This window comes from Danio aesculapii, chromosome 14 (genome assembly GCF_903798145.1).
Source record: "Danio aesculapii chromosome 14, fDanAes4.1, whole genome shotgun sequence".
Taxonomy (NCBI): domain Eukaryota; kingdom Metazoa; phylum Chordata; class Actinopteri; order Cypriniformes; family Danionidae; genus Danio; species Danio aesculapii.
Genome location: NC_079448.1, coordinates 9,048,627 through 9,192,805, shown reverse-complemented (window position 1 = coordinate 9,192,805; position 144,179 = coordinate 9,048,627). Strand labels below are relative to the sequence as shown.

Genomic DNA, 144,179 nt, shown 5'->3' with positions numbered 1-144,179 from the left:
GCCATATTTCAAGCAAATGAAAGTATACACTGGTATGATATGAAAGTATGTACACAAGTATACATTGCTATGACTAATTTTGGGTTTGACTGTACATACATACATACATATTAGGCAGAGCCTGCGCAATAATTACTCAAAGCATGTTTTTTTTTTTTTTTGTGGGGGGAGACAAAAAGTGCAATAAAGGCACACCTTGATCATTTTGTTAAGATGATTCAGAACTGCTGCATTACAAAACAAAAAAATTTTGATCCCTAAACCCTTCTAAGTTGTCACTCTGGAGGGTAAAAAAGGATTAGGGCTTTGGGAACAAAAGGTTAAGATACAAAAGCTGTCACTGAGGTGGTACTTTTTTAAAAGGTACACTTTTAAACCAATCAGGTCTACATTTGTATGTACCTCATAGTACCTTAAAGGTACAAACGTGAAAGTACACAGATGCTCCTTTAAGGTACCAATGTGCACCTGTAAGGTCAGTACAGCCCCAGTGACTGCTTTAGTACATTTATATCTGAGTGTGTAAGAATGAGCTTTTCCAAATGGAACACATTGAGTGTTTGATCTGTGGTTTCTCTCCATAACAACAACCTATTGTTATTTTTATGTGTTCAAAAGAAGTCTAATAGACATCTAATAGACGTCTAAACATAACAATAGCTAACAACAGTCCAAAAAATAAACTAGCCATCAAATAAACAGGAATGAATGACTGCAATCGGGAAGTCTGTCTTATCTGTACATTTCACAACTCTACCTTTGGGCTATTGTTAGAAGTTTATTAGATTTTTACAGATTTTTAGCTAAGACATCTTCTTCATCATTAGGAGTGTGTCTACAAAATGTCTAAATCAAAGGTGTCAAACTCAGCTCTTGAAAAGCCGCAGCCTGCAGAGTTTAGTTGCAACCACAGAGGCTGCCTAGGACAGCAAAATGGTGAGGACGGCACAGCATCAATTAAATGCACACTTCAGAATCTCGTCGAAAGTAGTAGGTCATCCAAGTACTTCTCTCACATACTGTTTTTCGAATTCTGCGAATTCAGACATACTACTCAGCTCACATACTGTTATTAGCCAGGGCTTAATTTGTGCCAGAACAAGCCAGATCCGGATCCAGCACCTCTGAAATCTGATTCCGATTTACCGATCCCCCTCCTTACACCACGACTCTTCCCTTTCTTCCGCGAATCCTTAACCCTCTTCAGTTTTGTCCATGACCAACACCCAGCTCCCCAACCCCCGCTATTAACTTTCGACCACGCCATAACACCTTCGCCTCTTCACTTTCGTCTATGACACCGTCACCTCCACCACGCGCTCTTCACTTTTCCGCAACACCTCTCCCTCCTGTGGCAATGTGCCAGATTCGTTACCCCTATCTGTTCCATGACCTCGCAAATGACAAATTAAGCACTGTTATTAACGTAGTATATAATATGGAAGTGTACGATTTTGTAACTTCCGCAACTCCAGCCACATAAACAAAAGTGTGAATCTCATTGGTCAATTGTTTTTTAAAATGGCACATCGCCCCACAGCGGAATTATTTCGGCATATGTTTTACACAGCGAATGCTCTTCCAGCCACAACCCATTACCGGGAAACACCCATACACTCTTGGATTCACACACATACACTATGGCCAATTTCGTTTGGACTGTGGTTAAACCGGTAAACTCGGAGGAAACCCACACAAACATGGGGAGAACATGCAAACTCCACACAGAAATGCCAACTGACCCAGCAGGGACTCAAACCAGCGACCGTCTTGCTTCGAGGCGACAGTGCTAACCACTGAGCCACCATGCCTCTCTAAATTTGCACTCTTATGCATAAATGCTCTGAAATACTGTCTAATTTAATCAAAATAAATTATACTTGCAGCTTGCATGCGACCTCCAGCTGCAGCAAAATGACACATGCTCCAAGAAAAGCTCACATGTAATGATCCAAACAAATGGCCACAAGACAGAATAAAAAAAGAGGGAGAGAAAAAAGGCGACAAAGTCGTGACAGAAGTTTTGTGTTTGTGTATGTGTGTGAGAACTTCTCATTGTACAGAGGAGGTTTTGAAGTTCCCCATGAGAACCGGCCTGCCTCTTTCTTCCTGTCAGCCCTCCAGATTGTTGTTTTTTTCTGCACCGCATTCTTTCCCTCCATCCTGCACAAACGAGGGTCGGGTTGCACTCAGCACCTGTTGGGGGTTGAAAGCATGTGGGATTAGACTGTTCACAGCTAACGAGTTCAAGGACTCCATTACTGCGTCTACAGAAGCGGCCAGACACAGCAGTGGTCGCAGGGCCAGGTGGAGATGTGTGATAGAGACAGAAACCGCTTTCTGCTTGTGTTTGCTGCTTCCTTCATAATGAGCAGAAACATTCACTTCACGGATTTCCTTCATTTGGATTGACCTGCTGCGTCTCATGATTTGGGGCATATGACGTATATCATGTTGTTGTTGTTGTAGAAATAAATTTAGTTGGAAAGTGCTTTTTATATATATTAAACTTGCAAGTTTTAAAATAGATATACACTACCTGACAAAAGTCTAGTCGTCGATTCCAGTTTTAGAAGCAACATGTAATAACTTGACTTCTGGAAAAGTGGCAGAAGGTAGATTTTTCAGATGAATCATCTGTTGAACTGTATCCCAATCATCTAATTCATACAATTTAGTACGATTTGCTCATCCCCCAATGATGGTTGGGTTTTAGGGATTGGGTTAGGTGTTACGCCTCCTTTTGTAAAGTCGTACAATTTCGTACGACTGAACTCGTATGAATTAGCCACTAAACTGACAAAACGTAAATTACTTTTCTCGTGAGATCAGGCTGAATCATCACAAATACTGCAGAAGACCTATTGGAACCCGCATGGACCCAAGATTCTCACAGAAATCAGTGAAGTTTGGTAAAGAAAAAATCATGGTTTGGGGTTACATTCAGTATGGAGGTATGCAAGAGATCCGCAGGGTAGATGGCAACACCAACAGCCTGAGGTCTCAAGACATTTGTGCTGCCTGTTACATTACAAACCACAGGAGAGGGCAAATTCTTCATCAGGATAGCACTCCTTCTCATACTTCAGCCTCCACATCAAAGTTCCTGAAAGCAAAGAAGGCCAAGGTGCTCCAGGATTGGCCAGCCCACTCACCAGACATGAACATTATTGAGCATGTCTGGGGTAAGATGAAGGAGGATGCATTCAAGATGAGTCCAAAGAATCTTGATGAACTCTGGGAGTCCTGTAAGAATGCGTTCTTTGCCATTTTAGATTACTTTATTAAGTTATTTGAGTCTTTGTTGTATAAATGCAGTCCTCCAAGCTCATGGGAGTCATACACAATATTAATTCTTTTTCCACTGCACCATGACTTTATATTCTATACTGTACTTTATTTCTGTTAAGTGACAAGACTTTTGTCTAAGCAAACTCAGACCTTACTGTCCTAATTAAATAATTAAACATCAAGGCATGATCATATTTTATTTTGGTAAAATAAGTGTAATTTAGAGGCCTTTGCCTTTCATAAAAGCCACTTCTGACACCAAACGATCAACTAGAAGTCAAGTTATTATTTGTTGTTCCTAAAACTTGGATAGGCAACAATACCTTTGTCAGGTGGTGTATAGTCCCCACATAGAATCTGTAATCAGAAGCAGACAGAGAGAGAGAAAGAGAAAGACAGAGAGAAAGGGAGCATGCACAAGAGATTGCATGTGTGCATGTAAATGACAAGGGAATATCTAATAGCTCATGTTAACCATGTTCTGCAATGCGTTATTAAGCTCTTTTCTGCAATTAATTTAGAACTTCCAGATTATTTGTCTATGAGGAAATAACTAGGAATAATTAACAGAAGTAAATAGTCACACTACTTGCCATACACAAAGCTGTGTTTATTACAATTTTTATGATTTTTACAATGAAAAATAATTACGTTTATTATGACTAAACAGTGATAAGCTGTGTTTACACTTCACTTTTCTCCCAATAGACTTCCAAGCACGCGAATGCGTCAGACGGGAAACGCAAGGTCATGCGTTAAGTTTCGCAGATCGCTGCGTTGGAAAGTTCAAACTTGGTGAACTCTGACCTGCGAAATCGCATCACTTGACTGCGTGGGACCAATCAAGGATCAAAACATGACCTCTCTGTACAGAAATTTAAATTATAGAGTAATCGCTCTCTTTTATAAATGTCTAATAATCTTCTTTAATCCTGCCACTTTTTGAAGCGCCGTATGACCGAATTTTGCAAGCTCAAACTGCGGTGTAACCGCAGCTATAGACAGTGAATGTGGTGTTTATATAGTATGTGTAATCAGTGTAAATGATCTTCAGCTCTGTGTGTGTGACTGAGCCCAGATCAGTATCACAGTGTGACAGTGCAAAGCATAATGGGATATGTGGTCCAGGTAAATGACAAGGCACATTTACAATAATAATTTAAAAAAGCTAATAATTGTGACAAAAATAACACAGTAAAATTATTTCTACAGTATTATAAATGTATCCAAGTAAAATGACTAAACTGATCATCAAAGTACGATTACTGAGAACATCTACTCAATTACAGTAATTTGAGTATATTTAATTCATTACTTTACACCACTGATCTCAACATGTGATTTGGATTAAATGTCTTTAAACACTGAAGTCCAAAGTTGCCGTATGCATTTTGTATTTATATCTGAAAAATTTGTCACACACAGACACATTGTACGCTCCAGCGAGTGGGTATCGCTGCAGCCCAGAGACCTCCAAGTTGGAGGGATTTACGCCGCAGGTGCACTGGGTTTAGGTGGTGTTTGTGGAGTAGACAATAATAAAATACATCAGGTTACTGTGAGGTTGGGTTTAGGGTTGAGGTAAATGTAGACATTCATAAAGCACAATATTGGACTCAAGACATTAAAGAAATATAAACTCCAGTTTTGTGCAGCCCACTTGGAGCTGAGCTCCCACCCACTTGGCGCTGGCTCCATTTATACCCTTCTCCACTCCAGTGTGTATTAATTAAATGCATCACCAAAATAATGAATGTACAAAATCTACATACATATCCTATTGATTAGCTTTATGTTTCGCTGACAGATCATTAAGGATACTGATACGTCATTGACTATGTTTACATGGACACCAATAATATGATTTTAATGTGATTAAGACAATACTCTGATTAAGAGTCTACCATGTAAACAGCAATTTTTGATTAGTTTTATCAGATTAAGGTCATAATCGAAAGAGAAATCAAATTAAGACATTAAAATAAGACATATTTTAGTCGCATTATTGAAGTGAAGTACAGACATGTACACACACACTATGCACTTATGAAGTGTGATTCACACAGGTGAGTGGGCTTGACAAACCACCTGTAGAAACACGTCTCTCTCTATTTAAAAAAATCGTTCTTACACTAGCACCTAATTTGAAATGAGTGTGGATGCAGACCCAGTGCAGTTGCAAGCTGAGCTACAATATATTTAATGCCCACACCTAACCCTACCCTAACCCTACCCGTCACAGTGATGCCACTAGCTCTATTAAATGCATTTTGTCTTGCATTGCATTTCTGAGATATGCAGTCTCAGCTTGCAAATCTAAATCTGCGTCCAAATACAAATGCCTAATTCTCTGAGCACTAACAGTAGCACTTCTTGGGTGTATTGCCTCTTCTTGTTGAATCACTGAATACCTCCTCAATTGTAAGTCGCTTTGTTAATGTAAACTTGCTACCATATATATCAGAAGTTTTGGCAGATCTTGTTCTATGAATGTATGTACAGCTACAACAACATATTGGTCACTAATAACCTGCTATTTCTTTTAAATGTTTTACATTTAGGGGTGACGCGGTGGCTCAGTGGTTAGTACTGTCACACACAGTCTAAAGACATGTGTTACAGGTGAATTGAATAAACTAAATTGGCCGTAGTGTATGTATGTGAATGTGAGTGTGTATGGGTGTTTCCCAGTACTGAGTTGCAGCTGGAAGGGCATCCGCTGTGTAAAACATATGCTGGATAAGTTGGCGGTTCATTCCGCTGTGGCGACCCCCGATAAATAAAGGGGCTAGGCTGAAGGAAATTGAATAAATGAATGTTTTACATTTTTAACATTGTTAATGCTTTAAAAGTGGCACCTACTTCCAAGACCCGGGATATATACTTCCCCCTCATACATTCATATAAATTTGAAGCCTAAACCATAACTTTAATGGCATACATGCATGAGTCATTAATTTTCATGCACTTCAGCAGACAGAAAACCGTTCGTTATACGGATTATTTTTTCTGTCGAGAGTCTGACTAAACCAAATGCCCTCTCATACTGTACTCCCTATATCAGGGGTTTTCAAACTGTGGGCGCCAGCACCTATTAAGGGGGGCGCAAGACATTGAGGCGTGCACTCGAGTAAATTATGATGACGATTTTTATGCGTTCACTAGAGGGAATAATATGATTAACGTTAGCTCCACAGCTAACTATCAGTCACCTGTAGAGTTAATGCGTTTCAGTAAAATATATACAAATAAAATGAAGCGGCTGCTTTTTAAAACGAATGACGGTGAATGAATGAAAGTCAAACCGGTGAGTCGTCTGACAAAAAAGTGCCCCTGTGATTAAAATCTTTCACTGGATCTTTCACTTACTTCACTTACAGACACTACTGATTATGTTTACATGGACATCAGTAATATTATTTGCCTAAATCTGAATAAGACAATAATATAATTATGTCAAGTGCTTTTTGAATGTTGCGTCACCAGGCTATTCACGTCTGCAGAGTTTCATGTAAATTTGGGTGTTTCATCTTTAATTTCTCGACTTTACCTGCAGTTTGGCAGTTTAACTTTCACTCATGAACATTTCATTCATGCCCCCTTGACTACTAGGTTATTAGACGCGAATATGAAGGACTGGTGGAAGATTGTTGTATTTATTGATACCGCATGTCAAATGGAAAGGAAAAAAACTTCCGCATTTCGTGATGTTTGTATGTGTGTGTGTGTGTGTGTGGATCTTGTCAAAAAATGCGGTGAGAAGTCCTACATGACGGTAATAGTTTGATTGCGGTGTTTACTTCAATAATGCCACTAATATATGCATACTCTACGTCTTAAATCCATTTCTGTTTAGTTCAGTTATGACTTACGTCAGATTACGGTAATCAAAAATCGCTGTTTACATGGTAGACCCCCTAATCAGAGTATTGTCTTAATCATATTAAACTCGTATTAAAGTATTGTTGCCCATGTAAACATACTCAATGTTCGACTCAACCACACCATCAGGGCTCTGCGAACTTGGCTTGGCGAAGTAGCATTTTCTGTATGTATGTACATCAGAAGCATGTATGCTATGGCTCACGCTTATTGACAGTGGAAGATGATTTACGGTTAGTCGTGTAAGGAATCCGACCCCAGATTAGCATGTTGTCCTCACAGAAAAAGACTCAACCATCACACTGAAACAGGTAAGCTATATATTTATGTTTCAATGTAATTAATTGTACGCACTTTAAACACAGCAAGTTATATGTGAATGATGTTTGCGTATGCATAATAATTTTGGCTCGAGGAGTCTGGGGGGCGCGAGTGAAATTGGACAAACTTTGGGGGGGGGGGGGGGTGTCCTAAAAGTTTTTTAAAAAACCTGCCCTTTATTGTGCAGTTTGAACTCACACCGAGAGAGAGAGAGAGGTGACCCCCCTGACGGAAAAAAATTAAGAGGAGAGGAAGTGAGAGCGATAGATCTGATGTCATCTTGAATTAATGACAAGGAAAGAGTGAGAAAAATGGATGGAAGCAGCACACAAACAGGGTGATGGATGGAGCCGCGAAGAGATAAAAAGCTCAGATATAGGTTCCGCAGATGGAGGTGGGGGTGGGGGTGGGAAAGGCAGGAGAAGAGAATGAAATGAAGAGGGGGGAGAAAAAATTAAAGAGGGCAAGAAAAAACAGCAAGACAGAATTTTAGCGCCTGAGGAAATGGCATGAGCGAGCATCTGAGAGAAAGAAAGAGAGAGAGAGAGACGCTCTGAAGAAGGAGAGAGTGGCCAGACGAGCGTGACTGTGTGGAGCAGGTGTATTAAACATGCTGATGCCTTTAAAACAGACAACAGACTATAAATTACTGCAGCGCCTGTTATTAGTGCAGCACAAGAGCAGTGAAGTATAGAAAGACTTCAGTTACCACCCTACACCCATACTAATGCACCGAGAGAGAGAACAAGAGTAATTAAACTACTGAAAAGAAAGAAGTGGAGTGGAGAAGTGCTGTTCAGGTGATGGAGGGATGGAGATGGAGAGAGAGAGAGAGAGAGGGGTGATAAAGAAGTAATGAAGGGGACCGAATATGAGAGTGTGCAAACGGCAAGAGCTTAGTGCTCATTAAAAACACAGGCCCCATTAGAGAGCAAACTACCCGTTTGAAAACACACACACACACACACAAAAACACACACACATATACACACACACTCCCTGAATGAGTGCAAGAGGCTGAGGAGAAAAGAGAAAAACTGAGGAATCTGATTGTAGGACGTTGTCATACTGTTTGAAGCAATGTTGTTTTTATTATTTCCTTGAATAAATGTTTGTCTGGTGTCTGAATAAGCAGTCAAAGTTCCCCACCCTTGTGTAGTAACAATCAAAGACCTCTTTAATCTGTCGGGTTTTTTTTCACCTACAGAGCAAATTTGAAAAATTAAAATAGTTCTCACTAAAATTATCTCTCTGTCGTTACTTACACTGTTAACAGTTTTGTGAATTACACAGTATTTAACTGTAATATGAACTGTATTTTACTGTAGGACAGTTATGCAGTATGTTACTGTATTTTAAAGTTGCAATGTGAAATATACTGTACATACAATTCTGTAAATACATATACAGCGAGATAAATGGTGCTGTAAATGTAAATACAGTATTTTTGCTGTAATTTATTTGCAATAAGTTACTGTAGATCAGGGGTGCCCAAACTTTTTCATACGAAGGGCCAAAACCAAATATCATTGAGAGCCATGGTCCGAAGGTAAATATACCAAACTATATTACATTAAAGTAGGCATGGGTACTTTCCTACTTCATAATATTTTAAAATAAATAGAAAACATGACTTTAAATTGTATTATCTAATGCAGTATACCTTTTTAAATGATAACTTACTGCAATAAAATCATAAACAATCACAGTGGAATTCAATGCTGAATACACTAGTCAAGTAGAATCTGCCTTTGACTTGATTTGCTCACCAAATTCTCTGCGTTGTCAAATAACAATATGTACATTTAAACAAAATCTGATTAATTTACGTCATTTAATTGAAACATTTGATTTCAGTTAGCTTTAAACAATAAAACAAACAAACAAAGGGTTACATTAAATTTGTACTGACAGTCTTAATACCATCCCCATCATTCTCCCTCTCTTCTCAGGCCAAATCAAAGGTTTCCATGGGCCAACTTTGGCCTGCAGGCCCTAGTTTGGGCATCTGTGCTGTAGATACTACTGGAACTGTATAGGATGTAGTGTACTGTATGTTTATAGCGTAAGAAAAAGTTGACTATTCTTGAAGTATATTTGAACTGTTGTAAAGTTCTTAGTTATGTGGTCAAGTGAGTGAAAAAATTTGGATGCTAAAGTTTTTGCATGTAAAACTTCATAAAAAAGCCTGTGTGCCTCAATGAAAGGCTTTGAAAGTTTGGAAGTTTACCAGTCCTAATGTGTTGTTTTTATATACTTTTTAATGTAATAATCTTTGTTATAATTTTATATCAGAATCAGATTCAGAATTGGTTTTATTGCCAAGTGTCTTTTACACACGCAAGAAATTTGTTTTGGCTACAGAAGCTTCCAGTCAACATAAAGTGACAGGTGACAACACGAATATATATATATATATATATATATATATATATATATATATATATATATATATATATATATGAAATAAGACGACAAACATTAGACAGAAAAGAGCTCTGGATGATGAATTGTATGTACAGATTTGTTATAAAAACAGTGGTGCAGTAGGTAGGGCTGTCACCTCACATCAAGAAGGTTGCTGGTTTGAGCCTCGGCTGGGTCAGTTGTCGTTTCTGTGTGGAGTTTGCATGTTCTCCCTATATTCACGTGGGTTTCCTCCGGGTGCTCCGGTTTCCCCTACATTGGGAATTGGGAAGGCTAAATTGTCTGTAGTGTGAGTGTGTATGAATGGTTCCCAGAAATTGGTTGCGGCTGGAAGGGTATCCGCTGCGTAAAACATATGCTGGTTAAATTGGCAGATCATTCCGCTGTGGTGACCCCAGATTAATAAAGGGACTAAGCAGAGAAGAAAATTAATGAATAAAGGTGCTGACAAATGTGTATGAGAAAGTATTGCATTATATATTGTTATAAGGTGCATCTTATACATTATATTATAGTATCTTATACATTATATTTCAAGACCACAGAAAAAATTCTGTTTAATATTTTTTACTATTATTAACGAAGGGAAACATGTATTTTGACTCTCAGAAGAAACAGTTGGATTTACATTTTTTTGTCTTGAAGAAAATTATCCTCATTTTTTTGTATTGGAAATTATCCTCATTGTACAGCTCCCCTAGAGTTAAAAAGCTTAGTTTTACCATTTTTTAATCCATTCAGCTGATCTCTGGGTCTGGCAGGAGCCCTTTTAGCTTAGCTTAGCTTAGCTTAGCATAAATCATCAACTCTGTGTAGACCGAGGGTGATGATCCCAGTTCCTGGAGGCCCGCACAGTTTAGTTCCAAACCTGCTCCAACAAACTTACCTGTAGGTTTTTAAACAAGCCTGAAGGACTCAATACAATACAATCACATAATAGCAACACTCTTCCTGATTTTGAGCTATTAAGACTGCCCCATTTCTGTTTGAAATTTGAAAATGTCCAGTTTTCACCATCATACTGATAACTTCTTAGTCATTCAGCAGAACTAGTTAGAACCGCTGTAGTTAAAATCCATTTGTTACAGTACCACTAGCCATACGACACAAAGAATTGCCAAATAATAGAATATAATAAAAGTATTTCAATATCATATTCGTCTTTCTGTTTTTTCTAGTCGAACTAAGTTTGACCACTGGTTTAGACCATTAATTAGCATCTCACTCAAAAATGACCAAAGTTTAGATGATTATCCAACTTCAAGCTTGACTCTTCTAGTTATCTCTTATAGTTATATCGTGTACTAAGACCAATGAACAATTAATTCAATTCAATTCACCTTTATTTGTATAGCGCTTTTACAATGTAGATTTTGTCAAAGCTGGTCAACCAGGCTGGTTTTTGAGGGCTTTTAGCCACTTCCAGCCATTTCCAGCCTGGTCTGAGCTGGTCAGGCGGGGAAATGACAAGCCAAAACCAGCTTGACCAGCTTAAACCAGGCTGGTCAAGCTGGTTTTAGCTGGTTTTAGCTGGTCATTTTCCAGCCTGACCAGCTAAGACCAGACTGGGAAAGGCTGGAAACCAGCCTGGAAGCCCTCCATGACCACCTTGGGACCATCTCGTCGTTGGTCTTGGATCGAATCAGTGGTGCTGCATAGTCTCTGATTGCCTCGGAATGAGTATCCCCAGGTGGAAATAAAGAATAATTAGCGTTGCTGCTGTTCATAGTGTATATAAACGAGATGCAAAAACATGCGTGGGGCACATTCATGTATCATGCCGCTAAATGATGCACAGAGTGTATGCTTTACTAAAAAGATAGGTCTTTAATCTAGTTTTGAACAGCGAGAGTGTGTCTGAGCCTCTGACATTATCAGGAAGGCCAATCCAGAGTTTAGGAGCCATAAAGAAGAAGGCTCGACCTCCTTTACTTGACTTTGCTGTTTGAGGTACTACGAGGAGCCCTGAGTTTTGAGATCTTTAAGAGTGGGTTGGATTGTAGCGAGACAGGAGGTTGGTTAAAGCTTTATAGGTAAGAAGCAATATTTTAAAATCAATACGAAACTTAACAGGCAGCCAGTGTAGGAGGATAATATTGGGGTTACAATTAAAAGTTGCTTTTTTTCTAGGCTGATATGGCTAGGACCTACACTCTCATTCTTGTAAGCTAAGCTAAACTAAGCTAAGCTATGCTAAGCTAAGCTAAAAGATCTCCCGCCAGGATAGGACATCATCTGAATGGATTTAAAAATGGTAAACTACAACTGGGAGTTGTAAAATTAGCCTTCTTTTAAACAAAAAGTGGTGTTTCTTTAAGAAATATCACCAAAAAAAATTATTTTAGAATTGTTTCTATCATTGGTGTAGATTTGCTGAGTTTTGTTGTATTTATTCATATTTAATTGACATTGTCATGTGTTTAGACATTCCATTGCATTGGCAGTGCTGTTGAGGAAAAATAGCGAAGCCACTTCTGAATCCAGACTACTGATGCTGTATCTCTTAATCAGATGTAGGAAGAGTAACAGAAACAGACGGAGCCTCCGAGAGACACAGAGCGACTGCTGAGCAACTGCTGTAATGAAATAAAGATGTTCTGGAATGATGCCTGGCGCTCTGGACACCAGCAGGGATCTTCACAGAACAAACCTCTCACAGGCTGGATCAGGCTGAACCGCAGTCGCTATACTCCACGGCCTTCAGCTGTCTTATTGTTAATGCAAGTATACGTGTTTGAATGGAGAAAGGCTGAAACCCCCAATAAATAGTGTGTGCCTAGCTTATGTCACGTCACTTATAAAACTGAACAAACATGGTATCAGGGTCATAAATTGTATTGTTTTAGCATGGTCTAGCTCATGGAGCGGTACAATGTTTTCATTACCCGTTAATTGAATCACAGTTTCTCATAGTTGCGGTGTAGAAAGAAGCAAATAATGATAAATAAGGGTCCATAGGGCAGATTTCCTAACAGCTTGCACCAGCACAAACTCTCTAATGGTGTAAAATATATATATATATAATAATTAAAATACTGACATAACGATGATATATTTTTCAGTTTGGGCTGAACTGTTTTTAGGATACATTTCTATTTCTATTGCTTAATTAAGAAGAGGCTGATCTGAAGAAGAGATTGATTTGATTGAATGCAGAGATAAAGGTAATCACACTCTCTCAGTCCATTTTTTGATTCTCTTGCATAACACTGCAGTGTATTACTCTCCATAAACACCGATCAGGCATAACACTATGACCACATTTCTGATATTGTTTTGGGTCCCCCATTTTGCTGCCAAATAAGCCCTGACCCATTGAAGCATGGACTCCACTAGACCACTGAAGATGTGCTTTGGCACTTGCCACCTAGGTGTTTTTGGAAGATCCTTTAAATGTGGGTGTACATGGTGTGAATTCTAATAATCCAACACAATTCCATGGCAATTCGTAACTTTTTGATTTAGTGGCTAATTCGTATGAATTTGTACGATCTAATTCGTACAATTTTGTACGATTTGCTTATCGCCCAATGACGGTTGGGGTTAGGGGTGGGGTTAGGTACCACGCCTCCTTTTTAAAATCATACAATTTCGTACAAATGAACTCATATGAATTCGTACGAATTAGCCACTAAACTGAAAAAACGTAAAATACTTACGTTTTCTCGTGAGATCAGGCTGGATAGTCGGCAGTAGGGCTGAAGAATATATCGTTTCAGCATTTTATCGCAGTGTGCAAATCCACAATAGTCTGCAATGAGATCAGTTTCAGTTGAGTTTTAGTTTATTTATCCCTTAGGAAACATGGGTGGGATTAAATTGACGAGGAACCACAGTTCAAAACATTGTGGAGTCATTAGCTACGTTTCCATCCACCTATTTTATCCAAAATGCGCATTAAAAAAAACGGCTGATCAAAACGCCAAGATGCACATCAATTTTGAAAATGGGCATAAAAAACATAACTGAGTTGGATAAACTTTTAGTTCGATAAGAAAATATGTGCATAAACTGCGATGGAAACACTTTTACCGTACAAATTCCAGCATGCGCTTTAAAAAAGGTCATGTGATTTTGTTATAAGAGATCATGTGTGTGAATAGACAAACCAGCAGGTTGAACACATTATAAAACATCTGAAATGTTGTTTTGGTCATTCTAAAATGCCTTAACCATTTCAGTATTAGTGTTATATTATTTAATGACCTCCGGAACTGTCAAGAGTGTCTGTGCTCCACGTCTCATGCCTTCAAACACCACCGCACGTTCACTGCATGTCTGGATTGCTTTCTGAGGTGCAAGTCATTTATTAAATGAAGAAAAGTTTCACGCAGCTTCTCTTATCGCTGCAAATTCAGTTTTTACTGTTGATATTTGGTGCCAAATAATCAGGAAGTGACGATTTTGTTTGATTTGACTCGTTGGATGGAAACGCTGCTTTATTCACACCTCTCTTATGCGATAATCCAGTTTTGCGCGTAACGTTAATTCTCATTTTTTGATTGTAAACATAGCTATTGACTGCGTTTACATGGACAACAGTGATCTAATCATTTGCCCTAATCTGAATAAGACAGTAATAATGTGTTTACGAAGTGCTACATGATTATGATTTGCTTTTTGAAAATTCCTTTCATGATTCCATTTACATGTTTTAGCACATAGTTCGATTAGCGTAATTACTTCAGCATTTAAGGCTAGTTTCCTTTGTCGTTTTACGCAACAACAGCTTGTGTTTGTCATGACACCATATGTGACGTTATTAATTTTGCAACTAGTTTAACTGCTGTTAATTTCTCACACTATGTGTCCAAATAGACAACGCCGGACACAAATTATCAAGCACTTTTCATTCATGCCCCCACAACAAACTCACTTCAGAGACAAAGCACTTCATAATCTCAATTTCTTCTACAATCCTCAGCATAGTCATCGCTTCCCTCTTGCACCAAAAATGTGCTCTCTTGCTTGAAGCCATTCTTATTTGTTTGTCTTCAGATGCCTGACAACCGCCATGTGCGTCCTGTCCCAAAATCTACAAAAATCGACACAAAATGTAGCAAAGTATTACAAAACAGTAATAGTTTTGTAACTATTGATATAAACAGTAACTTATTAATAGTAACTATCCCAGCAGACACACAATGTCATAAGACATTAATATTAGGTTAGATTTAGGTCGCCAGCATCTAAGGTCAATGTTATTTTGTCGTCCAATAACGATGTGAAATGACAACATCTTAATCCAACTGAAATTTATTCGTCAGGTATGGCAACTAAAATCTGAAAACGTAGTCCCGTGGACATTTCTGGAGACTGCAAATTATGTAGCCGGATATACGTATGGCTGCATTTCATTTTTTAAGCGAACGCTACGGTGCGGTATGACGCCATTCCTTTCCGCGCTTACCAGCTGACCACTTGCCTCCGTGTGGGGGGCTTTCCTGCCACAACCAGTTTGTCCAGTTATGTCCTCGTCATGTTTGTCGGTGGACTTGAGACTCAGAGAGGAGATGACCTGACTCAAGTCCAGGGAAGAGCGGTTCCAGAAATCAGGTTAGACAAAAACAGAACCCAAAAATAAAGTGAACAAGTTCCTAACGGTGAAAATTTGTTAAAATTCGAAAACGTAAAAAAAATCAGACAAGATCTTTTCTTTTTCTGGATGGCTTTTGTAAATTGCTGGTTGGGTTTAGGGAAGCAAGTGGGCGGGGGGGGTCAATCGATAAAACTGGTTGGGTTTATGGAAGGAGGAGGGTGGGTCGGCCGATCAGTCAATAATTCAGTCAGTCAGACAGACGGTAGTTCGACAGCGGCCTCTGGTGGGTTTACGCGAGAACAGAGCGGGCGCGAATAGCACTCGGAGAGAGACGTTCGAGATGGGAAAAAGCGCACACAGCGGCCTCTCGCGGATTTGCGAAAACAAAAACTGCAAAAATACATATCTCTCGGGACGTATTTCGTGGTCTCCAGAAAAGTCCACGGGTCTACGTTTTTAGAATGAGCCTGGGTTGGTAAAGTCCACACGCCTCAAGCTGTAACAACATTAGACGTTAATATTTTGTTGTTTTTTAGGTTCCGTTGGAAAGTAACCAAAAATACAACGTCAGTTCAATGTTTGCCATTGACATTGGCCTGATGTTGGGTTCTGACATCAACTCAATTTTCATTTCCAAACAAAATGCGTTGGGGTACAATGTCAATCAGACGTTTTGTTGAACTGTTTAGTTCGATTATGACTTTAGTTGTATTAAGGTAATCAAAGGTAATCGCTGTTTACCTGGTAGACTCTTAATAAGTGTATTGTCTTAATCATATTAAAATCAGATTTTTTAGTATCACTCAGATCACTCTGATTGGTCGATCAGCAACAAACCCGAGCATGTGAACAAAAACTGAAGAGATGTACCCAAGTAAACAGTTCAAGTCAAGAAGGAACACGGAAGGTGGCTGTTAATTCACTACATTTCTCATATATTTGATTTCTCAACTATATAGATTATTAGAGTCAGACATGATTCCATGAGCGAATCTCTGCATGGTGAGCAACAATTACTGTGATAATAGTGTTAAATGCTTTGTTTACTCTTTGCCTGTGCACATTTCATTTTCTGATTTTCATTGTGGAAACAAGAAAACAGATTACTGTGCCCTACGAGTAAAGAAAGGCAGATGCAGATGCAGAACTCTCATTTCAGTCAGCTGCTGTCCATTTGGTGTGTTTATGTGCAACCTTTTGGTCTAGATGGAGTTAGTTTTCATCTGCAGTATTTGTTTGTTGGCTTGGTGTGTCCTGGCTAACTCCATAACCTTAACCTTAGTAACATTAAGAGTGAAAGTTTTTTTATTTGCTTGTTTGCTTCGTTTTTTTATTTTTTATTATTTAATTTTCAATTTCAAGTGCTTTTTTCAACATTTGTGTATAATAAAGGATCACATTTGTAGTTTTAACAAAGTTTAATTGTATTTAAATTTTTTATATGATGAAGATTATACAGTGCTATTAATTTACATTTGATTATTCATATTCATTATGTATAACCTGAATACAGTTAGACTCTCCAGAAAACCAGAAAACACTGTCTTTCATAATTTTTACAGATTAACTGTCTGACAGAATCCTTCCAATCAATCTAAAATCATGAATTGTTTCCAAATACAGACACTCAAGTCATCTGGTGAAATCAGGGTTTCTGCAGGTTTCTTTAAGTCAAATTTAAGACTTTTTAAGACCCTTTTAAGACCATTGTGAATGAAATTTTAGATTACGATGGCTTATATGGATGGCTTGATAGATACGATTCTAATGGCCCAGTTACTTAAGTATATAGTATTTGTATTAATGGAAGATCTTGTAAAGAGATGTGTTTAGTTTTCTTTCCCGGCTAAGGGAATTTAATTAAGAGAATTTGCTATATAAATATACATGAATGATACTGATGTTTTGATTATTTTATTTTCAGTTGTGTTAAAATAAATATTTTCACCGTGTCATCTCTCTTAATGTTACATCTTTGAGCCAGATGTAACAAATGGGGGCTTGTCCAATGTAAATTGATTTGATTTGACTTGGCTTGCATTAAACTTTATTTGTTTGAGTAATAGGTGGGAGAGACCAGGAGACGAAAATATTTGTTGGAGCATTGGCTTTGGTGTTCTAGTACGATCGGAAAAGTTACTTTCTTGTGGTTTAAAACTTGGACAAAGGAACATTGAGACCTGTTTAACATGATTTAAGACCTACAACAAAATATTTAAGTGAATTTAAGACTTTTTAAGGTCTGAAATTTTGTTTTTGAAATTTAAGATATTTTAAGACTTTTTAAGACCTCACGGAAACCCTGTTAAATTATTCTCATATTGCAGTATATAGTGCACGATACATCATGATTTCATTTCTTTCCAATATCATGCAGCTCTAATCTGAAGATCTTGTCACAAGTGAGTGATTGCTTAAATTGTTACTAAATTGTTTCACATACAATTATCAGTGGTCATAAGGTTAAGCCAGATTAGTTGAGTTGTAATTTAATGTTTGCTTTCCTATTGTATTTAAAGGGTTACTGTTGGTGGATGCTCAGATGCAGTAGAGTAGTACAAAGAGATTTAATGCGCTTGCGGTGTGCCGTTTGTTAAATACTGTAAATAATGCAACTGAAAAATTCCATAAATCCTCCTTAGTAGTACACACAAATGTATTCTGTGATCAGCCAATCACATGGCAGCCATTAAAAGGAATAGTTCACCTAAAAAAATTCAAATTTACTCGATATTTACTCACCCTCAAGTGGTTCCAAATGTTTGAAAGTGTCCTATTTCTGTTGAACACAAGATACGATAGCTTGAAAAAAAATTGATTAGCATAGTAAGAAAACCAAATACAATGGAAGTCAATGGTTACAGGTTTTCGACATTTTAAAAACAACTTCTTTTGTGTTCAACAGAAGAGAGAAACTCAAACTGGTTTTTGACAAATCTAAGGTGAGTAAATTATGACAGATTTTTTTTTTTTTAAGGGTTGGGTTGGGTGGTGTGGGGGAACTATACCTTTAATGCATTTAAACAAGTGAGGACAAAGAAAAGTTCAGCTCATTTTATACATAATGTTAATTCAGAGTGCCACTTAGACATATCACAGTGCTCATACAGTTAACGCACAGCTAAAAAGATGTGTTTAAAGTCTTGATTTCATTGTGTCTACTGTCAGAGCACATCAAATCATTTCTGGAAGCTGGCTCCAGCTGCAGGTGGCACAGTACTGTAGCTAAAAGCAGACTTGCCTTATTTTGGGTGAACCCTTGGTGTCTGTAAATGCCTTTATCCTAATGATATGACTGAGGTTTTTATACGACAACCATTTCTGCAATGTATTGAAGTCTTAATTATAGAACTTTAAAATTTATTTTTAAATATTACTGGAAGCCAATGATGTAAAGACCCGAGGACTAGTATGATATCTTCAGGTCAGAATCCTGGCAGCAGCATTCTGGATGAGCTGCAAGGGTCTAATGGTGTTTTTGGGAAGGCTGGTGAAGAGTCCATTACAGTAGTTCACCCTGCTGGTTTCTCCAAGTCTTGACTGGAAATATACTTGCAATAATTTTGAAGTGATATTATGCTGATTTAGACTACTCTGACTCCAGGATCACACCTACATACTTGATACTTTTTTGGCCCCTAGAGGCTGCTTATATACAGTGCCTCCGGAAAGTATTCATAGCGCTTTTCCACATTTTTCTATGTTACAGTCGTATTCCAAAATGGATTAAATTCATTTATTTCCTCAAAATTCTACACATAATACCCCATAATGACAATGTGGAAAAATATATTTTTTTAATTGTTGCAAATTTATTAAAAATAAAAACCCTGAAAAATCACATGTACATCAGTACACATGTACTAAATTGAGGTCAGGTACATTCTGTTTCCACTGATGATTCTTGAGATGTTTCAGCAGCTTGAAAACATCTGAAGGAATTGGAGTTCACCTGTGCTAAATTCAGTTGATTCGACATCATTTGAAAAGGCATACACCTGTCTATAAGGTCCCAGGTTTGACAGTGCATGTCAAAGCACAAACCAAGCATAAAGACAAAGGAATTGTCTGTAGACCTCCGAGACAGGATTGTCTCAAGGCACAAGACTGGGGAAAGTTACAGAAAAATTTCTGCTGCTCTGAAAGTTCCAATGAGCACAGTGGCCTCCATCATTTGTAAGTGGAAGATGTTTGGAACCACCAGGACACTTCCTAGAGCTGGCCGGCCATCTAACCTGAGTGATAGGGGGAGAAGGGCCTTAGTCAGGGAGGTGATCAATAACCCGAAGGTCACTGTCTGAGCTTTAGCGTTATTCTGTGGAGAGAGGAGAACCTTACAGAAGGACAACCATCTGTGCAGCAATCCACCAATCAGGTCTGCATGGTAGAGTTCCTGCCTGAAATTTGCCAAAAGGCATCTGAAGGACTCTCAGACTATAAGAAACTAAATTCTCTGGTCTGATGAGACTAAAATTGAACTCTTTGGAGTGAATGCCAGGCGTAACATTTGTAAAAAACCAGGCACCGCTCATCACCAGGCTAATACCATCCCTACAGTGAAGCATGGCGGTGGCAGCATCATGCTGTGGGGATGCTTTTTAGCAGCAGGAACTGGAAGACTAGTCAAGATAGAGGGAACGATGAATGCAGCAATGTACAGAGACATCCTGAATGAAAACCTGCATCAGAGTGCTCTTGACCTCAGACTGGGGCAACGGTTTATCTTCCAGCAGGACAATGACCCAAAGAACACCACCAAAATATCAATGGAGTGGCTTCACAACAACTCGGCTAATGTACTTGAGTGGCCCAGCCAGAGCCCAGAACTAAATCCTATTGAACATCTCTGGAGAGATCCGAAAATGGCCGTACACCGTTGCTTCCCATCTAACCTGATAGAGCTTGAGAGGTACTGCAAAGAGGAATGGGCAAAAATTCCCAAAGACGACAAGTTCCCAAAACGACATGAGGCTGTAATTGCTGCCAAAGGTGCATCAACAAGTATTGAGCAAAGGCTGTGAATACTTGTGTACAGGTGATCTTTTAGGTTTTTTATTTTTAATAAATTTGCAACAATTTAAAAAATATTTTTTTTTCACATTGTCATTATGGGATATTGTGTGTAGAATTTTGAGGAATTGATTAATTCATTTAGGAATAAGGCTGTAACACAAAAAAATGTGGAAAAATTAATGCTGAATGGATACTTTCCGGATGCACTGTAGATGGTAAAAATGCAGGGCTCTACACAATTCATGTTGTCCCAAGACACATTGATTCTGTTAACATAACAAATTTGAGAGCATTAAACAAAAAACAATTAAGTTGTCCCAAAAAATATTCTTGAGTGTACATTTACCTTGAGAACTTCATCTTTGTTTCCAATTGTTTTCATTTTTCTCTTTGCGATGCATCCAGGTACTAATTTCATCAGTACACTGGCAGAAGGAGTCGATTAGGCTATAGTCATTAGGTGATAAGGTTAAGTGGATCATGGTAAAGCATAGTTGTGGTAAGCAGTTGGTTTTCTTTTCCCATTATTTGGCCTAGTTGAGGCATATAGAGGATAAACGTGAGTGGTCCCATGATTAAGCCTTGTGGGACTCCATGTCACGGATCTCTCACATAGTGACGTCTTCATTCGAAGTAACTCCTAATCCATTTGGGGATCATCCCAGATTTTCAACCAATTAAGTGAACTGATAGTATCAACGGCACTAAGGTCAAGCAGTACCAGCACATTTGGCCACGTAGACAAGTTTAAAATGATCTGCTAAAGTTCAAACCAAGCATCAGAATGTGCAAAAAAAAAAACGTTTAGTTCACTTTGACTGCAGCTATTGGTGCCAGACAGGTTGGTTTCAGAAACAGCTGATCTACTGGGAGATTCACACACACTGATTCTCCAGGGTTTACTGTGAATGGTCAGAAAAAAAGAGAGCACCTAGTGAACAGCAGGATGAAAATGCCTTGTTGATACCAGAGGAGAATTACCAAACTCTTTTGAGCTTATAGATAAGCAACAATAGCTCCACCCTCACTCAGCTAGAGGATTGGAAAAGGGTTGCCTGCTGATGAGACTGCATATGTGCTGTAAACTTCGGATGCTGCAGGGTCAGAATTTAAACATAACAAATCTCTTTTTTTAAATTTATTGACGTTACTTTTTTAAGAATTACTGATGTCAAAATAGGATCCAGGGTGTCACAGTGTTGCCTCACAGCAAGAAGGTTGCTGGTTCGAGTCCCAGCTGGGCTAGATGGCATTCCTAGGTGAATTGAATAAAACTAAATTGGCCTTAGTGTGTGGGTGTGTGTGTGTGTGTGTGTGTGTGTGTGTGTGTGTGTGTGTGTGTGTGTGTGTGCGCGTGTGTGTGTGTGTGTGTGAATGAGTGTGTATGGGTGTTTCCCAGTAATGGGTTGCAGCTGGAAGGTCATTCGTTGCATAAAACATACATTATGCTGGAAAAGTTGATTAATTCCGCTGTGGCGACCTCTGAAATAGAGACTAAGCTGAAAGAAAACGAATGGATAAAATCATCTGCTAAATGACTAAATGAATGAATGAATAAAATAGAATCCAAATCCCAGTGATTTTGTGGCCCACTGCAACGTGACGTAGGAGTGCGGTAATTGATAGAGCGTAACATGTCTTCGTAGTAATATACGTAAAAACACGTGCACAGAACAGGATTTGCTAAGAAACTGGGATTAAAACCTTACTTGGTATTTTGGCTCATAAACTAAATCTCTGCTTCATTCGTTTTGAGTTGAAACTTTACAGACACAAAGGAGCCCTTTAAACTTTAGAGTCTACTTACCTGTCTAATTAGTTTAAATTTGTACAAGCTCATTTGGACATTTTAGCCCCAAATGAGTTTTTTTGCCCTCGAGTCCGAGTCTGAATCAGTTGATTTTGAGTATCTACCAATACCGAAACCCGATCCGATACTTCTATAATACATAAAGGCTTAGTAGAGACATGAGAGCTATGGACGAACTCCATATGTCCATGGTGAACAAAACATAGGGTGCATCTTGTAACAGGACAAGTAGTTTGTCAGAAATAATCTTATAAAGGGCGGGCAGAGCTTTCTCTGTGAAATAGTGGAGAGACAGCATTTAAAATCGAGATTCTACATTTGTTTTTGAGGTGTCTTATCAGGTTTTTTGTGTTAAATGTAGCCTTTTCCTTTTCACCTTCTGCAATGGCAACAATGTTGGCAATGGCAAAGTTATCATCATCAACTTTATAACTCATCCAGACCGCAGACATACTCGCGCTTTCTGTTTCAGGCTGCTTCCATGTTCTACTTTGCCGGTGTCCTGACATTTTATCCTTCCCATCAGATTATGCTACTAACACTGTATTTGAATGGTACTGAGGTTGGGGTAGTGATTAGGTATTTTAGGGCAATATTACAGCTTCATATCACACTAATCCACACTAAAATTTACACTGGTAGCAAAAACTGATGGGTAGCATATTGCGTCATCAAAATGTGCTACCTACTTTTTGAATGGGATGTAGGCCAATCTGACAAGGTAGGACAACTGGACAGAACACCGCTATTTAACCAATAGCATCTCTGCAACTAAATGATGTGTGAATGATGTGTGCAGTCAAGAAAGAGGTCTAACTCTGTGCCACCTCATAACTATAGATGTCTCAAAAAATAATGAGGGAATATACATATATATTTGAGTCCTGATAGGGAGGTACCGTTTGATTCTGATAGAGTTTAAAACCACATGATCAGACCCGATTTCCGATCACGTGATCGGATCTGGACATCCCTAGTAGGTTTCGGAATAGGGTTAGGAGGCATGCCTAGTTTTAATTATAGTATGTTTTTATACAAATGAAATTTAATAAATTACTCACTTTTCTGACAACACATACAATAGTTATGTTTCCTTGTGAGATCAAGGTAGTATTGTTGCTGACCATGATGCTATCAAAAATGCAACATAGGGTCTTTCTGAAAGCGTAGCCCTATATACATTTCTGGAGATCGCAAATTCTATAGCCAGAAGTATGTTTTGGCTATATATGCTAACGCTAAGGGGCGGAATGACGCCGTTCCTTTACACGCTTTCCAGCTGACCACTTACCTCCATATGAAAGGCTTTCCTGCTGTTACCAGTTTATCCAGTAGCTCACCATGTACGCCGGTGGACTTGAGATGCAGAGAGAAGTTGACCACGTTGATGGGGTTTGAGTCCAGAGAAAAATGGTTTCAGAAAGCGGGTAAGACAAAAACAGAAGCCAAAAAATTAAATAAATAAGTAAATGACAAATTGAGAATGTTGTAAAAATTAAAAATGTGGTAAAAATCAGGCGAGGGCGGGTCACTTGGTGCTTTTGAAATCCCTATCGGTTGAGTTTAGGGAAGGAGGACAGTGAGTCAGTCGACAGCGAATTGATGGATTTAGGTGAGAAAAGCAGGCATGAATGACACTCGCAAGAAAAATTTTATATCTGCATACACAGCAGCCTCTGGTGGATTTGTAAAAACAAAAACTGCAAAAAAATATAGCTCCTCGGACGTAATTGATGCTCTGTAGAAATGTATTTAGGGGTACGTTTTCAGAATGAGCCTGGGTTGCAAAAATGTTTACAGCACAATATTGAATCAGTTCTGAAGAGGGTCCAATAAATTTTAATAAATCCAATAAAACACCTACTAAAATCGGAAATATATATAACTCAAACTATCAGAATACACGAATAACTTAAGTTTGACCTCTTATAAGGACATATTTATTGGAGTAGAAAAACACTGCAGACTTCACAACCTCCAGCAATGAAATAAGCAGCAGCAGCAGCAGTATGAACACACCTTTGTGCTGTCTGATTGCAGTTTACACAGACACACAGAAACCTAGCAGCCCTGAATGAACCAGGCTACATAGAACTAAAATGACAAAAGACAAATGGATTCAGTCTGGGACCACAGGTCGATCAGTCTATGACACAGTTTTTCTTTGTTCTCATTGTGTTCTGCGAAATGGCTCACTTTGACCCCTGTCAGGAGGAAAATTCTGGATCATTTTCATTGTAAGCGACTCAATTAAGGTTTTTAATACAGAAAGTACCATAAAAGAGCACATTATGACACGCTTCAGTAGACAGTATTGATAACAGAACTCTATCTCGCTCTCTCGCTCTCTTTCTGCAGTGCAGCGTTCTGTGTTTCCTGTGACAACCTATCAGTGTACTCAAATCTATGAGCCATGGAGATGCACGGTCGCCTCCAGCCCTGCTCTCAAAAAGCATGACTCAACAATCCGAGCGTCCTCCCAGCCCATAATCCTCTGCCCAAAGAGATGGCCACCACTCCAGACCAAAGGCATGTAGCCGAAGGTAAATCCGTGCTCGGGATAATAGATACATTTCGCAGTGCTTAAGGTAATGTGATAACTCACAAAAAATGTGATATGTGGATGCTAATTTCATGAGGCGGTGAAAAATGCAATGAAATATTTCCCCAATAAGCAGTAACATCTGAGACGCTCACCTGAGGCAGGTAAATGATAACTCCAGCTCGAGTTTTATGAGAGACTACTTGACCTTTTGACCCTCAGGAGTTCTGATAGACGTGGAACTAATCAGAGTCATTTTCTTGCAAAAGCCTGAGCCAATTTGTCAGCAAGCCATTTCTGTATCAGCTCCACTGTTCCGGTTTCAGCATTTTCTAAAAATATCCATGTATGAAAAGAATGAAGAAGACATGCTCGGGGGTGGGGGGAGATTTAGAACAAAATTGCATATTCATGAAAAATTATGAGAAATTTTAGCTTTTTTGGGGTTATTTGGTGGATTTTTTTTCCCAGAGTAACAGAAAAGTTTGTCTCGGACAACAGCTAGTGTCGCTTTCTTGCTGAAATTTATGCCATGACTGTGTACTGTGGACAAAAGCAGCGACTGTAAAATGGTCTGCTGTGAAACTAGTTTGTATATTTGTTTATGAACACATGAGTAATGATTGGATGTGATTGTAGGATGTAGGTTTACTGTGAACGTGTATGATGATACACTGTAAAAAATATCTGTTAATTAATAATTTCTGTATTTTGTGTTTTCCATTTAATTACGGTGGTGAATTGCATTATGGGGGATATTTTCTTGGCACACTTTGGGCCCATTAGTACCAATTCAGCATCGTGCCAACACCACAGCCTACCTGAGTATTGTTGCTAATCATGTCCATCTCTTTACGACCACAGTGTGTCAGACTGGTTTCTTGAACATGACGATGAGTTCACTGTACTTAAATGGCCACCACAGTCACCAGATCTCAATCCAATAGAGCACCTTTGGGGTGTGGTGGAACAGGAGATTCGTATCATGGATGTGCAGCAACTGCGTGATGCTGTCATGTTAATATGGACCAAAAGCTCTGAGGAACATTTCCAGTACCTTGTTGAATCTATCCAGCCAAGGTTTAAGGCAAAAGGGGTCCAACCCGGTACTAGCAAGGTGTACCTAAAAAAAGTGGCCGGTAAGTGTATAGAGCCATTTTCTTTTTCCATTTTCAAGGTTATAAGTTGTTGGAAGAAAGATCATGTTCCCATTTTGCAATTCAAAAGCATAAATAAACCATAAAAATAAAATAAAAAAATAAAAACATGAATCACAAGGTACACAAAACCGCTAATTTACACATTTTTACAGTGTAATAGTTACTGTTTGTTAGGTTGGTTTATGCTGCAACCCAGTACTGGGAAACACCCATACACTCTCATTCACACAAGCACTCATACACTACAGACAATTTAGTTTATTAAATTCACCTATACCGCATGTCTTTGGACTGTGGGGGAAACCGGAGCACCCGGAGAAAACCCACGCCAACATAGGGAGAACATACAAACTCCACACAGAAATGATAACTGACCCAGCCGGGACTCAAACCAGCAACCTTCTTGCTGTGAGGTGACAGTGCTAACAACTGAGCCACCGTGCTGCTCTACATCATTCATTGAAATGATAAATGATTATTCTAAAAATGTTTGGCTTTAGTTTACAGCCAAATGCATCCAGAATATTGGGTATCCATGCAGAATTTTCATTTTGGTGAATTCCTAGTGCGCAGCGATTGGTTGATTTACTGCAGAAACCTTTGTTGTTGAATGGTTGGATTGCTGTGAGCCTGTGTGTAGTGATTGATTGTTTTACGGTCAACCTGTGTAGCAATTGGTTGCGATTGGTCTGTTTTTGGCGAATGGTTAGTTTACTATAGGTGTGTGTAGCAACTGGTTGCTTCACTGTGAATAGTGATTGGCCAGTTTATGATTGGTTGTTATTGGTTTACCATAAATGTAGTGCAGTGAATGTGTGTTGCAAATTGATTACTGCAAGCCTGTTTACTGTATGCCACTTGGTTTACTGAGTGTAGTGACTGGTTGGTTTACTCTAAATGTGTGTATAGCAAATGGTTGTGTTTGTGTGCTTGACATTGTAGCCTATTGCCAGTGCCGTTTCTTGACTTTCTATGTAGGCTGTGACAAATTTGCCAAAGAATTTGAAATTTTTTCAAAGAATTGGATCCAGAATAAGAAATCCTTTGATTAAAAATTTATTGAATCCATGACATTTTTACAAACTGTGGCTGAAAACTGAAATACTGTAAAAAACAAAACAAAAAGAACCCAATTAAATACTGTAAATACTACAGCAAACACAAATCTAGAGTCAAATCTATTGGGAGTATAAGACATAGCCACTATTGACCTCCTCCATCCATGCTGGCAAAGAACAACATAGACATGCCACCTTTTTTATGAGGTTTGCAGACCGATTGCTAATTGAAGATTTGTATGAAGGAGTGTCAAACCGGCGCTTCAGAGATTTCATACTGATCTTGGTAGTGTCTAATGGTTAGGAATAGATGGTTTCTGTTTGGTTAGCTAAAACAATGGGGTTTGGACTGCTTGAATGACATCTGTGTTAACTGTTTTGAATAATGTTGGGGGAAAATGTATCAGTCCAATGAGAAAAGGTGTACACATTTGCAAGACATAGCTTCTGCTCTGCTGGGATAGTGATTCAATTCAATTTAATTCACCTTTATTTGTATAGCGCTTTTACAATGTAGATTGTGTCAAAGCAGCTTCACATAACAGGTTATTGTAAATTGGAACAGTGTAGTTCAGTTTGTAGTGTTTAAGTTCAGTTCAGTTTAGCTCAGTTCAGTGTGGTTTAAAATCACTACTGAGAGTCCAAACACTGAAGAGCAAATCCAATGATGTGCAGCTCTACAGATCCCGAACCATGCAAGCCATTGGCGACAGCGGAGAGGGAAAAAAACTTCACTAATTGGCGAAAGTGAAGAAAAAAACCTTGAGCGAAACCAGACTCAGTTGGACACGACCATTTTTAATTTCTCCGCTGGCCAAACGTCTTGTGCAGAGCTGCAGTCTCAGCGGCGGAGGCTGGAAGCTGGCCTCAGCGAAGATCGTCTGTCCCTGGAGCGTCACAGGAATCAGTCTCATGTTCTCATGTAGTGATAAGGAAAATGGAGAGGATCCTAGTTTCTTTAACCAGGTCAAAGCAAATAGGAAGAGCTGTAAAGGCAATGTAAATAAACTATTCTATAAATTGAGTAAAATTACTCAAACTACAGGCAACAGCATGAGAAAAATACTAACTCAGATGAAAAATTCAGATGGCATTTTGAGCCGCAAAACTCTTCATTTGTTTGCCATAAATTTTCATGTGGTGATTTGTTGTGTTTGGTCAGATTTCGGTGAATTTGGGTTGTGAATGGTTGGTGTACTGTAAGGATGTATTTTAACAACAGGTTGGTTAATTGTGAATGTGTGTAGTGATTTAACTGTGAGCATGTGCACCATTTGATTATGATTGGTTGGTTTACTATGAATGTATTTAAATATAACTCAAAATTGCAACCATACTTCACTTCATTATCACTTTTAAACAATTCTGAGTGAAGATTCTTAAACAGATTGGTATATTTTCTCAATTTTGCCAAGTAAACATTTGTGAATGCTGAGGGAAACACTCGATTCCTTGAATGCAGCTAAAATAAATCCAATTCAGTACATTTTTTTTCTTTGTATCATTACAATTTAACTTGCTGTTTCTGTATAGGACAAAGATAATTATTTATATAACTGGTTTAATAAATGCAGGGCTCTTGGTCCTCTGGGACCCCGTATTGCAGCTCTAAAAGTGAACCAGGCAGCAGTCAAGCTAGACCTGATAGCTGATACACTAATGTCCAGTTTGCACTCTTGTCTTCCGCAGCATTAGCCACATGAATGTTTAATACAAACCCAAACAATGTCTGTGCTTAAGCTATTAAATGAATCAGACCATCCCTCCATTAACAGATTAAAAGCTTTACATTGTCTCCTCGTGTTCTCCATCTCTATCTCCCTCCTCCATTTCTCCATTTCTAATTGACTGTAGATAAAGAGGAGCAGAAGAAAGTTTTCCCTGAGGAATCTCGGTACTGAATCACTCCAGTGTTTACAGGAATAGCTAAAGATGAAGACTCCATCGTCAATTACTCACTTTCATCTTGGTCCAAACCAGTGTGACTTTCTTTATTTTCAATTAATTTATTTTCACAATGAACAGGGATTGAATCTTTTAAACCAAACAGGCAGAAGCACCATTAAATAAATGGCTCTATATGACTTTCATGCACTCTGTTTCAAGTAAAACCATGCGATAACTTTGTTAACCAAAATTAAAGTCATCATTATTCAGTGCTAATCTCACCTCTTTCTTTTTGTGAACTGGATCAGGCTATTCATTATAAATCTGACTAGAAAGAATGATTCGCTTTCACACAATGGTATATGGGGTTTATTATGGTTAAATCAACAAATTGATTGCATTTTTGTTATCAGAAATAAAGCAGAACTAATGAAATACACATAAAATACACATCTTTTTAAAAAAATACTAAAACATGCGCTTAATGTGTGCTATTATGCTAAAATCATTCAGGTTTTTCACATGAAAATGTTCACATGTGGTTTTAATGTGTCAATGTAATGTTTTAATTGCACACGTAAAGCTTTTTTATTATTATTTTCTCTAAGTGTAATTACAAAATTAAATACAAGATTGATTGAACATTTTAACATTAATTTGAATTTTTTAGTAACTGTAAATCAATTCAAATGAAAGGTGAATTAAAACTCATCAATTCATTCATTTTCCTTCAGCTTAGTCCATTATACAGTGCATCCGGAAAGTATTCATAGCGCTTCACCTTTTTCACATTTTTATTCAAAAATGGATTGAATTCATTGATTTCATCAACATTCTACACACAATACCCCATAATGACAATGTGAAAAAAGATTTTTTTGAAATTGTTGCAAAGTTATTAAAAATAAAAAACCTGAAAAATCACATGTACAGAAGTATTCACAACCTTTGGTGTGAAGCTCTGAATTAGCTCAGGTACATTCTGTTTCCACTGATCATTCTTGAGATGTTTTCAGCAGCTTAATTGGAGTTAACGTGTGGTAAATTCATTTGATTGGACATGATTTGAAAAGGCATACAGATGTCTATATAAGGTCCCAGCGTTGACAGTGCATGTCAAAGCACAAACCAAGCATGAAGACAAAGGAATTGTCTGTAGACCTCCGAGACAGTTTTTCCAACTAGAAAATAAATCTAAAGCTGAACTAAAATGATATAAACTAAATAAAATGAATTGTAAAATACAATGTTTAAAATATCATAAAATTTCCAAAAATCATTTTTGTTATTAAATGTAAACTATTATTTTCTCTCGAAACGCTACAACAAAATATAGACATTAAAGAATTTAAATAATTACTTTTTGTTGTTTTTAAATTACCAACCCAGGCTCATTCTGAAAATGTACTGCTATATAAATTTCTGGAGTGTGCCTAACACATCCCAGGTGGACTTTTTTTGCAGTTTTTGTTTTCGCAAATTCACCAGAAGCTGCTGTGTACGCATTTTGAGATCTCAAATTTCTCTCGTGAGTGCCATTCACGCCTGCCAGAGACCGGTGTGGACAGACTGACTGACTGATCAATTGACCCACCCTCCTCCTTCCCTAAACCCAACCAATAATGTTTTCAAAAGCACCAATTGACCCACCCACCCACTTCCTTAAACCCAACCTTTAGTTTTAAAAAGCAATCCAGAAAAAGAAAAGCCCTCACCTGATTTTTACCACGGTTACAGTTTTTACAACATTCTTACCCTGTTATTTACTTGTTTATTTAATTTTTTTGGCTTCTGTTTTTGTCTTACCCACTTTCTGGAACCAATTTTGCCAGACTCAAGCTCCGTCATCATGGTCAACTCCCCACTGCGTCTCAAGTCCACCGACAAACATGGTGATCTACTGGACAAACTGGTAACAGTGGGAAAGCCACCCATACTGAGCGTGAAAAGGAATGGCATCATACCGCCCGAAGCATTCGTATTAAAGACGAAATGCAGCTTCTGGCTTCTCATCTGGTTACATAATTCGTGAAATGTATATAGTTTTCAGAATGAGCCTATGTTGGAAAATAATAGTGACCTACAAAGATTTTACACAAAACAACTATTATGAAGAGGGACCTAATAAATGAACTCTGAATTCAGAACACTTAAACATAGTGCAGAGTTTGTACGGACCTTTTTTATGACACTTTTATCATTGACCTTCATTACATTTAGGCCAGAGGAGAACTGTTTCTCGATTGAGTCTGGTTTTCCCCAAGGTTTTTTTTTTTTTCCATTTCAGTTTTTCTCACATAATGGAGTTTGACTTTCTCTTTACTGTCACGTTTGGAGTCTAAAAGACACTTCAGCAATAATGTTCAATTCAATTCAATTCACCTTTATTTGTATAGCGCTTATACAATGTAGATTGTGTCAAAGCAGCTTCACATAAAATGTTCAGCAATAACAGTTTTGACGGCATGAAGTGAAGTTGTATAAACAAATTTCAAGAGGATCATGTGCTTATGACTGACAATGGCTGGTCTTGCATCTTCCATCACTAACCAATCAATCAGATGCACCCAAATGCACATAAAAAGTCTGCCTTCCTAATGTTAGTCATCTTTGTTTTTCGACGACCCCCCCCCCCCCCCCCCACCATCCATCTCGACTCCTTCCTTCTTCAATAGCAGGGGCGTTCTCGAGACCTACCTCAGCTCAGACTCCCCTCTCTCCTTGACTAAATCGGAGGGAGTCCCAGGCTTGTGGATCCTCAGAGCTCAGGGCTCTCTCCCGGGTCAGCATGCCATATACGCTTAATCAAGCATACAAGCTAACTTTTGAATTCGATTTAAAATGAAGGAACTGAACTGAATCAACATCGACCTGAATCGAGTTGAATCTTTTTGAAGTTGAATCATTTATTCTTTTCCGTTTAAAGTGATAGTTCACACAAAACTGAAAATTCTGTCATAATTTGCTTACTCTTTATTTGATCAAAATCTCCTTGAGTTTCTTTATTCTGTTGAACACATAAGAATATATTCTAAAAAGAAAAGCAGAAAACCTGTAAACATTTGCTGTTTCTCAATACACGTTCTATTCTGTACCTGCTTTCTTGAGTTCTCAGGAAACTCCATCAACTGTCGCTGAAGTACTGTTCCAATTCAAAGTTCTGATCTTGCCAAGTACAGATCAAATTCCTGGATGTGTAAGAGGTGATTTGTGCGAATTGTCGACGCATGGCGATCCCAGAATAAATTCCAGCCCAACCAGCAAAAGCTAATGACGGAAGAGAAAACCTGTATATTTTTTTAAATACTCTTGTTGTGTCACAAAATAAGGTTTCAAGAGTTCCCACTTAGATATGCTTGGCGTATAAAGCAGGTTTGGCATGCTGTCCCGGGAGAGAATCCTGAGCTCGGAGATATTTGAGCCCAGGGCTCCCGCCCGGTCGATAAGCATATCAGGAGATCCGAGATCAGGTAGGTCTCGAGAGCTCCCCTTTAGAAAAGGGGAGAAAAGGAGGAGATGGGGTGGAAGGGGGGATTCTTCCAAACGAAGATAGAAACAGTAGGGAGAAAATGATCCATTTATAGTAAACTAGGATCACTCTGATTGGATTGTTACTGATTACAGATGAGTGGCCAGACGTGCTCAATCATATCACGTGCTCTTCTCGAAATTAGTTTATGAAACTTCACTTTAAGAGGTTTTCAGGCGAGAATGTAGTTGTTTTAAACTGGAATCGGCAGTTTATTCACAAAGATAGCGTGTTTTTGATGATGTGCTTTAGCTTATGTGGACTCTGACCCTCAGACTGTAAGCAAGAGCTCCATCATCACCTCCCCTGCCGAGAGCAGCTTTAATCGGCCAGTCCATCTCGGATCTACCACTGGATCTCATCAGCTCATTGTAGTTAAAACATGATATTTAATCCATCTTGTGTATCTAACAGACTTATATTTGTTTTATAACTTAACCATGTTGAACATTGTTTATCTTCGTTTACCAAATTGCTTAACGTTATCATTATTTCCTTTTGTTACGTCTTGTACTTTATACGTCCACTGTAGTTTATTAAATCTGATAATCAAAGACACGAGGCTGTGTATAATAACCCATTTCACTTCACATTTATGGTGATTTATGTTTACATTTTCCTAAATCAAACATTGATTTATTGATTTATAATATTAATTATAAGGCTGTGCTTTATATATTTAAATCATTTTACTGTTGATGTACAATGAAACCAATGAATCCATGGTGTTGTAAGTGACATTATAAAGTAGGCTACACTGCCATTCAATTTGAAGAAGTACCCAAGAGTTGTTCTTCCAAGTCTAAACTTGACAAGTCTGAACTTCCAAGGACGCAAGTCCAAACTTTGCATACTTGGTATTGAGAAATAGCCATTGACTTCTATAGTAGGAAATAATTCCAAATAATATGGAAGTCAATGGTTACAGGAACAATCGATAAAGAAACTCATGAAAGTTTGGAACCACTTGTGGGTGAGTAAATAGTGAATAAATGTTCAAACTATCCCTTTAATACTCTGAAGACTGTTTGGAACTATCTCTATTGTATAAAGCACTGTAAAAATAGAGTCGGCTTGACATTGAAATTACCAGTATATTCTTCAAAAAGCATTCCAGAGAACGAAAGTCAGACATGAGGGTGCGCAGTTAATGACAGCGCTTTCATTGGAGGGTGGACTTTTTTCCTTTTAAAGACAGACAGAGAGAGAGAGCTGGTCTGACTGATTTAGTCGATTGCCTTATTAAATGATAAAACTATCAAGCCTGCCTTCTGGCCAGAGAAGGAGACGCCGCACAATTATAGAGCGAAAAGCAAAAGGGAGGGCTACTGCATTTCTCAAACTGTCAGACAGAGATGAATCCTCACAAACAACCCAAAACATTCCCCTGCGTGTAAAAGTTGACGTTTTTCCTCTGTGTTGAGGACTTCGGTTCACACCAGCTGGGTTTCTATCTTAACATGAATCTTTTTAAAGTCTGCAAAAAGGGAGGAAAAAATCCTGAATTTGGTGTGTTTCCAACAAGTTATTAGAGAGGCTGACTGTAGTATTGGTAACCTAGTAACCAATGGTAAACAAGCACGCATAATGGCAAAGACTATAGAATACACAAGACATGTCACTCGTATATATTTGAACAGGGAAAAGTGTAATGGTCTATATAGTGAATGAAGCCATGCCTACTAGTACAGTTATACTAGATTGACGTTTCTCCAGGGGAGAAGCTCAGACCAGACATGTGCTTATCCGACAGTTTGTTGGTCAACAAACACTCTGGAATCTCAGCAAATACTTGCTTTACAGACATGAGAAATATATCCACATAAAGCTTGAAATCTCTACTTTTAAATGAACCGGCTACATTTGAAAACAAAAGTTTTTGGGTTTTGTAATTTGTATGAAATGAACGTGAGGTACAGTCTGTCCTGTCAAACGCAAATCACATGACAGCAACTACTCAAACGCCCACAAACTACATGTAGTGACGCTGCTAGCTTAACTATATTTCTCAGTAGCGTGGCGGTAGATTCAATACTTTCTAAATCAAATAGCTTTTCAGTAGCAAAGCTATTTTATTCGTCAAGTAGCGCAGTAGCGTCCACACAAGCTACATTTACCGATTGCGGATCAATAAGTGACGGCACCAACATCCACGGAGCTGTGAGGGCGGTGTGTAGCCAATAAAAGTAAATCCATATGATGGCGCGAATGAAAACTTATTATTCTTCCCGTTTTTGGTGTGTTACTGCCACCTCTTGCTCTGGTCGTTGATGTCGCCAACCAATTAGGCATGTTCTCCCTGAGTTCGCCTGGGTTTCCTTTGGGTGCTCTGGTTTCCTCCACAAGTCCAAAGACATGCGGTAGAGGTGAATTGGGTAAGCTAAATTGTCTGTAGTGTATGTGTGTGAATGAGTGTATATGGTTGTTTCCCAGTGATGGGTTGCAGCTGGAAGGGTATCCGCTGTGTTAAACATATGCTGGATAAGTTTGCAGTTCATTCCGCTGTGGCCACCCCAAATTAATAAAAGGACTAAGCCGAAAAGAAAATGAATGAATGAATATATATATATATATATATATATATATATATATATATATATATATATATATATATATATATATATATATATATAAATATAAAAATATATACATTTGAAGTCAGAATTATTAACCCCCCTGAATTATTAGCCCCCGTTTATTATTTTCCCCAATTTTTGTTTAAAGGAGAGAAGATTTTTTAACACATTTCTAAACATAATAGTTTAATAACTCATTTCTAATAACTGATTTATTTTATCTTTGCCATGATGACAGTACATATAATATTATATATTATATAATAAAATATAATATTTTACTGGATATTTTTAAAGACACTTCTATACAGCTTAAAGTGACATTTAAAGGCTTAACTAGGTTAATTAGGTTAACTAGGCAGGTTAGGGTAATTAGGCAAGTTATTGTATAACGATGGTTTGTTCTTTAGACTATCAAAAAAAGTATAGCTTAAAGGGTTAATAATTTTGACCTTAAAAATTTAAAATTGCTTTTATTCTTGCCTAAATAAAACAAATAAGACGTTCTCTAAAAGAAAAAAATTTATCAGACATACTGTGAATATATATATATATGTATATATATATATATATATATATATGTGTGTGTGTGTGTGTGTGTACACGCATTACTACATTAGTGCGGTACTACGGTAGTGTAATTCATAAATGAAGAGTTGTAAATATATACACAATATAATGCTGTTTCCTAAATATTTTTACCTTTACTAAAAATTACTATAGTATTTCAAATGCGTAACACCTGGTTTTATTGGATTTTTTTTGTTTTTGCTCATATACTATCATTAGTTTCTGTTTAGTACAGCAGATTATTTACAGTGAATAATTGAACTGAACAACTCTGCCTCATATGTTTCATTGACAGTTTTATTGATCTCTAAGATATGATAGACTTGGATTTGAGTTGCTTCGATTTAAAAATGAAAATTGCAAAAATAGCTCAGATGTAGCTAAGCAACTTTTGCAAGTAGCTTTTAGCTTAGCTTGCTACATTTCCCAGAGTGTAGCTTTTAGTGTAGTTAAGCTACATTTTAAGTAGAGTAGCTAATAGCTTAGCTCACAACATTTTTCAAGAAGCTTGCCCAACACTGGTAATTATAATATGCTGACTGAAAATATGCCAATTTAGTTTGATTCAGACATTTAGAAATGAAACTTATGAGATAGTTGTCATTAATTTTATTGATGGTTCTAAATATGTATTTCAATCGTAAGCTTGGCAAACAGTTTTGGAGAATTTGATGTTTCTACATTCAGACAGAATGCCCGAGCATACTGGCCGAGAGGCGTTTCAAAGATGGCCGCTGAGTGAAATGACTTGCCTTAAAGGGGCTTTAATAATGGAGACACCTGATTGGTTGCACTGGTGTAGTGTTTCCTACATCAGAGTTATCCTGTAAATGTGATTCCATCGCACATTTTTCACATGAATCCTTTTTACACATCCAAAACCACCTCCTAAACTAGTTTTATTATTATTATTTTTGGGTATTTATGAAATCTGAAGTGCTTGTCGGAGGGGCAGCGGCTTTTGGCAGGAGCGCGTTTGTGTACAATTTTGCATTTTGGAAGGGGAAAGCTATGGAGGTCGCAAAAAACACTGTGTGATTAATCTCAGTGGGACACAGGCAAATCTGATTAATAAATAAAGGCTTTCTTGCCGGCTTCCATATGGCAGAGAGACTCCACCGGCACCTCAGATGGCTTTTTTTCCGAGGTGATGATGCTCTGATTAACCCAGATGCAATTAGAACAATGACACGACCCAGGGGAGGTCACCCACCGCACAAACAAACTCACCGCATTCATATGTATCTGAGATGACATATGCAAAGCATCAAACATTGAGAAGGCACCCAGATTGATGACAATTAAACAAGCCCTATTATGCTTCTTACACTAGCTTTAGTGTGTAATGTTACCTTTGAGCTGGAAAAAAACACATAAACACATTTTTTTTTTATTTACAAGCCGAATTTGGAATGAACACAGTAGGAAATGGACCTAATTTTAACATGCTTAATTTTGAGGGCTTTCTTTTTTTTGTTTAACTTAAAGAGAGCCTCTATTTTGCCTCATAAAAGGTCATATTTTGGTTCTGGAGGTCTCCAACAACAGTCTGGTATGCATGTAAGGTCAATAAAACACTTTCATTGTCTTATAATATGCATTTATTTTTACCTGATTATCCCAACAACTCCTATATGATTTGTTCAGCGATTCATTTGTTCCCAAACCCCTCCTATGCATGAGGCTAATCTGCGCTGATTGGTCTGATGACCCAGTCTGTTGTGATTGGTTGACTGGGTTCAGCGTTAGACAGAGAGAAACGCCCACCACAGCTAGGAAGTAGCACAGAGTATGTGAGAGCCCAATGCAGGAATGCAATGAAGCAATGTAGTTTGACACCAGCATATACTCTACTCTTAACCCTAACCCCAAGTAATAACGACGACACACGTTCAGTATTAATCCACACAGTGGGGAAGTTGACTGCGTGTGAGGAACCAACACAATCTCACGGCAATTCGTAACTTTTTGATTTAGTGGCTAATTCGTATGAATTCGTACGATCTAATTCGTACAATTTAGTACGATTTGCTCATCCACCAATGACGGTTGGGCTTAGGGGTGGGGTTAGGTGCCACGCCTCCTTTTTAAAATCGTACAATTCCGTATGGCTGAACACGTATGAATTCGTACAAATTAGCCACTAAACTGACAAAACTTACAATACTTACATTTTCTCGTGAGATCAGGTTGGAAGAACAGCTGATAGTGGCCATAGCAAACGGCAGAGGATCGCGAGTTCAAAAATGCATTAAAATCGGTAAAGGAAGAAGCATGTGTCAAGTTTTCAACATGGTTTAGTACACAATATGTGAATAGGCCCACACAGATTTAACCTGAGAGATGCATTACAGGCACTAATCTATAATAGATAAGTGATTACAAGCCGCACGGAGCGATTACAAGTTACAACACACTATTAAATACATATTTTGCAAACTACAGAGAACGAGGCATCAATTTTAATCGCACTTACATGTTATGATCCAAAGGAATCTGGTCCATATGAACTGTAACAGTTACTGACATAATAGTCCTGTACATAATAGTCTCTGTTAGGGGTGGGCGATATGACCTAAAATTAATATCACGGTATTTTTCATCTTTTGAACGGTGACGGTATAATATCACGGTATTACTTTCAATAGCAAAATAATATACATCTCAAGGAAGAACGGACAAAAGAAAGTCTCACTTCTATCACTCTTTAAAAGTTTTGGTTTGGGTCATTGTAAATGCTCAGTCTCGTTATGAGCTGATCTTCATTTCTCTGTGTTGGTGGAATAAAGCAGGCGAGTCAGCCGCACCAATTTATGAGCAGACAGAGCAGAATTCTCGCGATGACCACCGGCGCAATTCCGCTCTTTGTTATGAGCTGTAGTTTCAGTGTAAACTTAGTAAAGGTGAGTTTCTTTGGCAATGATGTGTACAGTGTTAGATTTTATATTTAGCGGACATTTGCGCTGAACACGCGGTGAATGCAACGCATCGAGATTCGGGCACCTTCTTCAAAAACACTCGATTGATCTCAGCTGGCGGATCAACATTTACCTCATGTTATGATCGCTGTCATCTGCGCCATTATTTGTAACTTTAGGTGAGGTTGCAAACCTGTGCACTTTTCACTCTTCAGCCGTTTGCATTTCCTGCAGTAACAAAAGCTCCCTGTTATCTGACAGCGGGAAGCGTTGACTGACTGACAGCTATGAACCAATACAGCAGCAGGGTAGAGCGATTCAGCAAGTTTTTAGAGAAAATCAAATCAGATTGCACTACAACCATTATATTCAGACACACAAATGCTCCCAAATATATTATGAGGGCGCATAGATAAAATTTCGGGCGCTCATGCGACCAAAATGGTTGCAATTTCGAACCATTTTTTAATGGTGAAGAGATAGATCAAATAGGCCTACTGACGGAAGGTTTGTGAAGAAAGATCATGCCCTTTTGTAAACGTATTTTTAAAATACTAAAATACTGTATTTTATTTTGATACATGTTGTGACTGCTCTACTTTGTAGTTTATTTTGATAGACATAAACTTAAGGTATTTGGTATTTTATTTTAAAATACATTTTAGTTTATTTCTGCCCAACCCTGGCAGTATCCACACTTTCGTGATGCAATGTCACTTTAATTTTCGGATGAATTCTGCTGCAGAGCTCACCTCAGAGGCCAAATCCCAAATGGCACACTTCATGTACACTTTCTGCCTTGCGGACTTACAGTGTGCGTGTCTGTTAAAGGGACGGTTCACCCAAAAATGAAAATGTACTCACTATTTACTCGCCTTCAAATTCTAAACCTTTGTGAGTTTCTTTATTCAGTTGAACACTAAAGAAGTTATTTTGAAGAATGTTGAAAACCAAAAAGCTGTAACCATTTACTTCCATAGCAGGAAAAACAAACAAGTGGAGGATGAGTAAATGATGATATAAAGTGCACAAGATCATACACTCTCACAAATATAGTCATAAAAGCCATCACTGGGGGAGTTTACTGTACTTAACAGGATATTTACATAAAACTGAAATATTTGTCATTTGCTCACCTTTCTGTTGTTCTGAATCTGTTTTTAAATAGCAATCAGCTTGAGTTTATTTTTTCTGTTAAACACAAAAGATGTTTTTAGGAGGAATGTTGAAATCTGGTAGCCATGTTGTCTTACATTACTTACTGTTAAAATTTCCACTATGGATGCCAGTGTCTGTGTCCAACATTTTTTAAAATATCGTCTTTTTTGCTCGTCTTTCAAAACAAAACAAAAAATAGTTGATTGATTGTTGATCGTTTTCACATGACTACCTGCCACAAAAAAGTAAAAATTAGACACAAAGCGTTGTTCCTAACCATAATGGTTTATCAATTATTTAATTACCAACATATTATTCAGTCAAAAGGTGACACCAAACAGTCCAAAACAGCAGCGTGACATATGATAACAGCATATAAATATTGATGTTAAAGTATTCACTGACAGTCAGGATGTTTCAACAAACCTGAATGAGCTTGTGATATTAGTTATTAGTTTTTAGTTATTAGTGTTATCAGTTTTATCAGTTATTATGTGGAAATAACATACCTTAGAATCACAATTTATCAATCAGAATCAATTATTCCAGACAGCCCCTCTGGTATAAATAATTGTGACTGTAATTAATACTAATGACTCCTCTAATGCTGTAATATATAATAAATATAAAGCTAGCCCTTGTAATAAATATTCAAGCCAGGCTCATTCTGAAAACTTACCGCAATATGCATTTCTGGAGAGCGCCAAATATGTCCCAGGAGCTATGTTTTTTTTTTGTTGTTGTTGCAGTTTTTGTTTTTGCAAATCCACCAGAGGGCGCTGTGTACGCTTTTTCAGATCTCAAATTTCTCTCGCGAGTGCCATTCGCGCCTGCTCTTCTTGCGTAAATCCACCAGAGGCTGCTGTGTACGCTTTTTCAGATCTCAAATTTCTCTCGCGAGTGCCATTCGCACCTGCTCTTCTTGCGTAAATCCACCAGAGGGTGCTGTGTACGCTTTTTCAGATCTCAAATTTCTCTTGCGAGTGCCATTCGCGCCTGATCTTCTAGCGTAAATCCACCAGAGGGCGCTGTGTACGCTTTTTCAGATCTCAAATTTCTCTCGCGAGTGCCATTCGCGCCTGATCTTCTTGCGTAAATCCATCAGAGGGCGCTGTCGACTGACTGACTGACTGACTGACTGACCGGCTGACCCACCTTCCTCCTTCCCTAAACCCTTTTTTTTTTTTTACATTTTACCATTTTTTTATTGTATTTGCGGAACATTTCCATTCAAATGCATAACAAATCTTACAATAAGATATTCTAGCATAACAACTGTAAACAAAGTAACAAAAAGAAAAAAGGAGAGAAAAAGAGAAAAACAAAACAAATAAAGAACAAGAGCGGGTATACATAACATTTACCATAGAGAAGAGGAGTTTAGCTTTTGGAGTATATTCACAGTTCTGGTAGCTTTGCAACTTGAAAGTCCTTTAAGAGTTCCAAAATAAATTTTTAAATCAGCCTTGAAATGGAAGATGTTAGGCTTCCTCTCTGACCATTTACACTTGTGTATATGAACCTTGCCTAATAATATCAAAATATTTAACATAAACAGGAGATTCTTATCAATATCTTTTTTATCTATGTCAAATATGACATCTCTTTTCTTAATAATAATTCTATGACCACTCAGTATATTAAATAGACATTCAACATCAAACCAGAATCCTTTCCTAAACCCAACCAATAGAGTGGAGAAACTTTGACGTCACCTTGTAGGCTAATCAGCTGCTAGCATGAAACTGGTTCCCTCTATAAAATCGCTATAGGATTTTCCCATATAGGCTTTTCGAAGATTGCAAATAATAAGCTCTGTGTTCAAACACTGTTCATTACACTTACACGTTTTGTCCAACCGGATAATCCCCACATGAGAATATATCTTTTAGCACTTTTGGATCTTAAATGCAAGTGCAAGAACTGAAAAGCTAACATTAGGCTATAAATGGACTACAGTGCCTTCAGAGTGCTCACCTGTGACGTCAGCACCACCCTGCTACAGACAACTTTTCAAGCTTATTTTTAGAAATATGGTCCATGACAAAGAGTTACTCTCTTGATTTATTATATTATAATCCACGCTATATATTATAAATAAATAAATATGCAAAAACACATCTGTAGAGACCTATGTGCCTTTTGGATAGTTTTTTACGTGGGAAATACATTTTGTTTTGCTTTACTGTTGTTGTAAAAGTTTTGAACTGTATGTATAAATGTGCCTACATAGTATTATCATCAAACATATTTAAATAAGTGTATCGCTCGTGTGCACAAAGCCCGCTTACCTTAGTAAGAGACGACAGAAATGAGGCGTGAAAGACAAGTCTATATGTCTGCAAGTTCCATCATGGACACAGAACAGCATTCAATATTCTTTCTTTTTTTCACTAAGTACAGCGAAAAGCAGCCCATACAGTCACAAATGCTATATATTTTAAGGAGTAGTGTAAATATTGCAGTTATGACATAGAGTTGAATGTGTTCAGATGAAGAAAAAACGATGAAAAATCATTTGATCACATTAAAATGACAGTTAATATTTATGTATTTTATGAACTTATATGAAAATACTTATATGAAAATACTTATACGCCATATCTAAATGCTCAACGCAAGCGGGCTGTGTTCTAGACCAGTTCAGCTCAATGACGTCCCATTTAGCAACTTGATAGCAGCTGTCTTTTTAAAGAAGCGTAACTGATTTAAAAAATCAAGAGTGTGATGTAACTGATGTCTTTTATGACGTAGAATAAAATGTCAAAGTATCTTGAGTTTGTGGTAGCCCCAAACCTTATTTAAGCGATTTAATCAAAATCCCTTTTGAAACACATTGATTTTAAGGCGAGGGAACCGGAACTGCTAAAATGCTAACTCGCTTCCGGGTTTTTGCATACAAGTTGACATCATAGTTCTCCACTCTACCCGCCTCTTAAGTGGTGACGTGTTGGTGACGAATGTAATACTGTTTCCGGGTCCAAGCCACTACTCATTTAAATTGAGAAAATTTAGTTTATGATCACTTTTTAGTCATATCACACATTAAAGTGAATTTTATATAAAGTCATAGTGTACACAACAATCTCCGGGCTTGCTGCATCACAAATACCAAAATTTTACACAATTTATAAAAAAAATGAATCACTTCTTGGCCATCGGATATTAGGCATGGGCATATATATTGCGATTGTGATTTTCAAAAGTATTACATCGCTTTGTAAATGTTTATTATTACCATTTCATAAGTCTCCCCATACAGTTTGATAGAGCGCTTGGACCCGGAAACCGCTTCGTGTGACGTCACACTTAACAAGCGGATAGTGTTTTCAAAAGCACCGATTGACCCGCCCACCCACTTCCCTAAACCCAACCGACAGTTTTAACATGCAATCCAGAAAAAGAAAAGCCCTCGCTTGATTTTTACCATGGTTTTAGATTTTACCACATTCTCACCGTTATTTTATTTGTTTTATTTTATGGCTTCTGTTTTTGTCTTACCTGTTTTCTGGAACCGTTCTTCGACGAACTCTAACCCCATCGTCATGTCAACTCCTCTCTGCGTCTCAAGTCTGCCGAAGTACATGACGAGCTAACTGGACAAACTGGTAACAGTGGGAAAGCTGTATGGAGGTAAGTGCAAAAAGAGACGGCGTCATACTGCGCCTTAGCATTCATTTTAAAGAAAATAGCACCCATACATACTTCTGGCTACATAATTTGCGATCTACAAAAATGTATATAGGGCTACGTTTTCCGAGTGAGCCTATGTTGCAACCATTGTATGCCTAAATACCTTTCTAAACACCAATAAAGAGTTAATTGTTCACATTTAAACACTTCATAGTAACTCCAAACTTTTTAAAAGTAGAGTAAAAACGTACAGCAATAAGTTAAGCAGCATTGTTTGGATAATTTGTCTGTATTTAAAGAGTTAAATGAGAAATCCTGAATCTCTTGATTGCGTGCTTAATGAGGAGACACACGTGAGATTACCGCGGTCTTTTGTCGAGCGAGAAGCAGGAAAAGTCTCAGTATGAGCTCGGTTTAATCTCATTGCTATGCGTTCACGCTGACACGAGCTACGTTTTTTCCAGCTACCGCAGGCGGAGAAGATGACATCCAGACAAGCAGAGCTGATTTGTTTTCTTTCTTTTATTTCAGATGGTACATTATCATGGATCACAGAAACAGTGAAATCTCGTTGTTTTTTTTAACACCTGATAGGAAACAGGGCACACAAACAGAAAATGAGCAGAGGGAAAGATCCGGCACAGTTAAACGGGTCCGAAAAAAAGTGACCCAGAGGGCGGTGGAAGAGGTCGAAGTTGCGGAGGAGGTTTATTAAAGGCAAGTCCAACATGGCACAGAGAGACATGCTCGAACCACAGCACACTCCACATGTCCACTCAACCAGTCACTGATGGCAAGGATTTCAAGTATAATGACTATTTAAAACTTAATCTTGTGTGCTATTTAAGTGTTTTGCCACTTCAGCTCCTTAATGAAATGTCACATGAAGCGTTGAGCTTGACTGAGCATGTGCGGCAATAAGGGAGACGTGATTGGCTACATGACTCTGGGTTATGATGGACATAATCATCATTCGGCACCAACGCTGAAGCAAATCAAGTCCTGAAAGATTCTGTACATGCTTCTGCACTGGAATTGGAGTTTAACACTGTAAATGTCCTCAGTTGTGGTGATGTTACACTTCCAGTCACTTCCATTGAAGCTTAGTACACATTAATAATACATGTTTTTCCTCTCTGTTGTCGAATTCAGTTCACACCAGCTGTTTCTATTTTAACATGAATCTTTTCAAAGATTGCAAAAGGGAAAACGTCCTATATTAGATGTGTTTCCAACAAGTTATTAGAGAGGCTGACTGTAGGATTGGTAACCTAGTAACCAATGTTAAACAAGGCAAGAGTTTACTCAGTATGCGTTTTCTTCTCACATTATTCACATTAACCCTTTTTCACATGTCCAAATAAACCTTTAAACTCGTTTTTTTTTTTTCTAAATTTGTCATTTCCATCACTCGTTGCTCATATGACATTTCAAATTACGCATTAACACAGGGTGATGGAAACCCAGCTATTTGGACAGCGCTGCAAAGCTTTTTAAAATGCATGCGTTCAAAACCGCGTCTTTTAGTCATGGAATGCAGCCATGTGTACCATTTAGACCAAAGAAAGACATGGTATGACGTTTGGCTGCTATTGTTTAAGAGTAATGTCTGTTCATACTTCAGATTGCATTTTTTTTCCAACAGAGACGAGAGAGTTTGCTCTCTCAGCCAGCCTTTGGTACGTTTTACTCAGTGCACAGTACAGGGACACAAACATTTTTAGACGTTTCAGTCTGGATGAAAAACTTTTGGGAATTGTTTGAAAATGTGGACATAAGGCGTTTTTAAACGAACACACTATTTTCAAATGTAGGTTTGTGTAAATGAGAAGTAAGACTTTTAGCTGTTTTGCATTTTACTAAATCTCTGGCTTTATCAGAGACTGAGCAACGCCAAATCTTGACCTGATCTGGTATCGATTCCAAGGGAGTTTGAAGTTAGCATGCTACACCGCTAACAGCATGGTACGCCAATAAACAGAATACATAGTGCACTTCAAGAAAGTATTTCTGACATGTTTACTAGAAAAAATATCTTCAAAAAAAGCGTAGTCTTTTTATATTATAATTCCTTACATAGAGTTGCTCATTTTTACATATTTTTTACTAATAAACATAAAATAATACTAATTAAAATCATTAGGAACTTATTATTATCCACTAATCTCCACATTAATTAAGTAACATTAGTTTCTTGACTTGTATTTCATTGAAAATAGCTTGCAATCTTTACAGATAAAATTACTCCTGAGCATTAGCAAACAACCAATATTGTTAAGGTTAATTTACTGACTAGCGCCAAATCTTGTCCTGACTATCCATTCCAAGAGAGTTTAAAGTTAGCATGCTACGCTGGTAACAACATGGTATGCCAATAAACAGAATACATAGTGCACTGCAAGAAAGTATTTGTGACGTGTTTACTATGGAAAATATTTTCAATTTTCCTCAAGATTGTTTGGTAACACTTTAGTAACAATTCACTCTGACCAGCATGCATTTTTTGTTTTTAAAAGATGTCTAATAGACGTCTAAACATAGTCGCCTCGGCTAAAACAAGGCTAAATTTGGGATGTCAGTGAAAATCTAAGAATAGGCTAGTCAACAAATAAACAGAAATGAATGACTACACATATAAAGTCTGTCTAACCTGTCTATTTGACGACTATTCTAGTTTTGGGCTATTCTAGTTTATTACATTTTTACTAATAGCCCAGGTTTAGCCTTGTTTTAGCCAAGCTGTCTTCGTTTAGATCTCTATTAGATGCTATTAAACATAAAATTGTGAGATTTTTAGCTGTTTTTGCATTTTACTAAATCTCTGGCTTTGTCTGATAAATCTTAAACGTATCTAAATAGAGATTCAGTTATTTTGGTTTAGGTTTTTGGCATATTAGTAAGACTAGACGATTTACAGTCTCAGCCTGATGTCATGAGGAAACATAACTATTTTGCGTTTTGTCGGTTTAGTGGCTAATTCATACGAATTCGTATGCATCCAGACATATGAAAATGTATGATTTTAAAAAGGAGGTGTGGCACCAAACCCCACCCCTGAATCCAATCGTCATCAGAGGATGAGCCAATCATACTAAATTGTATGAATGAGATCATTCGAATTCTTACGAATCAAGCTGCGGTCTCACTGCACTTTTCTCCCTATAGACTTCCATTCATACACACACGAATGCATCAGACCGGAAGCGCAAGCTTGTGCAACAAGTTTTCACAGATAACTGCATTGGAAAGTTCAAGCTTGGTGAACTCTGACATGCGAAATCGCATCACATGATTACGTGAGACCAATCGAAGATCAAAATATGACCTCTCTGGACAGAAATTTAAAACATGGACCGATCACTCGCTTTTTTAATGTCTAAACATCTTGTTTAATCCCGCCCCTTTTCACAGCACCGTACAACAGAATTTCGCACAGACACACTCTAGTGTGACCACAGCATCAGCCACTAAATCAAAAAGTTACGAATTGTCTTGAGATTGTATTGACTGTCTGCTCAGAACAGTGAAGTGGTAATTTGTAGCGACACAGCAAATCCCACCACTTTAAACTGATGCCCTGTTCTGTATTTCTGAACTCAAAGTCCCACTGACCTGTTAAACAAATAGATTTGCAATGGCCACTTTGCTGCGTTCATTATATAACTATCTCCATTTGCATATTTAATCGTATAAGCCTCGAAATAGATGGGCGGGAAGCACTGGCAACTACTTTAAATGGAATTCAGCTAAAGTCTAGTTAAAAATTAGCTAGATGATGTTACTGATGTTATCACATCCTGTTTATCTGTGTTATGTTGGCACTTTGTGACTGTTACTTTCTACATATTCAGATTAGTGACTAAATCTCAAAACAGAAGTCACTTAATACGCAATTTTGAAGTTTGTATTGTGGGAAATCACTTTGCTCTGTAATGTCAGTGTCAATTTTACGTTAAAAAAATGATTTTTTTATCTTAAAGAAACACTATGCAACTTACTTTTGTGGCTCCCCCATGTGGTTAATAATTACAATGGCATGTTCTGCTCAGCTATATATACAGGCTGAGGGAGAGGATTGATAGCGGATTGCTGTAGCAACAGCAGCATTCATTTTAAGATACATCTCACTCTAAAAATTCGGGCTTGTTGTAGCCAAAAATTGGGTCAAATATGTACAAATCCAATAAAAGTAAACAAGATTTTTCCATATTTGACCCAATGATGGGTCATGACAACCCAAAATAGAGTGTATTGTAAGGTCAAAAAGCATACATAGTGCTGCTTTAACAAACTGTGATAAAAACTACTGTAAAACTACTATCTCAAATTATTGATAATAATAATAAGCAGAATAAATTATTCCCCCATGTTTATTAGTTAGAATAAACTAATAAACCTTTTATTATTAAATTTGGAGTTTATAGAATGACATTTACACACAAATTGGCATAAATTAATTATTTTAAAGAATTTTGCGGATTCCTCGTGAATATTTCAGAAATGACTATTAATATCTGTTGGCTGACAAAAACCTCATTACTCTCATTAGCTCTCTTTGTAAATCCTAATTGAATTCTCATAGGTAAATTTCGGAGGTCGGACTGCATACGCCAACCAATAACAGCGTGTTTGTACAACCGATTGGAATGCACCAATTACAACAAGCGACATTAGCGGAATGGAAATTGAGCGTTAATACCCAAACGTGTAGATCTTTGTGTGCTATTGCAATCCTTCAGTTGGCAGGAATGCTGAGTGTTGATAGTTTCACTCAAATTAACTGCGGAACAAGACAAAAGAAAATCCGTCAAGCCATTATTAAAAGTGAGCGAGGAAATAAAAAACATAAGTGAACTCCATAAAAGAAGATTAAATACAGACACTATTTTGGGCATCTTCATTAGAAAAACATTAGCGGTGGTGATTATTTTCGTGCAACCGATGATGCATTGTGGGGTGGCAAACAGTGGCACACAGTCCAGTGGGCTCACAATGAAAAGAGAGAGAGAGAGAGAGAGAGAGAGAGAGAGAGAGGGAGAGAGAGAGAGAGAGAGAGAGAGAGAGAGAGAGAGAGAAAGAGAGAGAGAGAGAATCAACATCAGTACAAGTGAAATGAGTTTCAGTACGGGTGCCTGCAGCCGCCAAATAAATCAGTGTCCGCATACAATAATAATAAAGCTATGAGCCTACAGGGTCTCTCTCTCTCTCTCTCTCATGCAATCTTCCAGCTCTTCTCTCTTTCTCTCTCCATCACGCTCGCAGCTCTCGCCGGGGTGCTTTTTTTCCTCTAACCCACACTCTTGCTCTCTCTCTCTCCAGCACTTTTTCCATCCCTTTATCCCTTATTGTGTGTTTATCTCTTTTCCTGTCCCTTGCTCCCTGCAATCTAGCGCTCGGCGCGGAGGATTCGCTGTGGCAGGTTTTCTCTGTGTACACAGACGCAGATGGGCGAGGGGGAAATGTTAGACTCGTATTAAGCAAATCTGTGTACGGGCCAAGTCGTAGTTGTAATGCGGCGCACGCAAGCAAACAACCAATATTGCTATGGTTAATTTAGTGTGTGTTCTTCAGATCTTGTTGCTAAGCTTGCTTAACCAGGGCTGGTTAACCACAGAGACTGACCAACGCCAAATCTTGACCTGACCTGGTATCGATTCCAAGTGAGTTTGAAGTTACAGCATGAGACGCCAATAAACAGAATACATAGTGCACTGAAAGTATTTTGGACATGTTTACTACTAAAAATATCTTCAAATAAGAAGTGTATGGTCTTATTATATTTTATTCCCTACATAGAGTTGCTCATTTTTACATATTTTTACTAATAAACATATTTTTTTATTATTTTTATCAACGTATTTTTATCCACATTAATTAAGTAACATTAGTTTCTTAATTTGTTAGTCATTTAAAATAGCTTGCAATACTTCCAGATAAAATTACTCCTGAGTGAACATTAGCAAACAACCAATATAGTTATGGTCAATTAAATGTGGGTTATTCAGATTCTGTTGCTAAGCTTTCTTAAACAGGGCTGGTTAACCACAGAGACTGACCAACGCCAAATCTTGACCTGGCCTTGTACTGATTCTAAGAGAGTTTGAAGTTAGCATACTACGCCACTAACAGCATATTATGCCAATTAACAGAATACATAGTGCACTGCTTAAAAGTATTTCGGACATGTTTAATACTGAAAATATCTTCAAATAAGAAGTGTATTGTCTTATTATATTTTAATTCCCTATGTAGAGTTGCTCATTTTTGGATATATTTACTCTAAACATTAGAAATTACTAATTAAAGATTATTTTTAATTATTTTTATCCATGTATAATCCACAATAATTAAGTAACATTAGTTACTTGACTTGTTTTTTTTTTTTATTTAAAATAGCTTGCAATCCTTTCAGATAAAATTACTCCTGAGCAAACATTAGCAAACAACCAATATTGTTATGCTTAAATTAGTGTGGGTTCTTCAGATCTTGTTGCTAAGCTTGCTTAACCAGTGCTGGTTAACTACAGAGACTACCCAATGCCAAATCTTGACCTGACCTGGTATCGATTGCAAGAGAGTTTGAAGTTAGCATGCTATGCTGCTAACAGCGAGAGATACCAATAAACAGAATGCATAGTGCACTGCAAGAATTTTTCAGACATGTCTACTGCTGAAAATATCTTCAAAAATGAAGTGTAGTCTCTTATCATATTTTAATTCCCTACATAGAATTGCAATTTTTTAAATATTTTTACGAAAAAAAAAACATAAAAAATTACTAATTAAAAATCATTAAAAACTTATTTTTATCCACGTATTATCCACATTAATTAAGTAACATTAATTAATTGACTTGTGTTTCATTTAAAATAGTTTGCAATCTTTACAGATAAAATTACTCCTGAGCGAACATTAGCAAACCAATATTGTTATGGTCAGTTTAGTGTGGGTTCCTCAGATCTTTTTGCTAAGCTTACTTAACCAAGGCTGGTTAACCATGGTAACCTTGTATCGATTCCAAGAGAGTTCAAAGTTAGCATGCCACGCCGCTAACAGCACGCCAATAAACAGAATACATAGCGCACTGCAAGAAAGTAATTCGGACGTTTACCAGGGAAAATATCTTATAATATGTACCCTGCTGAAAAAATCCAGCTTAAACCAGCCTAGGTTTTAGAGGTGTTTCGGCCATTTCCAGGTTGGTTTCAGCCATTTCCAGCCTGGTCTTAATCTAAGCTGGTCTAAAACCAGCTTGACCAGCCTAGCCAGGCTGGCAGCCCAGCCAAAACCAGCTATGTCCAGCTTAAATCAGGCTGGTCAAGCTGGTTTTGGCTGGTCATTTCCTTGCCTGACCAGCAAGGACCAGGCTGGAAATTACTAGAAACCAGCCTGGAAATGGCCAAAACCCCTCTAAAACCAAGCCGGTCAACCAGCCAACAAGCCGTGGCTGATTTAAGCTGTTTTTAGTGTCTTATTATATTTTAATTTCCTATAGAGTTGATGATTTTCATAAAATTACTCCTGAGCAAACATTAGCAAACAACCAATATTGTTATGGTTAATTTAGTGTGTGTTCTTCAGATCTTGTTGCTAAGCTTGCTTAACCAGGGCTGGTTAACCACAGAGACTGATCAAAGCCAAATCTTGACCTGACCTGATATCGATTCCAAGAGTGTTTGAAGTTAGCATGCTACGCCACTAACAGCATGGTACGCCAATAAACAGAATACATAGTGCACTGCAAGAAAGTTTTTCAGACATGTTTACTAGGAAAAATATTCTCAAAAGAAGAAGTGATCATTTTTTTTTCACCAAATCAGTGACATCATTTGGGAACTTAAAATATAAGTTCCCAAATGATGTCACTGATTTGGTGGAAAAAAAAAACACAAAAAAAATAACATATTTTCAATTAAAAAGTAATTGTGGACTGGATTGATTTTTACCTTTTATCAAAGTCTTGGGCATGTGAATGATTAGTAACATGATGCATTGTCAGATTTTCATTTTTTTTCTTCCTAATTTACAGTTGGTGGTTGTTTTTGCCACATTGGCTTCTATTATAACTACATTAGATGGTGTATAAATACACAGTCTTTGTTTTTGTTTACTCCATGTTGTTCGGAGAACTGAGATGCTTATTTTGATTTTCTCAGACAAAACAAGGTAAGTGCGTAAAGGTCACTCTCACACACTTATAGACACACATATACACGCACTTTAATTTGCTGTTATACTGCATATAAAATCCAGAAACTAAGCTCTACTTTGCACAGGCCTATCTAAAGGGTTAATGGTGCCAACTGATGATCAACAGTAACAGTTACAAAATTGACCTTACTGACAGGAAAATCAATCAAAAATGTATGATTATATGGTGTCATGGTTTTGTAATAAAAAAAATGGTTATAAAAATGGTTAAGTGGTTATAATGGAAGTCAATGGGGCTAAAACTTTTAGGAAGAAAATAATAAAAAATTTATCAAAAACAATGCATCAAAGCCAATGTTGTTTCACATTTCCAAGACTTTCATAAAAGATTATTTTTTAAATCCAGTCCACAATTACTTTTTATATTGAAAATTCGTCATTTTGTTTTTATATCACCAAATCAGTGACATCATTTATGAAATGGCAATTAAAGTGTTAAAAATCCTGTAATTTACTAAGCAATTTAGTAGTTTTGATCAGGACTGAGGTTGATTAACAGATTTATTCAAAGAAATTTTAAAATATATATTAATCTCATGCATTTTACAGCAATTTAATTCAGTGGATTTTTTCATCCCTAACATAACAAAAGGGTGGTAAATTTGTACAAGTGTATTGTTGAGGATTTTTTTTTGATTGATTTTTAAAGCATTTTCTCAAAATATGAGTCAAGATAAGTTTTGTCACCAAAAATTATTCTGCTAGCTGACACACAGAAAAACTTATGGCCAAATTAAGACTCAAAATCACCCCAGAGTGAATGAAAACATCCCTAACAATATACCGTAAGGGTTAAGATTATTTATATAGATTATTTAAATATTTTTATAGATTAACAAGTGAAAAATACAAATTAGAAACACCTTTTATAGCATATGCAGATCAAATAAGTGAAAAACATGTTGTTTTCCAGTTGTTTGACCTCTTAAAGCTTAAAGCTTTTAATTTCAAATGAATCCAATATTCATATTTCGAAATATTTTTGCTCAAGGTTTACCATCTTAGCTGGGGTTTCTCACGTAATCTGAACTTTGAACTAATCTGAAGCTTTTAAACAATTTAACTGAAAAACAAGTAGAAAAAAAGCCTAATTAAAAACTAATGAAGCAGTCTTATTTTTTTGAGTGTATGCAAAATAATTAGCCATTCAGTCACATACTCATTTGTAAAATTATATCACTTCTTTCCAGTATTTAATCAGCTTTGTTTATCGTCACCCGCATTCTATTGCAGCGTATATTAAAACAAGTACTTAAAAGTAAGAGACTCTCTATGTTTCAGGACAACGTTAACACTTTTCTCCTCTCTATCTCTATCTGTCCCTCCCCAAACTTTCCTCCAGTGCGCATTTATTTAACGCATGGCTTATTTGTTTATTTATTTATTTCTGAAATATTGTAATGTGAATCTGTGACAACCCACGGCTTCGCTCTCCTCCTCCGGTGTCACTCATCCTCTGCCTCCCTCTCAGTTATGGCTGGGCGGACGACACTGGCCCCCGATAACAATTAAAAAATAACAACAGCCATCATAAAGGCTGCCCGCTATTTGGACAGGCACATCAATCCAGAGGCGCTCTGGTTTCTTCTCTTAATTAACCCTGCTGATTGAACGGGCCTCGCTGACCTTGAGAAAAAAATAATAATAAAACGTTGAGGAGCGCAACGTCTGTTCAATCTCATGTTCCTCCGCACAATACATCAGTTTGGCGACTGGTTGTTGAAGTCGTGTTGGCGTAATCGAAGGTGCTTCTTGAGAATGCCGGATGAGATATGAACACTTTAGCTGAGCTTTAATTTCATCTTGAAAGGACAATGAGGACAGCGAATATGTCCGGTTGCCAAACGCTCTAAAAACAAACATCTGGAAGAAATTGGATAAATGCTGCGGCAGAATATGCGCAATTTACTAAAGTTTGCAGAGTCTCTTTTGGGGTTTTGTGCCATGGTTTTAACAGAGATATTGTGAAGAATGACTGATTTTAACAATGAAAATTATAAGTCAGGTTGTTAGAGTGGCTGACTGTAGTATTGGTAACCTAGTAACTAGCATTAGATAAGCATAATGGAGACAGCTGATTGGTCACATGGGATTAATGGTAAATGCAGAATGAGATATGAACACTTTGGCGGAGTTTAATTTCTTCCTGAGAGGAGAATGAGGAGAGCGAATCTTTCCGGTTGCCAGATGCTCTAAAAATAAACATCTGGAAGTAAGTGGATAAATGCTGCGACAGTATTTGCAATACACTAAAGTTTGAAGAGTCTCTTTTGAGGAGTTGTGTCATGATTTTAACACTGAAAATTATAAATCAAGTTGTTAGAGTGGCTAACTATAGTATTGGTAGCCTAGTAACCAGCAGTAAACAATCATAATGGAGACAGCTGATTGGTCACATGGGATTAATGTTAATGCCAAATGAGATATAAACACTTTAGCTGAGTTTTAATTTCTTTCTGAGAGGAGAATGAGGAGAGCGAATGTGTCTGGTTGCCAGACACTCTGAAAATAAATATCTGAAAGGAAGTGGATAAATGCTGTGGCAGAAAATGTGCAATAAACTAAAGTTTGGAGAGTCTCTTTTGGGGTTTTGTGTCATGATTTCAACATTAAAAATTATAGGTCAAGTTGTTAGAGTGGCTGACTAGTATTGGTAACATAGTAACCAGCAGTAAACAAGCATAATGGAGACAGCTGATTGGTCACGTGGGATTACTGGTAAATGTCGGATGAAATATGAACACTTTAGCTGAGTTTTAATTTTATCCTGAGAGGAGAATGAGGAGAGCGAATATTTCTGGTTGCCAGATGCTCTAAAAAAAAACATCTGGAAATAAGTGGATAAATGCTGCGACAGTATTTGCAATACACTAAAGTTTGAAGAGTCTCTTTTGAGGAGTTGTGTCATGATTTTAACACTGAAAATTAGAAATCAAGTTGTTAGAGTGGCTTACTATTGTATTGGTAACCTAGTAACCAGCAGTAAACAGTCATAATGGAGACAGCTGATTGGTCACATGGGATTAATGTTAATGCTGAATGAGATATGAACACTTTAGCTGAGTTTTAATTTCGTCCTGAGAGAAGAATGAGGAGAGCAAATGTGTCCGGTTGCCAGACGCTCTAAAAACAAACATCTGGAAGAAAGTGCATTAAATCTGCAGCAAATTATGTGCAATTCACAGAAGTTTGGAGAGCCTCTTTTGGGGTTTTGTGTAATGGTTTTAACAGAGATACTGTGCAGAACAACTGATTTTAACACTGAAAATTATAAGTCAATCATTAGAGTGGCTGACTGTAGTATTGGTAACCTAGTATCATAATGGAGAGCTGATTGGTCACGTGGGATTAACGGTAAATGCCGAATGACATATGAACACTTTAGCTGAGCTTTAATTTCATTATGATTGTTTTAATTTGCAGCAGATTATGCACAATGAGTCTCTTTTGGGGTTTTGTGTCATGGTTTTAACATTGATAGTTGAGTTTTATTTTCATCCTGAGGAGAAATGAGGAGAGTGAATGTGTCTGGTTGCCTGACACTCTCAAAACAAACATCTGAAAGCAAGTTGATTAATGCTGCGGCAGAATTAACAAAAGTTTGCAGAGTCTCTTTGGGGGTTTTGTGAAATGATTTTAACATTGAAAGTCAAATTGTTAGAGGGACTGACTGTAGTATTGGTAACCTAGTAACCAGCAGTAAACAAGCAAAATGGAGACAGCTGATTGATCATGTGGGATTAATGTTTGGTACATCAGAATTTATTTTGCAAATGCATTTCCATTTCCAATTATTCACATTAAACCTTCTTCGCTCAAATATAAAACCAACTTATTTGCGCATTAAGGGATTTTTATTCGAAATGTGGTGTTTCCGTCACTCGTTTTTCATGCGATACTTCAAAATGCGCATTCACACAGGCTGGTGGAAACCTATTAACATTCAATCTCTTGTATATGTGCATGAGCAGAAGTAACAAGTTGCTGTCGCTAATGAGGGTTTTTGAATTATACATAAAACCTAGCATTTTATCTAAAAAAATGGCTTTTGTGAATGTTTAAATGTGCAAGCTAAATAAAAAGAATCTCTACTTTGGTTATTTACACCTCAATATTCTTCTCTGTTACATTTTGAATTATCCTAGCGCGCTAACTTTCTCACAGTCCACAGGGAACAAGGGGCTGAATGTTGTATACTGCACACCTACTGAACACACTCCATTACCGCTTGAGAAGTAAGTTCTTGATCGAATTCTCTACAAGTGCACCCTCTTTCTCTCACACACACTTCCACGGACATCAACGAGAGCGAAAGAAAGAAACGAGATTGAGAAAAAAAGCATCTGTGTCAGCAAAAGATTTATAAGAAACAGAAAAAAAGGATGTGATTCTAGACTGTATGTTTGTTTGTTAGTTTTTTTCTTAGCTGGAGGGTTTGAGTCTCCTCCTCGTCTCCGTCTGTTCTTTGCCTTGATCTCTCTCTTCTTTTTTTTTCGATTTCGTTCCCATCACGAGTAATTCGTCTCCGTGAACACACAACAAGATAAACAGTTTGTGTTGTAAGCCATTATCTCTGTGAAAGTAAAACAACAGGCACAGGGAGAGGTGCGAGGCGACAGGCGGTTTAGAAAATGACTTCCCGTTTCTTACCCTCGGGTTCTAAACCCAGACCGGACTCCGACACCTGCTGTGTGGAGAGATATTTATTTATTTAGAGTGTTTATTTCTTTATTTTGGGCTTTATTACTCATGTTTTTTTCTCTGTTCGCGGACGTGTTTTTTTATTTATGCCCCTGGTTAGAGTGCACAGTCTGTGCTGAGTCAAAAAAATGAAAGCACATCGCAGATAGAGCAATAAATGAAAAGAGCTTGCATCTGCGCGATCGGCTCCGCAGCAGGCCAGAGGAGAGTGTGTGTATGTGTATGTGTGTGTGATTAGGTGTGTGGCCTGACTCGTGAAACACGGAGGCATGACAAACGAAAGATTCGTGCTCGACGTGTTTTGTTTTCGTCTTTTTTCTCCAGCGAATCACGTACTTACAAACACACTCGATTCATACACAACAACATGATCAGCGACAATAAACACGGCGGGTTTTCTGAATGCGGGAAAAATGCAGTGTTTTCCCTCACTTTTCTGAAGCACACACAGACGTTATATAAGAGATACATGGGTCATTCGGTTACCGTCGGCTTTGAGTCAGTCCGAGGAGTCGCGAATCTTCTGAGTGATTCAAATGATTCAGGTGAGGTGCTCCTTTCAGAAAGCGATTCCCTAATGATGGACAAGCAGCTATAACCATAGCACACCCTCTTCCCGAGAAGGAGAAAAAGAATGAATGAATGAAAGAGGGAGAGAAGAACGGTTGTCCATTGGGTTTGTCGTTCTTGTCATCCCTTGATGATTGGTCTTAGAGTCTGAAGGTGAGCGAGTGCTTCAGGAGGAAGTGTTTTTGAATGTGTGTGTCTGTGTATGTGTGTGATGGTTTTCTACTCCCAGCGGAAAGTGATGAGCAGCAGAATGGCAAGTAGGACTTGAGGGACGTCGCAGGTGGAGGCTGAGCTGTGGACTCTTCCGGCCTCAGAGCCCAGGTTAGTGACTGTCGCTTTGTCTGAGAACGGAGGGATGACGTTGAAGCCTCCTCCACCGGCTTGGTTTTCTTCTTCTTCCTCCTCCTCTTCCTCCTCTTCTTGCTCTTCTTCTTCTACTTCTTCGCTTTCTTCAACCTTTTGGGAATAGAAAAAGGAGAAGATCAATTTTTTTGTATACGCTTTTTTTTTTGCCATGAAATTATTTGGTTCTAGTGTGCTTTTTCCATTGGGGAAGTCCTTGTGAAAGAGCCATGAACCAAACCAAGCAACTACAAGGTCAATCACAAGATTTCTATTGTTTAGTTTTTGTGATGCTTTAATAAAACCAAAGATGAATGGTTTGCACTGTGTGTACATGCATTTAAAGTGTACTTAACTAAAAGGCCGTTTACAAGACATGTTCAGCTAGAAACAGGAAACTTCTATGTGTGTTCGTTTATACTTTTTAAGGTTTGAAGTTTGTTAGTTTTCTGTACAGCAATGCCACCTCGATTGAATTATTGCAGAAATTACATACATCAATAAAAAATACATAAATAAGCTAAATTAATAAAAATTAATAGCAAAGTTACACAAACATATTTCTAAATCAAGCCATTCATACACAACCAGCATTCCCACATCAAAGATCAAATAGGTTAAAAATATGGAATAAAATCGCTGTCATAAATATTCCACTTCAACTGCGAAATCCGTTTTCAGATGTATGTGTTTTCAGTCGACAAAAACATTTTTGTGCTTTTTATATGGAATAAAACCGCTGTCAGAAACATTTTGTACATGAATAAAATTCACGCATCTGTAATTATAAAAACGTAAAGGAAAACGGAACGTACTCGTGATTTTACGAGGGTACAATTCCAAAATATGTGATTAGAACAGACACATCCTGTTTGTAAAATACACCCACCATAAATTTCGAAGTCGTATACAAACAGACAAAGAAAATGTCATATCTGTGTCTGTTCTAATCGTAGATTTTGGAATTGTACCCTCATAAAATCACGAGTGCATTCCGTTTTCCTTTCCGTTTTATAATTACAGGTGCGTGAATTTTATTTATGCACAAAATGTTTATGACAGCGATTTTTATTCCATATAAAAAGCACAAAAATGTTTTTGTGACTGAAAACACACACATTTGAAAATGGACTTCGCCGTGGAAGTTTTTGAAAATGCCGCCATTGACATGTCCACGTAAACACCCAAAATCGAGAGTCTATTAAACCTATGACATCATACATGTGCATAGTATGTGTATGCAATCTCAAGCTCAATTTGTAACTTTTTGATTTAGTAGCTAATTCATATTAATCTGTATGATCTCTTTTGTACATGTAGAACAATTTGCTCATCCCCCAATGAAAATTTTACATTTTCAAACGAATTAAATCATACAAATATGTACAAATTAGCCACTTTTATGACAAATAAATAAAATAGTTACGTTTTCTGGTGAGACTGATAATAAACACACAACAATGGCAGAGTACAGGGTAGTGTTGTTGTTGCTCAAGTGTTTTCTAAAGCTTCATTAGCAACGTGTGGATTTACTACACATTAGATAGCTTTTTCCATTTAAAGTTGTGAATAATCTTAGGCCCAATCAGAGTTCTACCCTTAAGCCCTTCCCCTTATCCCTATCCCACATTTAGCACATTCACATGAAGGGGTAGCCGAGTCCCAATTCTCTTTAGCTTGAAGGCGTAGGGCTAAGGGGAAGGAGATAGCCCTTGAAAATAAGATTTTCCAGGACCACACTAAAAACGAAGGGGTATGAAAATTTTCTGGAATACGCAAGCTACAACGGCAACATGGCTGCGCTCAGTAAGGAGATCCACAAATGTGCTGTAATGCCCCATTCACACAGGGCATCAGCGCCAATGCTTCCCATTCACTTTATATGGGGGATGTCAGGTTTTGCCAAACTGCACTGTCGATCCATTGGCACCGCTGTAGTGGCATTGCTCGCTGCAGAAGTTGGGAGTTTCTCAACTTTTCAAGTGCCAACGGACGCGTCAGCCAATCAGATCGCTTTATGCAAATACCCCAGCTCAGAGAGTAGCCGACTGCGGACTAATTTGAATGGCTGACCCTGCTATGACGATCGTGTCAGCCCCAATTTCAGACACGCCTTCTGTTAAGTGTTGATGCTGAAGCCTCGTGTGAATTCAAGTATTTTTTGGCCATTATTAAGAATTTTTACGACAAACAAGCATATGTTTTAATACAGTTATAATGGTGTTCATGTTTTACAGTCATGCTTTTATAATAAAAAAAAAATAGCTTCAGTACATTTCGCCATTTTCATTCATTCATTTTCCATCAGCTTAGTTCCTTATTTATCAGAATCCGCCAACGCAGAATGAACTACAAACTATTCCAGCATAAGTTGCCCTTCCAGAAACTCAGAACTGGGAAACACCCATACACTCTCACATTCACACACACACTCATACACAATGGCCAATTTTTGTTTACCCAATTCACCTATAGCAAATGTCTTTGGACTGTGGGGGAAACTGAAGCACCCGAGAAAACCCATGCAAACACTGGAAGTACACGCAAACTCCACACAGAAACCCCAACTGGTCCAGCTGGGACTTGAACCAGTGACCTTCTTGCTGTGAGGCAAAAATGCTAACCACTGAGCCACCATGTCCCTATACAAAACCAATGTAAATACAAAAAAATAAGAATAATGGTTCATAAGAATCATATGTGACCTTAGTCAAATGCGTTATGATACAAGAAATAAACAAATCACCTTGGAAAGCGTTTCAGAGAAGCAGGATGGTGTCAGGGTGAGGGACGGAGAGATTGTGAGCGAGAGGGATTAAGAAGGAACGATAAAAGAAGGAGAAAAAGAGAAAGAGAGTTAGTGCGACAGACAGACAGATGGGTGCGAATACATTAATATTAATGAAGTTTGACTGATGCACCGCTGCTTGCAAACACCTTTAGCTAATCCGTTCAGAAGGAAAGCAAAAGAGAGAGAGAGAAAGTGAGAAGCACATCAAGAGAGACAGATCAGGAAAGACAGGGACATTTGGAGAGGAGAGATTTGCTGGAGAACACAAGTGAGAGAGAGAGAGAGAGAGAGAGAGAGAGAGAGAGTCTAGGAAAGAAATAAATGACGGCAGAAACTGAATTGAATCCTTTTTGTCTGCAGGCCCAGATTATCTCTAAGCTGAATGCTGTGGTCTGTGTGTTCAGAGAACAGAGGATGTGAACGCGGTCCAAAGGGAGGACACACCATCACAAAAGACTCACAGATCAGAGCAGCATTTCTTGATAATGTCTGTACGCCTATGGACGCCAAGGGATTATTTGCTTCTCTTTTATGTGTGCTGCAAAATATGCAATCATAGTCAAGTAAGCATCGCTATCGTGGACGCCGTCGTTCCCTGAAGCGCTAAAAAAACTGATCGACTATCAAGAAATTACTTCAGCTGGATATTATGCTACCGCTAATGCTAATAACATGGCCGGGGGGGTCAGGGTTGAGCCGATTAGCTTTAGTGCTACACCATTATGCTGTCACAAAAGTTGCTTCTTTCTTTGACAACCATTCGAAAGTATAGCAGGCTTAATAACTTGTGGAAGCAACGTAAAAAAAATGTATATTACACAAGATGATTTGTTTGGATGGTGTCACTCCCTGAAGCTACAGCTCAGCTTATTAGCTTATTTGTCTATTAAGAAATTGACTTTGATACATATTACAACTGGAATAGCTTGTCAACGGGGTCATGGTTTGGTAGATGCAATAAATGCTCTGGGAAAACAAACAATTATAAAAATATACATTATTGTTGTTATGATAAGAGTTGGGTATAACGCCTTCCACAATAATGCATTACTGTTTTCTAATTACATTTTTGAGGAACGCCGTGATGTAACAAATTATATTTTAAATATGTGTAATTTGATTACAGTTGTTAAAAGTCAATTTAATTGCATTACTTGCATTACAAATATAGTTTTAGAAGAAAAAAATGCTTCTTTTAAATCACGTTTTCTGCTGCAACATCAGTTAATAAGTACGCTCTTTTAAATGGCTGGAGATTGGGAGCTGAAATGGTGGCTGTTGAGAGAGGCTGCTTCTTCAAGTGAAAATACAGACATTACTTTGATTTCATTGAGCATAAAAACAAAAATACTGCTGTGAAATGCAGTCTATGTCTAGTCTCTAAAGAACTTTTGACTGCTTTTAACTCGACCAGCAACCTTTTCAAGCATTCTACGACAATACTCCAACAGGACACCGGCACCTAAAAACACGGCGGCTCAACTCTGTTTAAATGGGCTAAACTGGATTTAGAGATGCGCAGCTTTTCCAGGCGCCCCTAGTTGAAAACTGCAAGTCACGTGTCAAGAACTGACCGATCAGCTTCCTAACTTGTATGGAATATTCACATTTTAGTAGACTAGTTACTTCAGACAAACACAGAATAAGGGCAACGCAGTGGCGCAGTAGGTAGTGCTGTCGCCTCACAGCAAGAAGGTCGCTGGTTCAAGCCTCGGCTGGGTCAGTTGGCGTTTCTGTGTGGAGTTTGCATGTTCTCCCTGCGCTCGCGTGGGTTTCCTCCGGGTGCTCCGGTTTCCCCCACAGTCCAAAGACATGCGGTACAGGTGAATTGGGTAGGCTAAATTGTCCGTAGTGTATGTGTGTGTGAATAAGTGTGTATGTGTTTCCCAGTGATGGGTTGCAGCCGGAAGGGCATCCGCTGCATAAAACAAATGCTGGATAAGTTGGTGTTTCATTCCACTGTGGCGACCCCAGATTAATAAAGGGACTAAGCTAAAAAAAAAAAATTAATGAATGCATGAATGAAACAGAATACCCAAACACTGCAGTGCTTTTTCACACTATGGATGTCAATGGTTATAGGCACCCAGTTTTCTTCTAAATGTCTTATTTCGTGTTAAAAAAAAGACAAACAGGTTTGGAACAAGTAAATGATGAGGTAAAGTTTATTTATAAACTAAGTTGAAGAGGATCACGTGCTTATGATTGTCCACAGCTGGTCCCACATTAGCTTACAATTGATTCACCAATCAGATGATTCCTAACTCACCATAAATAACCAGAGTTTCGTATCTTCATCTTGAAGAATCCCCCCACCCACCCACCCATACTCCCCCTCCTTTCTAGATGGGCAACACAGCGGCCCAGTGATTAGCATTGTTGCCTCACAGCAAGAATGCCTCTGGTTAAAATACCTGCTAAACCAGTTGACATTTCTAAGTGCAGTTTGCTTGCTCTCCACATGCTCGCTTGAGTTTTCCCCGGGTTTCCTCCCACAGTCCAAAAAACACGCAACCTAAGTAAATTGAACATACCAAATTGGCATCATAGTCCAGCTCTTAGCAAGCTGCATATCACTCCTTAGCCATTCCTATATCTGTCATTAGCCAGTAATAAGTCGGGGGAGTTCATTGAGATCTACCTGAGCTCAAACTCCCCTCTCGCCCTGCTACCAAGCGGGAGCCCAGGGCTCGAGAACCCTATAAGCTCAGGGCTCTCTCCCGGAACAGCATGCCAAACAAGCTTTATTATCGATCATCAGCTAATTGTGAGCTCTTGAAAGAATTTAAAGTTTTGGGCGAACTACTGTATCTCTTTAAGTGTTTTGAGTATTTCACGCTGCTGTGATTCACCCAAAGTAAAGTTTCTCAGTGAATATTAAATTACTGAAAGAGCTGCAGTTTATTTAGTATTTTTTATAGATTTTAAAAGTAACTTCAAAGTAAAGTAATTAGTAATCTGATTACTTTTTACTTAAATTTTACTAATTTATTTAAATAATTAATTAGTAAAGTAATCAGATTACAATTGTCCAGTAGTAGTCAGTAATTTGTAATTATTACTTTTTTAAAGTAACTTAGCCAACACTGGTTATACTGTAATAGAGGGTTATTGATTTATATAGACATTTATCAAATTGCATTCAAGTAAAAATGCTAAAATTACATATTAATTATTAATAAATTTATCATTGTCTTTTTTAAAATAGCTCTCAATTTAAATCACAATTTATTTAGTAATTTATTGCTTGCTTCATTAAATTAACTTCATCAAATGCAAGTTGAATAAGCATAATGTATTTCATTAAATTACACCTAAATTACCTAACAATTTATTTATTCCTTCATTCCTTTCTATTTACTGTTTATTTTTTTCTATTTTCATTAAATTACACTCAAAGTAAATCACTAATTAAATAAAATTTAAACTCAAGCCTCATTACTACATGAATTAAATTACACTACATAACAACCCACTTGCAAGACAGCAAGTAACTTTTCATTGCTTTACTGAAACAGTTATTAGAATCAGTAGCTCAAGCTCTGTAAAATATATATGATCAGATACAGAATAAAACCAGTGGTAACCACAAGATTAGGCACAAATTAAAGATCTGATCCAGTGACGCTGCCTACTAAGTCTCAATGAGTCATTTAAAGTTTGGCGGTCGGCCATAATGAAAGAAAAATAAAGCTGACACCCTCATTCCAAAGCACAATATAATCTGACTAAAGGGAAGAGCAAATCAATATAGATTTAATTCCTTACCATGATTGTGTTCTTGGGGGCCTGTGGGTTGTGTGATTACTGCCGATTGAATTGAAGGTGGCAGTTTGATTCCCACCCCACAGTGATCTCTTTAGGCACATGTGGCATTTGTTTACCATACCGAAAACCATTACATCAAGTGAACATGTCCGTGAAATGACCATTTTCAAGTAACAGGGTCATCTTGACAAGGTCGTGTGCGTAGAGATCAGAGGTTAGACTTTTAGGTCAAACTGTCATGACCTATTAATTGGGGTTGAGGGAATGGGTAGAGCTAAAGCGAAAGAACAACCAAAACTTGGATTCATTACTCTTGTTCCCAAATATATGCACCGCAGATTGATCAATACATGAAATGAATGAGGAACGTTAGTCGCACAACGCACACAGGGAGCCAAATTAAATGCAGAAGGTATAATTCTGAACAAGCGGTTTTGTGCTTACTGTAGCGGCTGCAGGGGCGACGGCGTGTGACCGTGTGTTTCTGCAGTGATACGACCAGCCGCGCATAAACGCTGTAGTTCAGTTCTCGGATCCATCAGTATGCTCGAAGCGGCAGGACTGCGGGTTTCTTCAGGCTGTGTTTTCGCAAATCTCATGGATCACAGTGGTGAAATAACCACGATTAATCACATTTGGATGTTTAATCAAGATTATGGCCATAATCAGAGATAGGTTTATTGTTATTACTTGGGTTTTTTACATGTGGGAGCTTTTAAAAATGATTGAACATGTGAATGATGTTGAGCTAGCATTGTATTTAAGTGTATAGCCCACGATAAACTGGTGGGACACCATTTCGAGCAACAAACATTTCAGATCGAATATTCAGAGTAGTATGGTAAACAAAATAGGGAGCGCGTCACAGGTTGTCATTATTCAAAATTGAACCAATGTGAAACCAACTTCAGCTCAGTAAAGCAGGCTAGGCGGAATAGTGCTATTTACTTATCTTTGTTGTTCAACTAAATAAAAATCTACATTATCGATGCTGTAAAATGTACCTTAAGAATTTGAAAATAGTCACATCAATCATTCACTGGAAGATTTCAGTGGCTGAACAACACTTCTGTGCATGTAACCCATTCATAATACAACACAATCTACATCAGCTTGGCGTGACTAAAATAGTTTTAAAACATAACATTACCTGTCTAAAAGAAATACTTCAGCCATGGTGTCATCCTTCCTCCAGCGTGCAAAAGTAATTCCAATATGGATTCAGGATTTAAAAGTTTTGATTCAGCGTTTGTTTTAAACGCTATCACACTCTCCTGTGCACGCGCAAACAGCAGATGTGCGTGAATGGGTGCGCAGATGTACAAATCTACATTTGTAGACAGACAGTTTGAGTTACTTATCAGAATTATGGGAATTGTCGGCCTGACAAATTTTAATTGGATGAACATTTTTTAGTCTCTTGCCTTACCCAGAAAATAAAAACACATATAAATACATTTAGATCATTTATCTTAATCATTACTATTGGAATGTGAAGAGACTTTAAACCAGCACAACCAGAAATGTTTCTGAAGACAATCACCTACTGCACTTTTAAGGGTTTTTTTTACAAGAGCTTGCCGAAGCAAACTTTCCAGAAATGTTTAACTTCAGCAGAAGTATAGGATATGTAAACTTCAAAGCAAATGACAGAAGAAGCACAGTATGTTCTTTAAACAACTTAGTGCAGAGACAAGCACTAAGGTGGTTGAAATCCTGTCTGATCATTACCATTTTTGTTTAGCTAAATGGGGGAATCGTCCAAGTTAACAGCAGTAAAGTATGGAGTGGCACAAAGCGCTGTCTTAGCCCCTCTCCTGTTAATGAAGTGTCTTGTAAGATTACCTTTTTGCATATTTAAACAGGATATCATCAATTTTCCACAAGGATCCGTCTTAGGCCCTCTCTTATTAATAAAGTGACCAGTTAGATTACAGTTGTTGTTTTTGGTTATTCATAGATTTTTAAAGGTTTTTAAAAATATAAATTGATTTAGTATTGTATCTGGAGAAGTGTGTAGGCCACAATAAACTGGTGATTTAGAACAAAAGCTAGCTAAAATTAAGCTTGAAATTTATATCAGATTTTCACAACAGCTTGCCAAAGCAAACTTTCAAGGCATTTTTGCTTTAGCACAGTATGTGTATTCCCAGCCGGCACAGGATGTCAACATGACGTCAGATTGACGTTGTACCCCAATGTCCTGGGACATTGCATTTTCGGTGGAAATAAAAATCTGGTTGACGTCAGAATCCAACGTCAGTCAGATGTCAATGTCCAACTTCGGACAGGCATTGCATTTTGGTTACTTTCCACTGCAACCTAAAAAGAACAAAATATCAACTTCTAATGATATTATAGCATGACATTGTGTGGACATCACCGATATGACGTCTATCAGATTTTGGTTGCAATACCTGACGAATAATGTCAGTATTTGACGTCATTATGACGTTGGATTTTGGTCACCTTCCAAGACAACCTAAAATCAACCATATATCAACGTTTTTTCACTTTCGTCAGTTGGTTAAGTTTTATTCCTCACCACTGTCACCACTGGCTTGCTTGGTTTGGGACTTGTGGAGCTGCGCATCGATGGATTAGCTCTTCAATGTTTGGACTTTCAGCAGTGAAAATTAAACCAGACTGAAGTGAACTAAACTGACCTGAACTTCATCTCTGAAAACTGGACTGACACGGTTTCAATTTACTAGAACTTTAATGTTAAGCTGCTTTGACATAATCTACATTGTAAAAGCGCTATAGAAATAAGGATGAATTAAATTGAATTGTTGTTTTATTGTTATTCATGTTTTTTTATGTTTTAAAAAGTGAATGAAGTTAGGTTAGAATTGTATGTGGAGAAGTGTGTAGGCAACGATAAACTGGGGATTTAGAACAAAGGCAAGCTAAAACTAGGTTTGCTTGGAGTTTGTATCATGTTTATACAACAGCTTGCCAAAGCAAACTTTCCAGGCATTTTTGCTTTAGCACAGTATGTTCATTTTAAACTTCAAAGCAAGGAAAATAAGAAGTACAGTATGTTCTTTAAACCATCTTAGAGCAGAGACGAGCACTAATGTGGTTTAAATCCTGTTTGAACATTACCTTTTTGTTTAGTTAAATATGGGAATCATCCAAGTTAACAGCAGTAAAGTATGGAGATCTGTCTTAGGCCCTCTCTTCTTAATAAAATGTCTGAGATTGCTTTTTTCAGTTAATATAAAGTTATTTTTAAGATAGTTATTGACTCAAAAAAAAGTTCTTCACTGTGAGTAAACTCACTGGCCACTTTATTAGGTACACCTGTCCAACTGTTTACTTAACGCAAATTTCTACTCAGCCAGTCACATGGCAACAACTCAATGCATTTAGACATGTAGACATGGTCAAGACGATCTGCTGCAGTTCAAACCAAGCATCAGAATGGGGGAGAAAGGTGATTTGAGTGACTTTGAACGTGGCATGGTTGTTGGTGCCAGACGGGCTGGTTTGAGCATTTCAGAAACTGCTGATCTAATGGGATTTTCACGCACAACCATCTCTAGGGTTTACAGAAAATGGACTGAAAAAGAGAAAATATCCAGTGAGCGGCAGTTCTGTGGGCACAAATGCCTTGTTGATGCCAGAGATCAGATGAGAATGGCCACACTGGTTTCAGCTTATAGAAAGGCAACAGTAACTCAAATAACCACTCGTTACAACAGAGTTATGCAGAAGAGCATCTCTGAAGGCACAACACGTCCAACCTTGAGGCGGATGGGCTACAGCAGCAGAAGACCACACCGGGTGCCACTCCTGTCAGCTAAGAACAGCTAAAAAACTGAGGCTACAATTCGCACCAAAATTGGACAATAGATTAGAAAAATGCTGCCTGGTCTGATGAGTCTCGATTTTTTTACTGTGACATTCGGATGGTAGGGTTAGAATTTGGCATCAACAACATGAAAGAATGGATCCATCCTGTCTGTATCAATGGTTCAGGCTGGTGGTGGTGATGTAATGGTGTGGGGGATATTTTCTTGGTACACTTTTGGGCGCCGTGTCATAAAGCGCGTATCATCTCAGACTGGTTTCTTGAACATGACAATGAGTTCACTGTATTCAAACGGCCTCCACAATCACCAGACCTCAATCCAATAGAGCACCTTTGGAATGTGGTGGAACAGAAAATTCACATCATGGATGTGCAGCTGACAAAACTGTTTGACGCTATCATGTCAATATGGACCAAAATCTCTGAGGAATATTTCCAGTACCTTGTTGAATCTATGCCACAAAGGATTAAGGCAGTTCTGAAGGCAAAAAGGGGTCTAAACTTGTTCTAGTATAAAGTGGCCGGTTAGTATATATTAAAGTCCTATTAGTATGGTGGTTCTGTGTTAGGAAATGTATTTGCTACTTACTGCATTGGGTTCAGGCAGCAGGTTGATGTTCAGCTCATCACGCTGGACCTGAGGGGAGGGGCGTGGTGGAGGAAGGGGTGTGCCCTCTACAGGACGAGGGGTGGAGCTTCCCATATTATCAATAGCATTACCTGTCAGATAAAGGGATGAAGAAAGTTTTAGACTGATTTTATTTGAGTTTTACATGGAAATAAGAATTATAAGGTATAAGGAATACAGATAATGATTTAGTAATACTGTGAAAGCAGAATTAGAGATCAGGAAAGAAGACACAATATACCTTTAGTTCATATCCTTGTTTTAAATGAACAAAGATATTGAAGGTATTTTCTATATGCCAGAGCCTTTAAAGAATTAGTTTGAGATCATTATATAAATGAATTGATGTAATGGTGAAAAACTCATTTAGAGGTCTTTAAAATAGCTTGGAAGACAGAATGTCCTGTGGAGGACAGGCTGTAAAAGCTGCCAAGGCCGAGATCCCATACCAACTAAATTACTGAAAGAGATGCTACCTGTTGCACCAGAGCCTCTTATTGATATTATTACATTATTGCTAGGCCTCATCCCAAGACCCTTCATGATAATGCTTATTAAGCACTTATTAAGCCCCTCATTAAAAAACACATGGCAAAATACAGACCCTATCTAGATGCTTCATAAAAACTAATGATATCAGCAAAGAATTGTAGTCCTATCGTAGTACAGAAACTAGACTTGTTAAAATTATAAATGACCTTCGTGGCATCTCAGTATCAGGTTTACATCTGATATGATTGTTTACAACGTAACTGCGTCTTACATAATCATTCATAGACAATTCACTAAGTTAATTTAAACCTCTGATCGTAACTGTTTTATCATTTTGCTTATTTAAATGAGAAAATCATCAATCTAAACAGCCGTAATACATGAACTGCGACACGCATCTGTCCTCGGCCCTCTCCTACAAATAAACTGACCGGTCAGATTACAGTTGTTCTTGTTGTTTTTTATAGCAGTAAAATATGGAATGCCACAAGTATCTATCTTAGGCCCTGTTCTGTTAATGAGGAGGCCGGTTAAATCACTGTTTTTGTTTTTGGACTGTTTGTTTGTTTTCTTGCATTTTTACCAGCATTAAAGTCTGGAATGCCAGAAGGATCTGTCTTAGGCTATGTCCTGTTATTAAAATGGCCGCTTTTTATTTTGTCATCTTCAACAACAGTATGGGGTATGGAAAGCTACAGTAGGAATCTGTCTTAGCCCTCTCCCTGAACCATTTGAGAGTTTCCTTGGCTGTGTTTTGGATCATTGTCTTGCTAAAATGTCCACCCTGGATTCATCTTTATCATCCTTCTAATGTAGATGTTGGAGTGAAGCATCTAATATTAATTTACACTGATAAAGGGCAGAGATTTGCTGAATATTAATATTGCTGAAAGATTTCAGCTCCTGTCTGGGCTTTCACTGCCTTTCTACAGCTCCCTTTCTTCATGTGTTTAATCCCTTTTTCCCTGCGTCATTTCATTTTATTACACATAACTTTATTTGTAAACCAATTAGTTTTGTTTTCTTTTCATATATGGATTTCTTTGGTTGTTACCAACATACGGGAAAATCTTAAGCCAACAGCACCTTTAGAAATATGTTTTCTGAGAAAAATGGTGATGATGTTCAATACTTATTTCCCCCACTGTATATATAATTTTATTGGGTTTGTTTGTTTGTTTGTTTGCTTGCTTGTTTGTTTGTTTGTTTTTTACAATTTCTTTGGTTCAATTGCATTCCTGACACCAAATTTAGATTTTTTTGTTCTAATAAGAATCTATGGACAAATATCAACCAAGCAGTTATAATGTCTGTTAAAGGGATAAACACTTTTCTGTCAATAAAGGGGTCAGAGGGATTACTTTTTAATTAGTATTCTTATAGGGTTTTCCCAAATTTGTCCCATCGCTTGTATCTTTCACAGCAGAACTATAAGGAGTATCACAACGGCCTATTTTCTTCTAGCGTAGAGAACTGATAATTTGTTCATTCATTCATTCATTCATTCATCCACTCATTCAATCACTCACGCATTCCACTATTCACTCACTCATTCATTCACTTATTCATCCAGTCTTTCATTTACCATTCACTTATTCATTCATTATTTCGCCCGTTCACTCACTCACTCTTTCGTTCACCCCTTCACTCATGTATTCAACCACTGATTCATTCACCCATTCACTAATTCATTCACCCAGTCATTCATTAATTATTTCACCTATTCATTCACTCATTCACCCATTCACTCATTCATTCACCCATTCACTCGCATTCATTCACCCATTCACTCACTCATTCTTTCCTTCATTCATTTTTTTCTTTAATTAATTTATTCATTCACTCATGCATTCAACCACTCACTCATTCATTCACCCATCTACCCATTCATTTACTCATTAAAGCTACGGTCACGCTGGGCTTTGTGTGTGCGAAATTGTGTCTTGCGGCACTGCGAAAATGAGCGGGAATAAACAAGATGATTAGACATTTAAAAAAAGCGAGTGATCGCTCCATGTTTTAAGTTTCTGTCCAGATAGGTTCTGTTTTGATCCTCGATTGGTTTCTTGCAGTCAAGTGATGCGATTTCACAGGTCATGGTTCACCAAGCTTGAACTCTGCACCACAGCGGTATGCGAAACTTGACGCATGACCTTGCGTTTCAGGTCTGACGCATTCGCGTGAGTATGAATGGAAGTCTATGGGAGGAAAAGCCCAGTGTGACCGCAGCTTTATTCACTCACTCATTCCTTCATGTATTCATTCACTGATTTAATCACCCATTCACTTTCATTCTTCATTCACTCACTCGTTCACCCATTTACTCACTAATTCATTTTTTTCTTTCCATTCACCCAGTCATTCAATTCAACCATTCATTCAATTCAACTCATTTATTCACTCACGCATTCCTTCACTTATTCATTCACTCATTCAATCACCCATTCACTCTCGTTCATTCATTCAATCATTAATTCTTTCTTTCATTTATTTAATCATTCACTCATGCATTCAACCATTCACTCACTCATTCGTTCACTTATTCACCCAGTCATTTAATCTTTCAACCATTTATTCACTCATTAATTTACTCACTCACTCCTTCACTTATTCATTCACTCATTCAATCACCCATTCACTTTCATTCATTCATGCACTCATTTACCCATTCACTCACTCATTAATTCTTTCATTCATTCTTTTAGTCTTTCTTTCATTCATTTATCCATTTACCCATGCATTCGACCATTCATTCACCCATTCATTCACTTATTAATTTGCCCATTCACTTATTCATTTGCCCATTCCCTTATTTGTTTATTCATTTATTCACTCATTCATTCACCCATTCATTCACTCATTTATTCACTCACACATTCCTTCACCTATTCCATTCACTCATTCAGTCACCCATTCACTCTCATTCATTCACTCACCCATTCATTCATTAATTTACGTATTTTATTTATTCCTTTTGTTCAGGAGAAGGTGCTGTTACAGTATGAGAAACAGATGGCAACTGGCCATTTAAAGAATGTAAGCACAACTCTGCTCCTGTAGGAAACAACAAATATTTCAGAGAAGTGCTAAACTAACATTCTTTTTCTCAGACCTCTCAGATATGCTAATGAAATTCCGCTATACTCACGAAGACAAGTGTTGCTGTTGAACATGTACAGGATACGCAGGCAGTCCTGCCACTGGTTCCCGCTGCCTTCGCAATTACACCACTGCGACACCTCTGTACTGCTGTTACTCACGTAGTTTGGTGTCATGATGGTACCTGTGGAGGGAGGGAGGGAGAGAGAGAAAGACAGGATGAGAGACAGCCAGAGGAAAAGATCCCATGCCAATTACCCTGAAGCCCATCTGGGAGAATCACCAAGCAGTGTAGCCTATCCACCCCCTTCCGCTTTAATTATGTTGCCTCAGGTTGGTCTGCTAATTCAATCTAAGTGGCACACTGGGTTAAAGCAAACCCACGACATGAAGTTGAACCCAAACCGCTCTGACCATTCCCGTTACCAATTCTCGTTTCAGTCTACTCACTCCAGCAGGACGCAGAGTGAAGTGCTCGTCATTAAAAATGTAATATTATTTAAGTACAGACTGTGCAGTGAGGTATTGATTTGTGCGCTTTGTGCTCTTCATTAAGCGTGCATCCATTTTTCAAGGTCGTGCGAGGTTGGTTTCTCACCGATGAGCCCAGCGTAGGCCTTGAGGCACACGGCTCCACTATCCCGGAGACAGCCGGAGGGAGAGACGGAGGACGGCTGACAGTTCTGCTGGAAATCAGCCAGTCTTGACCTGACGGACCAGAAAAATTTGAATACAGACACAGATTGGTTAGAACAAAAATGTGTGTTCAATTCTGACAGGAAATGTATATGTATATATATATATATATATATATATATATATATATATATATATATATATATATATATATATATATATATATATATATATATATATATATATATATATATATATACACTACCTGACAACAGTCTTGTCGCCTATCCAAGTTTTAGGAACAACAAATAATAACTTGACTTCTAGTTGATTATTTGGTATCAGAAGTGTTTAAAATGAAAGGCAAAGGCCTCTAGATTACGCTTATTTTACCAAAAAAATATGATCATGCCTTGATTTTTTTAATTATTTATTTAGGACAGTAAGGTCTGACTTTGCTTAGAAAGAAATAATGAAGAAATAACAGAAATAATGTACAGTATAGAATATAAAGTCATGGTGCAGTGGAAAAAAAATTAATGTGTATGAATCCCGTGAGCTTGGAGGACTGCATCCATACATCTCTGCAATGACTCAAATAACTTATTAATAAAGTCATCTGGAATGGCAAAGAAAGCGCTCTTGCAGGACTCCCGTAGGTCATCAAGATTCTTTGGATTCATTTTCAACACCTCCTCCTTCCTCTTAACCCCGACATGCTCAATAATGTTCATGTCTGGTGATTGGGCTGGCCAAACCTGGAGCACCTTGACTTTCTTTGTTTTCAGGAACTTTGATGTGGAGGCTGAAGTATGAGAAGCAGCGCTATCCTGCTGAAGATTTTACCCTCTCCTGCGGTTTGTAATGTAATGGGCAGCACAAATGTCCTGGTACCTCAGGCTGTTGATGTTGCCATCCACTCTGCAGATCTCTCGCATTCCTCCATACCGAATGTAACCCCAAACCATGATCTTTCTTTCACCAAACTTGACTTATTTCTATGAGAATCTTGGGTCCATGCAGGTTCCAATAGGTCTTCTGCAGTATTTGTGATGATTGGGATGCAGTTCAACAGATGATTCATCAGAAAAATCTACCTTCAACCACTTTTCCAGAAAATCAACTAGAAGTCAAGTTATTATTTGTTGCTCTTACAACTGGGATCGATGACAAGACTTTTGTCACAGTGCATAAATCTGATTTATTAACCTTATTCTACAATGTGAAAGTGCGCTTGTTTTTGCGATTGTTTTTGTTCTTTTGATTCAGTCACCTATGGGAGAAATGACTATGGCAGAAAATGTCCAAGCTCTACTATGTTGCTCTACAAACAAGTGTGTTCATGGCTTAAAATGTAAAATAATATAATAATAAAAGATCAGTTTGCAACATGAAGCAGCATAAGAACCTGTTTTCAAGAGTTCACACTTAGATAATGCTATAATAGCAGGTTTGGCATGCTGTCCCAGGAGAGAACCCTGAGCTCGGAGATAGATGAGCCGAAGGTTCTGGCTTGGTCAATGGGCAGTAGGAGGGATACGAGATCAGGTATTTCTCAAGAGCCCCCCCGGTTCGTTTTTGTACCTAAACCTTGGTTAATTAGGTAGTTCAATAAAAGTCGATTCAGTATGTATGTGTTAAGTGCTTGTGACTGTTATTACAATTCGCTTATGTCACATGTTTTTAGACTGCAGGAAGAAACCGGAGTACTCGCGAAAAACCTACACAAACACGGGGAGAACATGCAAACTTCGTGCAGAGAGTGCAGACTGGTTCAATTAGAACTTGAACTATTGGCCCTCACGCTGCGAGGCGACCCGTGTCACCCAATCCTAGAATTGAGGAGGAGGGAGAAGGGGAGGATATGGGGGGTTCCAAAACAAAGATAAGGAATAAAGTTTAGGCAGGATATTTATAGTAAGTTTGGAATGATCCGATAGGCTAGCTAATGATTAGCAAGAAGGACCAGCTGTAGTCGATCATATCGCGTGCTCCTCTTGAAATTAGTTTGTGAAACTTTATTTTAAAACCTATGGAAGTGAATGAGACCGGAAATCTTGAGCCAAAAATATTCCAATGGCGGCACCCGCTCGTACATGAAAAATAAGGTCAATACCACATGTGTATTTTTTTCGTTCTTTGCAGTGTTTGAAATTTTAAAGGATGCATAATAATGATCTGAAAAGTGGGATAAGTCACATTATAAACCTCATGAGTATGATGTAATGTTGTAATGAGTGTGGGCTTGACATTAACCCCCTCCAACCCGCCAAATGCGGGTAGATTACAGCTCTGGCGGGTAAGACAGCTGCCCCCACTACCCACTTTGACTGGTTGCAAATAATTTTTAAATCATAGTTTTCTTAAAGCAAAAGAACGCAGGTGAATACCTTATGAGAGCGTGCGCTCTCGTTTACTTGCGCGAAACAACAGTGTGTAGAGGAAACGCAACTGGTGCAATCGGTTCTCTTTGAAATAGACTGGAAAAAAGCAATGATCGTGTACCCGAAGCCCTGCTGCTTTCTAGAGATCAAGATTGAAAAAATATATCCTTTTATAAGCAGCAGCGGTCACTGCTTTCGTTTTAAGTTATTCTTTGAACAGATTATTAACAGGCCTAACATTAACCGTGTGCATGTGATCATCGTTTCATTATCACACACGGTATGTTTTTACCTGCTTTCTTTTGCTTACAGTTACTTTTGTTACTATAGTTTAATTATCATCCTTTACAATAACATTGCTTTAATATGAGATTAACTCCCCATTTATGTGTAGTAACTGCTGATCTGGGACCTTTAGCCAGGACGGATTACTGTGCATATTTTAGATACATGACAATAGGTCTTTTTATTTGTAAATTAAAAAAAAAAAGATAAGTTTTGTTCAATAAAAAGTACATGTATGCCGCTATATTTTGCTTGCTTTGACACATTTAAAATGTGTGGCTGTCAAATAATGATTTATTTTTGGTGTGGTCAGAGATAAATTTGGTATATCCTTAATTTTGAGCCCTAAAAAGTCATGTGAAATAAAAACGAATTGCAATACGACACAACCCATTTGCTCATGCACACTGAGCAAGCTCATACACAACACACACAAGAAGTGAAATGAATGAGGAGGCATGTGGACATAACACATCTAAATCAAACAATTGTAGCATGTCAAAGTCACATTTATTCATATAAAATATATTTTCCAAACAACAAAAGTGTGGCTAGTGAAAATGGCAAGTGGCTAGTAACGTTGGAAATCTACTAGCCACAGTGGCTGGTGATCAAAAAAGTTATTTTCAAGCCCTGGTCATTACTGTTTACAGACCAGTTATGTGGGTGAGAAACATATTAGGTTAATTGCTTGCATGCTTGTTCATTTTACTGCTAAAGGGTTTACTTATTTTTCTGCATTCCACTCTGTATGCATACAGTATATGTTCATGAGTGTGGATGGAGTTCATTGGAGAAGAGTCCTTGCCTCAGGTGGAGTTCAAGTATCTTGGGGTTTTGTTCATGAGTGAGGGAAGGATTGAACATGAGATTGAAAGACAGATTGGTGTTGCGGCAGCAGCAAAGCAGTGCACCGGTCTGTTGTGGTAAAGAAGAGAGCTGAGCAGAAAAGCAAAGCTCTTGATTTAACATGTTGCTACTCTCACCTATGGCCATTAGCTTTGGGTTATGATTGAAAGGACAAGATCTTTCTTTACAGGATGGCTGGGCGTACCTTATGGGGCCGTTCACACAGAATGCATTTTTCCACTCCAAAGAGCTACTTTTCTATTGTTTTTCAATGTAAGCACACATTTGATGGACTTATTTGACCGTTATGCTAGCATCTTGCATTTTTTCAAGCACCGCACTGCACTTTTTTAGATGCTGTGTCAAGTTAAATGGTCTTCAAATTTCACACTTCACTGTCAGTTACAAGAAAAGTGGACCAATCAGAAGAGGTTGAAGGTGGGGTAATCATTGCGAGCGTCTGTTTATAGTAGCAAGTTGGGATGGCAACTTTTTTTTTTACCGTTATATCATTGTAGAGAAGGCGCTCATTTAGGCTGTGTTCAGATATCCTGAGTTATATGATGTATGTTCAAATGCTTATTCATTCATTTTCTTTTCGGCTTAGTCCCTTTATTTATCAGGGGCCGCCACAGCGGAATGAAACGCCAACTTATCCAGCATATGTTTTACACAGCGGATGCCCTTCCAGCCGCAACCCAACACTGGAAAACATCCATACACTCCATACATAAATCATAGTTTATTCAATTCACCTGTTCCGCTTTTTTTATAACTTGCAACGTCTGAAAAAAATGCAGTGCTGACTGTAAAACGCCTGCTTAGTGCTTCGCACATTGAAAAATGCAGGACTACCATTGATAACAACAGAAAACAAATCCTCAGCTTGAGAAAAAAAATTTTTCGGTGGACAAGCAGCCTTTGGTTGTATGGATGGATGTGTGAGTGGATCGATGCATGGATAAATAGATAGTTGGATGCATGGATGGATGGATTCATGGAAAGATGGATGGTTGGTTGGTTGGTTGGAAGGATGGATGGATGGCTGGATAGACAAATAGATGCTTGGATTGATGAATGCATGGACAAATAGATGCTTGGATGGATGAATGCATGGATAAATAGATGCTTGGATGGATGGATGCACGGATAAATATATGGTTGGTTGGATGGATGGACGGAAAAATATATGGTTGGTTGGATGGATGGATGGATGGATGGATGCACGGATAAATATATGGTTGGATGGATAGATGCACGGATAAATATATGGATGGTTGGTTGGTTAGATGGATGGATGGTTGGAAGTATGGATGGATGGATATATGCATAGATAAATAGAGGGTTGGATGCCATGGATTAATGGTTGGTTGGTTGGTTGGATGCATGGATGGATGGATGGATGGATGGATAATATATGCATGGATAAATAGATGGTTCATGCCATGGATAGATGGTTGGTTGGTTGATTGGTTGGTTGGTTGGTTGGTTGGAAGTATGGATGGGTGGATGGATGGATAGATGCATGGATAAATAGATGGTTGCATGCCATAGATAGATGGTTGGTTGGTTGGTTGGATGAAAGGATGGATGCATGGATAAATAGATGGTTGGTTGGTTGGAAGTATGGATGGATGAAAGGATGGATGCATGGATAAATAGATGGTTGGTTGGTTGGTTGGTTGGTTGGTTGGAAGTATGGATGGATGAAAGGATGGATGCACGGATAAATAGATGGTTGGATGCCATGGATAGATGGTTGGTTGGTTAATTGGTTGGTTGGTTGGTTGGTTGGTTGGAGGGACGGATAGATGGATGGTAGAAAGTATGGATAGATGATAGATGCATGGATAAATAGATGGTTGGATGCATGGATAAACAGATGGTTAGATGGATGGATGGATGGATGAAAGGATGGATGCATGGATAAATAGATGGTTGGATGCATGGATAGATGGTAAAGTAAGTAAAATAAATGCTATGGGGCAGTGCGAAGCCAACAACTTTTGTTTCTTTTCAAATGAATGCCATTTACATATTATTGACGAATAAAGGATTATTTGAAATAAATACCACAAAACAACTTAACAGTGTCTGTGATTTGTATTTGAATATTTTTGCCTCACCTATTTACTGTATCTCCACATGGACAACTTTTCTGGCATGGTCAGTTTGGAGATATGAAAGCAATGTAAAATGTAAAATAAAACTATGTGGTCGTTTACTCTTATTTTTGATTATTGAAAACACTACTGGTTGGGTTTATAACAATGGTTTGTTAAGTGATCTGTACATCAATAGTACCTCTAGCCCTATCAAAAACAGTGCTTATAATAATGGCCTGAAAGAGCTATTCCAGACACTGTAAAAACAAGAGTTAACTTTAGCTAATACGAAGGCTTAAGGGCTTAATTACGAAGACAAAAAATAAGTCTAGTTAGTTCAGCAAAAAAAATACATAATAAACGTTAAATGAAGGGTTATTTTCAATTAGCCAAACATTCAAAATGACTACTAGTTTACTAGATTAATAAACACAAATCCAGCCAATATTATAATGGTTTTAAAACTGGACACTAGTTTGAGTCAACTACTGTAAATAAATACCAATTCAAGTATCATTTAGAAAGCTGCCAATAACAATATTTTCTGTATTCTACATTGTGTCCATGTAGATGCAGAAATTCTGACACCAGTGACCGTAATTAAGTTTTTGTTTTAAATATATAAAGATCTGCCTCCTTTAAGAAAACGACCCACGCTAACTACAATGTGTCCGTGTTAAAGGTTAGCGTCTCTGTTCTGCAAACATATCTGAGTTTTATCCTTGTTTAAATACACAGTCGACGTGTCTAATCGTATAATACACGACCTGTTGTCCCTTCTTCCATCCAACTCAGCATGTTCTGTGCTATTAATGATGCTTAGATAAGCATTACTGCCAGAGACATCTGTTTCTAGAGGGAGATAAAAGGAAAGCCTTGTACTTTGCGAAGAAAGGTGGAAATTATCATGCTGTGCTGTTATCAAAGCTGGAGTTTGTCTGGTTTGAATGAGCGGTAGAGCATCTGACGGCCGCGCGATATGTCAGAATCACTTACACAAATTGGCAGTTCATTTCAAAGAACAGATTCAAAATATTGATTCAGCAGATCTTTTCATCATCACGTCAGCTCTGACATTCTGCAGCAGCGTCTTTTTTTTTTTCATATCCATTTTTTACATACCAGGCTGGTTTTATTTTATTTTATTTTATTTTATTTTATTTTATTTTATTTTATTTTATTTTATTTTATTTTATTTTATTTTATTTTATTTTATTTTATTTTATTTTATTTTATTTTATTAATAAATGTACCTTTATTATTAAAAACTAAGGCTACAGTGTTAACAATGTTTCATGCTTATATGCAGTTGAAGTCAGAAATATTAGCCCCCCTGTTTAGTTTTTTCCTCGATTTTTGTTTAACGGAGAAAAGATTTATTTCTATTTCTAAACAGAATAGTTTTAATAACTCATTTCTAATAACTGATTTATTTTATCTTTTCCATGATGACAGTAAATAATATTTGACTCGATGTTTTTCAAGACACTTCAATACAGCTTAAAGTGACATTTAAAGGCTTAACTAGGTTAATTAGGTTAACTAGGCAGGTTAGGGTAATTAGGCAAGTTATTGTATAACAATGGTTTGTTCTGTTGACTATCGAGAAAAAAAATATAGCTTAAAGGGGCTAATAATTTTGACCTTAAAATGGGTTTGAAAAATTGTAAAACTGCTTTTATTCTAACCGAAATAAAACAAATAAGACTTTCTCCAGAAGGAAAAATATAACCAGTAATACTGTGAAAATTTCCTTGCTCTGATAAACATAATTTGTGATATATATATATATATATATATATATATATATATATATATATATATATATATATATATATATATATATATATATATATATATATATATATATATATATATATATATTCAAAGGGGGGCTAATAATTCTGACTTGTCTGACTGTATATTAGGTTTTTTAAATTTACTTAATTATGTTTTATAACTACTAAAACTAAATGTACCTTTTATATTAAAACCAAAGCTACAATGTGTTTCATGCTCATTTTTGATTTTATGTTATTTAATTTCATTTAACTTTATTACTTATTATAACCACTAAAAATAAATGTACTTTTTTATTTGAAGCTACAATTAGTTTCATGCCAAAATATTTTATTTTATTTCATTTCATTTTATTGTGTTACTACTTATAAATACTAAAAATAAATGTACTTTTTTATTAGAATCTAAACTACAATATGTGTTTTATGCATGTATTTGTTTTATTTTATTCCTACATATTATAACAAATAATAATATATTAAATAGTAAAATAAATAAATAAATAATAAAATAAATAAATAAAAATTAAATTAAATTAAATTTAATTTAATTTAATTTAATTTAATTTAATTTAATTTAATTTAATTTAATTTAATTTAATTTAATTAAAAAATAAATTTAAATTAAATTAAATTAAATTAAATTAAATTAAATTAAATAAAGCACACAGCTAGGAGACAGATTTTCTAACCTGCACAGGTTGTCTTTGAGGCAATAGCTCTCCAGATGAAGGCAGTTTGGCTGTCCGTCTCGCTCCTCGTAGGAACAGGAGGGCACAATGGTTTTTCTCCTTCTCTCTCCGCACAGAGTATCCGAGCAGGGGCAAAATAAGACACCAAAGCTGTACTCCTCAGGAACGCGCTCCAGGAACCTCCGCAGGGCTCGGTGACATTTGTGTCGGTTACAGTGGTTTGTGTTGGGTGAGATCTTAGTGCAAGCTAAAGCGTATTCGGAGCGCAGGGAGCCACACTTCTCATACAGCCCACAGTCCTGAGCGGCTTTCAGACACTGGTTCTGATCCGTCAGAGGAAGGGACGACACTGGAAAAGAGAAAGAGATGCTTTCAATCAAGTGCTGTATCGATATCTGACTGTCCTCCCTGAAAAACCTGTTCTGATGAAGACACAATCAAATAATTTAGTGTAATTACTCTATAGAGCATGACATCAGCATAAATTTGGTTTATATGTGACCTTGTTTTTGCAGGCAGATTAAATTTAAATCAATTTGCATCATTTATGAGATTTGTGTACTTTAATGTTGTTGTATAAATAATTTGCTTTGAATTTTTTTTGTCCAACTGGATTACAGAAATCGCTTTAAATAAATGCCCCATTATGGTAGCCTACATCATTACTATTGAATTATGTTACATACATATATCCACTCACTGGCCACTTTATTAGGTACATCTGTTCAACTGCTCGGTAACGCACATTTCTAATCAGCCAATCACATGGCAGCAACTGAAAGCCTTTAGGCATGTAGACATGATCAAGATGATCTGCTGCAGTTCAAACTGAGCATCAGAATGGGGAAGAAAGGTGATTTAAGGGAGTTTGAACAAGGCATGGTTGTTGGTGTCAGACAGGCTGGTCAGAGTATTTCAGAAACTGCTGATCTACTGGAATTTTCACGCACAACCATCTCTAGGGTTTACAGAGAATGGTCTGAAAAAGAGAAAATATCCAGTGAGCGGCAGTTCTGTGGGTGCAAATGGTTGATGTCAGAGATCAGAGGAGAATGGCCAGACTGGTTTGAGCAGATAGAAAGGCAACAGTAATTAAAATAACCACTCGTTACAACCGAGGTATGCAGAAGAGCATCTCTGAATGCACAACACATCCAAACTTGAGGCGGATTGGCTACAGCAGCAGAAGACCACACCGGGTGCCACTTCTGTCAGCTAAGAATAGGAAACTGAGGCCACAATTCACACAGGCTTACCAAAATTGGACAATAAAAGACTGAAAAAACGTTGCCTGGTCTGGTGAGTCTCAGTTTCTGCAGCGACATTCAAATGGTAGCATCAGAATTTTGCATCAACAACATGAAAGCATGAATCCATCCTTCCTTGTATCAATGGTTCAGGCTGGTGGTGTAATGGTGTGGGGGATATTTTCTTGGCTCACTTTGGGCCCATTAGTACCAATTCAGTATTGTGTCAACACCACAACCTACCCGAGTATTGTTGCTGACCATGTCCATCCCTTAATGACCACAGTGTACCCATCTTCTGATGGCTACTTCCAGCAGGATAACATCTATGCCAAGAAGGATTAAGGCAGTTCTGAAGGCAAAAGGGGGTCCAACCCGGAACTAGTAAGGTGTACCTAATAAAGTGGCCAGTAAGTGTGGTGTGTGTGTATACTGTATAGTCAGCTTGTTCTCTTTTATTCAGGATCGGTTTTGTAGTTTTGTTTTGTTCATATTATAGTCTTTAAAGTATAAAATTCAACTGTCATGCACATCTTGTCAGCAAAGCGTGTTTGTTTGTTTAGTAAAAATCTCCAAAAGCCAGAGGGTGCTCTTGGTTTCAAGGTGTATATTGTTTGTTCCTTGTTTTCATTCACCTCATTTTAATGCACGTTAAAATAATCAAAATGAAAACAAAAGAACCTTGCATAAAAACACATGCTATTGAGTCACAATATTGCACTTTAATTATACTGTAATTATAATATCTAATTTACATTCCTTTTTACAAAATGTAGATTTTATTTGTAACAGTGTAAAGTAATCTGATTGAGGTAAAAGACAACATTGATACATGAATTAAAGCAACTTTAAAAAATGACCTTCGCGAGGTTTTAAAGGGCCATGAAACCCCCCTGTCATAGCTGGGTGTTTTCATACCTCTAGTTTGAAATAAGTCAGGAAAGTGGGTGAGTCCAGCTTTGTTTAGGTGGGAGTGTCGAGTCGCAGAAGAGGGAAGGGTTTGCAGGAAAAGGGGAGTTTCAGTACATGCACGCTCTGATTTTTACAAAGGCAAAACAAACACAGACGCAGATAGACAGTGATTTGGAGAGCAGAATTTACAGCAGATCTGAGAGCTTCGTGGAAGTGGAGGATTTTCAGTCCATAATATTGACAGGACAATCAACAGGAACTGGAACCGCGTCTTTTTTTAAAAGGTAACGAGTGGCAAATCCGAATTTCCCCATTTCCAGATTCGAAAAGCTCTCTGGTAAAAAATGTTCCTTACAAACGTATTTTTGTCGCATGTTAGCAGACCACTGTAATCCACACATGTGGGTCCACATGTGAGCTGTGCTCTCATCGCGAGAAAATGGAAATAATACCTTCGTGCGGCACATTTATAAACACAACACTGACAACTCATGTCTCCGAACAATTCTTCTTCCACTTGTTTGAATTACAGTTGGCAACACAACCTGGCATCTCTCTGAGCACTGTAACAGGTAGAAGAGTCTTCGAAGCTATATCATGCATATTAATGAAGTTGCATCTCGTTCACAATAGATTGCGCTGATTGGTTTGAACCAAGTCTTTCTCATGAATTAATGAACAGATGTGCTAAAAACTCAATGATGTACTTTGTACCAGCCAGTAGAGACAGCCAGTCACGACGCTACAATTTACACAATAATCTCATGGCTGTGACGCAACTTCAGATTTTCTTTTTAAACTGGAAAAACGAATTTGCTCAACGCAAAAACAACCAATTTTCACTTTTTAGCTAAATATATGCCTCCTGATAGTGTTTTAGCAACGTGGAACACATATATGACTGTTAACATCTCAAAATATGTGTTTTGGTGTTTCGTGATGTCATGGATTGGTCAGGCTCTCACGACCCCCACTCACGAAGATCACCAGCACCTGACTTCTAATGAGCACACAGCTGCATCACATTCACGAGCACCAGATAAAAGCACAGCACTCCAGTCGCTCATTGTCCGGGCTCGTCTCGACGAAAGCGGACAACTGAGCGACCACTCAGCGTAGTCATCCTCAGCTAAAACAAACGATTTACTTACCTGTTCTCTTTGTATTCCTCCTAGTCTTCCTGGTCCTCCCGAATCGTCCTGTCTTCCAGTCCTTCCAAGTCTGTGTCATCCTCTGTCAGCTGTATCTGGTGTGTGCTGTCCATCCTCGTGTATTCCTGTTACCCAGCCACGGAGGAAAAGACCCCAACATCATTCCTGATCCTCCAGGCTATCCTTCATGTGCTCCTTGTTGTCATTTAATAAACACCCTAACGTTTCCTTACCTCTGTCTCCTGTCCGCTTCATAACAGAAGCCCGGACCTTTAACGACGACAACATGAGCACCCCCGATCACCTTCAAGAGCTGGTGGACCAGTTGAAGCGGATTCTACAGCCACCAGCTCCACTTTCCAACGCACCACCAGCACCGAGCACTTCCGCCTCCACAGTTTCTTCTTCGGCCCTTCCTTCCAGTCCCATGGCCCGACCAGCGCCCTACTCAGGCGGAGCGGGGGAGTGCAATGGTTTTCTGTTACAATGTTCCCTCATATTCGAAATGCAACCTTCTCTATATCCCACAGATAAGTCGAAGATCGCCTACATCGTATCTCTACTCTCTGGACCTGCACTTAAATGGGCTGAGACGATCTGGAACCAAGCCGGGCCGGTCATGAATTCCATCACTACCTTCACGGAGTATTTCAAAGAGGTGTTTGGACGTTCTGATGGGGAAGTAGCCGCTGGAGAGCAGCTGTATCATCTAAAGCAAGGTACTCTATCTACACAGGAATATGCTCTCCGGTTTTCGCACTCTAGCAGCTGCAAGTGGATGGAATGAGAGATCGTTGTTGACCACGTACCGGCTCGGCTTGGAACCCACTCTCCGAATCCAACTGGCCACATTAGATGATACAATGGGTCTGGAGAGATTCATCCAACATTCTCTCCGATGTTCCGATCGTCTCCGTTCCTATCAACAGGACACCATCACCCCCTCGTCTGCACTCCTCCAATCGCCTGAGTCAACAGCCTCTCCAGAACCAGAACCCATGATAATAGAGTCTGGAAGACTGACATCAGCGGAACGACAGAGGAGGCTGACCCGGGGTCTGTGTCTATACTGCGGTGTCAGTGGACACACCCGTATGGAGTGTCCCCTTCGTCCCATTCGGACTTCAGTGAGTGTATTCAGTACGAATATTGAACAATGTAAACCACTTACTACCACCGTACAAATAACTACTGCCTCTATTTCTCTCCTTGTCACAGCCCTCATCGACTCCGGGTCAGCAGGGAACTTCATCTCCCAATCCCTCTGTCGTCAACTCCACCTCCGTACTGAGGCGTCCTCGCATATATACCAGATACAACCGATAACCCAGTGCACTCGATCTTCGACCCGTATCCATCGACAATGCGAAGACATCCTTCTTCAAGTGGGGTTGTTACATCAAGAGAGGATTCAATTTCTGGTTCTGGAGGGTGCAAATATGGACATCATTCTAGGGCGCCCGTGGCTGGTGAAGCACGATCCCATCATCTCTTGGGGCACAGGAGAGATAAAGAAATGGGGATCTGGATGTACACCTGCCTGTTTTCCAAATCTCCCTCTTCAAGGTCGGAACCCCATTTCTTTGTTTGCAACATCGGTCGAGAGCCCTCCTGAGAAGCAGTCTATCCACATTCCTAAGGAGTACAGCTCCTTTCATGATGTCTTCTGCCCCAAGAGAGCTTCCCAGCTACCGCCGCATCGGCCATGGGACTGCGCGATCGACCTAGTTCCAGATGCCCAGTTGCCAAGAGGTAGGATCTACCCGCTCTCGCTTCCAGAGAATCAGGCAATGGAAGATTACATAAGGGAGGCTCTGAGTCAGGGGTACATACGTCACTCAAAATCACCAGCCGCCTCAAGCTTCTTCTTTGTGGCCAAGAAGGACGGAGGGCTGCGTCCATGCATCGACTACAGGGTCCTAAATAACGGTACAGTAAAATACCGATATCCCCTTCCTCTGGTACCAGCCGCTTTGGAACAGCTCCGAGAAGCTAAAGTCTTCACTAAATTGGACCTCCGCAGCGCGTATAATCTGATAAGAATACGTGAGGGGGACCAATGGAAGACAGCATTCGTGACCCCTACTGGCCACTATGAATATGAGGTCATGCCTTACGGTCTGGTCAACGCCCCCTCCGTATTCCAAAACTTCATTCATGAAGTCCTCCGGGAGTTTCTTCACCACTGTGTAATAGTGTACATAGATGACATCCTCATTTACTCCCGGAGTGAGGCCGAACATCGCCAACACGTTGCGGAGGTCCTACACACATTGAGAGAACATCACCTCTACCTCAAAGCGGAGAAATGCTCATTCCACCAGAAGTCGATTCATTTCTTGGGATACATCATTGACCAAACCGGTATACGTATGGATGGGAAGAAAATTGAGGCTGTTCTATCCTGGTCAGAACCCACTTCCATTAAGGAGCTCCAGAGGTTTCTTGGGTTTGCTAACTTTTATAGACGGTTTATCAAGGACTACAGCAGGATTACATCACCTCTCACTAATCTCCTCAAGGGTAAACCCAAAGGACTGGAGTGGACCAAAGAAGCAGCCGCAGCCTTCCGCCTTCTTAAGAAGGAGTTCACAAGGGCCCCACTCCTGACTCATCCTGACCCAAATCTTCCTTTCGTGGTGGAAGTGGACGCATCCACCACCGGCGTCGGGGCAGTATTATCTCAACATCATGATACACCGCCCCGACTGCATCCCTGTGCCTATTTCTCTCGGAAGTTGAGCCCGGCGGAGCAGAATTACAGCATAGGAGACAGGGAGCTTCTAGCAATCAAGCTAGCCTTGGAGGAGTGGCGTCACTGGTTGGAGGGAGCCAAACATCCGTTCCAGGTGATCACAGATCACAAAAACCTCCAATACATCAAAGAGGCCAAGAGACTATGTCCACGTCAAGCCAGATGGTCACTTTTCTTCTCACGTTTTGATTTCTCCATTTCCTATCGTCCAGGACCCAAGAATCTAAGAGCAGACGCTCTCTCTCGTTTACACGAGCATCACGATCATGAAGAACTCCCAACGAAGATTCTTCCCGAACACATCTCCATTTGTCCGATCACCTGGAACGCTCCTCCAGTCGTTGCCACTCCGGAAGCCCCTGCTCCGCCGGGATGCCCTCCTCATCGGCAGTTCATACCACCTGAACACCGGGTAGATCTGATCCACTCCTTACATACCTCGCTAGGCACTGGACACCCAGGGATCAACAATACTCTCTCGCTAGTATCCCAACGATTCTGGTGGCCAAACATGGCAAGGGATGTGAGGCAATATGTTCAGGGCTGTAAGGACTGTGCCCAATCCAAGAGCCCACGTCATCTACCCGCTGGAAAGCTCCATCCCTTGCCGATTCCGAACCGTCCCTGGTCACACCTAGGAGTGGACTTTATCACTGACCTCCCTTCGTCAGAAGGTAATACCTGTATTCTAGTCATAGTAGATAGATTCTCAAAGTTTGTCAAACTAATCCCTCTGAAAGGTCTTCCCACAGCCTTTGAAACTGCCGACAATATCTTTAATCAAGTCTTCAGGTCATTTGGTATTCCAGAAGATATTGTGTCGGACAGAGGTCCACAGTTCATCTCACGTCTATGGAAAGCCTTCTTCAAGCTCCTAGGTGTGGCCGTCAGCCTCTCTTCTGGATATCATCCCCAAACCAACGGGCAGACAGAGAGGAAGATTCAGGAGGTGGGACGGTTCCTGAGGACCTTCTGCAGTGGTCACCAGAACTCCTGGAGCCAGTATTTGGGCTGGGCAGAATATGCCCAAAATTCACTGCGGCAACCCTCCACCGGACTCACGCCATTCCAGTGCGTCCTGGGCTTCCAACCACCGCTCTTTCCCTGGGATGGCGAACCATCTGATGTCCCCGCAGTGGATCACTGGTTCCGGGAGAGCGAGAGAGTCTGGGACGAGGCTCATCAACATCTGCAGAGGGCAGTCCGTCGAAGCAAGGTAACCGCCGATAGGAGAAGGTCTGAAGAACCCAGATACACACCCGGACAAAAGGTGTGGCTATCCACCCGGGACATACGCATGCGACTGCCCTCTCGCAAGTTAAGTCCCCGATTTGTTGGTCCCTTCACCATCGTGGAACAGGTTAACCCCGTCACCTACAAACTACAATTACCCTCTCACTACCGTATTCACCCTACATTCCACGTATCACTCCTGAAACCCTATCACGATCCTGTTCTTCCCTCCACAGAGCCTGACCACGAAGAGGAACCCCCTCCTCCACTGCTCCTAGAAGAAGGAGCCGTCTACGCAGTGAAGGAGATCTTGCGTTCCCGACGTCGTGGTGGCCAGTTGGAGTACCTGGTGGACTGGGAAGGGTACGGCCCCGAAGAAAGGACATGGGTTCCCAGAGCTGATATTCTCGATCCTAGTCTCATGGTGGAGTTTCATGAGAGCCACCCTGAGTTCCCAGCGCCTAGAGGCAGAGGGAGACCACCACGGCGTCGGAGGGTGTCGGCCCTCAGGAGCGGGCCCTGGGGAGGGGGGTACTGTCATGGATTGGTCAGGCTCTCACGACCCCCACTCACGAAGATCACCAGCACCTGACTTCTAATGAGCACACAGCTGCATCACATTCACGAGCACCAGATAAAAGCACAGCACTCCAGTCGCTCATTGTCCGGGCTCGTCTCGACGAAAGCGGACAACTGAGCGACCACTCAGCGTAGTCATCCTCAGCTAAAACAAACGATTTACTTACCTGTTCTCTTTGTATTCCTCCTAGTCTTCCTGGTCCTCCCGAATCGTCCTGTCTTCCAGTCCTTCCAAGTCTGTGTCATCCTCTGTCAGCTGTATCTGGTGTGTGCTGTCCATCCTCGTGTATTCCTGTTACCCAGCCACGGAGGAAAAGACCCCAACATCATTCCTGATCCTCCAGGCTATCCTTCATGTGCTCCTTGTTGTCATTTAATAAACACCCTAACGTTTCCTTACCTCTGTCTCCTGTCCGCTTCATAACACGTGACCCTTTAAAGGCGACGGCAACAATAACATTAATTTCATATTGCCTGTATATGATTTTTGTTTTTTTTTAGCCTTAAAGTGACAGTAATCCTGACTGGGCCGGTATAAGATTCTGACAGTATGATAACCATCGATAAAAATATCACGCTTTTACAGTATTGTGATTACTGCTCTAAAATGTATTTTTTTTAAATGTCTGGCTAAAAACATGGTTTCTGCAGGTTTCATCACGTCAAATTTAAGACTTTTTAAGACCTTTTTAAGACCATTATCAATGAAATTTCAGACTATCACAGGGCAAAACGCTAATAATTTTCTGTAATAACCAGTGGATTTTTTTTTGCTTGCCCAATAAAAATTAAAATTCAGTTATTTCTTAGCCACTTATTTTAAATAATGTGTCAAAACAAACAAACACTAGTTATGTACATATATGTTTATTAGCACAACTCTTCTTTAAAAAAATGAGTTTTTAAAAAGCTATTTAAAGTTTTTAACGTTTTTTTTTAAGTTTAATTTTAAAGTTTTAAAATTTTTAAGTTTTAAAAGCTATCATAAACAAAATTTATGCCCAAAATAAATTACATTTTTTAAAATTTTATTTTGTTTCCTAATATTCAATAACATATTTTCTGAATTCTGAGGTCTAAATCAAGGTTAATATTTATTTTGAGGGTAACTACACCTTCTAGTTTAATATCACCTTTAACTTCTAAATTACTTTATAATGCTATATACAACAAAACAGTAATGTTTAGGTGTCATTTATTTATTCGACACTCACAATGAGATACTAATTTAGTCTTCTGAAAATCACACCAAAACAGAATATTTTTCACAAATACAACGTAGCATAAACAATATTAAATTAAAGACAATAGGAATGTCTCAAAGTTTTAAAAGCTATAATAAACAACATTTATGCACAACATAAATTTATGCATGAAAACATGGAGAACTTTTAAACAATTGTTATTGTAAGGATGTAAGGGAGACAAACATACTGCTAAATAGTTAATAAATGTTAATTTTGTCAAACTTTGATGGATGGATTTGTTGGTTGTACTGATTGACTACAGCTTTACATGGACAATTTGTGAAAATTATGACCTGTTTAAAAGTCCCACAACAGCATATTACAGTGAATTTTTCAGTGAGTTTTTGAAATTTAAGACATTTTAAGACCCCTGGGACACCCTGAAAAAAACGAATACTTTTTCCCCTTTGAACACAATATATTTTATTTTGGGAAACATTTAAAATATTTTGGAACAGTAAAAATGTCAGGCTGCTCTCTTCTCTTATTTAAAATAACATCTTTGGATATTTTTTTTCTGTTGGCGATACCTTTTTCCTAAAAAGCTGAAAAAAAAATGTAATAAAAATCTTACACATACCTTAGGAACAGTATAGCAGAAAATTTTGCCGATTTTAAAACCTTGACTTTTCCAAACCCCGGTATACCTTGAAAATGGTTAGCGTCCCATGCCTAATCCTGACTGGCATTTTCTGAATCACCAAATATCAGTTTTAGCTCTATTAAATGAATAATCTCTTTTTAAATTCTTTAATGTTCTGCTGAAGAGCAAATTCGTGACCTGAAAGTGAGTAAATTAACAGTAAATGGCCATTTATTTCGATCCCTATCCCTTTCATTTCCTGTGACGCTCCAGAGACAGACGAGTCTTCGCTGAGGCCAGCTTCCAGCATCCGCCACTGAGACTGCAGCTCTGCACAAGACGTTTGGCCAGCGGAGAAATTAAAATGATTGTGCCCAACTGAGCCTGGCTTCTCTCAAGGTTTTTTTTTTTTTTTTCACTTCCGCCAATTAGTGAAGTTTTTTTTTTCCCTCTCCGCTGTCGCCACTGGCTTGCATGGTTCAGGATCTATAGAGCTGCACATCGTTGGATTTGCTCTTCAATATTTGGACTCTCAGTAGTGATTATTAAACCACACTTAACTGAGCTAAACTAAACTGAACTTAAACACTACAAATTGAACTACACTGTTCCTATTTACTATGACCTTTTATGTGAAGCTGCTTTGACACAATCCACATTGTATAAGCGCTATACAAATAAAGGTGAATTGAATTGAATTGAATTGAATTCATTTCTGACCCTGGTCTTAAAACCTTCAGATACTGTCATACATACTTTTTTATATGTATTTCTCCCACAGAAATACAACAGCAAGACAACAAGGAAAAAACTATTAAGTGCAAACATACAGCGATACACTCCGTCCGTCATCACAGTGCATTCAGCTGTGGAAGAAAACATTGTATCGCAGGCTGAAATACCTGAAACTATGGAGGCCAGTTTTGATGTTTCAGTGTTTCTCACAAGTTCCAGTTCAATGTCTTCATATGGGGACGTCTCAATGTCATCATAACCTGCAACACACACACAAACACACACACATTAACACTTCGGATTGTTTTGAGTAGTTAATCTCACCATAACTGCCTAATCATTAGCACCACGTAATCAAATTGCAGAGATCATATGATACTTCTTCGATTATGATTTATTGAGTTTTCACAGATCTAAATAGGCCGTGATTCGTTTTGATATATGAATTTGTTGAACTGTCAGTCCACACATTTCAGGGTCAGGAACAAGACATGAGTTGAAATAGCATTAAGTCTATTTGTATCACACAACCCTGGGGATGCCGCAAGTCAAGATTGGTGAAAATGAAACCACACACACACACACTCACGCACACGCTTAAGCTTGTACTGTAAATTTACTGCTGTGGTGGCTTTCTATTTATATACATTGTACTCAAATGAACAGAAACTTGTCTACTTATGTGTACATCCATAAAAGATGTATGAATTATTTACTATTTAATTACTAATGTTCTGTTTAACAAATTAAAATGATTACATTTTTACAATTAATTACGAATAAGTACAATTTGACATTTACCTTTATGTATTAATTAGATTTTGTTTATTTTATTAGTGAATTTTAGTTTTATTCTTTATTTATTTATATTCTTTTATTTAATTTTTCATTTATTTTTTATTTAGACCCCTGATGAATAAAGGGACTAAGCCGAAGGAAAACAAAATAATGATTTTTATTCAATTTTTTTTTATTTTACATTTGATTGTTTTAAATGTATTTATTCTTTAAATGTTTTTGAATATTCAGTTTGTTTATAAATAATTTTTATTTAATTTTATATAGAATGTTTTTTTATTATTTTACATTTGATTGATTGTTTTAAATGTATTTATCCTTTAAATGTTTTTGAATATTCAGTTTGCTCATAAATAATTGGAATTTTTATTTTATATAGAATTTTTTTTATTATTTTACATTTGTTTTAAATGTATTTATTCTTTAAATGTTTTTTAAATATTCAGTTTGTTTATAAATAATTTTTATTTAATTTTATATAGAATTTTTTTTTTTTACATTTGATTGATTGTTTTAAATGTATTTATTCTTTAAATGTTTTTGAACATTCAGTTTTTGTTTCGTAATAACTATGTAAAACACTAGCACTATGTACGAATAAGCACTATGTATTCAAACTTCACGAGCCTTAACAGATTAACAATTATTGCTACATTTTTCAGCAAGCACAGCTCATATTTTCTCAAAAAAGATCTTACACACTTAGCCAAACCCCACAATACACATCCAGTCATTTCACGAGCATGTTATTATTGTGTCTACATCCCCAGAAGGAGGTTTTTGTCATGTTGTCACATTCTTTTGGGGACATTTTTGTAGAAATTTGGTGATCCCTTTAAACAAATGCAAACAGGCAGGATTTTGTTACAAATCCTGTACACGCACTTACACATACAGCACATCTCCATCTACGGAGGCGCAACATCAAGTGTCAGTCATGCATGCATGTTTAGACCAAGAGACTGCATTTACATTTGCACAAAAACAGATTTTTTGCTTACATCTGACACAGATCTGAATTTGCTGAACACATGTAAACACAAAACTATTCTGAGTCACATGCCTCTCACCCAGTTTCACTGTGTATACTGTATTTGTACTATTTGTAACACAAATTTATTTTTGTTTATTTTATTTATTAAATTATAAATATTTAAAATTATTTGTTTCAATTCTATTAAATAAAGTTTCCCAAACCGGAAGTGGAACCCATAATTTAAAACACAGTAGAGTCAAAGTTGGATAAGCATTGCATTGTTGGACCTAATACTTAATGCAGCAGTGTTAAAGGAACCATCCATTGTTTTTTTGACAATAGGCCCATTTTACAACACCCCCAGAGTTAAACAGTTGCGTTTACCATTTTTTAATCCATATAGCCAATCTCTGGGTTTAGCAGGAGAACTTTTAGCTTAGCTTAGCATAAATAATTGAATTGGATTAGACCATTAGCATGTCGCAGGTGCAATGATATTAATGATATTAGTCTCAGTCTCATTGGAAGAGTTATAAATATGGGGACTAATTAATGTGCTGTGTAATATCGTTGCGCCTGCTGTAGTCATGGTACAGCAGCAAAATTCCTTGATTATTATGCTGGGAATGAGAGTATACTTCTTAACCATTTCGACCTAGAAAATAGCAACTTTTCATTTTTGCGTTGGTCTCATTCATTCATTTTCTTTTCGCTTAGTCCCTTCATTAATCAGGGGTCGCCACAGGGAAATGAATTGCCAACTTATCCAGCATAAGTTTTATGCAGCAGATGCCCTTCCAGCCACAACCCAACACTGGGGAAACACCCACATACATTAACACAAAATTTATTTGTATTTATTTGTTTATTTATTTTATTTATTAAATTATATATTTTTTATTTATTTGTTTTAATTCTATGAAATAAAGTTCCCTAAACCGGAAGTGCAACCTATAATTTAAAACACAGTAGAGTCAAAGTTGGATAAGCATTGCATCGTTGGACTTGTTTTTAATACTTAATGCAACTGTGTTACAGGAACCCTCCACTTTTTTAATAGGCTCATTTTACAAGTCCTTTAGAGATAAACAGTTGAGTTTTACCATTTTTGAATCCATATAGCCAATCGCTGGGTCTGGCGGGAGCATTTTTAGCTTAGCTTAGCATAAATAATTGAATTGGATTAGACCATTAGCATGTCGCAGGCGCAATGATATTAATGATATTAGTCTCAGTCTCGTTGGAAGAGTTATAAATATGGGGACTAATTAATGTGCTGTGTAATATCATTGTGCCTGCTGGAATGAGAGTATAGTTCTTAACCATTTCGACCTAGAAAATAGCAACTTTTCATTTTTCATTCATTAACTTTTCGGCTTAGTCCCTTTAACAATCAGGGGTCGCCACAGCAGAATGAACCACCAACTTATCCAGCATATGTTTTACGCAGCGCATGCCCTCCCTTCTAGCCAGCAACCCAACACTGGGAAACACCCATACACTCTTGCATTCACACACCTACACTACAGCCAATTTAGCTTATTCAATTCACCTATACCGCATGTCTTTGGACTGTGGAGGAAACCCACGCGAACACAGGGATAACATGCAAACTTGCTAACTACTAACTAGAACATGAGAACCAGCGACCTTCTTGCCCTGAGGCGATCGTGCTACCCACTACGCCACCGTGACGCCCCCGTTGATCTTATTAAACAATGTAACAGAGGGGTCAAGCTTTGAATAGGAAGATTATCTAAACATTTTGGTAATTGAGTGAGATCCTATCATCATAATGGACCTGGAGATCAGATTCAAATTGGAAAAACTCAACTGTAAATGTAAGGTAGTTGTAAAATTAGAATTTTTTTTAAAGACGAGTGTTCCTTTAATGAAGATAGCAATTTATCCTATTTGCAAAATACAAGATTTCCATATTTGCGCAGTTTTTGAGGAATTGCTTTAGTTTGTTTGTATAGTAATATGTAATATCTGGCAACACCGCATCGCCTTTCAAAATATAAACATGCAATAGGGTATATGCAAAGGACTTTTTATTTTTTAGTAACTTGGGTCAAGCGCTTCCGGTGAACTGTATGCCGTAAATAAATCGGCGCGTTTAAGCTGCTTTCTTTAAAAATCAATGATCTCCACTGCCTGATTGATATACGATATAAAGTGGGTCTCAGATTGTACAAGAAGCCCTGCATCAAACTACATTTTTCCGCACCATGTCTTTAAAATATGAACATTTATTTTACCCCAGTATATTCAATGGAGCTTCTGCGCTAGCCTGCTAATCCTGATGGGCGCATGTGTGTAAATGGCTTTTTATCTCATTTTACAATTGAACAACTAAATGAATGCTGAAGTCTATTTAACTGAATGTGTTTTAATTATATTACAACATCGATGCTGTAAAAGGAACCGTATAAAATTGGAAAAAGTCACATAAACCATTCACCGGAAGTTTATCAGTAAGGAAAGAAACACTAGCTGTGCATTTACCCTATAGTTCATTGCTGAGGAAACCCAGCCTGATCTCACGAGGAAACGTAACTATTTTACGTTTTGTCAGTTTATCGAATTTATATGAATTCGTACTAATTCATTCATACGAAAATGTACAATTTCAAAAAGGACTTAACCAAACCGTCATTGGGAGTTGAGCAAATTGTACTAAATTGTAGGACTGAGATTGTACGAATTCATATGAATTAGCCACTAAATCAAAAATTACGAATTGCTGTGAGATTATGTTGGGAGACCACAAATTGGTAAGTCAAATGCAATGATCACAATATTATTCAAATACGAAACTGTCAAACGCTATCAAAACAGTAGCATATTAACCCTTGTAGATGAAAAAAAATGATTAATTGGATTTACTAAATTTATTAATTAAGGTAAGTGGTTGCAAACAATTTATATAGATCGAATATAAACAAATTAAGTTGTGTAATTAAGTAATATTATTAAAATTAGTTTGTTTCACTTTATTCATTCATTCATTTTCTTTTTGGCTTAGTCCCTTTATTAATCTGGGGTCGCCACAGCGGAATGAACCACCAACTTATCCAGCATATGTTTTACACAGCGGATGCCCTTCCAGCTGCAATCCATCACTGGGAAACATCCATACACTCTCATTTCACACACATACACTACGGACAATTTTTAGCTTACCCAATTCACCTATACTACATGTCTTTGGACTTGTGGGGGTAACCGGAGAACCCAGAGGAAACCCATGCAAACACGGGGAGAACATGCAAACTCCACACAGAAACGCCAACTCACCCAGCCGAGGCTCAAACCAGCGACCTTCTTGCGGTGAGGCGACAGCACTAATTACTGCGACGCCGCGTCGCACTTGTTTCAATTGACCCTGAATAAATTGTTTGCAACCACTTACCATAAAAGAACTAGTAAATCCAATGAATCTTTTATTTTTAGTGTACAACAGACCTCTCAATGCACAGCAATTTGCAACTTTTTTGATGTTGTCATAAGAATTTGCATCATAATCTCTTTTTTACATTTTAATACAATTTGCTCATCGCCGAATGACAGTTGCATTTAGGTGTGGGTTTTTTGGGACACACATCCATTTGTGCGAATGAAATTGAATTAATCTGTACGAATTAGTATCTTCTGACAATAAATAGTTACATTTCCTCAAGATTCAGCTGGATCTGTACAACAACAGATCATAAAACATAAGTTCTAATTTAATATTCATACACTGATTCTTATTAAAGTCACCATGAAATGGAAGTTAAGATTGTCCTTTTTTCACATATTGTGACCTACATTCAATTGTGACCTACATTCATCTGAAATAAAATAAAAAATCTGATTTGATCATTGGTAGATGGGTGCTGCTAACAAAATGAAGAAAGACCAATGGATGAAGGCAGAGCAAAAGCAAGTCTCGCACTGATAGCCCCACCCTAAAGGACTGATAGGTCTACCCTAAAGGCATTACATGTGACCAGAAATAAAGAAAAGTCATTTTGAGGGGGGAGGAAGGTTATGGTGTTTGATTAAAGATTATGGGAGCAAACGAACTGTAACAAAATAATAAAGTGCACAGATACATTGTTTTTTAACAAGCACTACTGTATAAATTTAAAAATAAGAAGAGCAAAATTTAATTTTATGTTACACTGTTAACATGTTTTGTAAATTACACAGTATTTAACTGTAAATCATTCATTAATTCATTTTCTTTTCGGCTTAGTGCCTTTATTAATCCAGGGTCACCAAAGTGGAATGAACCGCCAACTTATCCAGCATATGTTTTATGCAGAGGTACCATTCCAGCTGCAACCCATCAATGGGAAACATCCATACACACTCATACACTACGGACATTTTTTTAGCTTACCCAATTCACCTGTACCACATGTCTTTAAACTTGTGGGGGAAACCGGAGCACCCGGAGGACGTGAACACAAGGAGAACATGCAAACTTCACACAGAAATGCCAGCTGACCCAACGGAGGCTCGAACCAGCGACCTTCTTGCTGTGAGGCGACAGCAATACCCTCTGCGCCACCGCGTCACCCATTTAACTGTAATATGAACTGTATTTTTCTGTAGAACAGTTAGGCAGTGTGTAACGGTATTTTAAAGTTGCCTTGTGAAAATTTGTGTATATTTTACAGTAAATATACTGTACAATACAGCAAATATCTATACAGCGAGATAAATGGTGTTAGAGTAAATTTGCTGTAATTTATTTACCGGTACAGTAAGTTACTGGTGAACTGCTGCCAGTAAGTTACTGTAGATTCTACAGAAAATTGTTAAGTGTAGTTGTAAACCTTGAAATGTTTTAAAGCAAAAAATGTATTAATGTATTCCTGCATGAAAGACAAGGAATACACATATCAGCCATTATTTCTTCACAATAACAAGCCCACAGACTTCAATTTTCCAACACGGCCTCAGACGGTTCTGATTTGTGCGGCAAGCAAGAGAGGAACACTTGACATTTCCAGATGAAGTGTTTTAAAAGCACTTATTTGTGAGGCTGTCGATCAGGCCGGGCCCTTTCTGGCCCCTCAGACGCATGACGAGCTCGCCGCCGGAGAAGCCCGGGATTATTCAGCGTTTACAACAGCTCTTGATGAGTCGCTGTGGGTACCCGACTTCCTGTTTCATAAGATTTAATATTAATAAGCCATATTGGGTGGGAATACGGACTCGGAATCAATTAATTTTGCAGCCACGGTGCCGTAATCTCTTCAACTCGCGAGCTAACACAACAGAACCAGATGCTCTCGACGGTACCAACCGAGCGAGTCCTGGTTCCTGCGTGCGCGCGCGTGTGTGTGTATCCCGCCGCATGATGAACAGATGAGGGAAACGGCGAGATTAATCACGATAGCTCTGTCAGCGAGCCGCTCGTTTGTTTAGTGTCTGACTGGCTTTTATGCCTCCTTGCCATTTCATACACATTACTGAGCAGTCATTAAACGCTATTACTGGCTGAATCGAAATCCTCTGGTAGCTCACTCAACACTCTCATTAAAGCGCTTTGGCATCTCCTGAAAGAACATAACAAACGGCATCCGCTGAGATCCGTGAGTTCACTGTTTATAACCGGCGGAACAAAGGCGGACATTTTTTTTAGAAATGGATATTACTCAATTCTTTATGCGTGACTTTGTCTACTATTTCTGATGCGATTTCCTTCTTTAAAACATTCTCCTTTCATTGTGACAGTGGCTTGCTTGGTAATAGATGGACATGAGCATGAGGTTCAGTCTGAGAATATTCTTGAGCAGCTTGAAAATATATGAAACTGCATTTATCTATAATTTGACTGACTTATGAAGGGATGTTACATGAAGGGATGTGGCAAAAATACATTGAAATTTTATTTTTTTTTTAAATTCCAAATACATAAACTTTAAGTGTATTAAAATAAACTACAAAAGACAACAGCCAGAAATGTATCAAAATAAAATACTGTATTTTGTATCTTAAAAAGACTACAAAATACTTTTAAAATGAAGCATGAAATTTCTTTGTAAATCTTCCATCAATAGGGATCAATCCCTTCACAATTAAACTAACTTAGTAAACAATTTTTGATAACACAAATGTTCTCAGCCACTTCATTCACCTTGAACTTGTAACCCAAAGGTAACTTGTGTTTTTCTTTGAGTTTAGTATAAATTTTGCACAAATTTCATACAGAAAGTCCTGTCTTGAAGATGATTATCCTATAGTTTAAATCATTTAATGCAGAGAATATAGTCCTATATCTGTTGATTATGTTTCCACCCATTGAGTGGCCAGTAAATTTCCCTCCTTCTCTGTTCAATGATAATTCTACCCATTAACAATTTTAGATTTAAAAGAATTACAGGACTATATGGGTTAATTTATTGTTCACATAATTAACAATTTCCATCCATTATTTCTACAGTATTTGATATATATATATATATATATATATATATATATATATATATATATATATATATATATATATATAGTGTATGAGTGTGAATGTCTGTGTATGGGTGTTTCCCAGCGATGGGTATGGGTGTGTGAATGAATCTGTTGCGTGAAACATATGCTGGATAAGTTATTGGTTTATTCCGCTATGGCGACCCCTGATGAATAAAGGGACTAAGTCGAAAAGAAAAAGAATGAATGAATGAAATTCTTAAGCAAAGATGCTGAAAGCACATTATATATTTCTGGTTTTAGCATTGTGAAGTAGCCATTTTCAACGGTTGTTGACTTGCTCCTGAAGATACCCTCACCATTTGTTTGTTATTGACAACCTTCTTAAAGATAAATCAGTTTTCTGTTCTGATCTCAAGCTTATAAGCAAATAATGAGAAAGCACCAATCAGAGGCCTCATTTTTAAGATGTCATCATGTACTGTAGACGTGTTGCAAAGTACTTTACAGTATTTTGAAACTAGTTTTTTTGGTATATTTTTATACTTTTTAAAGTATATTTTAATAGTTTATTTATATTTTATAGTATATTTTTATAATATCTTTACAGTTGAAGTCAGAATTATTAGCTCCCTTTAATTTAATATAAATATAAAGTATAAAAATATAAAGTAGAATATTATTTACAATCATCATGGCAAAGATAAAAGAATAAGTTATTAGAGATGAGTTATTAAAACTATTATGTTTAGAAATGTGTTGAAAAAAATCTCCCCGTTAAACAGAAATTGGGGAAAAAATAAACGGGCGCAAATAATTCAGGGGGGCTACTGACTTCAACTGTATATTTTATAATATATTTTTATAGTATATTTATATTTTATAGTATATTTTATAGTATATTCATATTTTATAGTATATTTTTATAGTATATTTATATTTTATATTATATTTTTATTGTATATTAATATTTTATAGTATATTTTTATAGTATATTTATATTTTGTTATATTTTTATAGTATATTCATATTTTATGGTATATTTTTACAGTATATTTATATTTTATAGTATATTTTTATAGTATATTCATATTTTATAGTACATTCATATTTTATAGTATATTTTTACAGTATATTTATATTTTATATCATATATTTATTGTCACACAACACTTTAGAAATTATTACTTTAAAAACAGCTGTTCTGCTTGATATTCTTCAAGGAATACAGTCTTTTGTAACAACAAAAACATAGCTTACTGTTATTTGACCACCCACAACAAGAAATTTTGTAAAGAAATTTCCCAAGTGTTGTTTAAACAAAAAGTAACACATTTTTAAACATATGTTTAAATTAAATTCTAATAATTAATTTCTTGTCTTTGACATGATGAGAGCACATAATATTTTACTAGTTATTTTCAAGATACTAGTATTTAGCTTAAAGGGCAATTTAAATGCTTAACTAGGATTAATTTGGCAAGTAATTGGACAACAGTGGTTCGTTATTTAACCAATTGAAAAAAATAATAATTTCTTAAAGGGTGGCTAATAATAATGACTTATAAAAATCATACAGTGTTTTTAAACTGCTTGGATTCTTATTTTGATAAATGGGGATATTTTCTGAATTTCTGTGACCCTCTTCAACGCTAGCAAACATGTAATGAGATCCTTCTTTTGGATGAGACGTTAAACTGAGGTCCTGACTCTTTGAAGTCGTTAAAATCCCAGGATGTCCTTCAAAAAAGAGTAGGGGTTTAACCCCGCGGGATCCTGGCCAAATTTGCCCATTGGCCTCTGTCCATGTCCATTAACTATCCCCATATGATAATTGGCTTCATTACTCCTGATTGGTCTCCTCTACACCAATGAACTGGTGCGTGGTGTGCAATATGGCTGCCGTTGTGTCATCCAGGTGGATGCTGCACACTAGTGGTAGATGAGGAGATCCCCCCTCCAAAATGTGTATAAAGCACTTGTAAGGAAAATTTAAGGAATTATTATGATTATTACAAAAAACATTATGGCTATTATATTGGCAAACCCCCCACCTTCTTTTTTTTTTGCATGTGTGTTGGTTTGGTATGTTTACTAACATTACTTACAGTAATTATTTAATATGCATATATATTTATATGATGTTATTGATATATTTTATTGATCTATTTTGTGCTGTTCTGTATTTATGTTAATTCTCTGTATTTGATATTCATCTGTGTTATTCGCAAGTAAATAATAAAACGTTCAGATCATTTAAAAAGCTGCTTTGATTCTAGCTAAACTAAAAGAAAATCAGGAAGAAGAAAAATTAGGAAATTCTGTGAAACTATGATTGTGATAATAATATGATCAATATGATGGTATTTTTGAAAATATTGATAATTCAAAGTAATTATTATTAATGATAATTCAAATTAATGTCAATAGCCATTTTCCCTGGTCTAAAATCAGTCTTTTACAAAAACGTTTTCTCTTAAACTTTCTACAGACCCTTTAGGGCTGACTTTGCAGCCTCTGGGAGTCCCTAGATGAAAGTATTTCCGGCTTGAACAGGATTTTTCATAAGAAATAAACTTAGGGAGGAAGTAAATGTCAGAACAGATCCAGGTGGTTGGAGAGGAGGGGTGAATTATAAGACAGCTTACAGCTGACAACGGTCACTGAGGAAAACACACCAGAGCTGCACGGTATTGGAAAAAAGTGACATTGCAATCTTTTATTTTTCTGCAATATATATTGCGATTATTGAGGACAATTTTACCATGATGAAGTGAATAGCTTGGAAAGAACTCATAATTTTAGGATTGATTAGGATCATCTGGGAGTATTCAGGTATACAAATTGAATCATTAAATGTGAAATAACACCACAATCTTAGTCGCACATACAGTTAAGGTCAAAATTATTTGCCTTCCTGTGTTGATGGTTAACAGGGAAAGGATTTTTTTCACAGTATTTCCGATAATATTTTTTCTTCTGGAGAAAGTTTTATTTGTTTTATTTCAGCTAGAAATAAAACCTAATTAACCTAGTTAAGCCTTTAAATTGCACTTTAAGCTGAATGTGACTGTCATCATGGCAAAGATTCATGGCAAACATAATTTCTTGTGGCTGGATGCTTTGGCTTGAAATGCTTGCACAGGCCTTAAAACACATGCAGATGATTTTTTGGTCAAAAAACGTCACAAACCAAAAAATGTCTTAACATTTTAGATCCTGCGATGTGTCTATTGCGGATGCACACATTGCGAAAATGATATATTATTGATATCGAAATCTGAAACGATATATTGTATTGTATTATACTGAAATTATAAATAAATCAGAAACTAAAATGACTATTTTCAACTCCAAAAGCAAAGTTGCACAAAACAAATTATGTCGACCTCTTTGGAAATCATTTAAAGTTAATAGGCTTTACAGATTTCTGGGAAATGTATGTATCATACTCCTTAAAAGTGTCTTCTTTAAAATCTAAAATTAGTCAGCCATTCCCAGAATGTGTCTGTGAAGTTTCCCACTGAAAATATACAACTGATTATCTATTATACTATGCTATAGATGGCCATGGGGGGGGGGGGGGGTAAACTTTTTCAGTGATGTTAGTTTCTGTAATACATGCTTCAGTGAATCAATTTAATGGATTTAAATGACATCTAGTTTATTAATAAAACATATTTAAGTTTTCAGTGTTTTGAGGGATATTTAGTGTATTCAAACCTAAAATAACCTCTGATTAGTTATTTTAGAGTTACCATTGTGTCAAATTAGACAAACTATGTGTCTAATTTTACTTTACTTTTAGGCTATATGTAGCTACAAACACCTATTTCACAAGAAAAGAGTCTTGTTGTTAACACTTACATTAGGCGCGTTCGCTGCAGCCAGTGATCAACGAGATTAGCCGAGCGCAGGCGGAGTTGAAAACAGAGCTGTCAAGCCGGACACTTCGGGGCTCAAAGTTGGCGTGATGACTGATCACATGGCTTAGTCATCATTTATTTGCTTTTATTTTTTTTATTTCTAACAACAAATGATTTACAGTACAAATAAAACAGAATATACAGTCTCTATAAAGTATAGTTACTTTTAAACAATTAGGGAATTATGAATTAAATATATAACAACTGCATGAGAGAAATAAGGGAAAATGAGAGGGTAATATAAACATAAAAACAAAAAGGCTTATTAAATACAAAGCAATAAGCACAAATTCAAGGAGTTTAAACATCACTGTTTAGGCTAATACTTCTTGTTTGAATATGCTAAAAAGGGGTTTACATTTATTTACAATTATAGATATAAAACTTTCCAATATTCAGTTGAAGTCAAAATTATTAGCTCCCCTTTGAATTTTTTAAAATTTCGCAAATGATGTTTAACAGATTCAGGAAATTTTCACAGTATGTCTGAAAATATTTTTTCTTCTGGAGAAAATCTTATTTGTTTTTGTTTTGTTTTTTTGGGGGGGGGCAAAGTTGTTAGCCCCTTTAAGCTATAATTTTTTTTTGGATAGTCTACTGAACAAACCATCATTTTACAATAACTTGCCTAATTACCCTAACCCGCCTAGTTAACCTAATTAACCTAGTTAAGCCTTTAAATGTCACTTTCACCTTTATAGAAGTGTCTTGAAAAATATCTAGTCAAATATTATTTACTGTCATCATGGCAAAGATAAAATAAACCAGTTATTAGAAATGAGTTATTAAAACTATTATGTTTAGAAATGTGTAGAAAAAAATCTTCTCTCCGTTAAACAGAAATTGGGGGAAAAAAATGAACAGGGGGTCTAATAATAATTTAGGGGGGCTAATAACTCTGACTTCAACTGTACTGTATATTAGTGTAAAACACTAAACAAGGTGTTTTGATTAAGTCTTAAACAATAATTAAGATTATTTTGAATAATGAAAGCATTTTCAAAAAAAAAAAAAAAACACTTTAATCCAAAAAGATTGAACAAAAGAAGCAAAATAAATGAGCTACACTCAGAAATTTTCCAGAACAAGCAAGATACATCAACGTCACTTTTAACATTTCTGCATAAACAGCTTGACAGGAAATAAAATACTTTATAATTATATATTTTTATATTTAATTAGATTTTTTTTTTACTTAATTTATTAAGAAACTAATAACATAATTATTTTATTACAAGGCTGTAAGAATTATTTGAGTTAATATTTAGGTTATTTACTAAAACATCTAATTTAAAACGTTTATGGTGTTGAATACAGTAGCAGAATAAACCTACAGTATGCACTATGCAAACAATCTAGTCATTATGAACAAATTATTTAACAGAAGATGATACTGCAGAAAAATATCTGTAGTCTTTCAATAAGCATGATGTGTACAAGACAGATATGGTATAAAAAGTGAATTGTTTGTTTTGAAATTTGTGAGACGAAAGTTATCCAATAATAAACCAAAAACACACATGGTTGTTGTCATGCAGTGAATACAGCCAATCGCAGAACTTTGATGCCACATGTGACAGTCACGAGGCGTTTGCGCACTATCAATCCGGGCAAAATTTCTAACCAGCATGCACCGCTTTAAGACAGATTTCGATCGATCTGCACAGCTCTGCATGAAGTCGAACGCACCTAATGTGTATCAGCGCTCTAGATCTGTCAGTTTTTGGCCTGATTATGCAATCACAATGGTATGAACCGTAATAGGGGTGGTCATATGTATATTTATATGATAATTATTTAAATAATTAATATTTTAGAGACAACTCCCCCATACATCTAGTTTGGACGTCCTTCAGGGAAGATCAAGCAATAATTAGGTGAGTCCCCCAAACCCTTTCTGTAATGCGCACCCTGCATTCTTTAGCATTTTTGTGTGTGTGTCTTACAATGCAAATGAGCTGTTAAACTTCTTTATGGTGTCTTTTCAGCCTGTGTCTCAGATACTCTCAAGACAAAACATCTGTCTATCATTCACTCCTCAGTTTTCCGTCATCAACAGAGTTCATTATATTCTAACACGCTATATTGTGGATCCCTAAAACACACTCTGGCAGCTCGCTCTTACCCTGTGGAAAGCGGATGGTCCAGTAAATGCTCAGACACTGTTGCTCCATGCGAGCCCCTCGCTGACACTTGCAGTCCTGCAGGGACTGGTAGCGCATGAGGGTGTTCTGGGAATCGACGCAGCCCTGCTGCGCTTCCAGATTCAGTGGAGCTACCGCTTCCTCGTCCACGCAGTACTCCAGGTGCCGGAACTGACGCTTGCACTCCGGCTCCATCATGCAGTCCTGAAGAGCCTCCAAACAGCCCACAGATTCAGGGAACACCGGCACCACAGAGGAGACAGACCCTGGAGGATTGCGAACAAAGTCATTTTTTGGAAATCAATTAACCACGTGTACTTAAAAAAAATATGCTTTAGCGACGAGCTAATTGATTTTGCAGACTGCAGTTGGCATCGCAGACAGATATTTGGCTACAGTTGTGAGCAGGCCCAGATGGAATCACACATTTTCTGTGTGTGTGTTTTCATGCAGCCTTTTTTCTATTCAGATGTAATTCATCAGTGAGGTGCACTTAAACATCGTTTAAACATTGAGTTTTTTGTGATTTGAGGTAGCAAACAGAATGTAAGGCAAGGTGTATTTATATAGTACATTTAATACACAAGGATAATTCAAAGTGCTTTACATAAACAAGAATAACAGAAATAATTCATGATCGTGAATTGAGGAGCGGGTGCTCCTCAGTTTGCGATCGCCTCCATCCCCCTGCTCCACATTTTGCGATCGCCTGCACCCCCCCTCCCCACTTTTCACAACAAAAAGTGTGTGACGTGCCTTACTAAAGAGTGAATTTTTTGACAGTGTACATTTTTATGTACACATGTATGAATCAAAGGAAATATATTTTCAGCTTTTGTAAACTTTGTTTAGCCTTCAGATCAGTTTTCATCACTTTGGAAAAAATTAATTTCAAATTTTATTACCGCTTATTAACTGCAGCTAGTATACGCTTATTTCATGTGGCCGATATTTTAAAGAACAAAGCGAGGCTACGGTGGGAAGAAAACAGGAAGTATAGGACCAGCACTGTAAACATTGCAGTAACATGCTGTGGACTACAAACCTCCAGCTGTTGCCGAGATTTCAAAATGCAGAAATGATGTAAACATCACTTTAATATCATTCAGTAAGTTCAATTTAAACGATTAAAAGCAATTTAGCATCAAACAACATCACAATCTAAGAGTAATATGCTCAAGTGTCCTCCTAGGCTTCAGTTCATGGCACCAGTTAAACACCTTGGGAACACTTCCCTGCTTCAGTCTATGTACCTTCTCAGCCAATCACAAGCATTTCTGTTGAGCACGTGAACACAATGGCAAATCAGCGCTGTTTTAAGAAAGCCATCAATAGTGCCTTAAATGTGTGTGTTTGGGAAAGAAAACGTTAGCTAACTAGTGGCATTTCCTGTAACTTAGCTGAAAATGAGCTCTGATATCCCTTTTTATTTTCACCATTCATTCAGAACGGACCTTCGGGTCACTCGGAAGGCGGTGAAATTATAAGTTTGTGTCACTTTCTCTTAGCTGACAAGATATACTGCCAAGTACACAATATTCCAATGTAACTCCCAACGATACTTCCGGGTTTCTTCCTACCGCAACCTCGATTTCGCTTTTAAAAATGGCGGCCGCGTGAAATCAGTCTATGGTGGCTTGGTGGCGTAATCTGTTCTCTGTAGGCTAGATCGTCTCATTTCAAAATGCTCAGTTCGGCTTGTGTGCTCAGTTCACCTTTGAAGTCTGCATCCTTCAGACAATGCAGCCTCTGAAATGAGACACAGCTAAACAAAAATAGTGAAGGGAAGTGTCTGTTCGGCTATAATAAACCAGTGTTGGGGTAACGCATTACAAGTAACGCGAGTTACGTAATAATATTACTTTTGTAAGTAACGAGTAAAGTAACAGATTACTTTGCAAAATTAAGTAATAATATTTGAATTACTTTTTTAAAAATGTAACGAGAGTTACTTTTTAGTGTGATTAATTAGCTTTTGAAAAATAAATTGCTGAATTAAAATTAAAGTAGTCACGATGAATCACGCAGTCAATGAAAAAATGTGTTCGGTATTTTGAACGCATCAAAGAAAAGGAAAAGGGGATTACAGTCTCAATGGACAGTGGTTTTACTGAAAACAAATAGTACAAAAGTAGCAAACACACTATAATGTATTGTAATGTAATGTGTATTTATATAGCGCATTTATTGTGTATGGCCATACATACAAAGCGCTTCACAATCATGGGGGGGAGGTCTCTCCACACCATCATCAGTGTGCAGCATACACTGCACACTGCCTTCAAGCTTTCAATAAGCTGTGTATACGGCATGTACGGCACGTATAGCTCTGGGGTCAGGAAATTCTCAGATAACATTGTCCTAAATATAATTTTTGTGTGTTTTTGATGTGTTTTTTAAAGGCAAATGTAGGTTATATAGTGTGTTGTTAATTGCAGAACTCTTCTATTTAAAAAGAAAGAAAAAAAAACAAGTTCTGAAAGAGATCAAGCCTCAGCCAGGTAAAAAAAAGTAATGCAAAAGCAACTCAAAAGTAAATACTTACTATAAAAAGTAACTAAGTAATACAACTAGTTACTTTTTTGGGGGAGTAACTCAATATTGTAATGCATTACTTTCTTAAGAAACTTCCCCCAACACCGGTTATAACTCCATTTCTTGATCTTTCTAAATAAAATGCCTACATTACTATATCCATTCAGCTTGCAATAGAAAAAACAAGCCACACCCACTGTTTTCTCATTTAATATTCTGTTTCTCTAAGAACTGCATCACAATATGAAGAAAAAAAACTGTTGCAGCTTCCGGTTCATGCTGACTTTAAAAGAGAAATGCACATAAATAAAGAAAGTCCTAAAAGTCCTAAAAGAAAGTCTAGATTCTGAGCTGATGAGTTTTCAGCTATAGCCGTTTGACTTAACAACTGTTCTCCTTTTTACATGTGTGAAATCTTCGCCGCCGGCTGTCCAAAACCAGCATAATTTATTAGAATAACTAAGGCTGTGAAATGTCTCTGCACATTGTTGTTTATGATGAAGAATTCATTCAACGTAAACAGCTGGGAAAGGATTCAAAGGTTTATATTAGATTTGAGTGTTAAAACGATGGCAGCATAAAATACAGTGCCTACCGCTGTCTGATGCTCTTAATATGAATCAAAAGAAAATCAATCATTGCTCTTGACTGAATAACATTAGTAGCTCAATAGGAATACATTTCTTTCCTAAATGGAGTGATTCTGACTGACCGTCAGTAATGGGTGGGGCTTGCGGCCTCACAGTGGGATGAAATGATTTATGGGGATTATAAAAAAAGCTGTGGGTGCATGGATTTTTATCATTATGATGGTTGTTTACACACTTTGGACACACGTCATTGTTCAAACACCAAGTAAAAGTGTTTTTTTTCCCCTTCCTGGAAAAAAGCAGTGATGCCAAATCACCTCACAGAAGAAGAAAACCACATCCGTGACAATGAACGCTTAATAATATAAGCTAAACAATGAATTTTCAAAATTAAGTGAAATTCACTTTTGACAAGTAAACACAATGCTCCTGAATGGATGATTTATTGCTTGCGTGCCAGTCTGTTATTGTAAGGCCATCAACTTTACATGGTCATGCCCGTAAACTGAACACTGAACCAAAAAAACTGTGATTGGTGGATTTACAGTCTCTTGGGCTTTTTTTAACCAATTAAAGACTTTCTGCGATCAGTCTCAAAGTCTAGCTACACAAGAACACATTGTCAAAACATATTGTCAGTGAGTACGTTTACATGGACACCAATAATTCGATCTTAATGCGATTAAGACAATACTCTGATTAAGAGTTAACTATGTAAATAGTGATTTTTTATTCATTTAATCAGATTAAGGTCATAATCGAACTAAAGAGAAATCAAATTAAGAAGTGAAGTATGCCGATTTTAGTCGCATTATTGAAGTACAGTACAGACATGTAAACACCTTAACCGAACTATTACCGTCCTGTAGGAGTTTTTGCTGCGCTTTGAGACAGGATAGTCCACACACACACCCACACCCACACACATGGCTGTTTGACACTCTGCACCTACCGAGTCAGTGCAGACCACAGACACCTGCATCGTGAAATGCAGAGGTTTTGTTTCCTCCATTCAGCATGCGGTATGAACTTCCATTAAAACAACACTTTTTCCAGCAGTTCATAGTTGCATCCAATATCTCGTTTGTCATAGGGGGCATGCATGAAATGTTCCTGAATGAAAGTGAAAGTGCCAAACTGCAGTTAGAGTCGACATATTAAAAATGAAACACCCATGAAACTCTGGAGGAAATGTGGATAGCATGGTGACGCAATGACATCGAATTATGTGTTATAACAAGTAAAATGGGATCATGAAAGGAACATTCAAAAAGCAACTCATGTAAACACCTTAATCTTATTATTGTCTTAATTTGATTAAGGAAAATAATTTGATTACTGATGTCCATGTAAACGTAGTCACTGTCAATTTGCTATTAAGTAAATTCAACTTCCAGTCCTTTAACCCATAGAACCAAGGCAGCCATTTTGACCATTTTTAAGCTTTGCAATTTAATCTCTCAGATATATTAAAACTCCTAAACCATATAGTAGCCAGGATTTTCTTAAATGTGTGTTTATTTTTCTCTAACATTGTTATATAATTAAAATTAGAAAATTATGAAATTAGTTGAGAAACCTTTGCCTTTGAATATATGTGCCGCTGCTACCTAGCGACTTTCTGCTCACAAAAACATAACTTTACCTTAGAAATGTATTTCAAAAGAACATGTTCACCGATGTGAAAAAACTTTGCTAGACAAAGTGAGGTACAAAACATTACAGATGGTTTAGTAACATAACAATCATACACTCACTGGCCACTTTAATAGGTACACCTGTCCAACTGCTCGTTAACGCAAATTTCTAATCATCCAATCACATGGCAGCAACTCAATGGATTTAGGCATGTCAACATAGGCTGTTTCTCAATTCCAAGAACGCAGAGAACAGACTCGCGTTTTTGTGAAGATCAGTCTTGCCAGGTCACTTGGAAAAACGAACTCGGGAAACCACAAGAACATAGAAAGTGTCCTGTGAGAAAAGAGATTCTGCGTTCTTCCTGATGGTCACATGACCTTAACGCATTTTAAACTGAAAATTATTTAAACATTTTAGCATTCCTAAAACGACTTACTGTTTTTCCCTTTTTTAAGTTCACTCTACTTAAATGGCCTAAACAGTCACCAGATCTCAATCCAATCCACCTTTGGGATGTGGTAGAACAGGTGAATCTCATCATGGATGTGCAGCCGACAAATCTGCAGCAGCTGCATGATGCTAACATGTCAATATGGACCAAAATCTCTGAGGAATATTTCCTTGTTGAATCTATGCCATGAAGGATTAAGGCAGTTCTGAAGGTCAAACCCGGTACTAGTAATGTGTACCTAATAAAGTGGCCAGTGAGCGTAGGCTATATTACAAAAAGACTGTATTTTTAGGGTAACTTACTGCAGGGAAATCGCAAAATTTGATGATAGACATTCAAAGTTTAATTCTAAAATCTCACTAGATGCTTCAAATGTACATATGACATGACAAGAAAAAATCTATTCAGTACAGTCTTATGCCCCATTCTAGCAGTTATAGAGTTATTGTAGTTCTAGTGCTAAATTCCAATTCCTCCAACGTCCTGAGGGGTGTTGATCATTTAAATGCAACTAATTAAATGAAAGTAATCACTATGCTAATGATCTAATCCTATTCAATGATTTATGCTAAGCTAAGCTAAAAGTGCTCATGCCAGACCCAGAGATCGTCTGAATGGATTAAAGAAATGGTAAAACTCAACAGTTTAACTTTAGGAGAGTTGTAAAATATGCCTGTTTGCAAAAAAAAAAGAAATTGGAGTGTTCCTTTAATAAGCAAACACTCAGTCGAGCCGAGAACACGCAGAACTTGCTATCATACATTGAATAACAATGTTCATTCATTCATTTTCTTTTCGGCTTAGTCCCTTTATTAATCTGGGGTCACCACAGCGGAATGAACAGGCAATTTATCCAGCATATGTTTTACGCAGCAGATGCCCTTCCAGCTGCAACCCATCTCTGGGAAACATTCATACACACTTATTCACACTCATACACTACGGACAATTTTAGCCTACCCAATTCACCTCACATGTCTTTGGACTGTGGGGGAAACCGGAGCACCCGGAGGAAACCCACGCGAACGTGGGGAGAACATGCAAACTCCACACAGAAACACCAACTGACCCAGGCTTGAACCAGTGACCTTCTTGCTGTGAGGCGACAGCACTACCTACTGCTCTACCGCGTCGCCTGAATAACAATGTACAATAGCAAAATAAACATTACAATGAAAACATAATAAGCATAAACAATACAAATTTTGATTTCACACACACTTTAAGGTGAACTGTTATATTGCTGAGCAAAAATAGGCAAATTAATAACTGGTTTCCATGTCTAAAATCACATTATTTGTAAATCAAAGGTGCTCTGCTAGATGCCTGTTCGATGTTACATTTTTCAGGTTACCACCCTGATTATCATGACGCAGCATATTAAATTTGAAATCAGGAATTTTAATATCATGACTATGTACATATCCCAGTAACTAACTGTAAAAATCAATGATTTATGCTAAGCTAAGCTAAAAGTGCTCACGCCAGACGCAGAGATCATCTGAATGGATTCAAAAATGGTCAAACTGAACAGTTTAACTCTAGGAGAGTAGTAAAATAAGCCTGCTTCCAAAAAAAAAGAAAGTGGAGTCTTCCTTTAATAAGCAAACACTCAGTGGAGCCGAGAGCACGCAGAACTTTGCGAATGAGTTGCATTCCAATTTAGTTTAATTCTGAGTCTCTGTGGGTTATGATATATCGCCGTTTCAGGGTTTTCATCTGTTTCAATATAATCCGCCACAGTTTTAATATTTGCATTCTATACGCATACAAAACATTCCGACAGTGGCCGTGCATAAACGGAGATCAAAGTCCCTTAACTTGCCACTCAAGGGCAGAATTAATAACGTGTAAAATAATTTAAAAGAGACCTCGTCTTCTGACAGGAGTTTCCCAGGCTCGATATTGCAGGAAGACAGATAACTTAAACCAGCAGAAAATCTTCATTCGTCAACTAACTCCATAGATCACAACTTTCAACTTTGACAATAGACACAGTTGTGTTTTGTGTCCATTCTCAGCTCAGTTCTGACAGACGTCATCAGCCGGGTCTCAGCGTGACCTGAGGGGAAACTGTGGCAAGGCTGTGTAATTTCATGGCTACGTTTGCTGTTTTTCATTAAGAAGCGACAGAAAAAAAGTCTTGCACTCCTGTAGAAGTGCGAGACATGTGTTTCCCTTTCTTGTATTTCACCCCATCCCCCTTTGTGTCTGCTTTCCGTCGCAGCGGCTGGTGCTGTAATTGTACTAGGGCTCATTTTAAAGCGTGTGGTGATTGAGAACCTGCGGCTGTGGCCTGCAGACCCAACACTGGTCATGGCTACCACAAAATGGCACCTCTGTCCATGATCCATGCATGAAAGACCATCTACTGCTGCGGCACGAGGTAAAAGAACAAGTAAACACACTTTGATCTCGACAGACGGTTCAATGCTTTTGTGTTTGTTTGAATTTTGAGGGGATTCGTTTGACCTGCCACTGTATTTGGTTTGATTTTCTTTAAAGTCTTTGTGAACCAGAATAAAGACTATAGAATACACAAGACGTGTCACTCGTATAGTTTTGAATGTGGAAATGTAATGGGCAATATGGCCAATGAGGCCCCACCTTCTAGTACAGGAGCCAATGATCGATCGCTATAAATAGACGATTCCATGGCGGAGAAGCTCAGACAGGACGTGAATTTCTGGAGATTTTGTGTGAACGTTTAGAAATGAAACTAAAGAGGCAGTTATTGTTTAATTTTATTGGTGATTCCTAATATGAAATGTAATCGTAAGCTTGGCAAGCAATTCTGCAGAATTTAATGTTTCCCCATTCAAACAGAATGCCCGAGCATACTGCCTGAGAGGCATTTCAAAGATGGCCGCCAAGTGAAATGACTTGCCTTAAAGAGACTTTGACTGAAAGTTGCTGATACCTTTATTACAGTGTGTTGATGTACTTTCAATGGAAATTGAATATTGAGTAGGAGGCGGGGCTTTTATTTTGTGCATCATTCGCTCATAGCAAACTAACGGTAAGAAAGAGCATGGTTAAGAATATTGTGGCTGAAGCCATCAAACTGATGTCAATAGAGAAGAACCGCCACTACAAACATGGAAGCAAATTGTTAAGACTTTGAAGATAATCAAAACAAACTTCTTTTTTAAGTGGATTAAATTGCACAGATTAATTATTCACCTTAAGGATAACAATGTATGCTAGCAAAATAAACGTACATTTTGATTTCAGACAGACTTTAAGGTAAAGTTTATAATTGCAGAGCAATAATGTGCAAATAAATGACTGTTTTCAAACTGGTTTCCATCCCTCACATTTTTGTGAGTCAAAGCAGCTCTGCTGGATGCCTGTTTGATGTTACACGTTTCCCTGTGACTAATTGTGAAAGGAAGAATTACTAACAAAACAGTAGAACATTGTAATTTGTTTGTTTGTTTGTTATTTTACATACTGTTTTAAGTATGTTTTGATTAATGCAGGAATAGATTTGGACATACTGACTTTTACTTTTTTTTGTCATTTTAGCAGAGACTTTTGTATGACTTACTAAAGAGAAAAATTATTATTTTATAGGGAATTATTATTTTATATTTATAGGAAAATTAGTATTATTATTAATTTGGGGGGATGGTAGCTCAGTGGTTAGCACTGTCGCCTCACAGCAGGAAGGGCGCTGGTTCGAACCCCGGCTTTTTATGATGAAGATATTTTAAATAAATTCTTGTTAAATAAAAAATATTTTATTCATTTTCAGATCCCTTCATTTAAAAAATTGTTGATAAAAAGTAAACTAATAATTTCATATCAAGCAAAAGTGTAAACTGTGTTTGGTAAACATTATTGAAACATATTGTCTTCTGAGATAATAATTATTGTTGTATTCATTTGTCTTATGTAAATGCCTTTTTAAAGTATTCATAATATATTCAATTTTTTGTTGTAAAGCTGCTCATGTGTTTTCTGTGTGTTAATATTCTGTTTTGATGCTAATACATAAACATTGAAAGTTTAGAAGATCTTAATAGTACTTAACAACTATAAATAAATGTGGAAAACTTCATAAATTTACAGGCAAATAACAAAAGAAGAACACAAACCCCAAAAATCCATTACAAAAATATTTAAATCTGAAGTTTAAGAACAAGTTTCAAAATACCAAAACACATTTTTTTTTACTTTTAGATGTATTTATATATATATATATATATATTTTGATAAATTAAACAGTGGCTTAATATTTATATTGCAAAAATTACTAGAGTTGTTGTGTTTAGTAATGACTTATTGTTTTTAATTGTTTTTCGTGAGAAATAATGATTCAACGTGCAATTTTTTTAAAAAGTTGACGCAATTGTGTTTACTTAAATATAAATATATCAAAAAGTATAACAACTTTCTTTCAATTATTATTACTATTAGTATTTAAAAAGGCTAGAATAAATAGTACATTAGATAAAGCTGCTAATAAATTAGCAAACAGTTTAGCCCAATAAAATTAATAGCTATTATAAAGAAATTGAATCAAGTTATCAAATCTCATCAAGCTTTCTTCACAGTATAATTTAAACATTCTGATTAAAGAGCAACGAATGAATCTCTCATTTAGATTTTTCATTTGATTAAGTAACATTAAATAACAGAGGTGTCACTTCAAAAAGCACAGTTGTATAACGAAAGCAATTGATTTAAGACAAAATTTGTTGTGTTTAAAAGAAAACCAACCAAGATCGACATGTTTAGATGTTACAATTATTATTATTATGTGTATATGTCTGTTTAATCACTCACCCAAAACCATACTTGACGTTTTTCCCGGGAGTCTCCCATATTTCAGACCCACCCATTGTTCTGTCTCCCGGAAAACTCCCAGAATTCCACCACTGATACCCCCCCGGAAAACTCCCGGAATTCCACAACAATCCATTTGGGAAATAGTGTCTACATGAACTGACTGTTTTGAGGGCAACAGTGCCCATAATGGAAAGGAAGGGAATCCCGTTGTTTTTATGTTCATTCCAAAGTGTTTTCATGCCTAAATAAAATGAAAGCACAGAACAGATTCACATTAAAGATAAAGGGGCGACCCCTGGTGGCTCGGTGGTATGGGTTGCATAAAGGATCGGATCTTTAATGTTTATTGCCACCCTTCATAGAAAGATTGAGAATACGGGACAAACACGGGAAAATACCTTTTGATAAATACAGGAGAATCCTGTGAAAAACGGGAGGGTTGACAGGTATGGAATATTGTCTTAAAATGAGCTTCATATGGGGATTATAAACGTGATTAAATTGATTAAAGGGATTGTTCACCTCAAAAAAAAAAAAAAAATCATGATTCATCATTTGCTTCAGTTGTCACAAACCTGTTTGAGTGCCATCTTCTATTTAACACAAAAGAAGATATTTAGAAAAATGTTGAAAACATGTAACCTGTTCTATGGAAGGCAATGGTTACAGGTTTTCAACATTCTTCAAAATATCTTCCTTTATGTTCAAAAGAAAAATGAAAGTCACAAAGGTTTTGAACCACTTGAGAGTGAGAATATATTACATTTAAATAAAGTATAGCCTCAGCTGGGTCAGCTAACGTTTCAGTGTGGAGTTTGCATTGTCTCCGTGCGTTTGCCTGGGTTTCCTCCGGGTGCTCTGGTTTCCCCCACAGTCCAAAGACATGTGAGGTGAATTGGATGGCTAAATTGTCCGTAGTGTATGAGTGTGAATGAGTGTGTTTGCATGTTTCCCAGAGATGGGTTGCAGCTGGAAGGGCATCCACTGCATAAAACATGTGCTGAATAAGAAGGCGGTTCATTCCACTGTGGCAACCCCGAATTAATAAAGGGGCTAAGCCAAAATGAAAATGAATGAATAAATAAAATATTAAGGAATATTTTAATTTTGAGGTGTACTATCGCTTTAATACATACAATCATGTGAATAATTTGTTTTAAAATGACATTATATTTAGTATGACTGATATAATTAAATCATATGTGATGTCACAAAATTAAGTTCAATTTAATATTACAAAAGCGCTGCATAAAATACCCCAACATCATTTGGGATAGTGTCTTCTCTTCCTTTTAACAAAATATAGAGCAACTGAGGGAAGGAAAAGTGTAGAGAGGAGTTGAAAAGTGAGCGATGGAGAGAAAGAAACAAACCGAAAGAAAGAAAGTAAACAGAATGACAGACAGCAGACGCCTCACACAATAGGAAACCATCTCAGTATGGAGGCTGATGGCAATCAAACACATGCTGGCCGGGTATTACGAGATATGTGTGTGCGCGCACTAAAATCACATTTAGCAAGTGACAGTGACACACGCGCACACACACCTTGAGGCTTTAAGTCACACACAAACAAACAGAGACTGAGCCGGAAGGACAGACGCAGTTTCTGCAGTGAAGCTCAGCTGTACAGGCGACTGAAATGAATAAAGAGGTGAGTGAAATGGAAGAAGACGCGTACTGTAAGTGTAAGTATCCTTGTGTGCCTGTATTTACGGTCGGCGACAGCAAACCGGCTCCAGCTGTCGATATGTGCGGGTCTAACGTGATTAACTAATCAATGCGCATACAGCGGTCTGGACCTCAGCGGTAAACCGAGCACCACTACATCAAGATACATATCAAGAAAACGTCTGTTCTGTCGATCCAGACGAAACCAAAGAATCCATCAGCTAAATTACAGCATGCCGCATCTCAGGGCCCAAACCAACAATTTAGACAAATTACTCTACGAAAAAACTTACATAAACAAACCCCCTCGTCTCAATTTAAAACACTAAGTGAGTAGAAAGATGACACGGGAAGCAATAAAAGAGCTATGAAAAGGGATAGTTCTGTCATCGTTTACCTACTCTTCACATCCCCACAGGTACAGTACCTTGATGTCAAAACGAGATAAAAAAAACAAAGTGTCAAATAAATATTTGATGTATTTTTGATGCCAATGTTAGATGTCAATTAGATGTAATTTTGACATAAAGGTAGTTTACATTGTAAGGTTACAAAATCCAAAGGGGAATTCAATTTGGAATTGAAGCTTTCAGAACATTCCCAGCAGGCACAGGATGTCAACCAACTTTGTACCCCAACATCATGGGATGTTGCATTTTGATTGGAAATTAAAATCTGTTTGACATCAGAACCCAACGTCAGCCCGACATCAATGTCCAATGTCGGACAGACATTGCATTTTGATTAATTTCCAACGCAACCTAAAAACAACAAAATATCAACGTCTAATGTTGCTACAGCTTGATGTTGTGTGGACGTTACCAATATGACGTCTATCAGGCATTAGATTATGGTTGCCATACCTGACGAATAAATGTCAGTATTTGATCTCAAATATGATGTTGGTTTAATATGTTGGCTCGACGTTGGATTTTGGTCACTTTCCACACAACCAAAAATCAACAAAATATCATCGTCATTTCACGTCGTTATTGGACGTCAAAATAACATTGTCCTAAGACACTGGTGACTTAATCTAACTTCATATTAACATAATATAATGTTGTGTGTCGGCTGGTTTTCTTTTCTGTCATTATTATGGTGCACTGTAAAAAAAATTTGTTATTTTACTTTTTTTCTGACAGCTAGGGTACCGGTTAAAAAACGTAAAATAACGGCCATTAAAATAACTAAATTTACCGTAAAATAACAGACGGTAAATTACAGAAATTTACCGGAAATTTCAATTTAAGGAAATTTTAATTTTTCAGTTATTTTATCGTAAATGTCTGTAATTAAACGTCTGTTAATTTACGGTAAATGTCTGTAATTAAACGTCTGTTATTTTACGGTAAATGTCTGTAATTTAACTTCTGTTATTTTATGGTAAATGTCTGTAATTAAACGTCTGTTATTTTACGGTAAATGTCTGTAATTAAACGTCTGATTTTATGGTAAATGTCTGTAATTAAACGTCTGTTATTTTACGGTAAATGTCTGTAATTAAACGTCTGTTGTTTTACGGTAAATGTCTGTAATTAAACGTCTGTTATTTTACGGTAAATATCAGTAATTTAACTTCTGTTATTTTATGGTAAATGTCTGTAATTTAACTTCTGTTATTTTATGGTAAATGTCAGTAATTTAACGTCTGTTATTTTATGGTAAATGTCTGTAATTAAACATCTGTTATTTTATGGTAAATGTCTGTAATTAAACGTCTGTTATTTTATGGTAAATGTCTGTAATTAAACGTCTGTTATTTTACGGTAAATGTCTGTAATTAAACGTCTGTTATTTTATGGTAAATGTCTGTAATTAAACGTCTGTTATTTTATGGTAAATGTCTGTAATTAAACGTCTGTTATTTTATGGTAAATGTCTGTAATTTAACGTCTGTTATTTTATGGTAAATGTCTGTAATTAAATGTGTTATTTTATGGTAAATGTCTAATTAAACGTCTGTTATTTTACGGTAAATGTCTGTAATTTAACGTCTGTTATTTTACGGTAAATGTAATTTAACGTCTGTTATTTTACGGTAAATGTCTGTAATTTAACGTCTGTTATTTTACGGTAAATGTAATTTAACGTCTGTTATTTTACGGTAAATGTCTGTAATTTAAAGTCTGTTATTTTACGGTAAATGCCAGTAATTTAACTTCTGTTATTTTATGGTAAATGTCTGTAATTTAACGTCTGTTATTTTACGGTAAATGTCTGTAATTAAACATCTGTTATTTTACGGTAAATATCTGTAATTTAAAGTCTGTTATTTTACGGTAAATGTCAGTAATTTAACTTCTGTTTTTTATGGTAAATGTCTGTAATTTAACTTCTGTTATTTTACGGTAAATGTCTGTAATTAAACATCTGTTTGTGTTTTGGTTTGTGTTTATGTTTGTGGGTTTCCTCCGGGTGCTCCGGTTTCCCCCACAAGTCCAAAGACATGCGCTATAGGTGTCCGTATGTGTATGAATGAGAGTGTATGGGTGTTTCCCAGTGATGGGTTACAGCTGGAAGGGCACCGCTGTGTAAAACATATGCTGGATGAGTTGGTGGTTCATTCCGCAGTGGCGACCCCTGATTATTAAAGGGACTAAGCCGAAAAGAAAATTAATTAATTAATTATTAACAAAGGTTTGGCAGTGGGACCACGCCTCCTTAACTAATCACCTACTTCCTAAAACTTATTTAAGGCAGACCAGCCCTCTAGCACTGTTCTTCTCATTCGCTTGAACCCACCCTCCCTCCTTCTATTTCCTTGCTTGCCATTAACAATCCCTCCTAGGTTGATTTGGGGGGTCCAATCACTCAACCAAAATATTATAGAGACGGAACCCCCATTCTGAGTCTCTAGACATCATCGTAGGACGCCTGATCAACATACCTAGCTGTTCACTGTTTATCCTCTTACTTCCATTCCCCTTCATCCCACTGTTCCCTTACCATCCCTTTCATCCCTACAACAAAGTCTAGCTTAAAAGTGTGGCGTGGTCCATGCTGGTGAACAACTAAAATAATGTTGTCCTTAGACAATGGTGACCTAAATCTAACCTAATGTTAACGTCTTATGGTTCTGTGTGTCTGCTGGGGTAGTTTACATTCTAAAAAAAAATAATGGGAATTTAGAATTGACGCTTTCAGATAATAAATAAAACATTTCTTGTTATAGCTAATAGTTTGTGTGTCGTTATTTTAGTGGTCAAATTGACATCAATGTGTGAACGTCCAATAAACATCAAGATTTTGACGTCAAATCTATTACTTTCTTCAGTTAAACAAAGAGAAAACTTAAGTCATTGCGTTTGGGAACAGAGATGAGGTTCTCGAGGTGAATACGTACCTTGGCTCTAAGGGTCAACAAACAAAAAATAAGGTCAAGAGTCTTGGTGTGACTCTGGAGTCAGATCTGAGTTTCAGTAGTTATGTCAAAGCAGTTAGTAAATCAGCGTACTGTCATCTCAAAAACATTGCAGGAATTAGATGCTTTGTTTCCAGTGAGGACTTTGAGAAACCTGTTCATGCTTTTATCAGCAGCAGGACGGATTACTGTAATGGACTCCTGAAGGGCCTTCCCAAAAAAGACAGTCAGGCAGTTGCAGCTCATCCAGAACGCTGCTGCCAGGATTCTGACCAGAACCAGAAAATCAGAGAACATCACACCTGTCCTCAGGTCTTTACACTGGCTCCCAGTTACACTCAGAACAGATTTTTAAGTATTACTAATTGTCAATAAATCACTAAATGGCCTAGGACCTCAATACATTAGAGAAATGCTCACTGAATACAAACCACAGATCACTAAGATCATATAAACTAGAAAAGGGTTCAGTCAAAGCAGGGTGAATCGGCTTTCAGCTACTGCACTCCTCGCTGCTGGAATCAGCTTCCAGAAATGATCAGATGTGCTCCAACATTAGGCATGTTCAAATTAAGACTGAAAATACATATGTTCAGCTGTGCCTTTACTGAATGAGCACTGTGCTACGCCTCACAGATCGCACTATTATGTCTTTCTTTTCTTTTTCATTCTTTTATAACCTGTTTTAACACATTTTAAATATGTTTTTATATATATTTTTTTTTTTTTATGTACTTGTCTATTTTATTTCTTGTTTATGTATCTGATTGGGCAGTTAAAGATTTTAACTTGGGTCAAATCACCATACTGGTAGATCTGTCTCTGTGGGATAGGAGCGTAATTAATATAAGTGAGATCCGAGACGATGACTTGCCACAGATAACTGTTGCAGGGGGTCCTTTTATTACATTTGGCTAGCTAAAGCGATTTACTACCGAGAGAGGGTTCAAATCAAGGGCCGTGAGATTTACCTATAGAAGAAAGTTGAAATTGGGGGGGCACATAATAACAGCTGTAAAGCTTAACTTTTCGATCATAGGCGAAAAATCAAATCTGTTGGAGATGTCCAATAGATTAATACGTACCGAAAAAGTCCACAGAGGGGGGAGGGGTGATCACCAGAATGGGGAAGTCCCAGAGTAAAGTATGAAAATTTGATACACCGGTGTTTTGGAATATGGAAAACTATCTCTACGCTGTTTTCATCTGTTTTTATTTTATTTGTTGTTCTTTTATTTATACTTGTCTCTTTATTCCTGTTTATGTAAAGCAAATTGAAATACCACTCTGTATGAGATGTGCTGTATAAATACCCTTGCCTTACATCTTTTATGTGTTTTGATGTCATGCTCAATGTCAATTTGATGTCATTTTGACATTAAGGTGTCCATTGCGTTGTCACAAAGCTATTTGAGGTTATATTTTTGCTTTTTTTTTTGGTTAAAGACAAAAAATATTATTTTTAAAAATGTTGAAAACCTGTAACCATCCACAGTATTGTTTTCTTACTATTAAGGCAATGTTAACCAGTTTCTAACATTTTTCTAAATATCTTCTTTTGTGTTCAACAGGAAAAGGAAACTCATATCGGTCTGAAACCACTTGAGAGTGAGTAAACTGCAACTCTTTTAGTGAACCATCCCTTTAATGATGTATTTGAGGGTCTTTCTGACAGTAGATGCACTGCTGTTTGCCGTATATAGACTTTCAGTGCACACTGTTATTTGCTGCATTGAGGGTTTTGTCAAATGTGGGTCAGAGCGGCGTATCTATTCACTATTGGTGACACGTCACATCAAAGCATGGCGGTGGTATTAAAAGAAGCGGGTCGGATGGCCCCCGTCTGATTGACAGTGAGGAGAAACGGAAGACAATCCGAGAGCCCCGGGAGGAAGGAGTTCACCGCAGGGACGTGATGCTGAGACGGCCCTCGTCACTAAATCACAGCGCTCAGCTCCTTTAATGAAAATTGGCTACAACATCATCATAAAAACCGTGTTTGAGCACAGCACACACACACACACATGCTCGTGCGCGCACTTTCTGATTCTGTCGCTTGGCTTGAATCTTCCAGTCGAGGCGAGAGAGTCCAACACCATCTGCCGTCACTGTGTTTGCCTTTCCAAATCCTGGTTATCAACAAAACACACACACGACCCTGAAAAGACCCTAAACGTCCCCTCGTATGTGAAGAAAACATGCCCGGAGGGAAGATTACCTTTTATGTTAACTAGTCCCTAGTGGTTTATTGAACCTGTGTTCTAACGACTCCTCTTTGATTCGCTAAAAAAATGTCCGTGTAATTAGACTGTCCCTGGGTATGTCCTTGGCTGGGATGCGTCCGAGTCCATTATGGCATATTTTTCTCCATGCAATTAGTGTATGCGCTGACAAAGCCTGGTTCACTTGTGTGTATTAAACATCCCATAACTTGTGCAGCTTGTGTTTTTCTAAAAAAAAATAAACTCATTTGGGTAAAAGCAAAATCAAGGAAGAATGCTTTGTGCCAGGCTTGTTTTTCCCAGACCTGTCAGCATCTGTCGCTGGCAAATGAGTCGAGGCTGCCAAAGTCCAGAGTTGCGCGCACGCACCTTTTCCCAAACACACCTGTGTTTGTGGCTGGCGCGAGTCCTCACATGCGCACACCTGCCTGAAGGACACTTCTCACGGACGCTGGTGTTATTAAAGGGTTAGTTCACACTGAAAGTAGAATTCTGTCATTATTCACTTGAGCTCATGTTGTTTCAAACCTGTCAGACTTTGATTTTTCATCTTTGCAACATAAATTAGAAACACTTTTAAATAATGGTGCGCTAATTAATGTTGGTAACAAACAATACATTTATTTCACGATTTTCTTCTTTGTTAACATTAGTCAATGAAAATAAAAGTTGACTAATGTTAATAAGCACATCTTTAGATTTTAATAATACATTAGTAAATGCTGAACTATGATTAATAAATGCTGTCCAAGATTGTACTCATGTTAGTAAACACATTAACTAACAGACCATTATTTTAAAGCATAGGTCTCGAACTGGATTCCTGGAAAGGCCGCAGCTCTGCACAGTTTTGCTCCAACCCTAATCAAACACAGCTGATTCAAATAATTTGAAAGTTCAAGCTAGGGTTGGGCGATGTCGACCAATTTGGCGTCTTATGATGTCTAATGTGAAACATCATGATGGATGATGCATCGGTGAATTAATTATTTATGAATAATTAGTTTATTCATAACAGATTAATTATTTGTAGATTACTATTTCAACTATTTGACCCACATGGTACTTATTTTACCCAAAAAAACAAATCATGAATAAATAAAGATAAGTTACACACAAATTACCACCTGTGAATCAGTTTTTCTGCGGGACTCTTGCATGAATAGGCAGAGTGATCTGTGTCGTTATAATGACGTCGACAAACTTGCTTGATAAAAAAGCTGCACAACCAACAGGAACCAACCAACAGTATCTGAGGTTTTAGCTAAAATGACTAAGTACAAGCTTGAAAGTGAAAGACTGAAGCAGTGTACTGACGCTGTGACACGTTACCTAATAAATTCAAAAGACCGAAGAGTTGTTAGATAGAGACAAGATTAATTAAATATCACGTTTAACAACTATAGTGAGAAGTGATTCAGCGGTACATCCTTGATAAACTGTCTGATGGGCACTGCTCTCAGGGATTTTGATGGCATCGTCTATCGACCCAACTCTAGTTCAAGACTACTAGAGACTATTAAACAGGTGTGAGCTGGAGGTGTTTGGAGCTAAACTATGCAGAATTGCGGCCCTCCAGGAATTGAGTTTGAGACCATTGTTTTAAAGCGTCACCCATAAATAACGTTACTTGAAATCACATCTGAGCCATTTGTATTCTCCTACTGAAAGTCTGACCAAGCAAAAGTCTGATGCTTCGAAATGTTCATAAATAGGTCATAAAGTAAAGCCAAATGGATCATGCGGTTTAATGCTAGACTTCTAAAGAGACATGATCCCTTGATGTGGTCATCATATTTAATTTAGGCTTTTATAAACATTGATCAGCAAACATAAAACTCTTTGGTTCTCACAGGAGCTTAAACATATGGGTTTCGATCCTAACATTGTTCTGTCAAGTTGTTAGAGCAGTTGACTGTAGTATTGGTAATCTGGTAACCAACAGTAAACAAGACAAGCTTAATAGAGACATCTGATTGGCTACATCAGAGTTTATTCTGCAAATTTGTGTTTTCACCTATCATTATTCACATTAACCCTTTGTCGCACCTCAAGCAAGTCTAAAATCACCTCAAGCGAGTATTTTCTTTTTGCAAAAGGAAAAATCTGTCATTTTTCATGCACACAGGGTGGTGGAAACTTCAAGCACATGTAGAACCTCATTGGTTCTCACGTCAAGCAAATATGCTTGGCCAAATGTAAATGCTTTAAATATTGATCACTTATTACCCAGCAAACAATTTTATATTTATTAGACATCTAATAGACATCTAAACGTAGACAGCTTGGCTTAAACAAGGCTAAACTTGGGCTGTTAGTAAAATCTAATAGACATCTAAGAATGGCCCAAAACTAGACTAGTCGTCAAATAGACAGATTAGACAGACTGTATATGTGTAGTCGTTCATTTCTGTTTATTTGATGACTAGTCTAGTTTTGGCCTATTCTTAGACGTCTATTAGATATCACTGACAGCCCAAGTTTAGTCTTGTTTTAGCCAAGACGACTATGTTTATACATCTATTAGACATCTATTAGACATCTTTTTTTTAAACAAAAAACGCTTGCCGGGTAGTGTTTATTTGTGAAAGTAAGTAAGTAAGTAATGTACATATTATATAGTTTATTTATTGTTTATGGCCATACACCTAAAGTGCTTCACAATCATGGGGGGGGGGGCCTCTCCACACCACCACAAGTGTGCAGCATACACTTGGATGCTGTGACAGCAGCCACAGGACAACAGCGCCAGTATGCTCACTAGACACCAGCTATTGGTGGAGTGGAGAGATCAGGGCCGTGCACAGGGGGGTGGCCTGGGAGAGATCCACCAATTCGGTGGATGGAGATGATTAGGAGGCCATGATGGGTAAGGGCCAATGGAAGGAATTTGGCCAGGAGAAGTGCCATAGGATTTTTAATGACCACAGAGAGTTAGGATAATACCTCATCTGAAAGACGGCACTCACTGACAGTATAGTGTCCCCTTCACTATACTGGGGCATTAGGACTCACACAGACCGCAGGTTGAGCATCCCCTGCTGGCCTAAATCTGTTCATCTATTTAGAGGATTTTATAGATGCTTTAGTAGTGACAAAAATATTGATATTTCGAAATATGTGACCCTGGATTACAAAACCAGTCTTGTGTTGCATGAGTGTTTTTTGGGCAATAGCCAAGAAAACATTTTATGGATTAAAATTGTCGATTTTTTCTTTTATGTCTAAAATGATTCGAATATTAAGCAAAGATCATGTCCCATTAAGGCATTTTTGTAAATTTCCCACTGTAAATATATCAAACTCAGTTTTTGATTAGTATTGTGCATTAATGAGAACATCATTTGAACAACTTTAAATGCGATTTTCTCAGTATTTAGTTTTTTTAAATCCTCAGATTCCAGATTATTATTAAGTATTGTATCTCAAATCAGCCAAATATTGTCCTACGATAATAAACCACACAACAATTAAAAGCTTACTTTTTTTTCAACTTTCCGATAATGCATGAATCTCAATTTCCAAAAATTTTAAGAGCCCAAACTGCAACCCAGGGAGAGTGGCAGGCCCCTGGGGCAGCCTGCTGGGATCAGAGACCCTGCAGCTGAAGGGCAAGGGGCCCTTAAGAGCCCAAACTGCCACCCAGGGACAGTAGCTGGCCCCTGGGGCAGCCCGCTGGGGTCACAGACCCTGCAGCTGGAAGACAACGGGCCCTAAAGAGCCCAAACTACAACCCAGGGAGAGTGGCTGGCCCCTGGGGCAGCCCGCTGGGGTCACAGACCCTGCAGCTGGAGGACAAGGGGCCCTTAAGAGCCCAAACTGCCACCCAGGGAGAGTGGCTGGCCCCTGGGGCAACCTGCTGGGGTCAGAGACCCTGCAGCTGAAGGGCAAGGGGCCCCCAAGAGCCCAAACTGGTCCAAGGACAGATATTATATCAATACTGAATATTTAGAAGGTGATCGCTGTTCAGCAGTATTTATACACATACTAAATAAAGAGTTCATATGCAAAAACCAAAACTGTCATCTCAAAATTCCTTCTAAAATGAGCATTCTCTTCAGGTTCCTGTGTGTAGGTTCAATAAATTTATATTTATGGTAAACAATATGATCTTTCCATTGCCTTTAAGGTGAAATTAAGATTTTCCTGCTCTTTTTAGAATACAATTTTTAGGTTTTTGTATCTGAACTCTTCAAATAAACTTTACTCTTGTAAAGGTGAGATCACACACACTACAGTCCTACTTGTCCATACCTGCCACTCAATCAGCAACGCTTGTCTCATTCAGTCCAGATGAAGCGTTTTGTTATGGTGTTATAGCCCACCACAGTCTATTCTGTCCCACAGCACTTTCACTTTCATTTATCTGGTATTTACAGTAGTTCAGTGTGACTTTGCTCACAATAAATGCGTTGACTTATTGAAACTAATCCATTTAATGCAAGAAGATGCAATATGGAACTCAGTGCTTGTGTATTGTTGTCTATATGCATGCACACAGAGCACACATCTCCTTTTTTACACTTCAAATATATAAATATATGTCAAATGAAGTATAAATAGCCTTCTTGGCTTGCATCCTAATAAATTCAGGCAGTTTTGTCTGAAGTGAATGTAAACAGCTGAGAAACAAGTCACATGTGCATCAGTACATTGAGTTCAGGCATTAGCTTATAAAGAGTCCACAGCCTAATAATAGATGCTGCTGTCTGTCAGTTTTAAACATAGCATTAGACCATCATGGAGACCTACATTTAGATCTTTGTTTTGTTGATCATCATTTATTATAAGTTGGAAGCTGTGAAATGTTACTAGTATTTCAAAATGTTGGAATCTTAAATGAAAAAAATGGTTCACCTAAAAAAATCTCATTATTTACTCAGCCTCAAGTGGTTCCAAACCTTTGTTTGTTAGTTTTTTTTTTTTTTTGGTCGAGTTTGAGTTTTTTTGTCGGGTGAACATGACAGAAGATATCTTGAAGAATGTTAGAAACCATTGTCTTCAATTGTAGGAAATCAAATACTATGGAAGTGAGTGGTTCCCAACATTTCTCAAAATAATTTATTCTGTGGTAAACAGACTCTAAAAAGGTTTGTGGCAGGTAAAGGGTGTGTAAATGATCCCTTTTGGGTGAACTAACCCTTTAAATATTAGACTACATTGTTTCGTGCAAGACAATGATCGCCGATTTAATTTCAATCCTTTATTTTGTTATGTACTTATGTTATTTGGGTATAGTTTGGCTTCCTAAAATGGGAATATCATGTTAACAGAGACAATCACAACAAAAACTGCTCTGCACTCAAAAACAAACTTTCTTTGCTGTTTGTTCGAACCACGTATTTAATATGAGCTGAAACAACACAATTCTTGAGTTTTCTGGGGGACAACTTAAATTTTTTTGTTCAATCTACTTAAATTTGTAAGGAGTAAAATTGAGTAATGAGTTAAATAGTAAAGTGTAATGAGTAAAAAGTAATGAGTTAAATTAATTCCTTCATGTTATCCCAATACAAATCAATTGTGTGGAACCCAGTATTTTTTACAATGGAGATTGATTTGCATTTAATTTTCTTTATTACTACATTTAAATATAGCTCACATTTTTTGAAGAATCTGTGGGATGAGGCCCAGTTGAATTAGAAATTACACTCACCGGCCACTTTATTAGGTACACCTGTCCAAATGCTCGTTAACGCAAATTTCTAATCAGCCAATTACATGGCAGCAGCTCAATGCATTTAGGCATGTAGACTTGGTCAAGACGATCTGCTGCAGTTGAAATATGCAGTTCAGTATGCAGAAGAGCATCTCTGAACGCACAGCACGTTGAACTTTGAGGCGGATGGGCTACAGCAGCACAAGACCACACCGGGTGCCACTCCTATCAGCTAAGAACAGTAAACTGAGGCTACAATTTACACAGGCTCAGCAAAATTGGACAACAGAAGAATGGAAAAAATGTTGCCTGGTCTGGTGAGTCTCGATTTGTGATGCAACAATCGGATGGTAGGGTCAGAATTTGGCGTCAACAACATGAAAGGATCCATCCTGCCTTGTTTCAACGGTTCAGGCTGGTGGTGGTGGTGTAATGGTGTGGGGAATATATTCTTGGCACACTTTGGGCTCATTAGTACCAATTGAGCATCGTGTCAACACCACAGCCTACCTGAGTATTGTTGCTGACCATGTCCATCCCTTTATGACCACAGTGTATCCATCTTCTGATGGCTACTTCCAGAGGATAACGCACCATGTCATAAAGCGCGAATCATCTCAGACTGGTTTCTTGAACATGACAATGAGTTCACTGTACTCAAATGGCCTCCACAATCACCACAACTCAATCCAATAGAGTTTGTTTGGGATGTGGTGGAAGGGGAGATTCACATCATGGATGTGCAGCCGACAAAATCTGCAGCAACTGCATGATGCTATCATGTCAATACGGATCAAAATCTCTGAGGAATATTTCCAGTACCTTGTTGAATCTATGCCACGAAGGATTAAGCAGTTCTGAAGGCAAAAAGGGTTCCAACCCGGTACTAGTAAGGTGTACCTAATAAAGTGGCCGATGAGTGTATATCACTGATATTTTTAAGATATTATCTCAAAGTTAGAAATTCCACTATCATGACAACAATAGTATTTTTTATACAATGGATAAGTACGTTTGACATCTTTCTCTCTTCAGCCTAATATAATTAATGAATATTTGATTATTTTGGTCCTAGTTTTGTCTTTTTCCATGTTTTCCTTTCACCGTTTTTAGAAGTTCATCCAACTGTGAGGATTTCTACAAAACTGGGGTCCATCTGAGATTTCATGTTTGCACACATCTTTCCACCTCAGGTGGCCTCTTAAAAGCATCTTCAAGCATCCGTATCTTTATGCAAATACACTGTGGAAATTAAATCTTTTTGCTACTTGATCTCCGTCAGGGGGTCCCTTTGCGTTTTCATGCGGCTGATATACGACCCGACCCCCGGGGATACACACAGCACGAGTGAGCACATCAAATCTGCAATCATTAACACAGCTAATAAATAAACCTGTCGATCAGAGCGCGCATTACAGCGTGTTCTCATGGCACCAGGGTGCGACAAACACCACTCATGATGATGAATGCCACTTGGGCTACAAAGCACTCGCACAAGACACTTGCAATATTGCACCGTGCCGTCCCAGGTGGGGAAAAAGAAAGTCCCACATCCCTCAAATGTTGGTTGCTGTGCTACAGGGACACTATGGAGCTGCCCTTTACCAATCTAATCTATCTCTGTTTGTCTCTGTGTGTGTGTGTTCTTGCCATCACATAATTAGGATAATATTGACTGTGACAGATGTCTCATAACATAGTGTTATTTGCTGACAGAATTATATTTTTAGACCTGGCCTGCGCGGATTATCGTGCTCAGAGGAGCTCCTGTAATGTTTGTGATATTAAAACTATTATGCAGCTGCGATCAAAAGGTGTAAAGAAAATAAAGACAGAGCTGCTAAAGCACATCTAATTGACTGAAATATATATATATATATATATATATATATATATATATATATATATATATATATAGTTCATTCAAATACTGAGAGTCAAAAAAATTACAATTTACATTACTGTAATTAATCAACAATGAAAAATAGGTTTCCTAAAGCTCGTCCACAGCAAATGAAACAAATGGTTCATGTAATTTCTTCCAACATAAGAAGTTGTACTGTTGTTATACGTGCTGGATATAGCATAACATTATTTGTGATATTTCCTAAGAGTGTATGGTAGTTGTCAAGCATAATAAGCTAGTATAAGAGTATGGAGTGACAGACACATCTGTTGTGCTCAGCGTAAAGCACTCTAGAAAATGAAGCCCTTTCTATTGTTTCAGCACAAGCACATGGCACAGCGGTCACTCGAAAACACACCTGTGCAGCAAGTTTCCATGCAATTGTTATTTAATCTCTCCTGTTCTGGTTTTCCATGTGTTTTTGATGCAGAACAATATAATTCATGCACAATATGAATCATCTAATGTACGTCCAATGATATAGAAATTGTGTATGGTGGACTCTTGTATAAGACATCTAGGATGCTTATTCTCATTTGATCTATATGATTGTGTTTTATATGGTGTAAATCTTCTTTATAGTCAAGTTAATCATGCATTGTGGTGTGTTTGGTGTTTTACAGTATGTCTGGCTGTTACTGCGCATCCTCACACGTCTGTCTATCTATCTATCTATCTATCTATCTATCTATCTATCTATCTATCTATCTATCTATCTATAGTTCTGTCTATCTATCTATCTATCTATCTATCTATCTATCTATCTATCTATCTCTTTAATTCTATGGTTTTGCTGTAGTATCTTAAAAAATTGCAATATTATGGTCCTATTACAGTACATTCTAAAAATGCTGGGTTGTTTTAACCCAATGTTGGGTCAAATATATATAAAGATTTTTTTTATTAAACCCAGTGGTTGGGTTTGTCCACATTTAACCCAACATTGGGTTAAAACAAACCAATTTTAAAGCGTAAAAATCCTATTTACACATTTAGCTTTATCCCCAAATAGTCATTCACATAAATAAATTTCTATCTATCTATCTATCTATCTATCTATCTATCTATCTATCTATCTATCTATCTATCTATCTATCTATCTATCTATCTATCTATCTATCCTTTAAATTGTAACACCATGGTTTTGTTTTAGTAATCGCTCTATTTAGTTCCACTTAAACTCCATTTGACTACAAATCTGTATATCCATAACACTTCACGCCACATTATGAATATGAAATATCTAAAATAGTTATACAAGTGTATTTGGCAGCTCTACAAAATAATCACATGTGCGCGCGTTGTTCATTTAATTCATTACTTACGTAAATATGCAACGTAAATAGTTAATGTCATATACTGCATAAACATTCCCGGGTAAAGCGTGACCCTGATGTGTCAAAAATAAGTAACGGAGGCTGTTTTTAAGAGTCTTACCCTTAATGACGAACAGATTTAGAAGTATTCCCAGAAGGATCATGTCGCCTGCTGCTGGATGCGCTCGGCTGGACGGTGATGCTGCTGGGGAATCTCGGGGAAGCGCGTCTGGAACCCCCGGATCGGTCCGACTCAGTCCGACTCACTACATCCATACAAGAGGACCGCCGTCCGACTGATAGAAATCTCCGAAAGCGATGTGTCCGAGAATCAATTCCAACTCAAAAATAAAAACTTGTGCGAAATCAGAACGCGTAAGAGGCGTCAGAGCAATGATAATATACAGCAAACAAGGGGAATTACAAACTGTCAAGCGCACTAAGCAGTAGATGTCCGTTATAGTCACGATCGGAGTCTTTTTAAAATAATAATCCTCGATTCAAACGCGTACCACCATGATAGACGCGTAACCACAGGCGCGCGTCAGATGTGCCAGTGTGCGCATTAGTGCGCATCAGTTTAATATATGTGAGCGCGACCCCAGATGCTTGACTATTGCTGTCCCACAGCACAATGTGCTCACTCCAGTCCTCAAACTCAGCGGCGAATTTTACATGCATCTGCCTCCCTGTGATTGGCTCGAGCGTTCGCAGGCGCATCCATGCAAAATCCCTGACCAGCCTTCTGGAGAGCAGAGTCGCTGCTCCTATAGGCTACACATATTCAGCCTGCGCTGCAACTATCCAAGTTTGCAAGTGATTCTTTCAGCATGTAGGAAATGTTACGGCGATTTTCAAAAATGAAGTGGACAGATCTGTTAAACTGTGCATTCTGCAAAAAAGAAAGATTTCATATATGATTATAAAGACATGAATATACATGGTTCTTAAATGTTTAATGGGCCTAATCTACACTTTTAAAAATACAGTAAATGTTCTTTATTAGCACTTATGGCTCTAAAACAGATAATTTATTATTAATAAAACTTACCATTGCACAAAATATTAAAATAAAAGCAACTAATGGACCTTTATTGTGTGTATAAAATGTCGTAAAGAACTTTTTTTAAAAAACTGAATTTCTGAAAGTTTTTTAAATGCTCACTTTGTGACATTTTAAGAAATGTTTTTCATAGATTTTGCAAATGTTAAAAAGATATTCCACCCACCCATCGCCTTCAGGTTGTTAAATTTCTAAATATTATTATTCTGCAGAACAAAGAGGGACAATATTTGGAAGAATGTCAATAACTAAACTGATCTCACCACCCATTTACTGCCACTGTATTTATTTTCCTACTATGGCAATACATGTGTTGAGAGATCAGTTTTGTTGCCAACATTCTTCCAAATATCTTCATTTGTGTTCAGCAGAACAGTGAAATGTATACAGGATTGGAACAACCTGATGGTGAGTAACGAGTGACAGAAATACAATTTTAAGGTGAACTTTAAAGATTGTTCCCTTTAAGTAAACAATCCTTTTTTGCAAGCAATATGGAAACGTCATCAATATTTGATTTGTTTAAGAACATTCAAGTTAGAGAAGTTTGCATGAATGTCCTTTTATCTATTAACTGAGTAGGCCTGTATAGTTCTAAAATCTGTCTTAATGTCCCATTACAGGTTCTTCAGAGTAGAATATTTGTTGTTACTGTAAGCGTTTATTTAGGAACATTAGAGGATATCTTATTCAAATATATAGTTTGACATTTTCTACGTTTAATTGATTTATATCGTAACAAAAGTCATTTAGATGTTTAGATTTGCTGAAGTCTACTTATTTATTTTTAACCCTTGTGTGGTGTTCATTCATTCATTTTTCTTAAACTTAGTCCCTTATTTATCAGGAGTCCCCACAGTGGAATGAACCCACAACTATTCCGGCATATGTTTTTTATGCAGCTGATGCCCTCACAGCCACAACCCAGTACTGGGGAACACCCACACACTGTCACATTTACATTTACATTTAGTCATTTAGCAGACGCTTTTATCCAAAGCGACTTACAAATGAGGACAAGGAAGCAATTTACACATCTATAAGAGCAACAGTGAATAAGTGCTATAGACAAGTTTCAGGTGTGTAAAGTCTAAGAAGCAAAGCATTTGTTAAATTTTTTTTTTTTTTTTTTTTTTTTTTTTTTTTGGCACCAGAGGGCACCATTAGTGGTATAGCCAGAGAGGCAGTTGAAGATTAGGAAGGAAAGTGGAGACTAAATAGTTGCGTTTTTAGTCGTTTCTTGAAGACAGCAAGTGACTCTGCTGTTCTGATGTAGTTAGGGAGTTCATTCCACCAACTGGGCAGATTGAATGTGAGAGTTCGGGAAAGTGATTTCTTCCCTCTTTGGGATGGAACAACGAGGCGACGTTCATTCACAGAACACAAGTTTCTGGAGGGCACATATATCTGCAGAAGTGAGAGCAGATATGAAGGAGCCAAGCTAGAGGTCACTTTGTAAGCAAACATCAGAGCTTTGAATTTGATGCGGGCAGCAACTGGCAGCCAGTGCAAACGGGTGAGTAGCGGAGTGACATGTGCTCTTTTGGGTTCATCATAGACCACTCGTGCTGCTGCGTTCTGAAGCAGCTGAAGAGGTTTGATAGAACTAGCTGGTAGCCCGGCTAGCAGAGAGTTGCAATAGTCCAGTTTGGAGAGAACAAGAGCTTGAACAATGAGTTGAGCTGTATGTTCAGATAGGAAGGGTCGGACCTTTCTGATGTTGTAGAGTGCGAATCTGCAAGACCGAGCAGTTCTAGAAATGTGGTCAGAGAAGTTCAGTTGGTCATCAATTGTTACTCCAAGGCTTTTCACATTCACACACATACACTCATGCACTATGGCCAATTTAGTCAATTCACCTATAGCTTGTGTCTTTGGATTGTGAGAGAAACCAGAGCACCTAGAGGAAATCTACGTGAACACAAGAACATGCCTTGGGACTTTAACCAGCGACCTACTTGCTGTGAGGCAACAGTGCTAACCTGTGTGGTGTTCATTTCTAATTAAGCCACTTACTGGGTTTTTAATTCAACAAAATCAAAACTTGTATGTTAAAATACACAGTAGATAATCTGTTATGTCATATAAATGTATGTGTGTGGGGGGTACGATGTGTGGTAATTGAATATTTCTACTGATTTATGTTAAGAAAATGAGCTAAGGTCAATGAGTCTGAGATTAAAAAAATATTGACTTGCATCCATTTTATTTTAATAAACAATGAAAATGGGTCATACAGTCCCAAGCACCATACAAGTTAAATAAGTACAATTGAAAAAAGGATTTCAAGCTCAGAATGAATGAATGATGGCTCGCCAATTAAGACTTTATTTGTTTCATCAATGGTTGAATCAGTATTTTTTAATGAATTATAAATAAATCTTCTTCAGCTGTTTTGTTAATACATGTCAACTGCTCTCCATCAGTGGCTCTCTAGATCTTTGCTATTTTAAGTGATTGTGTAGGAGTTCCGATCATCTTCGCATGCAGAAAATTCAGATTCGATTTGAGCTGTGGATCCGTTAAAATATTTGAACTGCGACTAGGCCGTGCGTCCGGCCGACCGGATGTGATTTTCGATTTTGTTATTTTTTGAATGAAAAAATGTCTATATTAAAAAAATATCTCTATTTATAAATGAGTAATAAAAAATATTATTTATTTAATGTTGTCTCCACATAATTTTTGGAGGTTTTTAAGTTTCTAGTATTCATTCATTCAACCATGGTGAACGCATGGAGAACAAAGGCTCTTGCTTTTACACTCCTTCACCAGGAGAATCAGCTTCTCTCCCATGGTGCACGACAAAACTGGAAATTCTGTGTGACTGCCACAAGGGGGCGTATAGTCGTGTCCAACACAATCTCACGGCAATTCTCAAGTGGCTAATTCATATGAATTCATACGATCTAATTCGTACATTTTCGTACGATTTGCTCATCCCCTAATGACGGCTGGGTTTAGGGGTGGGGTTAGGTGCCACGGCTCTATTTTAAAATCGTACAATTTCGTACGACTGAACTCATACGAATTCGTACGAATTCGGCTTTTTTGATTACAATTAACCGTAAGCCCTGTGGCTGGTTGACTGAAGTTAAAAGTTTGTGTGCATATTGGCCATTCTGTTTACTCTGATATTGCATGAAAAAACAAAAACACCTGTTAATTTTAACATTTTGGGCAAGCATTTAGGCTTTCCATGAGTCTTTTTTTCAGGCTAAATAAAATTTTATTAAATTTTACAATTTATTTTTGTGACAACAAAACTCCCAAAATACAACTTCAAGTGTCTTTGTTGTTGTTGTTGTTGTTGTTGCACTTTAAAAATTAATGTCTGTATAATTGCGATTGTATCCAAATGAGTGTTATATCCTGCACATAAAGTTGAAGTCAAATTTATTTTAAAAATCTTTTCTCTTTCAAATATTTCCTAAATGACGTTTAACAGAGCAAGGAATTTTTCACAGTATTTCCTATAGTATTTTTTCTTCTGGAGAAAGTCTTATTTGTTTTATTTCGGCTAGAATAAAAGCAAGTAAAATCTTTTTTTAAACCATTTTAAACTGGTTTGGGAATTGGGGAAAAATATACGTAAGGGCTAATAATTCAGGAGGGCCAATAATTCTGTAAATCTCCCTTCAGCATTACTCAAACCGAACTTCAGTTGAAATATATTTTTAGGTTTTAATATATTAATAGGTTTTTACAGTTCGTGTTCATGAAATAAGCGATGTTCGTACATAATTAGCCTGATTATAATTCTACTAAAATTCATCTAACATTCTTTTCTGGCTGTTCGCAGTATTTCCTGAATTATGGAGTGATAAAAGACCCACCAAACGTGTTAGAAATGTACGCAAATTACCACATATTTAATTAAATAATGCCTGATTTGCATTTCCAAACTTGTACTCCATAAAGTGTTTGCAATTCTTAATGTAATCAATCGACTAGGGAAGTATAATGATAACTGTTCACCTGCAGGGTCTTGCCTTAATTATATAAAATAATACTGTGTGCTAATACATATTTTGTTTTTCCTTCTTCACAAAACAACAGTGCAGTCGAACCGAAATATGGGAGCTGATGAGACTTCACTGAGAGAGTTCACAGGGTATTCGGTTTCGGTTTGTTTACAAAACTCCACATTGAGAAATCCCAAATGGCCGATGAACTGCACAGACAGACCGATAGCGTGAACACAACACTGTTGAGAACTTTCCATTTTTTAAGTTTAGCTGGCAGGACAACACAGAGATACACCAAGGCATGTGCGTTTGTTCCAATTTCAGGATTTTGCGAATGAAACTTTAATGAGAATTTGATTTGTCCAAGTTGTCTGACTGGGGCTATAATCAGTCGGCTTATGTAGATACACATTCGGCTGATTACCACAGAGCAACAGCCTGCGTGGTCATTTATGTGTGTGTGTGTGTGTGTGTGTGTGAGTGGTTTGCTGGGTGGACAATCATGGCCATTTAACTAATCAGAGTAAATGCCATACAGAGCCATTGCCCTGATGATGTCACAGCTCCGGAGTCGTCACTTTGAGTGCTTCCATCTGGTTGGGCTTTTTAGTGGCCGGAGAGCCACACTTCACTTTTTTCTTTGTCCTCTCTCATTTTCAGGCAATCTGGGCACTCTTGCTGTCCCCTTTTCAAATGCGACATGCCTTTTTATAACCCCTTTCTCAAAGATTAGATGTAACTTGATTTTTTACTGTGAAAATGCGAGTATATAGTGCTTGCCTGTGCAAAACTCACCAGCCCAATCTTCACACAGCTGGCAAAGAGGACTGTAGTTGTTAAGCTATAACCCAATCACAATTGGCGGTAAAGATGTACTCTTGGGGGGGATGAGTGGGGGTGGGGGAGATTTACTTAGCTGTATATATACACACTCAAAAATCATTTTTGCTGCTTGTTGAAACTGCTTATTTAAAATGAGTTGAATCTCAGTCTTGAGTTTTGTGTGGACGACTTAATTGTTTTATGTTCAATCCACCTAAATTAGCTAAAAAAAATCAAATTTACTTAATTGATTTGTGTCGGGACAATATGAAAGTAATAATTTGGAACCCAGCAATGTACACGGTAACGAATGCTGGGTTTTACACAATTGATTTGTGTTGAGGCAACATGAAAGACTTAAGTTAACTTATTAGTTTTTACAAATTTAAGTACATTAAACATGAAACAATAGAGCTGCCCCCCCCCCCCCCCCCCCCCCCCCCCCCAAAAAAAAAACGCAACAATTGTGTCGTTTTCGCTTTTTTTAAATAAGTACACTGAAATTAATTATTTAAAGATGATTCCTTGGATTTACTAAATTTTTTTACGTTAAGTGGTTGTAAACTATTTATTTGGGCTGAATTTAAACAAACAAATTAAGTTGAACATTATTAAATTTAATTTGTTGGCTTAAATTCAACACTAATAAATTGTTTGCAACAGTTTTGCAGACATCATTTTTTTGTTTAATGTTTTCATTAATTGTTTATTTTATAGATAACCAACCAACAAAAATACATTAAAGTAAAGATACAAATTATACCGAATGAAATTTCTTCCAAAAAGAGCATTTTTCCAATAAAATTAGCCTATATGAAGTGCTCAAAAATTGTTTCAACGTTTCCTGTTGCTATTTTGGGTATTTCATCTTTTTTTTTCAGTCCAAAGTAATTCAACATTTCACTTTGTGAGTGGTTCTTTTTAAGAGATTGTCGTGGTCGCTAATAAATCTTATTACAGGAACAGAAATGAACCAAATTGATCTGAAGCGTTAAAAAACGTGCAATAGACTACCATAAAAGGCACGAATTCTACACAGTTTTGCAACCTTGAAGGGCTCCACCAGCCTGATCTCACGAGAAAACCTATTTTACGTTTTGTCCATTTAGAGTTCAGTCGAACAGAATTGTACGATTTTAAAAAGGAGGCGTGGCATCTAACCCCACCCCTAAACCCAACCGTCATTGGGGGATGAGCAAATCGTACCAAAATGTACGAATTAGATTGTACGAATTCATACGAATTAGCCACTAAATCAAAAAGTTACGAATTGCCGTGAGATTGTGTTGGCTCCACAGACTATTCAAATAAAATGGTTTATTGTTGCACAAACGTGTTTATCTATTGTAGATAAACCATTAATAGCTACAGTAGACTACATTAAAAACTACAGTAGCACCGCCTATATTTTGGAGCCATAGTATCGCGATACTACCATAGTACCGGTAAACCGTGCAACCCTATTAGCTATGTTTTTATCCAAAAATATCAATTAAATTTATGCGCATAACAGGAATATCACAAAAAAAGACGTGCGAATAAAGCAGTGTTTCCATCCAACGAATCAAAGAGAACAAAATCCTCATTTCCTGATTATCTGGTGCCAAATAGCAGTAAAAAGTGACTTTATTGAGGTAGGAGAAGCTGTGTGGATCTTTTCCTTATTTAATAAATGACTTGCGCCTCAGAAGACAATGGCGACACGCAATGAACGCCTGGTGGTGTTTGAAGGTGTGAGATGCGGAGCACAGACACTCTTGACAGTTCTGGAGGTCATTAATAATATAATAACACTGATACTGAAACAGTTGTGTCGTTTTAGAATGACCAAAACAACATTTCAGATGCTGGTTTATCTATTCACATGTTTTTTTCCATCACATTAGCTCTTATAACAAAATCACATGACCTTTTTTAATGCACATACTGGAATTTGTTCTGTAAAAGTGCTTCCATCGTAGTTTATTAAATTCTGGGCTGTCATAACACAACGTTTGTCAAATATGGACAAAACCAAATCACGGTCATTACCAAAAACCTGGAAATAAAACGCCAGAACTTAATTCTATATATAATTTCTTAATATATTGCTTCAAACAACTGAAATGACAGCATAAGTTACTTTTGTTGAACTGCAACGTTGAATTTTCAACATCAAAAATCGACAGAGCAGAGTTTAAGGTCTAATAATTCAATTTATGACCATAAATAAACAGAAAAAACCTTTGAATCCAGCCTTATCTCATAAGGAAAAGTAACTATTTTACAGTTTGTCAGTTTAGTGGCTAGTTCGTATGAGTTCAGTCTTACAAAAATGTAGGACTTTAAAAAGGAGGCTTGGCACCCAACTCCGCCCCTAAACAAAACCGGAGTTGGGTGCCAACTCACTCAGCGATTGCATCGCTGAGTGATGCAATCTCAGCTTGCATCATAAAGACTGCATCCAGATACTATTGCGCCAGTTAGAAAACTTTATAGTACTTTATAATACTACAATTCTGAACGAAAAACTGTATTATTGACCTTATTCTTCAATACGGAAGTGTGCGCGTTTTTGCGATTGTTTTAGAACTTCCGATTCAGCTGCCTATGGGAGAAATGACTAGGAATAATAAATGGCAGAAAACGGTTAAACTGCTTACTCCACAAACAAGTGTTTGCACGACAATACAGACAAATTAGAATAATATAATAAGAAAATATCAGTTTGCAACACCAAGCAGCAAAACGAGCTGTTTTTAACGTTTAAAAATGAATGGAAGTGAATTCAAATGGCTGCGCCCACTCGTACGCGGAGAATAAGGTGAATAGCAATATCTAGCACGTTTTAAGTTGTGTAGCGACCAAAACTTGCCATAACATGCAATATTTCATGCATGCAATGTTCGCTGGTCTCACTCTGTCATGCCTAGTCCTAAAGCAACTACTGTAGGCTTAGTGCTTGGCCAGAGGAGTGGAGGAATTACACTTATTACTAAGCCATATTAACGTGCTGTTTCAGAGTATTAACATGAATATTTAGAGTAGCATGGTAAACAATAGGGAGCGCGTCACAGGTTGTCATTGTTTAAAAATTAACCAATGTGAATATAAAACCAACTTCAGCTCAGTAAAGCAGGCTAGGCGGAATAGCGCTATTTACTGATGTTTTGTTGATAAACTACATAAAAATCTACATTATCGATGCTGTAAAATGTACCTTATGAAACTGAAAATAGTCACATCAATCATTCACTGGAAGATTTCAGCAGTTGAACAACACTTGTGTGCATATGACCCATTCGTAAAACAATCTACATCAGCTTTGTGTGACTAAAATAGCTTTAAAACATAACATTACCTGCCTAATAGAAATACTTCAGCCATGGTGTCGTCCTTCCTCCAGCGAGCAAAAGTAACTACAATATTGATTCAGGATTTTAAAAAGTTTGAATTCAGCATTTGATTTTACTGCTGCCACTCTCTTTCGTGTGCATGTGAAAGTGGCGCATGTGCCAACAGCGGATCTGCGTGAACGAGTGCGCAGATGTGCAAATCTCCATTTGTTGACAGACAGTTTGAGTTACTTATCAGAATTATGGGAATTGTCGTCCTTACAAATTTTAATTGGATGAATATTTTATAGTCTTTTGCCTTACCCAGAATATAAAAACACATATAAATACATTTAGATCATTTGCCCTAATCATTACTATTGGAATGTGAAGAGACTTTAAACCAGCACAACCAGAAATGTTTCTGAAGACAATCACCTACTGCACCTTTAATGGGCTGATATATACTTATGTGTTTCTGTACTTACTGATAATAATGTTACTAATATGATAAGTCTTGTTAAGACTGACAATAAGACTATAAAAAGCACTTTTGATCAGGCATTTAGCGCAATCTATTGGGGTCCTAAGCGGACTCGATTGCAGGGGGGACTCGATTTGTCACCACACCGGTGCAAGCCTTCGTGCACTTACATAGCTCTCGCTGTGGCTGACGCGCACCTCTCAAAAAATTTCACTACATGCCGCAACGACACGTATCGCAAGCTCTGTGTTTGGTCAGTTTGGTAGTATGGGCGGGGCTGAGAGCTGCGAGCCCCCAATGGAGCGAGTGTTTACAAGTGTGGAACCCCGCTGAGGAGCTCCAGCCTGATCTCACGAGAAAACGTAAGTATTTTACGTTTTGTCAGTTTAGTGGCTAATTCGTACGAATTCGTACGAGTTCAGTCGTCCGAAATTGTACGATTTTAAAAAGGAGGCATGGCACCTAACCCCACCCCTAAACCCAACCGTCATTGGGGGATGAGCAAATCGTACCAAATTGTACGAATTAGATCGTACGAATTCGTACGAATTAGCCACTAAATCAAAAAGTTACGAATTGCCGTGAGATTGTGTTGGGAGCTCCATATAGAAACTTTTGTGTGTACTTTATAATTAAAGTTGTTGCACATACGCCAGTTCCTGCCTCTGAATGAGTGAGTTTTAGCTACTTGTACATTAAGATGGCATTCAGAAAAAACAAAACACGCACAAAGTAACTCAACACAGAGGAACATAAAAACCTCACTGCCAGCTAGTGTTTCAGAAATGTTATTGCAGAGCAACACAAACAGCACACAGAAGTATAAATTCATGATCACGTGCAAGGCATGTGCCCTGGGTCACGACGATTGCTCGATGCAGAAGTATAAAACCATCCTTTACAGTACTGTGATACTCTCAAATCTAAATTTCACACGAAACAGAATAACCTTTCACAGATCTAAACATAATATTACAGGTTTATGGTAACTTGTTTAATGTCATGTTAACTACCGCTTTTACCTTGTATTTTGAGCAAATATACATGTTCAGACATAACTATGACTCCAAACGCACATTCACGTTCACACAAGCAGATGACTTATGTATATAGCCACTAATGAGATGTGCATCTATATATAGGCGGCTACTTTAGTTCACTACTCTCCAAAACTGGAGTGTTCTGAGTCGTTGCCAGGGTCATTGTTATGCGGTTGCTAAGGCCGTCTGTATGGTTGCTAGGGCGCTTTTGATTGGTAAAAGTCAAAAGTTATATACAGCATTTCATAAATAGCCATTTTGCTAAACACACAGCTTGTTTTCTGACTGACTTTCTTGTAAATTCTTCCCTGGATCCACTCACAGATTGTTCCGTTTGTCTTTCGTCTCCACTTCTCCATTTCTCCTCTCCACTCATCCCTCGCTCAGCTCATCATTGCTTTACGATGGCTGTGACCTTTTCAGTGGCACTCCACTATCAGACTCTTATCTCACTGCCAGTGTAGCCGAGCGGTCATTTATGAGGTCACTTCACAGAAGTGGACATTAGCGATAATGTACTTCCAGTGACTCAGGTGTCACACTGAAGCGAAGGCAAGCAAGCGCGCACACACATACACACGCGCGCGCGCGCAGCATATAATCATCCAGCTCTGTGTACATGACAGAGATGTGGACGTTGTAACAAATTAAAACGTCCGTAGGTGGAAGGAATATTTCGCTTGATGAGAGAAGAGAGGGGAAAAAAGAGAAAGAGACAATATATTTTCTTCAGAGTATTACAAATGCGCACGCACACACAATTTCTCGATCCCACTCGGTATGTACGCTTGTTAGTTCCACTTGAAATGGCAAATGACAAACAATCAGAGGCAGTGAAGCAGTGGCTTACCAGCTCACAGAACCAGCCAAAACAAAACAAACAAGGCAATTACTGCAATTCACACTACACCAGTTCTCCATGTTAAACACACACACGCACACACAGATAAACACAAAGGCCTTTGCAATTATAAACATTATTCTCATCTCTCGCAATCTATTTTTGACATGCAAACTAACGGGCGCGCGCATACATAAGCCAGAATATAGAGGCGCGTATTAAAAACGACTAGAGTCACTGAATAAAATATTTGCTCATCTCCAAGGTTATATGAAGAGAAGGTGGAGGAGAAAAATCTCTGAACTGATTTTTTATACATCACTGGCTTTGCAGGGCTTTGATAACCTGAGGCCAAAAGAGGAAGTTGGCAGATGTGTTTAGTTTACGGCCCGTTTGAATGTCTCTTGCTCAGAGACACAACAGCTTCGTGCTACACAAATACACACAAAACAGATCGTTAAAGGCTTCTTAAAGGCGTAGTTGCTTGAATCCAGAATGAATTTTTGATGATGAAATTCTTCATCATTTACTCACCATTCACTTGTTTCAGCACTGTTGGAGATTATGTCTTCTGTTGAGCACAGAAGATGATATTTTAAAGATTGCTGGAAATGGGTGCGCAGTTGAAGGCTAAATTATTAGCCCTCGTGTTAAAAAAAACTGTGTTCTTTTTCAAATATTTCACAAGTGCTTTTTAATTTTCACACATTTTTTAACGTAATATTGTTTTAACCCTTGTGCACTGTTCAAATTTACTACCTTTTTTTTGTTCGGGATGAAAACATCTCCTGAATTAAATTGCTGTAAAAATGCATCTGATATTTTTTTTTTTTTAAATGTTGCATAAATCTGTTAAATCAACTTTATAGTCCGAATCAAAACTACTAAATTAAAATAACTCTTTAATTATCGAATTCACAAATCACAAATAATGCCACTGATTTGGTTAAAAACACACATACAATGACGTATTTTCAATATAAAAGTAATTGTGGACTGGATTTTTACCTTTTATCACAGTCTTGGACATGTGAATGATTAGTGACAACATTGCCTTTGATGCATTGTCAGATTTTTACTTTTTCTCCCCAATTTACTGTTGGTGGTTGTTTTTGCCCCATTGACTTCCATTATAACCATGGTTGATGGTGCATAAATACACAGGCTTTGTTTTTGTTTACTCCATGTAGTTCTAAGAGCTGAGAATCAGACACACACTTTAATTTTGCTTCACTTTACTTCATAAAAATCCAGAAACTTTGCTTTTTTTGCACAGGCCCATCTAAAGGGTTAATGGTGCCAA

At 37.6% G+C, this 144,179-nt stretch overlaps 1 protein-coding gene across 1 annotated transcript; it reads right to left on the bottom strand.

The window, feature by feature from the left end:
• Positions 1-54,981: 54,981 nt before the first annotated feature.
• On the bottom strand, positions 54,982-131,958 carry gfra3 (GDNF family receptor alpha 3). The gene is made up of 8 exons (XM_056472813.1): positions 131,466-131,958; positions 105,177-105,461; positions 91,093-91,185; positions 80,484-80,832; positions 72,332-72,441; positions 71,783-71,917; positions 68,104-68,234; positions 54,982-57,252 (listed from the first exon to the last, which is right to left on the bottom strand). Exons 1-8 carry the CDS (start codon positions 131,506-131,508, stop codon positions 57,016-57,018), a joined length of 1,383 nt encoding a protein of 460 aa, XP_056328788.1. The 5' UTR covers positions 131,509-131,958; the 3' UTR covers positions 54,982-57,015.
• Between the last annotated feature and the right edge of the window lie 12,221 nt (positions 131,959-144,179).

What these genes read in the sequence shown, in the direction of transcription:
- gfra3 (XM_056472813.1), bottom strand. Translation starts at nt 131,508, where the DNA reads ATGATCCTTCTGGGAATACTTCTAAATCTGTTCGTCATTAAGG. An exon ending in GGCCTACGCTGGGCTCATCG is followed by an intron (nt 71,918 to 72,331) that starts GTGAGAAACCAA and finishes CTCCCTCCACAG; the next exon opens with GTACCATCATGACACCAAAC. An exon ending in CAACAGCAACACTTGTCTTC is followed by an intron (nt 68,235 to 71,782) that starts GTGAGTATAGCG and finishes TTTATCTGACAG; the next exon opens with GTAATGCTATTGATAATATG.